This window comes from Arvicanthis niloticus, chromosome 16, assembly GCF_011762505.2.
Source record: "Arvicanthis niloticus isolate mArvNil1 chromosome 16, mArvNil1.pat.X, whole genome shotgun sequence".
Taxonomy (NCBI): Eukaryota; Metazoa; Chordata; class Mammalia; order Rodentia; family Muridae; genus Arvicanthis; species Arvicanthis niloticus.
The window spans coordinates 9,572,484-9,700,624 of record NC_047673.1 but is presented as its reverse complement, the minus strand read 5'-3'; the positions used below and the strand labels follow the sequence as shown (position 1 = coordinate 9,700,624).

Here is a 128,141-nt window from a genome sequence, read left to right as displayed (position 1 = left end):
CCAGGACACAATGAGAAGACCAAACCTAAGGATAATAGGTATAGATGAGTGTGAAGACTCCCAACTTAAAGGGCCAGTAAATATCTTCAACAAAATTATAGAGGAAAGCTTCCCTAACCTAAAGAAAGAGATGTTCTTAAATATACAAGAAACCTACAGAACCCCAAATAGACTAGACCAAAAAAGAAATACCTCCTGTCACATAATAATCAAAACATCAAATATACAAAACAAAGAGAAGATACTAAAATCAGTAAGTAAAAAAGGCAAAGTAACATATAAAGGCAGACCTATAAGAATTACACCAGATTTCTCAACAGAGACTATAAAAGCCAGAAGATCCTGGACTGATATCATACAGGCCCTAAGAGAACACAAATGCCAGCCCAGACTACTATACCCAGCAAAACTCTCAATCAATATTGATGGAGAAAACAAAATATTCCATGACAAATCCAAATTTACACAATATCTTACCACAAATCCAGCACTTCAAAGGATAATTGGTGGAAAACTCCAACATAAGGAGGGAAACTACAACCTAGAAAAAGCAAGAAAGTAATCTTCCAACAACCCTAAAAGAAGGTAGCTATAAAAATATAACTCCACTGCCAATAACAAAAATAACAGGAAACAACATTCATTTTTCCTTAATATCTCTTAATATCAGTGGACTCAATTCTCCAATAAAAAGACATAGACTATCAGACTGGATACATAAACAGGACCCAACATTTTGCTGCATACAGGAAACCCACCTCTGTGACAAAGACAGACACTACCTCAGAGTAACAGGTTGGAAAACAATCTTCCAAGAAAATGGCACCAAGAAACAAGCTGGAGTAGCAATTCTAATATCAAATAAAATTGTTTTTCAACCAAAAGTAATCACAAAAGATAAAGAAGGACACTTCATATTCATCAAAGGAAAAATGTACCAAGAGGAACTTGCAATTCTGAACATCTATGTCCCAAATGCAAGGGCACCCACATACATAAAAGAAACTTTACTAAAGCTTAAAGCATACATTGCACCTCACACATTAATAGTGGGAGATTTCAACATTCCACTCTCACCTATGGACAGATTGTGGAAACAGAAACTAAACTGAGACACAATGAAACTAACAGAAGTTATGAACCAATTAGACTTAACTGACATCTATAGAACATTTCATCCTAAAACAAAAGAATATACCTTCTTCTCAGCACCTCATGGTACCTTCTTCAAAATAGACCATATAATTGGTCACAAAACAGGCCTCAACAGATACAAAAAGATTGAAATAATCCCTAGTACCCTATCAGACCACCATGGACTAAGACTCATCTTTGACATGGACAAAAACAACAGAAAACCCACATACACGTGGAAACTGAACAATGCTCTACTCAAGGATAACTTGGTCAAGGAAGAAATAAAGAAAGAAAGACTTTTTAGATTTAAATGAAAATGAGGACAGATCATATCAAAATTTGTGGGACTCCCTGAAAGCAGTACTAAGAGGAAAAATCATAGCTCTAAGTGCTCACAAAAAGAAAATGGAAAGAGCATACATTAACAACTTGACAGCACACCTGAAAGCGTTAGAACAAAAAGAAGCTAATACACCCAAGAGGAGTAGACCACAGGAAATAATCAAACTCAGAGCTGAAATCAACCAAGTTGAAACAGAAAGAACTACACAAAATATCAATAAAACCAGGAGCTGGTTCTTTGAGAAAATCAACAAGATAGACAAACCCTTAGCCAGACTAACCAAAGGATATACACAGAGTGGGGGGCGGGGGGGGAGGAATGTGAGGGTGGGGAGGCGGTAGTGGGGGGGGGCAGGTGCAGGTACTGCCTCATAGAAGCATGAGGAGGGGGATGGGATAGGAGGTTTCTGGGTGGTAGGAGGAAGTGGGGTAAAAGGATAAAATCTGAAAGGTAAATATAATACCCAATTTTTAAAAAAAGAGATGGAAAAAAAGGAGAAAAAAGAGAAAAAAGAAAAATAGGAGATTTAATAACACAAAGGGAAGGATTTAGAAATTTAGGAGGCAATTTATGTTAATGGAAACAGCATCATAGAAACTGGAAAATCACACCCTCATAGAAGCACAAGGAGGGGGGATGGGATAAGGGGTTCCTGGGTGGTGGGGGGAATGGGATAAGGGGATAAAATTTAAAATGTAAATATTACAACCAATTTTAAAAAGGGAAAACAGAAGAAAAGTTGTTAGAACCAACATCTTTAAAAAAAATGTCAGCCCTCTAGGGAAAAAAATTTTTTTTTCTTGATACTAAAACTTGTTCTGAGAAGTGTATATTGCAGAATACACAGCCTTGGTGTATCTACTCATCAGGCAAACTGAGCAGACCTGCCCAAACCTCCAATGTCCTGGAATTCCATCTGGATGCAGTGAAGACACAGCATCAGAGGCTTATCAATTTACTCTTCCCTCCACCCCTCTTCTAATATCTCAATGCCCTTAATCAGCTTAAAGAAGTTAAAGAAGAGTCAGCATCCCTATTCCCTGGGCTTGGGGACTAAGCTGGTTAATATTGGGCTGTCTTTCTAGGGAAAAATAGTGGTTTTGTTGGAACAGGGAGGATTAGCTAGGACTTATTGCATAGCCATAACCTATTGGTAGAAATCTGTATAATTAATATCAAGATGAAGTTATAATTTCTTAAATGGTACAAAATTTACTTTGATTTCAAATTTAAGGTTTTCATTGGTATGAGCTTCTTATTGATATAAAAGTGAGATGAATATTGATACTCTCATGGGCATTGTGCCTTATAACACATTTAGGAATACAAGGCTTAGACCCAGTCCTTCTTTAACTTTTTTAACTGATCTGGGACAGTTAGCCTATGAGTTAAGGGACTATAGCAAATTCATGGCTTTGAGTTTATTGTTAGGGTGTTTTTAATATTCTATTTAGGAATAGCTGAGAGGAGTTAACAGACAACAGTCCAGGTTACCTTACATAGATAGTTGGTTTTCAAAATGTCAGAAGTCCATAGAATTGATGTTACAAATATTTCTATATTAATGTTCATTTTGATTAGAGACCTGTCTGCTCCTAACAGCTTCCTGTCATGGATTCTAAAAAGAAATTGAGCATCCTTGGAGTTACTCCAGTTCTGGGGTGACAGCCACTAGGCGAGAATTGCTTCTTTCCATCTACAGACAAATTACTGTCCAGAAAAGGACACACTTGCAGAATAGTCGACTGATTATATCTGCCTAGACAGAGTAATCAGCCCTTAATAATTCTGTATCACTAAGGTCTGTCAGATGATTCTGGGCCAGAAGGCTGAAGATTTGATGCTCCAACGTTCTGTAGTATAGGGACTGTCCAGGTTTCCAGCAGTCTCTATAAATTGGCTAAGTTTTAGAAGCTATGCTTTGTGCTTCCCATAATTTCAGCTAACTTAGTCATTCTGGATTTCTGAAGGGGTTGAAGACCTATAGTCTCATAGCCAATCCTGGCTATTTACTTTGAGAGAAAAGATCTGCATGGATGGTTTTCAGCTGACATTCATTCTAAAGCCAAGGAAAAAGCCAGGTTCAGAACTAAGTGTTTTAGTTAGGAGAGATGACAGAGGTTCTGGTTAGTCAACAAAATAATGGACTGGATATTAGGAGTATCTTGTACCTCACTGGTACAATTAGGAAGAATTATGCTCTAACTCTATTTTGAGAGAAAAGTTTTATTTTAACAGGAAGGGTGATATGTAGGAGGAGCTAAGGGGGAAGGAGTACCGAGAGGAAGAGATGGAGTAAGGAGAGGAGAAGATGAAGGAGAGGAGAAGCTAGGTGATGAGAGAGAGAAAGAGAGAGAAAGAGAGGGGGGCATGGAGGCAGATGTTCATGTGTCTCCACCAATCAAAGATAGTTTATATATCTAGGTTGGGTATTGGGTTACACTTCTGATTGAGCATTACCAAACTTATAAAGCCTTTGATTAACATTTAATTTTTTAAAAAGCATAAAAAATGAAAGGGTGTGATTATGATTTTTGAAGAACTAAATCTCTCCTGATTATTTGATCTTGCAGGATGCAAAGCATTCTTATTGTTTTGTTTTCAGAGATGGTCAATTTTAACAGACTTTTTAAAATATATATATAATTACATGTTTGTGTGTTGGGTGTGGAGACCGGAGGTGTCAGAGCCCTGGAGCTGGAGATGCAGGTGAGCTTGACCCATAAACCCATAGCACGGCATTTATCCTGGGAGCTAAACTGAGATGCGCTGAACATGCAGTACACATGTTTAACCGTTGAGCTGTCTTTGCAGCCCTGAGATGGTATTTTTATTTTATAATAGTCAGTTCTGGGAACACTGTTTCGTATAAGTTATGTAGTAATGAATGGCAGAAATATGCGTGAGGTCATCTCATTACTTTATTGGAAATTTTGTCCTAATCCTAAGACAAGATTCATTGTGCATTTTTATAACACTCAAGCAATTAATGACAATTTTAAAAATGAAACATTCACACGAAGTGCACTACTTTTGACACACGCTGAGAAACGGCAATAGGAAAATAATGAGTGTCTTTGTTGTCTATAATTAAACACTATTTCTGTGAGAGCAGAAACTTAGTACATACAGTAAAACCACTGCACTTCCTAACACTAGCATCCAACCTGAGCCGATGTGTCTCCACGGGCGGGCGCTGTCAGAGAGGTGCATACACTGGGTGTTCAGAAGTGTCATGGTACTTGGCCAGGTGTTGTAGGAAACAGCCCAGATATACTACATGTTTAGTTTCAAATAGACTTGTGTCTTTTGCACATCCTTCTACTGTTGCCTATCTTTTCCGTGACCCCATATGGAGTTTAAGAAGCTGGGATTTACAGCTCTACAGTCTACCAGAGAGTCGACATGGCTCCCTGGTACAGTGAAGGAGACTTATTGTTCGTGAGCTTGCAATGAACTTGTTCCTGGTCACACACCTGATACAGGTAGAGCAGGGTTCCCCTCCTATCCAGCTCAAAGCCGTGTTCTTTTGTGCTGAAATGCCCCCCTTTCCAAATGAACAGGGATCCTCGCTACAGAACACAAAGCAAGAAGGTGGCCGGTACCACATTAAAGTCCCTTCCGTCTTGACCATATTTTAAGTTAAATATTTGTTAGTTTGGTTTTGTTGTTTTGACAGGGCCAAATGATATGGCTTAGAGAAGCCCTGAACTTGTGGCAATCCTCTTGCCTCAGACTCTCAAGTGCTATGATTTCAGGCATGGGCCACCATGCTCAGTAGAGCTTAAATGTGCCCACGAGCTGCATCTCTTAAAGTGGTTTGCCTCACTTCGGTTGGCAGGAACCTCATGCATGTGGTCAGTGGCCAGGCAGCTCCAGATGGACATTCTGGAAGGAGCTGGGGTGAGCTCTGTACTGCAGAAGGCTCAGCCCCAGGAGCCAGGATGTGCAGGCTTCCATCCTGTGCCAGCCCTGGCAGCCAAGGTACATGTTGTCACACAAATCTGTTCTCTTTTGGTGACTGCAGTGTGGTTTAGAACATGAGCAATGGCTTTGGAGCCATGTGTGGTTAAATATGACAAAAATTCAGATAAAATAAGATATCCACTTCTTGATCCTAAAATCACTGCAAAAATTAATTTTCAAGTTGTCTTTAATTAATAGAGCTTGAAGTAGTAAGTTCTCAAATTGTAAATTAAATAATTCCCTTGAACAGAGTACCTTGGAAACCTCAGTGATTATTAAGAGTTGAATTGCATACTGTAATATTTTTAAAAAGATGTTGGTATCCCCTTTCCAGGCCATCTCAGAATGTAACTATATTGGGAAATAAGGAAATAACGTCACAGGGGTTACTGTTGGGACAGGGAGAGGTCACTGGGACAGGGCCCAGAGGTGCATGACCCGTGTCCCAAAGGCAGAAAAGACAGACATTAAACAGGGATCGCAGAGCAAAGTCATCAAGCAGAGAGAAAGCTGATGAAGACATGCAGCAACTGTATGTCTCAAGGTGGGCATCCATGCCGCAGAACACTGGGAGCCTGCAGAGACAAAAGGACCTCCCTTCAAGAGCAGGGGCGGGGGAGGGGGAGAAAGAGAGCGCAGAGCCCACCTAAACCTCAGCCACAGGCTTGTGCCTCCGGAACTGCAGTTTATACCACCCCACACCCCGCCCCCCAGCTTTGGTATTTTATGACTGCAACCCCGTGGCACTGAGACAGAAGTTTTGTGCCCTGGCTGTAGAAATGATGGTTTTTCATTCTGCCTGGGGATGAACCAGCTGACCTTAAATGATGCTTTCTTACCTCTCCAATCCATTACTGACCCCCTTCTACTATTTAAAGTAAACGTAACATTTAATAAACAGCATTTAAGGGCCAGTGTGTGTGTGGGGGGGGGGAGGGGGTTGCTCAGTGGAAGAGCATATGTCAAGCGCCTGGATTCCATTCACAACACTGCAAAGAAATAAAGGAACAATAGCAACGACAGAAAGACGAAAGCAAGCAGACTAAATGGAGACAAAGAAATAAATGGACAAACGCAAAGAGTCTAAATGAAGAGCAGTTGCCACAGGACTAGATTAAACGGGTGAGAGGCCCACGTCAGCCTGGTGCACCATGCTTTCAGCATTGTGCCTTGCTGCTCAGTTCGGTGGGTGTGATGCACGCCATGCCTCTTGTCCTGCCACCAGGAGGGGCCCTCTGAGATGACCCTGCCAGGTTTCCCCCAAGTTTTTCCAAACACCTCAGCTTGCAGCAGTGGATTGAAACTCACTTGGGCAGAAGCAGTTGTAATACTTGTGAGAAGCGAGCTTTGGCAGGCAACAGTGTTTGAAAATGGGCCTTAGACTATTTCCATAAATGTTAGCAGAAATCTGACCACTTGGTAAACATGACAGACAGACAGACGGACAGACTGTGTTGTGCCCAGTTATGCCTTTAATACCTGTTTCCTTCTGGGATTATAGGGGAATGGTTTGTGGGGCTCCAGATGGCACTTTAAAAACACAGGGAGTCACCAAGGCTGGCCTCTTTTGAATACCCTGATGTCTCAGGACTTGAGGACTTTACAGCAATGTGCTTATGATGGTTTCACACCGGACAGAGCTTTTGCATTTTTTTTTTCCTGGCTCCTGCTTCTGCTCCCAGCATCCTGGGAAGTGGGTCAGCCTGGGCAGGCCTAGCCAGCTGCTTTGCTGTGCCAAGGAAGCATGCCCTGCCCCCATTTCCTTCCCTGCAGCCAGAAGCTGTTTGATCTTCAGTGAGAGGAGCAGGAAATGAGAAAGGCAGCAGAGACTGGCTGGAAGGGCCTGACATGCAGTCCTCACTAGCCTGTGGGGCCCTAGCCTCCCGTCCCTGGGTGAGAGAGAGTCACAGAGCATCTCTTGTCTAGCTCACGCCTGAATGAACCACCAGCCTGCATCTGCTGGTCCCTGGAGGATGCCTGCCTGTTAGTATCCCTTCATTTGCCCCAGCCGGACCACAGCTCCTGCTGGGCCCAGGAACTGAAGGAGATTATAGTGTCCTTTGCCTCTGTACAGGTTTCTTGGGTGGTCAGTGAACCCTGCCTCATCCCCAACCAGATAAACACTTCTCCCTGCTCCTTTTAAATTTCTCTGCCTCTACATCACCCTGTCTCCATTGCTACCCCGTGTGCCCCACACCCCAACACACACACACACACACACACACACACACACACACACACACATCAGGGCTTCTACTGGAAAAGTGAAAGGGTTTCAGAATGCAAATATAGTCTTTATGCCTCATGGGGCAGATGTGGGCAGGCTTCCCTTCCTCGGCTCTGACAGTCAAATGGATGCAGACACCATCTCCAGGAGAGATTATTGTCATCCGCGGTGAGCCCACCTTCCAGCTGGGAGTGTAGGTCCCACGCGCTAAAGAGGCAGTGATGTCTTTGTGAGAGGTTGAGAACACATCTTCCTCCTGCTTCCCTTCCTGAATCTATGCCAGATATCTGTATTCTCCTTAGTCTGTCACTGCTGGAAGAGCTGGCTCTAAATTGTCTCCAGGGTCTCTGGCTTTCCCTCCCTGGGTGTCCCCAGTGCTCATCCTGTGTCCAAGAGAGGCTTGTTCAAGATGGACAGGCTGGAGCCAAGCCAACATGGACAGCCCCTCTATCCAGCAGACATCTGCAGGCATCAGTCACTCTGCCCTCAGTTTCTTGATGGATTATGGGATTCTAGGATGCTGTCCTTCTTGGACTCTAATAGGGATATGGCTGGCCTCCACTGTTCAGGCTCAGATGTCCCATTCGAACCAGGGCCTTGGAATTCCTTGATTCTACACAGGGGGAATCAGGATTAAAGGCCAAGTTTCCAGGAGGCGATCCAGAGCCTCATGACCATGGCCACAGTGAGTAAAATGCACCCGGATGATGGATGAGGTGTTGCTGACTGTGTGGGTGGGTGCGCTGGGCTTTGCTTGTTTGCTTTGTGCCCTGTCCAAGCACCAAAACAGCAGCAGAAGCTGCACGTCCGTCTCAGCGCTGGTCTTGTCTCACCAGCTAAGAGCTGGTAAGATGGTGGCTACTTCTATCCCATTGCTGGTCAGCTCGGGCTCCTGACAGCCTTGTCAGACAGTGGCCATGTGGCTGAGCCAGGCTAGGTCTACCAGGGCAGGAGAATGCATTCCCAATTTCCCTGAGCTATAGCTCCCCCCAGCCCCCGCCAACCCCTGCCCCAACTTTGCCATCCACACAACACTACATTAGAACCATAATAAGCCCTTTAGGCACAGACATTCACTGGAAAGTAGAGCTCTACAGACTCCTAAGAAACACACATGTGGCCCGTATCGACGGAAGCTCTCAGATGCCAAGGCTTTCCAACCTCGCTTGCTAAGAAGGGGTTAACTCTTTCCCAGAGTCAGTGGGAGCACTGGCCCCAAGCCCAGGGTGACCAACAGCAGCTGCCTGCGCTTTTTTTTTTTCCACTCCAGTAAACATTGCCCAACCAGTCCCTCGTGGAAAAGCAATTATTAGAGGAGAAAGTATGTGCGCATATGTAGGTGCAAACCTATGTATAAATGCACACATGTGCAGACCTATGTATGTATGTAAATGTGCATAAGCACACGGGTGCAGATCTGTGTTCCTGTAAATGTGTGCATATGTGGTGTGTGTGCGCGCGCGCGCCCGCCCCCTTGCTCTTAGTTCTCATCTGCTCTGGTTCTGAGCTGATATTGCTTCTTCAGTGAAACTTCCTCTATTCCCACATAAATACTCTGCTTTAGGAAGCAGGCCGTGAGTTCCAGGAGAGCCAAAGGTTGTAGAGGTGGAAAGTTGCAAGATGAAGATTTGAAGGTCAGGAGTTATACAGGCATATGCCCTAGTGTCACTCTCAGACACTAGGGCATATGCCCAAGCTGGGGCTGACAAGCCTTACCTAGGTGGGGGCGTGTCCAGACTCTGCAGATAGGGCTACTGTCAGGTCTTCTTTTGGACTATGACTTTAGTGGGCCACCTGCTTGAGGGGAAGCCACTAAATCCTGTTGTCACCAGCCCCGATGACTGTCTTCCACGAGGTGATATCATGGCTTGAGGCGATGCTGAGTACAAACCACTTTGAGTGACAGTCCTCAGCTGAAGGGTGGAAGAGAACCCACATCCACACTTCCATTCACAACAAAATGCATTCCAGGCTACACTTTCAGGGGCTACACAGAAACTGACTCATCTCCTAAAAATGATGGCACGATACTCAAGCCTGGCTCAACAAGGCCACCCGTAGTGGCAGAGTGTGTCAAGCTGGGTCTGAGGACTGCACACATCTCCAGTACCACTGCTGTGTATCCAACACCATTGCTGAGGCCTTCTCTGGCCAGAAGCCAGCAAATAGGTCATTCTCTTCCCCGGTGGCCTCTGGCTTTCCCTGGGGTGGCTGGGGCTGCCAGGTTGGTGCCAGCATAGACCCAGACCAGCTGGTTCATGCTTCCAAGGAGCTGACTGCTGAGTGCCTTTGCAGTGCTCAGGGGGAGGCAGTGCCTCTGTGGGAGGGGTGCCCTCGGGACTTCCCTGTGCCCATCTGTGGACACTCAGCCCTGTTACCCCAGCCCACGTCACCAGGGCCTTGCTGAGCACTGGCTGGTTATGGGGCCTGTTTATGTGCTGAGCCTCATTGTGTTTGAGCATCACACTCTGATTCCTGGGGGGTTCTGCTTCATGTTGCTCTGATGAGCCATCTATTACCTCTCCACACCTCAGATCCAAGAACAGGAGACGGGTGCTGAATGCAGGGGACATGCAGCTGTTAGACTGTGGGTGTGACTCTCCTTAAATTTTGTCAAAACCTTACAATTTTTACACATCCTTTATATCTGGAGGGGTCTTCGTAGGTGGGTCACAGGGCGTGTCGTTTCATGACAAGCTGCAGCTTTCCAGTGAGGAAATGGGTTTTGCATTTCCTCTCCTTTCCAGGAAGACAGAAAGAAACTAGCTTTGAGGGCTAGGTGTTATATTCTGAGTTCGAACAGGGACACTTGGATGCTGCTCTCTGAGGAGAGTCCACTACGTGACCCACACCTGACACACATCTCTCAGACCGGGGGCTTACGTACTAAGCTGAGGCTGCAGGGTCCAGAGGAAGGAGCTGACATGATGGGGTCTATATCCCATCCCCAGGCCTATGAGAACTATGACTGACACATGAAGGGGTTGGGAGCCAGCTGCTCATTAAGTGTGTTGGCTTCAGTGTGTTGCTTTGTTCAGTGGGTGCGGACACACCTGTCTCTCGGATCCAGGGCTCACCGGATTTCACAGGCTGCAGCAGGGCTTGCCATCCTTTGAGCTCTCACCTCGGCTCTGCTTGATGCTCATCACCCAGCCTGCTTCCCACAGGCCAGTGCTGCTCTGGTGGAGCTTGCCCTGTTCATGTCTTGTTACCTGCAGTGTGGGAACAACCGTGGTACCTGCCTTCCAGGACCACGAGCTTGCCCTGTGCCTCTCTTCTGTCTGTCCTTGAGGAGTCCACCTTGGTCTTGAAAAATATCAGAGCCGGGCGGTGGTGGCGCACGCCTTTAATCCCAGCACTTGGGAGGCAGAGGCAGGCGGATTTCTGAGTTCGAGGCCAGCCTGGTCTACAGAGTGAGTTCCAGGACAGCCAGGACTACACAGAGAAACCCTGTCTCGAAAAACCAAAAAAAAAAAAAAAAAAAAAAAGAAAAATATCAGTAAGAGAGGCAAATTATATGACCTTCTGAGGTAATACATCGTGAGAACTGGCGAAGGCGGGAGGATTTGGACGGTCCCAGCCCACCTATGAGCCGTCTTTCACACTTAGCACAGAGTCTCTGCAGCTGCCCACTTCGATGCCGGGACTGAGGGAAGGGGGCTGCTTCCTCCCTTTCATATTTTACAGGGAAGGGGGGGGAGTGAGAAAGGCAACTTGTAATACTGTATTCTAAAATAAAAAGTCTTTTATTTTATCAAATGAGATAGCAGCTAACAGTTTAAGAAAGCTCGGGTATATGTGCAATTTAGAAAATATTTGGCTAAGTTAAAAGTTATCATTTTAGTCCTTTGTAAAGTGCTGAGAAGTTGTTCCTGGTGAATATCTGCATTAGGTTTAAAAAAAAAGTTGTTTTTTTTTTTTTTTTCTTTAAATCTATCCAGTAAGCGAAACACTGACGTATAAATTCAGGCGGAGCAACGGAGTGTATGGGTTACTCATGCTCCTTGACATTCGAAGCTGCTTCTCAGGTGTCCCACATGACCCTGTGTGTTCTTTGGGATGGCAGGCAGTGGGCGCAGCGACTGACGGATCAGCACCATGGACCCCTCAGAATGCGTGTCCAACTGTGGATGGCTCTCCGACGGCAGGTGCACAGAAGACCTGAGATGCGTCTGGCACCATCCCCGCATGACTGGGCCGGCGTGTGTCCCACGCAGATATCAATGTCATTTAGTATGAGAAGCCAAGAACCTTTTGGCATGGAAGCTGGAGGTCAATGTTGACAGGCACTGAACACCTTGGCTTAAAGATTATGTGTGAAACGCTATAAACAGTACATTGACTAAAATGTTAACTGTTGATTTTTAATAGAAAAAAATGCAATATAAAAACACTATTTGTTAAAGGGCACATACACATAACAGTCTATTTTGGAAAGCCTCGGTCATTCCACCCCCTCCCCCAAGAAACAAGCTGACTGGACTGGGGTGTGTTACCTGGCTTTCTAAATTGTTACAATCTGTTTTCTGGAATTTAAAAAATATATAGATTATAAATAACAGTAGTGAGTCTGAGTCAAGTAGAATGATTTTAAGAATTGTTAATGACCTCCTATGCTATTAGATGCTACATTTCCCTGTCAGTTCTCTGAGATGGGTCTGGATCCCATGCATCCAGCTCACTTGTCGTCTCAGGTGAATGATGGGGCAGACTGTAGCATTATCCTGGATCATCGATCAGTGACCCAAAAGCCAGAATGCTCCTCTGCTTCCCTAACACATCTGGGCTCAGCTGTGCGATGGGAGAAAGGCAGGAAAGCCATGTGACCACAGCATATTTCTTTTCCAAACTCTGCTTCCAGTTGGTCCCAGTGGTATGGATGCAGCCTCCATCAGTTGGCCTGCATCCGGCTGAGAGTTGTCCTTGCTTGCTGCCTGATGCCAGGCAGCAGCCTCTGACCTACATGCTCAGCAGCGGGATCTGCCACACCATCACTGAAGAAACCAGGTCCTCCTGAGAAGGCTGCCTGGCCTTCCTGTGAACCCGCCGGTGGCCCTGGCCCCCACACACCACCAGTGCTGAACTGGCTCTGGCTCGCCTAGAGCTCTGTGCCCTGCTCCTTGGGGAGGCACTGGGGTCCCTCAGCAGGTCACACAGGCTGCTGTCCACAGATCTGTGCTCTAGGGAGCTGGAGCCATGGGACAGGCTCAGTGACCCCGAGGATGAAGACAGGTCATTCTTCTGAGCTGTCAATCCTAGGGAGTCTCCCAACCAAACAGCTGTGTAGATGTCAGTTTGGCCCGGGCAAGAAGTACCCTCCTCATTGCAGAGCAAGTCCTTGGGGTCTTCATCCTGAAGCTCAGAACCAGAACGTGGGCTGTCCCTGGCTCTGTCCTTGTTCTGAAACGCTGTGGCTGTGACGATGAACTTTACGGGCCCGTTATGCGCATGGTAGGAGACCATGCCTCGCCCTGGGGGACAATTCAACAAAGATCTTTAATAACAAGCATGCAGCATAGGGTACCAAAGTGCAGGATCTAACCCCATGGCCCCCACCCAGACAGAAGCTTGGTAAGCGGCATTAACACAGGGTGACTAAAGCAGAAACGCCCTAGATCACATCCCTGTGGACTTAGTCACCTAAAGCCTTAAACCGATGGCTCTGTGAATAAGAAAGCTTAGTGTTCTCAAAGAGGACAGGGGTGCAGGTCCCAACGCCCACACTGGACAGCTCACAACTGCCTGAAACTACAAACCCAGGGAATCTTATATTCTCATCTGGACTCTGTGTGTACTACACGCATATGGCATACATAAACACACCAAACACACACACACACACACACACACACACAGAATACATACATACATACATACATACATACATACATACAAACAAGTGATTCTCCAAAGTTCAGATCACATTTTCTTATACTCACACCCCTGAAATAACATAATACAAAGTTTTTTCGCTTTGGGAATGAAATTCTTCCTCACTTGCTCTGTGCAAATGCACCTCATTTCCCTAAGTCTTAAGAAGTCAAACACTGAAGTCGTCCAGTGTTAGGAACTCAAAGTCTACACTACCAGAAGCTCCTGGCAGTTTCCATTGCAAACGTTTCCAGAGTGTGGAAAAAAACAAAACAAAACAAAAAAACAAAACAAAACAAAAAAAAACCCACAAAACAAATTCCCATAGTTGTTTATTAAAATCAGAACTTCCATCTCCCTGTGGTGTGCCCTGCTGTCAGAGACACCTGGTGGCCTCCTGGCCACTAACAGGAGAGTTGCCTCCCTATGTCAATGATCTCTGCTGTGTTTTGGGGGTACAAATTCATGTGAGGTTCAACTTGGAGAATAAAACTGAAGGAAGGCTAGGGAGAGGGAGAGGTGAATTGAGAAGGTTGGCTGGAGTCTCGGACAGACAAACGATGCCCCAGCGTCTCTGCTGGGTGGCAGGCACATGGCCTCTATGCTATCCCATTATAACTGAAACAGAAAACACTCCTCAATGAAAACTTTACCTCCTAACAAAACTGAAACTTTTAAAATGACTGAGTGTGTGCTGGGGCCGTAGCTGGGTGCCAGGTGTGAATGCCTATCATGTGAGCCCCCAGATTTACCCCTCAGCACTGAAGATGAAAGGTGGTGAAGGAGGAAGGGAAGGGTGGGGTGCAACAGCTCTCAGCCACCTTCTCTTCAACTGAGGCAACCACTTCCTAAACATCTCCCCACCTCTCATTTGAACATTCAGGCTGTCTCTTCCATGCTACTGAAGTCTTCCCATCATGCTTTGTTCCTGGCCGGGGCTTGCCTGAGCATCGTCCTGAAGTAGAAATCCCAAGACCCATGATGTTGGGCTGCTCTCCAAACCTGCTGCCCAGTGTGATCTGGGATAGCCAGAAGCAAAACTCAGGGGAGGAGGGGGGCATACCCAGCCTCCTCTACACCCAGGAAGAAGGGCTCCATTCCCACTGAGCAAACCCTATGTTCTGATGGGAACTAATGGGGGTTCAGGATCAGTTCTCTCGGGACTGCCAACGACAACAAGCAAAGCGGAAGTATAAAGAGAACATGCAAATGGAGAAAGCGTCTCTAGTAAGTACGCTGTAGTTCTCTAAAGAGACAGGACAGCAAGATGCTGAGCTGCTTTGAGGACAGGCAGGCACACTGCTGTGTCCACTTACCTGTCACTTTGGGGATACCCTGAAGCCGAGGGACTGGCAGGGCCACCACAACCCCCAGGCTGGTACCAACCAAGAGCAAGCCGTGGCAGACGAGCAGGCTGGTCACAGACAGACGCTGGTGCCCTGGGGGGGGGGGGGAGGAGAGAGAGAGAGAGAGAGAGAGAGAGAGAGAGAGAGAGAGAGAGAGAGAGAGAGATTCAATGCCCCGCTCTTTGCTCAGGTGGCGGTGCTGGGTGGGGAGCAGGGGGTGAGTATGAAGCTAAGGAATGTTCTGGACATCAAGGCCAGTCTCCCAAGTCTCCTAAGCCTTATGGCAGGATGGCTATTAGGATGCTCACACCTGTGCCCTGAGCCTTCCTCCACCAGAAGAGAAAGACAAGGTCCTGAGGTTCCATCATTGCACCTCACCTGGAGAGCAGCGAGCACATAGGCAGGTCTCCAGTTTGTTTTCAGACCAGCCTTGCCAGGAGTGAGACAACCCAGGGCTACTGAAATCAGGGCCTCCCCCCCAACCCCCAGTGTGTGTGTGTGTGTGTCCTGCCAAGGTGCCTCTCACTGAGATGAGTACTTGTTCACACACACACACACACACACACACACACACACACACACTGGCAGCACAGTGCAATCAAGAGGCACTGTCTGCGGGGCTTTCAGACTTTCAGCCCAAGTGCACATTGCATGCAATCATGTGCTGGTGATGATAACAGCACCATGGGGTCTGAGAAGTCTCTGGGACGCCTGGGCTGTTCTGGCAGCCTACTTTGTAGCCAGGAAACTAACCAGGCCAGCAGCGGGGCTTGGGAGGAGTGGGTGTCACTGCCTGGGGGGGGTAGGTATCATCAGTCTCTCTGGTCCAGAGTATCAGGGAGCCTGCAAAGGGTTCTGTGTCTATGGAAAGAGTCACTGGGCTGAAAGAGTCTTAAGATCTGTCCTGGCGTTCCGCCCAAAGTCAACCAACCAGCACAGAGGGAGGCAGGGAGTTTGCTCATGGAGCGCCCTTTGCCTCTGGTTTTCTGTAGGACAAAGGTTATTTTTGCTATATCTGCCTCTGACACAAAGTTCACGCTAAGGACAGGCAAACACTGGGGCCAAAGTGGACTGTGTGTTTTCAGAGGCCACTTTTATGAAATGCTTAGACTTCAAAACAGATGTTTTAAAAATAAAAGGCATTTTTTCTTTTCTTTTTTTTTTTTCACTTCTGAGCATTGATTTGTACAATTTTTCAGTATTTAATCCCTGCGATTCTGTCTGTCTGTCTGTCTGTAATGGCGTGGACCTTAGGGATGCACTGTGGTTGGCCCCACAGTGGCCGCATACTCGAGCAGCTGCTTTGGCTTTCAAGAACCATTGAGAATCGATGAGAAGTTCCAGAGCCACGCGCGCCATTATTGCTGACTGCTGTGTGGGTCGACCCATCATCCAGGAGAACTTCCTCCCCCTGTTGCCCCGTGTTGAGACAGGAAAAACAAATGGGAGAATGGAAAGTTCCAGTGAGTCTGAGGAAACTTCCCTTCTAAAACAGAAAGATAAGGGAAGCTCAGAGGATACACCTGCACCACAAAGCCTCAGTTCTGCTCTGCTCTGCGCAGGCGCCTGAGGACCAGCCACGCCCACGGACCCAGGCTGCCAATCAACTGCAGGCGAAGCTCCACAAATGAGAAGCCTGCTTCTATTGCTTTCCTCTGACTCCTCCTAAACGGTTTTGCGTTGGGAGACAGACTTTCCTTTACTTTTTTTACAAAGAAGAATTTTTGAATTCACAATTTTTAGAGTGTTGTTCTAGGCTTTTAAAGATGCCTGTGAAATACTTTTACTGTAAACGATCTCACTTCAAAGACAACAGACAAATAGGGCTTCTCGTGTGTAATGTCATCTCACTTGGTGGCTTCTAAAAATGTTTTACCATCAAAGCATGAAGGATGAAAGAGTCACTAGATATTTTCATTCATCTAGGATTCATCGTGTATCCTTCATTCTATGTTCGATTCTCCCACATGTAAACTGTGTGTGTGTGTGTGTGTGTGTGTGTGTATTTTTTTCAGAGAAATTTCACTTTTACATCTACATTATCTTAAGTATAGTAAAAATCTGGGAAGTGTTCCATTGCCTTTTCAGAGCGGTCCTGTCAGAAGTGTTTCTCTAAGGAGAATGAACAGACAAGCGTGGTAGAGTCTTACAGTGGATGAGTCCTAGAGAGAGGAAGGACAGGAAGCCGGGAGACAAACCCTGTATGGATGGAGAGACAAAGGTGCCTAGGTACGAGGCAGCAGGGCCTCATGGGAGCCTAAAACATGGACCCCATGTCATTAAGAAATGGCCTTAATAAATAATAATAAAATAATAACAATAATAATGACAATGATCACAAAAAGGAAGAAGGCGAGCGAGCCCTAGGTGCTGCTATTTCCTACTTTTTATTTAGGAACTAAACGAAAACTTGTTCCAGGAACTGGTCGTTTGCTATTTTCAAATGCTCCCCTCACCTGCTGCCCAGGTCACCCCCAGCTGTCAAAAGAGATGATGCCCAAGTGTCAGCTGTGTGTGCCTGCATCCAGTTCCTCATTCACACATAACCAGGAGTGCAGGTTAACTCACAAGCCCCTTAGGACCAGGTCCGTGGCACTTGGAAAACTCACACTGATTTTTTTTATTTTTTAAATAAGAAACTTGGCCCTTTTACTTGACTGCATCACTTCCAGAGGCTGTATCTGCTCCACGGGGACACAGGAGGGTAAGTGTGGCCCAGCACCTCTGTCACCCCTCTCTGCCTGCTCTGAGTACTAAGGACAGGACAGGAAACACCTGTGTGGTGACACCCGGGCTGCTTAGGGCCTTCCCACACTGCAGCCGCACCTCCTGTTCCTCTCTGTTCTCCGATTCCCATGCCTGCCCAAGCTAAGGTCTACTGTTGGGCAGCGGTGTGCATGGCGTGGTTTACATTAGAAGCCAAACAGCCTCAGAACTGAATTCCGAGGGGAAGGAAAGACCACCTTCTGGGAACTGATTTTATGAATCCGTGGAGTGGTCTCAGGACCTCTCAAAGGAGAGGGCTCTGATCAAGTTCTGACGACTACCCTATCTTTTTTTTTTTTCTTGAAATTTCTTTCTTTCTTTCTTTCTTTCTTTCTTTCTTTTTTTTTTTTTTTTTTTTTCTGGCTCAGTGTGTCTCTACCTGCAGGACCCAGTTAGGCTTTAATAGTGACATGAAAGGACACTTGCCTGTGTGCACACACGCCTGCACATGCACTTACCGCAGTACATCAGTGGCTCAGACACTCAGGAGGTGGTGCTCTGAAACACTGCCTTTATTTTATCTAAACCACAGCACGTCTGTGCTGGAGATCAGAACAGCCCACACGGCACAATCTGGGATGTTGAGAACTACTGTTGGACATGGGGGACAGTACCCTGTTCTTGCTCTGGCGGAGCTCGGATGGGTTAGCCTTCCCCAGTGACCGGGCTGGGGATAGCTCCACATGACCACTGGGAGAGCACTGGAGGCTGCCAGCCTGACAAGGCCTCTCATAGGTCCAGTGGGAGTGACTTAACATGGGGCACACAATGCTACAGAGAGCCATTCAGCCCTGGGATTCCCGGTCCACTCTGGTCTGATACGCCTGTCTGTCCCACCCACACATGAATAAGAAGCAGAGCAACAAGCTACACGGAAGCAGATCAAGGTCCCTGACAGAGGGTCCTCCAGGCTGTGTCCGCCATGACTTGTATCAGTCCATCGACCACAATGCGACCAAATATCTGACATTAGCAACTTAAAAGGATTGACTGTGGTCCATGCTTTCAGTAGCTCCTGGCAAGCCAGCATATGACAGAAGGGTAGGTGGAGGCAAGCTGTTCATCTCGTGACAGCTGGGAAAGGTTAGGAGTTCTGTGGGGGAGTTGGGGGGCATCTGTCCAAGGCATTCCTCCAGCAACACGCCTCCTCTGACTAGACCCCATTTCCTAGTTTCCACTACCTCTCAGCACCATCAAAGTAGGAGTCCATCTCTGACAGAAACTGCAGCGGGGTGAACACAAGGCAGCCCACCCCTCAACCCTCACCCACCCACCGCTACTCCCACCCTCAGATGTAGGCAATGTGGCCCAGACACATTCCTGCGGTTGGTTCTCAGGATTCCAGGAACCATGGCAACCACAGCTGCTTCCCCGGAGACCATAGGGCACCAAGTCAGGGTCTGAGCCCCAGAAGCCTTTATCACAGAACAATCTCACTCCTGTCCCTTTCCATGTCAATAGTGGGTGCAGGGCATTCTCTGGCCGGATGCAAGCATGTGCCAGCAGCTGGTGGTTCTGACGTGGTTTCTAAGGGTGAGGAGAGAGTCCAACAGCGAACACCTGTCCAGAGGGCTAACACTTAAAACAGTCAGGTCCAAAGAAGCATGCTTCGGGGGCCAGCCTTGATGCTGAATCAGTTTTATTGTCTAAAAATAAAACCTCCATTTTCCTAACTAAATAAAATAGACTACAATATCTAACAACAGTCAGCAGCCAATCCCACAGGAAAACACCTGTCAGCAGTCCTGGATGCCTGTGTCCTCAGGTCTCAGCACATCTTTTCAGCTGGCACCTTCCTTGCCTCTGCCTCCTCCTTACTCCTCATGCCAAGGGTGGGTGTGTACCCTTTCTACATCATGACCCCTAAGTTGTTGTTATGCTTTTCCAAGGCGTCGTGGACTGGCTTACCTATGACCCACATGTAAACGCTATCCAACACAGCACACCCGTCAGCTGACCGGCGGCCAGCTCCCCTCACCCCATTGCTTACTCTCTAGCTCAGCCCATTCCTGTCCTCGGCATCCCCATCTTCCTTCCACGCTCTCCCTGCAGCCTGTTAGGCAGGACCCTGTGGACAAAGAGCTGGCAAGACCCACTCAAGCCTCTCCCTACATGATCAATCATCCTCCCCACATCCACCCTGCCATGGCCTCTCCCTTCTCCCTGTTCAAAGTTTTCAGTGATTCCTAATGGTCACAGATACAGTCAGGACGATTCATTTCACCTGGTCTTGCCTGTGGCATCCCTAGATGGTCCACTCTGGCCATTAATGCATCCTTCATTATATTTGTAGAGAGAATGTATAGCTGTCTATACAGGCTACATGTTCATATACATGCTCTCACACTAAGCCATGCCAGGTCTACACAGAGTGGCTGTTCACCTACATAGACGGGGTACATGTGAACACCCAGGGGCTATGGACCACATTGGCTATGTGTGCATTAGCAGCTGCTGTCCCTGCTGCCCTTTCACCTTCCTTCTGAGGTACCTGACTGCAAGCTGTACTAGGGACAGTGACAGTAGAACCCTCCCTTCCCGGGGGGAGTACCTGGCAACATGCTATGCACGGGGGCATCAATGTTGACATCCTGCAGGTGCTTCAAGGTCTCTGTGTGGAAGAGGCGAAGGGTGGACCCCGAGGTGAAGGCGATCCAAATGCCGACCCCAGCCACAGCCATGTGGGAGATGACCATCCCTTCATCTTGGTGGGCCTCCAGCTGATTCTGGGGGAGTAGAGGAAATAAGGTCACACAGGGTATCGAGGGGTATAGTCTTGAGTCTACAACAGAGCTGTGGGCGAAGGTGCCACATAGTGGGACTAGGCTGAGTCACTCCTGGGGAACATGGGGTCCGGGTGGAGATCAAATCCGTGTGCCCACAGCCACAGAATAGCACCCAAGGGCACAATGCTCTTGCGGCTTCCCCAAGCAGGCAGGTCATTCATAGAACCCAATGCTACTTGCCTTTTATTATGGGACCTTTGCAAGCTGAGAGAACCACCTCAGGGCAGCATGGAAGGGGCTACGGGAGGCATGGCTGCTGGTTTACCTCCAAGGAGACACAGTCCACTGAGTAGCACAGCCACAGCCGTGGGTACCTGGGAGGAGGCTGGCCCTTCTCCCCAATCCAGACAAAGACAGTCAGGTCAATCTGATACATAATGTAGACCTAAGGCGGCTACCCCCAGGGGCCTGCCTGAAGCAAGCAGCTCTGTGGGATCTCATTACCGCACAAGGCCTTGCTGGAAAACCTCAGTTATGTGTCTATCTTGAGACCCGAGGGGGTGAGGGGCCAAAGCAAGTTAAGGTACAGTGTAGCAGCACCCCAGGAAGTCAAGTAATTTACACTCAAGATCAATCTTGGCTCTCTAAATCTGAACAACTTAAAATACCTGAGGGGCAGGGGGGAGGCTGGGACAGTCATAGCTCTGTGTCCCAAGAGAACAAGGGGGCAGAGCACATGACCCATCAATTACAAGAGACAACAGGCTTGCCAAGGTCACGGTACCCCACACCCACACAGATGCTCACAGAAGAGCCAGGCTGAGCTAAGGTACAGCTCGCATTAACTGTATCTTATTTCAGTGGAAGATTCCGGGGTAGAAGTGGCTATGCTTGCACAGGGGTGGCAGAACCCAGGTTAGGAGCTGCCTGGGGATGTCTCCTGACCTCGTCTTCTCAGCATGTTCCTCAGGCTGCTTGATGCTGGCACACACAAAATAGGTTGATTTTTGGATATTGATCTTGTAACCTCTGACCTTGCTAAATTTTATTAATTATTATTGTTAATTTTAAAATATTTTCTAATCTGCCAGTATTGTTCTGGATTCCTTAGGGATTCTGTATTCAAGATTATAGCTTAGCAAATTCACCTCTCCCTTCCAACCCACTCAGCCCAACTCCAGTGTCTCAGGTAATAATAGTCAACTCTATGTGGGCAGTCGAGGAGGCGGGCCCAAGTCTTCTGCATGCGTTCACTTACACTATTGCTATGCTGACACACAGCTTCCTCTATGTGCCCTGAGACACTAGCACTGGCCTGGCCCCTAGACTCCTCTCTGTGGGTTCATGCTAAGCAAAGTCTGTCTGATGTTCACTGGATGGCCCTGGGGACAGTTCTTAGATGCCTTCACACAGGGAATGGAGTATGTGGCCCCACAGGGGCTGTCTGCTTCATTCTGGGGCTTAGGGACACTCCTGGGATGCTGAAGAACGTTGGTACCCACGAGTCTCAGTGCTGGCATGGGCTTCAGGGTTCTGAGATGCCCACCTGTCCACCCACATACATCTTGCACAGTCAGGCATCACTGGAGGAAGAAGCCTGGATCCACAGATACCTCTGGTTCCTACATAACTCTGACCAAAACACACGCATTGTAGGTCATTGTGATTTAACTCAGATCACAAAGGAGCAGGGACCTTTCATGTATCCCAGACACAAGGAATAATTGTCACCAGCCCAGGACCCTGCAACTGCTCTGCACTTGAGACGGCTGAGGTGGCCTGGGTGTGTTCCAGTGCCAGGGACTGGAGAAAGAGGTAGCTCTGAGTCTCATGCCTGGCCCAAGCAAGGGACATGGGATCAGTAGAGGGTCAGACCGTTCTGTGTACTGCTCTCATGGGACAGCTAAGCTCATATCTGCCCAGCTTCCCTGGTCTCTGGAAATTAGCATCAACTTCCTCGTAGCAGTTTTTCTGCCGAGCCTCAGGTGGAGGTCAAGGCAGGACGTTTTGCCTTGTATTTCCTTGTTCCTGTAAGTGCTGAAGGAGCCTTCCCTTCCTGCCCATTGCCTTGTGGTCACGTTTGCATTCAGAACTGTCTGCAGAGGATGACCCTCTGTGCATTTGGGGGCCACAAATCTTGATTGGTACTGTCCCTTATCTGAGTTCAAGGCGGAACAGTAACTGCCCCAGGAACCTGTGGAAGCTGAGTCACAGGACTTCCAAGGAGGCTTGAAAAAGCAGAACAAGAAACCAGAGCATGTGAGGAGGCACCACTGGAGGATTACACAGCAAGTTCCTCCTTCCTCTCCATGTCACAGGCCGACCCAGCCTTCCCTGGAAGCACACATAGACATAGCTCTAGGGTCTTCCATCCTCAGCAACCTTCTCCCCTTCACTTCCAGTCTGCAGTCTGTAGCACCTGAAGGGCTGACAGTGTATCTAGGGTCCCTGGATGCTCGGTGTCACATGGCAAGTGTGATCTTCAGAAGGAAAAGGCAAAGTCTGCATTGGGGCTTAAGGATCAAGGCACTAGTGTAGCTCCAGCAGACTTGGCTGTTCCCATCTCTGCCTGCGGACCAGGAAGCTGAGAGGCAGCCTGGACCTCTTCCCCTGGAATCCATACACTGGGTTGAGAGCTCTAGGCTCCTGCTAATGTGGGGTCCTCCTGGCCCTGTCAGACCCACTGTGCCCTCTCATCCGTCACCCACTTGGCCCATGCTTTAGCCGGAGGACCAGGGTTCCTCCCGGAGTCACATCTCATTCTGACACTCTCTGTGGTATCTCTTCCCAGGCCTTCCTCGAGAATTCTGCTTATCTTGATCGGGGTGGTGATGAGGCCCCATGGTTTGATTTTTGTAGCTCTATACACAGACTCAGGGCAGACTCGGTGCTTGAACATTGCAAGACCAGTTCTGACCTGGGCATAGGTTTACCATGCCTGCTGAGGACTGGACAGAAAGGACTCACCAGAACTCCAACACTAGACACTGTCCCGTGGCTGGACATACTGCCAGGGTCTGCTCTATGGTACCTGGCACTTGGCAAGTCCACAACAGTATGTACTGGGCACTGGATGAAGGACCACACAGCATTGGTTCACTTCTGTGAGCCTGGGCATGGATCCCCTAAGTCTGATGTTCTGTTTGAAAGCAGGAACGCAGGCCCAGGACCTGTTCCTTCCCTCTCTGCAAAACTGGTTCTGAGCATGTCTCAGAGGTCACAGGGAGGCCAGGATGGATGTGTGGAGCCCCGGTCTGTGCGGCTCTGTTAATTATCTTAAGGAAGAGCGTGGCTGAAGACCACTGTGGTGTTGCTGTATTCCTGGCCTGGCTGTTCATCCTGTCTGTCCCTTTATCCCTCTTTCCTTCCATCCACTGGAACCTAGTAGAAAGCACCATATATGGCGGAAACTCAAGAGCAAGGAAAGCAGCCTTTAGAGTTAGGCTTCTCCAGTAATGAAGCCATAACGGTGCCCATGGCTATAGGAGAAACAGCTGGGGAAGTTAGCACCTGCCAGAACCCCAGAAACGCCAGCCTGTTCATAAACGCAGACTGCTTTAGACCTACCTGTATTAGTCTTTGGAGACTAGACTTTTAAACACAAACACACACACACACACACACACACACACACACACACACACACTTCAAAAGCAAGAAGGAAAGCTACATGCAGCTGGGAAAGAGAAAAGCTGGCAAGGGAGGGGCTGGAGAGAGGCTCAGGGATTAAAATCACACACTACTCTTGCAGAGGACCAAAGTTTGGCCCCCAAGTTCCCACATTAGGTAGCTCACAGGGACCCATAACTTTAGCTGCAGAGGGTCTGACACCCTTTCTGGCCTTTGTGAGTACCTGCATGTGCACACGCACGTGCACATACACACACAGGTATACACACATGTGTACATAAACGCAGAAATAACATGTAGAGAACACGGTTCTTCCCAACATGACGATCAGCATAGAAACTGCCCTCGTGCTTGGCAGGAGGCAGAAGTGCCATCTGGGAGGCATTCTGACCCAGGCTAGCAGGTTAGAGACCACAAACCCAGGACACTCTGTCCTATGAGCCTTCCCACTCAGCTCCACAACAGTTGTTATGATGCTCACCCTCAGAGCCTCCTCTCTAATGGCTCCCAGGATGCTCTCCACCCTGCATGACCCAGGCTCAGCCACAGGCTCGCAGGCTATGCAGAAGGCAGCTCCCTCCAGCAGCAGCAGCACCCCCACCCCAGCTGGGTGAACACAGGTTGAGATCCCGGGCTGCACCCACAGCTCGGCTGTGGCTGCCCACAGAACAGGAACAGCATGAATCTCATTTTCCCAGAAAAGCAGGTTTTGCTTCTCTCTATAAATGTGTCTAGTTATTTCTGGGCTAAAAATTGCACAGAGGGGACTGGTACACGGATCTGGATGCTCTGAGCCTTGGAAATCTCCAGCACTGAGCCTCTCTAGAGCTTGCGGCAGAATAAAGCAGAGAGGGAACGTGACCTTATCTTGGTGGCCTTCTGGGGAAGGCTGCGGAGAACACCCCCTAGCACTTTTGGTTTCAGTATACTATAGTAATACTAATAACAATGAGGATGATGATGATGATATAATGTTGCCATTTGGGGTAAAATGTCTTAAGATAATGTTATTATGTCTGAGTATAAAAATGACAACAAAACACTACTCTGGCTCTTGGATGTTTCTTTTAGCAAGATTTCATCCTGATGAAAAAATGGCAGCTGCAGCTCTGGTGAGCTGTGCTGGATGTGGGCATCTCCCTTCACCAACAGAGCAGCCCCTGACCTAGAGACCCAGACGAGCATCCCGTGACATGCAGCTGGACTATTTTAGACACAGAACCAGCAAGGTGGCAACTGCTACTCATCAAATCTGCCCTGTGGAACATGTCTACGCAGGTTTGTGGAACTTTCTAGGAACGTGATTTCCACGATGATGTCACTGGTCCTGGTAAGGGCTGCAACAAAGTCCCAGGAAGTTGCCATGGTACCTGTGACTTGGTAGGGTGTGCTCTGTGCTTGTAGGCAAGGTTTTTTATAACAACAGTGACTCACAGTTATATGTAAAAGTAACCGAAGCTACCAGGAAACTACGGGAGGAAATGCTTATCCAGGTTTCCTTCTGTCTCTCCTGTGGCAGGCTGGAAGGCTGGGCCTTGGAAACAGAAAAGCCACTCATACACAAATCAGAAAAACAGGCGCTGGTGCAGCCCAGCACTCGGGCCGAGGCCGTAGGATCTTCAGTTGAGGCTCGGCCTGGGAGTGAGGGAAGCTATCTCATTGCAGTTCCGGGGAGGAAGTTTTGAGCCTGCAACTGCCCGTCTGCACCTTTGCCCAGGTAGAAACAAACATCCTGCTAACTGGCAGAAGCTCACCTCCTGAGACCTGCACTGCCCTAGGGAGTCTGCAGGCCTGAGGCAGCGTCTGCACTTCTGAGCTCCGCGTCAGTCACACACTACAGTTTTCAGCTCTTGCGGCAGGAGTGTGGTTAGACGGTACCGTGCATGGGGCCCTGGATTCTACTTCTAGCAGGAAAACCACCCCAAGTTCTTGTATCACTCTCTCCCTGAGGGGACAGCACATGCCACTAACGCATGTCCTGAAATAGATGTCTGAATGACTTCTAAAAGTGTGATGTGTGAACTCTCTTTAGCAAAACGGCCCGAAGCCCTGCTCTGGTGAGCTGGTAAACCCCACTAAAGATGACCTACACATGTTTTCTGAGGCCGATGGTGATGGCAATTTGACATTGAAGTAGTGGAGTGCTGAACAGTCAGATTAAACTACCCGACCCCATAGAATAAAACCAAAACAATGTGACCTGAGGGACGGGCTGGGTGAGAGATGGTTTAAGACAGATGTGGTAGACGGTCATGAGCAAGTGGTGCAATTAGTGTAAGATATGACTAGAAAATACCAATGGTGCAACGAAAGATACACGGTCTAGACATCTGTGAGCTGCAAACATATAGACTGGGACAAGGATAGGAGACCTGACCCTAGGCAGTGGATGCAGCCCTATGCTGCAGGGGTGCTGGACAGAACCCCTTTCTCCATTGAATAACAGACAGGCCTGCGCACTGCCTTCACTCACCTCCTTCCATGCTGTGTAGTGCGCCTGCGCTTAACTAGCTCCACCCTCCCCACCCCCCCACCCCCCCCAGATTTGTTTTGCCTACTTCCATTTACTGTTGCCTTGACATTCTGAAACACAGAGCCTAAATGGTCTGAGGTTACCCACACTGGGGAAGAGGAACAAGCCAGTGACGGACAGAGGGTTTTAGAGAGGGGGTGGCGGTGTCTGCTGTGGCAGTGGGGCACAGGTCAATGATTGTCTGGACCACCTTGTGAGTGGAGACCAGTGTACTCTACGGACTGAACAGCAAGAACCACTGATGGAAACAAGCGTGACACGTAGTGGGGGGGAGGGGGAGGGGGCAGGAAAGGGGCGTGCGCTAGGGTAGAGAGGCTGCAATCTCAACTTTCGGCTCAGTTTTGCCAAGAACCTAACGTGGCTCTAAAAATAAACCCAAAACACCACCTTGCTGTACACCCACACTGTCGCCACGGAGGCCGCAGCGTGTGTGACTGTCTTTCCTTTCCTGCCTAGCAGGCCCTCTGGACACTTTCTACTGAGTTGCTTGCCTCTTTCTTCACGTCTAGGAAGACCTCATTGTACGCTATGTATGTTAATTCCTGGTCATATGTACAAGAAATATTTTCCTAAATCTAAAAACGAATAGTTTGGTGCCTGTGTATTAAATATCAGATGTGAGAGAAAGGTTATGATGCTTGGTTACAATGTCTTTCCCAGCTATGGTAAGTTCTGTGTCTAGCATCTCAGGAGAGGCCTTTCTCTACGGCAGAGAGATCCCCACGCTCATACTACTGAAAGTCCTGTGAGCTTACTGTTTCTCTCTTTGTCCAAATTCCCACATAGAGGGAGGCGTTTTTTGTTGTTGGTGGTGGTGGTGTGTTTGTTTTTTGTTGTTGTTTTTTGTTTTGATTGGGAAGGCTGGATTGGCTTCCCAAATGGCTGGCTAGTTCTTCCAGCATCCCAGGAATGATCCCCTGGCTCACTGGTGAGAAAGGATAGTATGGTCAAGGACTGATTTTCTACGTGTCCCTCAATACTATACCAAAGGTATTCTTAAAGCAACCTTTCCACTACTTAGCAGGTGTGGTGGTTTGAGTAGGAATGGCCCACAGAGTCACGGGTTTGAATACTTGGCCCATAGGGAGTGGCACTGTTAGGAGGTGTGGCCTTACTGGAGTTGGAATAGATGTGGCCTTGTTGGAGGAAGAGTGTCGCTATGGGATGGGCTTAGAGGTCCCAGAAGCTCAAGCCAGTCAGCTTCCTATGGATCCAGATGTAGAACTCTCAGCTACTTCTCCAGCACCATGTCTGCCTGCATGCCATCATGCTTCCTGCCATGATGATAGTGGACTAAACTTCTGAAACTCCAAGTCAGCCGCCGTTAGATGCTTTCCTTTATTGCTTGGGTCACGGTGTCTCTTCTCAGCAATGGAACACTGACTCAGACAGCAGGTAAACACAGAATGACTATGCCCCAGAGATGTAGTCAGGAAACGGTAATCTTTCTAAGCAAAGCTGATAACTGTCTTTGTTTCACGCACGGCCCCAGAATGCACCTGAAACACTTGCACTGCAGAAAGCCTGGCTGCTTCTGGGATGCAGGAGCAGGCGGCAGCAGGGTGTGCTTGACTCACCTCTATAGTGTGAGTCTCCAAGCTGGCCACGAACACCTGCCCTCCTGAGGCCGCCCAGAGTGCACCCTCTACTAGGAGAAGGCTTCTGACTGGCAGGACACCCAACTTGATCACTTGCTGGGGTTCCGAGTTCCAGGATCCATCTTAAAAGAAAACAAGTTTAGATTCCCTTGAGTACAGGTAACTGTGCAAGGGGACAGAGAAACAAAGTCACACATCACTGCAAAACCCAACTCAAGTATCAATTGTGACAACAATGCTTGCATCCGACAAGGGGTGTCCAGGGCCTTGGAACCAGCCCTGTAGCACGTAGAAGACAGCAGGCAGGATGGGACAGCTTCCTATAGGTCCCAGGGAAGTGTGCCATTACCTGGCGTGTCTCCAGACATATCCCTTGATCTCTGTAAGTTAAGCGTCACTTTCTTGATTTGTAAGATGGGGGCAGTACTGTCACGAGCCTCAAAACCTGTTTCAGGAACTCAATGTGAAATGCATCCGTAAGCTCCACACAGGACCCGTCACATGGTTCCACAGATGCCACTGTGGCCCTGTGGTAATATGTGAACTCATTTGGTTGTGTCAGAAGGACTATATCCAAAATCACTGGGCAGATGCTTATGTCTTCAAAGCCGATAGTGATGTGTACAGCATCTCAAGGGGAACAAGTCTTTACTGGAGGTGAAAATAACAAAACTAAGCCAGAGGCTCTGCTCTTCAAATGCCTCCTCCCTTCCCTGACCCCCAGGAAGCCAAAACCTTATTTTAGTTTGAAAAAGCTACAGAGGTCAGTAGTGAGCTACCTCTGCCACGACTCAAATAAGAATGAATTTATAGCACAGCCACTGTATAGAAGGAAAGAAGATTTAATGTGAATTTTAAAGCGGCTGACGGGGCTATCTTGTAAGTATTTAACCTTTCAGTTTTCACCCTAGCCATTCATTAAGCCCCAGGAGTCTGATGGTAATTAGATCATCAGTGTGCCTTCGTGTCTGTGTGTGTGTGTGTGTGTGTGTGTGTGTGTGTGTGTGTGTGTTCAGCTTTTTCTGTCAAACCAGAACCTCTGAGCCTGAGTGAAAAAACCTCTGAGCAAGGGGAGTTGTGCTGGGCTGTTAGACAGAGGTGGGCGACTGAGCGATCCCTGACCGCTGTGGTGTGCTTGCTGATACAAAGCACCTTCGATGGGAATTCTGCTCAGGCTGAACAATGGTGCAGGATGGTTTTGAACCTCAGTGTCCCAGCCTCCCTTTCATGCAGCTGGTGTACCGCGTACACATATGGTTAGATACATGTGTGCACACATACATGCATGCACGCGCAGAGATGCAGGTATGCACACACTCCCCTTCCCCTTCCTTCACCTGTCCTAACGTGTATACAGACAACCATGCCACATGGTACTCACAGCCCTTCACTGCACCACAGCCTGGACCTGTGATGAAATATGCTCCTGAGGGCGAGCATGGCATAAGGCCTGCAGGCTGCCTGGAGAGCGCCGTGCTGCAGATCGACTGTATGGTTCCTTTGAAACGGGAACTCCGAGATCAAAGGAGGGATAACCCACTTTAGGTATTTTGCTTTGGTCAAGACTAGGCTCCCAACAATTGGCCTCTGTTTTCTGGCCAATTTCTGGCTAAGCAAGCTCTCCTTTCCTTAGATACTGTGTTCTTGTCTCCCTGGGAGGGCCACGTGCAACCTCAAAGTGTGTGAATCTGGGCCAATAGGACTGCCTCCCGGGGCAGCTTCTTTCTGCTGAGGCCAGAGCTGCCAGGCAGGTCACCTGCACCGCAGCCAGACTTCATACACAAGCTACCAATAGTGACAGTCCCATGGCTTCACAACCTGAAAGTTTCCCTTCAATTCCCAAGTTTCCCAGCTCCACTCCAAAGCAAGTGCCCACTCTGTCTGGGAAGGCCACAGTCTCCGACCGATCACATCCTCTGCCACCAAGAACGGACAACAGACTTTGTATGGATGCTCCGCCCACCTTATTATAGTCTACTACCCAGGCCTACCCACAATGCTCAGGGAGCTTAAGACACACCAGGAAGGCTGCAAAGATAGTGGAGCTACAAAGACACCTGTGCTATGATGCATTCTGCTTAACACAGCACAGGGCCGGGCTGGTCAAAATGTACCGAGATGGGGATTAGTCCTTTAAGAGATTCATGCACAAGGCATGAAGAAAACCAGGCTGAGGGAAAGGGTCACAGATAACCGACCGCAAACCTGGAAGAAAGAGCATCGTGCTGCTTCTGAGGTGATGAGGACTGGACTCAGTGTTTGAGACTGTGAGGGTAGACGAGGCCAGTCACCACAGTGCCATGTGGAAACATCACTGATGGGGAAGCCATCCCTGGGAGTGTCACACCCCCACATCAAATTGGGCTCGAGTGATGGAGGAAGGCTCAGGAGAGTGTGAGGAAGTTTAGGGTCCCCAATAGCAGGGGTGAAGCCCCAAGGCTGGTCTGGGTTAATCTGAGTCGCTGTGGAACAGGAAGAAGTCCCTAGAAACCAACTTTAGAAAAACTTCCCATGTGTCCATCAGTGCCTTTTCGGAAAGGAGCAAGTTACCCAGGTTTGGAAACGGGAGGGACAAGCCCCATGGTGAGACTGACTTGTAGCCAGGGGTCAGCCGAGTGTGGGTGGTTACCTGGAGCCTTGGTGTAGCTGGCTACAGACCCATTGACCAGGCCTGCATACAGGCCTTGCGGGGAGCAGGCCAGGCTCATGACAGTGGACTTGTCCGGCGTGTAGAAATGTTGAAGCCGCACCTTCTTGCATCCCTGGCTGCTTTTATAAATGGAAATGCTGCAAACAAGAGAGCACGCATTAACAGGCCTGCGTGTGCCCGAGAGAGGACCAGCGCCGTCGGCATCAGCCAAGGGCACGTGTCCTCCTCACCTCCCCACACCCTCCATGTTAACTCACATTTAAAAAAAAAAAAAACACCCACAACCATTATGATTACATTCTTATAGCTTAAATAGAGAGTCTGGTCATAATTCACTTTCTTCCTATAAATTTTAGAATGTTAGTTTCCCCATTAGATGGCATTAAAGTTCCACATGATTATAAGACAAGATATTGCTGCTTTATCCCAAAATGGAATAAGTGGCCTGTTCTTAAGAAGAATGAACAGAAACTGGGGGGCCAGCCATAGGGAGCTTTCCCCTTCAGAAAACTATGAGCTGTCTCATCAGATCAATTAGCACGGGCATGGTCCGTTTAGCGTGCAATGACCGGAAGTCTCCCCCTTGCATCTTATACTAGGCTCACATTCCCCCACGAGAAAGGTGACATGTCTCGCACTGAAGACAATCCATAAAACAGTGTGTGTTCTCTACCTTCCCTCTTCTGTGCCCAGGCAGATGGTGGGCACATGGGGTGCTCTGGAGGCGGTGGCCTCTGGATCCTTGGCTTCAGTGGGCTCCTGGGGCTTCGGCTCCTGTGCTGGAACGTACACCATACACAGGATGCGCGACTCCACATTGAAGCACTCGATGACTTTGGGATTGGAACTTTGGAAGGAGACAATGGCGACCTGACCCATCTGATTGCTGCAGCTCCCGATCTAAGAGAGAGGAGGTGAGGGAAGAGAGCGTGTGACATCAGGCGTGATTCTGGAATTGCTACAACTTCTGATGAGGCATGATCCTGGATACGCAGAAGCCTGACCCAAGAAGGTACTGATTTCCATGCATGAGTCACACTCAGGAAAAAAAGCAAACGGGGTGAAAGGATTCCCAAGAGAGCTCATTTTTCTTTTCAACATGTTAAATTTGGCTTTTTGAGTTTTCAGTAACATGAACACAACTTTATTTTCAAAGCCGCAAGCATATGCATCCAACATCAGACACTCATTCCGTGCACGACTGCAAGGCCTATTCACACAATCACTTTATAACGTGCTGAAGAGCAAATTAGTGCCAGTGTTAAGTAAGCTGGCATCCAGATGCCATAACACTCATCCTTAGTGAAAAGACAAGCTTTTCAAGAGGCAAAAACTGAAAAGAACCCAGCCCAAAGGAGGTCATGCCAGGGGCTCACTGCGTGCAGACAGGGAGCACACTGCGCGTTCCTCCCTCCAACCTGGAGCACACTGTCGTACCTTCCTTCATGTATTTACTTTCCTGCATGTATTCCACGCTACAAGTAAGCAAGCCTCTCAGACCCTGCTGAAAGGAGGGCCAGCCATCAGGTCCCTGGTCATGGGTGAGTGTGTGCCTGCATCTGTGTGTCTGTGTGTACACCAAGTGGTGGCAATTACAAATCTGAGCAGAAGGAACCTACCATCCAGCAGTATAGTGTCTCGGCTGGCCCCTAGGTAGGCACACTGAAACAGCGGCTGGCCACGCCGCTCCACTCTAAACACTATTAGCAACAACTCTGAGCAGCAGCTCTGCCTGGACAGGGATGTCAACTTTGAGTGATCTATACTGAGAGGGGAAGTGGGAGGGGCCAGAGGCCAGGGACCCAGGCCCAGGGATGGTCTTCTAGAGTGCAAGAACCAGAAAGCACTACTGCAACCTAACATTGCCCGGAGCCTGGACTTGGTGTAGGATAAATTCATCCCGGCCATGACACCAGTGTAAAAGCCAACAATGTTTTGGAAGGTAGGGGGGAGCCAGTGAGGTGAGACACCAGAGTGCATGACACACCCAAGTCACCATCGAAGCATGTAAGTTAGTCTTTATTCCACTGTAAAAGTCTTAGATGAAAACAGACAGAAAACAACATTTTAATCCCCAGGTCCGAACCTCAGGGAATGCTGTTAGGAAACCTAACCTGGTAGTCTCCCCTCAGCCAACTGCCAGCTCCTTGTCAATCGGCCTTAATGACAAGCAAAGGTGCTTACCCACAGGAAGCCACGGGCTGTGGAGGGTGAGGCCGGTTGACTTTCATTGCTCGGGTAAGGTTCGGGGTTATAAGCTGCACATTCAATCTGCAATGGGATACAACATGGTGGATTCAAAATGTTTGCCATCCTTGGTTGGCTGAACCATGGGCTTGAGCCCAGGGATACAAACACCCAACTGTGTGAGTCTTACAAGTTGGTTTTGCTGACGTGAATCCCCAAGGACTTTAGTGGTTTTGTCTTATAACCCCCTCAACCATGTCAAAAGCTGGCTGGGCATGTCAAATCAGCCAGGACGACCCAGTGAGGAACAGGAAAGCCGATGGTGTGTCCGCTGGCCTTACTGACACATGAGCTGTGTGGTTTCACAGGGCAAGAGTTCTGAGGTGTCCAAAGGCTTGCTCTCTTGAGCCAGGGACAAGATAGTCCCCAGGAAGTGGATTAGGGGCCAGGAATGAAGAAGAGAAACAACATTGTCAAGTTATTTCTTAAAAAAAAAAAAAAAAGACATGGTGCCTTGTCAGTGGCATTGGACCTTGGTGCCTGGCACTTTAGCAGACAAGGAGCACACAACATCAAGCAGATAAAGGCATTAGAGTCCTGACCCTCTACTGAGAGGGACTGTTGATCGAGCTGGGGCATCACAGAGCGGGGAGATGCTGGAGCCCACTGGGAATGGGGCCTCCACTAACCTTAGCCAGCAGCACACCACGCAGTCAGTGGCTGAACCTCATTGGTGGGCTCCCAGCAATCATCTCCAAGGCTACCAAAACCATTTCCTCTCAACCAGTAGTAACGGGGCCCACACTAGCATTCCCGAGTAAATCCTCTGCAAAAGCAGGCACCGCCCACCTGGGGTCCTCACCTTGAACTCTGGCTGCTTGGCCACCATCACAGGCATGTGTCCCACCAGGAGAGGGTGTGTCTCCTTCTTGGCTAGGTTGCCATCATCATCCACACAGAACCATCCCATATGGTTCTCCTCCTCTGTGGGCACATTCAGGGAGAGCAGAGCTGAGCTACTGAGGTAAATGTGAACGCCTGTCATGTCCCAGCAGCTGTACCCAACCCTCCACAGCGTGTGAACAGGGATGAGTCTATCTTGGGAAGCAACACTGCCTTCCTCTCCCTAGCTAGAGGTGGGGGAGGAGCTCACTCAGTGATGCAGCCTAGCAGCATGTCATGGGGCCTCATGCTCCCTGTCCGTTCCTGAACTGAATGCATCAGAAAAATGGCCTGGGTCCGCCCAGATTCATTGAGACATTCATAAACATGAAGATGTAATTTGTGCCTAAGGAAGACGGCCACCTTACCCCTGAGTGAGCACAGGAGGCAGCTTACCACCAGGTCATCTCACAAGGTATTGTCTCTTTGCTTGTAGAGGCACAACCCAGTCAATCACTCAGGAGGGGACAAAGAGCTATGTCCCTGTCCTCAGTCAGGGGGGCTAGCAACAGCTGACTTCTGTTTTATTCTCGGGTGACTCTTCAGACAGTCTGCACTCAGGAGAGCCTTTCACAAATGGGTGTACACACCTACCCACATACAGGTAATCAAACACAGGCACAGACACCCACACCTGCACACACACACCAGCATTCACTCACAGGCCACATATACGCACGCACACGGCACTGCAATGCACACTGAGAACAAGAGATATATGTGTGCATAAATCTATATATGTTCTATAGAGAAGGATCTCTCTGTGGATCTTCCTGTCTGCCTGCTTACCTACCTATCTATCATCCTTCGGTCTACTTACCCATCTACCTATCATCAATCTCCCATCTGTCTGGCTAGTTACCTATCACCTAACAATCGATCTACTATATATCATCCACCTATTAACCTTTTGTCGACTACCTTATTATAGATTGTCTATCAATTTGTCAACTTACCTATCATTTTTTGTCTTTTACCTACCTATCATATATCGATATCTATGTCTGCCTACCTACCTACACAGGCTAAAAGGACAGATGAACCAGAAAACAGTTCTAAAGCCACGTCTAGCTAAAGGAAAGCCACAGGACTGATCTTTCAAGCTGGGAGTCCTGAGTGACAGGGTATGATACGCTGCACTCCCTGTCACAGGACGGGGTCAGCATAGAGGCTGAGATGCTGCGTCCTTTCCGCTCCTTAAAAACTTCTCCATGCCAGGGTTTGAGGCTCTGGACCAGGGCTACAGCCTCAGGGGCCCGTCCTTATTCTCAATAGTCACACTATACAAGAATGTCATACCACAATAGAAGCCACTGGTGTGTTCTGCGGGCCCTGAGTTATAATACAAACTTTTAACTTAATGTTTCCACTTAAACTATGCTTCCAGGTCAGGGAAAGTTTTCTCTCTGCCCTGGTTTTACCCGCTCAGGTGTATGCATAATCATATGACCTCTCTGACAATCCTGAAACATCCCTTTCTTAATGGAGCATGCCCAGTCAGCTTAAAACCTGTGTCTTACCAAGGGCCAGCTTGGCCATCTGCAGGCTGCTGACCCAGGACTCCTTGATGGCTGGTGTAAACGTATTGAACACAGCAGTGAAGAACGTGGGCCGCCCTGACCTGCCGGAGAAGAGGGGCATTCCCTTTACAGACAGCACGGTACCACTTACAGTTTGTCTACACAGTCTACCATGCAATGAGCCACCAAGCCAGAAAACACATCTGACAAAGAACCGTTCCGGTTCTGTTTTAAAATTACTGACTTGTCCTGCTTTCCCGGGAGCTGTAATTGAATCCTGCAGCGGTCGGCAGCTCTGATTGCATCTTCTTTCCTCAGGATGAGCCGTTGTAAGCCCGACGTCCAATCGTGGGCTACTGACTGGTTTAAGTTCTACAGAGGAATAACAGGTCTATTAGCTTTTGTTGCTGCTTTTGCTTTGTTTTGTGACAAGGTCTCACTCTAACCTAGGGGTAGCCCAAGCAATCCTCCTGCCTCATGCTACCAAGGGCTATGATTATATGCAGAGACATCACACTTTTTTTGCACATACATTTAAGAAGAAGAGGAAAAGCAGAGCTCTGACATGGAAACCCCAGGGAGACGCCATTACTCATGACAGGTTACAAACTCCCTCGGGGTTGATCACGCAGAGATGTAATCCAGGCTCAAGTACTGCCGCAAAGAAGAAAGCCACGCTGGCCCAAACAACACAAGAGCCGAGCTGGGCCTGCTCCTTAGAGATGCCCAAGTGCCCCATTCTGGAGAACTCGGAGACAAAGCCGTGCTCACAGACCTGGAAGCCACAGCATTGTCCCATCCAGGAGGCCCCTTTACCTGATAACTTCCTCGGAGGTTTCCTATCAGCTGAGAGATCTGGCCAACAACATTCAGGTCATGCAGGAGGTTCTGCAGATCCTGGTACAGCTGCCCTGGCCCCATGTAAACTTTGTCTGAAAAATGAGAAGGAAGGATAAGAGCCACTTATCCCCTGCCTGGGGTGGCAACAAAATACATTTTAGTTTTGCTTTGCTTTTTTTGTTTTGTTTTAAGTTGGGGAGGCTCAAAGAATAAAAAACAAATAGCTTCAGGCATTTGGGAGTTGTTCCTTTGCTAATTGCTATTTTGAAACAATTTTACATGTATAGAATGATGCCCTCCACCTGCCTTACAAGAGGTTGGCATCTTGTTCACAGAACTGTAGACTGTGATGCTTGGGACTGACACAGAACTCACTGCCCCTGTCATATCCAAATGCCATCAGTTTCTGTTCATCGTTCTTGTCCTGGCCCAGCCCTTGTCCCTGCACTCCATGAGTGTCCTTCACCTGCATCAGACTGGAACGGGTCACAGTCTGTCCTTGATGAATTTGATTCTTTTAAAAGACAATGCTGAATTATCTTATAGATTGTTTCACAATTTGATTGGTGTTTTGTAACCAAGAGGGAGGGAGGGAGAGAGGGAGTGAGCAAGCAAGAGAAAGAGAGAGAGTCAAGAATGGATGCGGAGACAGATGGAGACAGAATTTCAGGCTGTCCCCAAAGTCCTAAGTAGTTTAGGATGACCTTGAACTCTTTCGTCTACCTCTGGACTAAGACCCTAAGTGTGTATCACCACGCTGTACTATGCAGATCTGGGCACAAGATTCAGGGCTTGATGCATACTAGGAAAGCACTTTGTCAGCTGAGCTACACCCCAAGGCCCCTGATTTTAAACATAATCATTATTGGTAAAAAAAAAACCCACCAGATGTGAAATTTAACCTCAATCAAATTTCTAATCCCTAGGGGACCACCAAAACCATAACGAGCCCCAAGGATTTCCCCAAAGTCAAAACACTTAGAAAGGATTAGAAATGGCAAACTTGGGTCAGGAGGTGACGAACACACCCTGATATCTGTGTCCACAGTCGGTTCTTACCAGCCAACCCCCAATAACCAGGCCAGCTCCAGCCCTTGTGGAAGGCTTGACGGACTCAGGGAGTGATTGCACATACTGTACTTCCAGACCCCATGAGTGCTAAGAACAGACTCTGAGGCTCCAAGCTGACTTGGAAACAACCCAACATCATGCAGAGGCAAGAGGGATCTGAACTCAGGACTACACTCAAAGCCTAGGCTACAAACCAGCACGCTGTTCATCCTGGCATCTTCTCACTTCCCATACCCATAAATCATCACGAGGCTGGCCAGGAAAAGAGCTGGACTTCAGAGTCAGTAGCAGAGATTCATTTGAGCTGAACTGTGCATGGGGCCTTGGTATCTGGGTCTCAGCAGGATGGCTGCCTGGCCACAGCTCTGTCTCTAGGGTCCAAGCTAAGCAGTGCCCAGCTGGGTCTTTGCTAACCTCTTCAGCCTCATGGTAATCCTGATCAAGAGGTCTGCAAGCTCACTTTGCACTTTGTCCTCAGAGTCACACAGCTTGTCCCAGCCTTCATTCTGTTCAATATGTCACCATGTCAAAGCTGAGACACAGCTGTATACTCCCATGATAAAGACTTCATAACTGTATGTATCTCAAACACACACTGCCTCACTGAGGATGAAGCACTCAGTGTAAAAACTGCATCCCATGAGTGGCTACTCAGAACATGGATCTGAATTTACCATTGTTTACGAACACCTGAGCTCAGTGCCTTAGTGTCACCACATGAGGAGTGAATAGTGCTGATGTGATATTATGACAATATCCCAGTGTTCTGTGACTGGAACTTTGCCGGAACTTGCAGCTTAGTTAATAACACATCTTGAGGTCACTTAAGACTCAAGATGGATATGTTCTGTTGTCTTAGTCTGGATTTCTATTCCTGCACCAAGAAGCAAGTTGGGGAGGAAAGGGTTTATTTAGCTTACAGTTCCCCATTGCTGTTCATCACCAAAGGAAGTCAGGACAGGAACTCAAGCAGGTCAGGAAGGTAGGAGCTGATGCAGAGGCCATGGAGGGATGTTACTGGCTTGCTTCCCTTGGCTTGCTCAGCTTGCTTTTTTATAGAACTCGGGACTACAAGCACAGGGATAGCACCACCCATAATGGGCTAGGCCCTCCCCCCTTGATCACTAATTGAGAAAATACCTTACAGTTGGATCTCATGGAGGCATTTCCTCAAGGGAGGCTCCTTTCTCTGTGATAACTCCAGCTTGTGTCAAGTGGACACACAAAACCAGACAGTACATCTGTGTACCCAGACTGTTTGTGTGACTGCTTTTAAGAGAACCATGTAACAATCAACCTTACTTGTTTGCAGTTCTCATGTAACCTAACTTTTTTTTAATTTATTTTTTATTGGATATTTTATTTACATTTCAGATGCCATCTCCTTTCCCCATTTCCCCTCCCTAGAAAACCCCTATCCCATACCCCTTTCTCCTTTTTGCTTTTATACATTTTTTTAAAATGTTAACCAAAGGCTTTATAAATTTGGTAATGCTCAATATCAGAAGTGTAACCTAATACCCAACCTAGATATATCAACTATCTTTGACATCTGCCTCCATGTCTGGCCCCCCTCTCTCTTTCTCTCTCATCACCTAGCTCCTCCTCTCCTTCTCCTCCTCCTCTCCTTACTCCTCCTCTCCGTACTCCTCCCACCTTAGCTCCTCCTACATATCGCCCTTCCTGTTAAAATAAAACTTTTCTCTCAAAATACAGTTAGAGCATAACTATACCAATTTATGTCAGTAAGGTGCAAGATAGACCTAATACCCAGTCCATCATTTTGTTGACTAAGCAGAACCTCTGTTTTCTCTCCTAAATAAAAGACTTAGTTCTGAACCTGGCTTTTTTTTTTTTTTTTGGCTTTAGAATGAATGTCAGCTGAAAACCATCCTCTCAAATCTTTTCTCTCAAAGTAAATAGCAAGGATTGGCTATGAGACTATAAGTTTTCAACCAACCCCATCAGAAATCCAGAATGACTGAGTTAACTGAAATTATGGGAAGCACAAAGCATATCTTCTAAAACATAGCCAATTTATAGAGACCGCTGAACACCTGGACAGTCTCTATACTACAGAATGTTGGAGCATCAGATCTTCAGCCTTATGGCCCAGGATCTTCTGACAGACCTAGTGATGCAGAATTATTGAGGGCTGATTACTCTGTCTTGGCAGATATAATCAGTCAACTATTCTGCAAGTGTGTCCTCTACTGGACAGTAATTTGTCTGTAGATGAAAAGAGGCAATTCTTGCCTAGTGGCTGTCTTACCACAATTGGAATAACTCCAAAGATGCTCAATTACTTCTTAGAATCCAAGACAGGAAGTTGTCAGGAGCAGACAGGTCTCTCATCAAAATGAACATTAATACAGAAATGTTTGTAATGTCAATTCTGTGGATTTCTGATGTTTTGAAAACCAACTATTTATGTAAGGCAATCTAGACTGTTGTCTGTTAATTCCTCTCAGCTATTTCTAAATAAAATATAGAAAACACCCTAACAATAAATTCAAAGCCATGAATTTGCTATAGGCCCTTAACTCACAGGCTGACCATCTCAAATAAGTTTAAAAAGTTAAAGAAGGACTGGGTCTAAGCCTTGTATTCCTAAATGTGTTATACAGGCACAATGCCTATGATAGTAACAATAGTAATCTCACTTTTATATCAATAAGAAGCTCGTACCAATGAAAACCTTAAATTTGAAATCAAAGTAAATTTTGTACCATTTAAGAAATTATAACTTCATCTTAATAACAATTATACAGATTTCTACCAGTAGGTTATGGCTATGCAATAAATCCTAGCTAATCCCCCCTGTTCCACCAAAACCACTACTTTTCCTAGAAAGACAGCCCAATATCAACCACCTCAGTCCCCAAGCCCAGGGAATAGGGGCGCTGACACTTCATTAACTTCTTCAAGCTGATTATGGGCGTTGAGATATTAGAAGAGGGGTTGGGGAAAGAGTAAACTGATAAGCCTCTGACATTGTGTCTTCACTGCATCTGGCTAAAATTCCAGATCATCAGAGGTTCGAGCAGGTGTGCTCAGTTTGCCTGATGAGTAGATACACCAAGGCTATGTATTCTGCAATATACAATTCTCAAAACAAACTTTAGTATCAAGATAATTGTTTGTTTGAATTCTGGAATCTAGTCTTCTGGAGGCCTGCATCTGTCATGTCTAATCCATATAATTCTGGGAGTTTCTATGAGGGTGTGCTCCCACCATCCTCCCATTTTTGCCTTCTTGCTCTCAAATTTCCCAACATCAAGGAATCCAAAATTTCAGGCACCTAGGCCCTCTACTTCCACTGATGTCTAACCTCTTCCCCATTTTCCCCCCTCCAATTACTATGAGGGGGTCCTCCCAACATCCTCTCATTCCTGCCTCCCTGCTCTTACAATTCCCCAACACTAGGGAATCCAAACTTTCAGGTACCAAGGCTGTCCTCTTCCACCAATGCCTGGCAAGGCCACCCTCAACTATCTATATAGGTGGAGCCGTGAGTCCCTCCCTTTGTGTTCTCGGGATGGAGATTTTAGAATGGCTACTCCAGCTTGTTTCTTAGGACCATTTGCTTGAAAAATTGTTTTCCAGCCTTTTACTCTAAGGTAGAGTCTGTCTTTGCACTGAGGTGAGTTCCCTGTATGCAGCAAAATGCTGGGTCCCGTTTATGTATCCAGTCCATTAGCCTATGTCTTTTAATTGGGGAACTGAGTCCATTGATGTTTAGAGATATTAAGGAACAGTGATTGTTGTCTCCTGTTATTTTTGTTATTAGAGGTGAAGTTATCTTTGTGTGGCTATCTTCTTTTGGATTTGTTGGAAGAGGGTTACTTTCTTGCTCTTGCTAGGGTATAATTTCCCTCCTTGTATTGGAGCTTTCATGCTATTATCCTTTGTAATGCTGGGTTTGTGGAAAGATATTGTGTACATTTGGTTTTGTTGTGGAATATCTTGGTTTCTCCATCTATGGTAATTGAGAGTTTTGCTGGGTATAGTAGCCTGGGTTGGCATTTGTGTTCTCTTAGGGTCTGTATGACATCTGCCCAGCATCTTCTAGCTTTTACAGTATCTGATGAGAAGTCTGGTGTAATTCTGATAGGTCTGCCTTTATATGTTACTTGGCCTTTCTCCCTTACTGCATTTAATATTCTTTCTTTGTTTTGTGCACTTGGTGTTTTGATTATTATGTGATGGGAGGTATTTCTTTTCTATTCTAGTCTATTTGGCATTCTGTAGGCTTCTTGTATGTTTATGGGCATCTCTTTCTTTAGATTAGAGAAGTTTTCTTTTATAATTTTGTTGAAGATATTTATTGGCTCTTTAAGTTGGGAATCTTCACCCTCATCTATACCTATTATCCTTAGGTTTGGTCTCTTCATTGTATCCTGGATTTCCTGGATATTTTCTGTTAAGAACTTTTTGCATTTTGCGTTTTCTTTGACAGTTGTGTCAATATTTTCTATGGTATCTTCTGCACCTGAGATTTTCTCTTCTATCTCTTGTATTCTGTTGGTGATGCTTGTGTCTATGACTCCTGACTTCTTTCCTAGGTTTTTTATCTCCAGGGTAGTCTCCCTTTGTGATTTCTTGATTGTTTCTACTTCCATTTTTATGTCCTGGATGGTTTTGTTCAATTCCTTCACCTGTTTGGTTGTGTTCTCTTGTAATTCTTTAAGGGATTTTTGTGTTTCCACTTTAAAGGTTTCTACCTGTTTACCTGTGTTCTCCTCAAATTCTTTGAGAGTGTTATTTATGTCTTTCTTAAAGTCCTCTATCATCAACATTAGAAGTGATTTTAAATCTGAATCTTGCTTTCCTAGTGATATGGGGAATTCAGGACTTTCTTGTGTGGGAGAACTAGGTTCTAATAATGCCAAGTACCCTGGGTTACTGATGCTTATGTTCTTGCGCTTGTCTTTTGCCATCTGTATCTCCTTAGTGCCACCTGCCCTGTCCCTGACTGGAGCCTGTCTTTCCTATTATCTTGGTTGTATCAGAACTTTTTGGAGTGGGTGTAACTACTGGGGTAAGCACTGGGGCCCAAAATCTGTTCAGTGCTCAAGCACAGACAGGATACTGCCCAGGTTAGAGCACCTGGGATCCCTGCTTCCTCTGGGTTCTTAGAGATTGGGGGCAGAGCTGCCACCCAAGATCTGTTCAGTGCTCTGGCCCAGACTGGAAAGAACCAGTGCTCTGGGCTGGGAGTGACTTCCTGGGTCCTTGTGGGTCCCAGTTACTCGCTGTTTGGGGTAAACGTTGCTGTCTGCTTACCTAAGATACTGCCCAGGTTAGATTTCCTGGGATCCCTGCTTCCTCTGGGTTCTTAGAGATTGGGGCAGAGCTGCCGCCGGGATCTGCTCAGTGCTCTGGCCCAGACCGGAAGGAGTAACCTAACTTTTACAACCCAAGCTAATACACAGCTTTAATCTTAAGATATGTACTCTTCCATACCCCTGTCCCGAATGGCAATACACATATGTACATGTATGTTATGGTAATAAATGCTGGAAACAGCAAATAGTTGAAAGGATCCATATGCAATCACTATCACACAGATACCAAGAGCAGCACACAGGTATTGCTTGACAACTTCTACTTGATGTTTGTTGCCTAGGTTACCAGGGTTTGTGTGTACCAGGCTAAGTGTCATCCCTGGAGGACTTCTGTAAAGCATTCCTCATTCCTTCCCCACGTGACGCTTTCTTTGCTGTTCAATAAAAGACAGCGCAAAGGACCTTTGTGAGGGACAGAGAGACAGGGACAGACAAGACAGCATTCAGGCAGGCACAGACTCAGATTCTTACAACAGACAATTGTAGGCAGACCCGAGACTTTTAGCCGCAAAGAGACAGAAGACACAGGGAGAAAAACAGGGAACTCTAACGTGGGGGCTCACTCTTGGCTAAACTCCTCAGGGGAAAGGGCTTTGATTTCCTTCCTTCAAGCAACAGTGATGAATACTGGCGACTCTGAACTTACCACTGATGCCTTTAACTGATACAGTAAATGTCTTAGGTGTATCTATACACATAGGGTCTATATTTTTCTTTATGTTTACAAGCCCAAATATTTTTTTACCTGGTAGCTCATCTATTGCTATCACTGTGTAAACTTGAACAAATTGTACACACAGGCTTGCAGTGATGTTGTAGATGCTACGTTCACTTTCTCGATCCATTAGTATCTACCTTACATTAGCTTTACACAACTATAGTAAACATTGACTTCTCCAGCTAGTTCACAGCCCAGGAACAGCTCCAGGGCTCACAAAACAACTCCCATCAGGAAACCCCTCGCACCCCGTCCTTGGCTCTGTTCACTCCGTTCTCCACCACTGTACTTTTGCCTTACTATAACCCATACCCAGTTTTAGCAAAAAAAAAAAAAAAAAAAAAAAAAAAAAAAAAAAAAAAAAAGTATACTTTTATTTGTACTGGTGTTCAGTTGAGGAACCCTTTGAGGACTAGTGTCCCTGCTTGTCACAGTCACACCTTAGGCCACTGTGCATGACAAATGTCACACAGTGGAAGTCTGCACAACGAAGGCAGGTCTGTGCCAGGTGGCCTAGGGGGCTCAGCTCCAGCTTCCTCATGTCCCATTTGAGAACAAGATGGGGAAACCAGGAGGGACACCAACTTTCTGGCAAGTGTTTCTAAACTGAGCATGTCTCAAATATGCCATTGGTGTCTGGATTTGGAAAGAAAACATTTCTCCCTCCCACTCCCCTTGTGAGCGAGCCACATGTTTAAGCAGAGAAAATGTTTCTACTTAAACCAGCCTTCCTTGGATCCCTTCAAGCTGGAAGAAGTATCAAGGTTTTCCCTCTGGTGTCCATTTCCCTCCAAGGAGAACAAGTGGTGGGTGGCCAGGGCGGAGTCCTGAGCAGAGACCACTGGAGGGTGAGAAGGTGACCAGAGACGAGGATCCGAAGTAAGGCTGCTTACCTCACCTCACACACATGGAGACCTTCCTCATATGGGGACACGGCCTGCAGCCAACCGTGTCCTGCCCACTCAGGGAAGAGACAACGGGGCTGCATCATGGCTCCACCTTACACAGAAAGCACTCTAGTCATCTCCTCAGCTTAAAATAATATTTAAAAAGAAAGAAAAACTATGTGTGTGCACAGACACCCACATACACCATCACTGATGGGGCAGAAAGCGAGGCTACTTTCTTATCAGTAAACTAAAGACCTTTATAAGTCGACCACAAGTGATGTGCCCACCTCTGTCCAGCACAGGGAAATGTACCAAGTGACACCAGAGCCTTAGCAGCAGATGCTGGGGACATAGAAGAAGAACAGGAAATCACTATGAAAGATTCCATGGCTGGCACCAAGCCTAGCACCTCTGCTCAAGGTGAAAACTAAAACCCGCAGACCTCAGGGCAGAGCTCTCTCAAATGCTACTCTGTGCAGAGGAGAACTATTCTTGCTTTCTAGCCCAAACTTCACCAAGTCAAAATACACAGAATTTTTGTTAGAGCTGTTTTCCAGCTACCTGGCGACAAATTCCAAGAATTTTAGATTTGTGGGCTGATTCCCTATTGCCGGCTGGCACAGAATTAATTGCTCCATGTCTTTCCTGGACTTTCTCACGGACGCGGCCTTCTGCACTGCACAACTGCCCTCCCTCCCCCTGCCACTGTTTCTATGGAAATCCCTAGAACTAGTTAGAAAATTCAGGGAGTAAGCTGAATGGAATCTGATGTGACAAACAAGGAAGGGGCTGTGTGGCTATGTCGGCTGTGTCAACAGCCAGGACATCTACAATGCCCCGGGAGTGTGGGAGACTCCGACATGACCCTCGCCCAGTCTGGAAACTGAACTGTCCCTGATGCCGGCTGGGGGATGTCAGGGGCAGAGGGTTTCTCATGCCCAAGCCAGTGGGAGGTGGGGGGCTGATGGGGGAGCAGGTGTGAAGGGAAGCAGTCATTCATCCATGAGTCAAGACAGGCTCCCAGGTGGTGGCCACCAACTTCATTCCAAGCAAACATTTCTCCCCAACACTCCCTCTGAGTTTCCTAATCTCCTGAGGGCCAGCAGGAACTGGGAGGAATTGCTATCTTCTGATAGAGCAACCAGCTCCAGGTTGTGTCCCTGTCCTTACCTCTCCAAAGGTCCCTTCCCTGGGTTAAGGCTTCTGATACCTGGCTGCTCCCTGAGACAAAAAGTCCAGGGTTCCCAGTCGACTTCTGTGTGGGGTGAGACGGGTCAAGCCCTCCTGTGTGTGGATAGCTAGCTTTTCTGGCACCATTAGGCAACGAGCTTTTATATAAGACCCCAAAAACACACAGCTAACAAAATCAAGAACATAAGAATGGCACTGTATCAAACTGAGACGTTTCTACACAGCGAAAGGAGCGATCGGCTGACGGGCCTTGGAAGACATAAGAATGTCTGCCCCGTGAGCTAACATGCCAAAGGGCCAGCATGTACCATTTTCAATGCAACCAGACTAGTCCGATTAAAAACAGGCAAATAATATGAACAGACATGTCTAAGAGTAATACACACAAATGCCCAATGAGTCCATGTGCCATGGAAAGGCACATCAAACCTCACCTCACACCAGTGAGAATGACCATCGTCAAAAAGCAAAATAACAAATGCAGGCGAGAGCATGGAGAAAGGGAAATCACCACTTGGTGCTGACAGGATCATAGATTATTAGGACAGCCACCACAGAGGACAGCAGGGAGGCTTTCCAGAAAACCCCAGACGAGCATTCCACATGCTTCGGCTGTCCTACCTGAGTGTGTATCTGAGGGAATCAAGGTGGGTTGCCCGGCACACCTGTGCTGATTTCAGCCCTTATCACAAGTGCCTGACACAGAACCAGCGGTGGTGTCTGTCGGGAGACAGAGTCGATAATGAGAGTGTGGTATGCACAGTGGAAAATTATACCCAGTGCCAGAGCATTGAGCCCTGCCATCTGTGGCAAACTGGATGGCACCGGAGTACACTGTGCTAAATGAAATAAGCCAGACACAGAAAGATAAACACCACATGAGAAAGACAAGTCAAGGGTCTGAACACAGAACAGTTACTCCAGCGGCTAAGAGTGGGGAGAGGAGAGGGAGACTGAAAAGGGGGGCTCCAGACCGGAGCAGTGAGTGTTAGGCAGTGTAACGTGACTACAGTTTACAGCAACCTGTGGGCAGCTGGAAGAGAGATGACATGATGCTCCAGACACAGAGGAATGATGAGGAGGTGGTGGTGTAAGACCCCAAAAGGGGACTCTCACCCAAGTCCGGACCTGCACGAACCCAAGGACACACGAGAAACCTTCTTGATGCAATTGCAGAGGAGGTTTAATGACGAGGGCCCTCGGGCCGGAATATATCTCACGCAAGAGATAGAGATTCCGACCCCAAGCCCAGGAAACTTGGGATATTTATGGGTAGGGGTTGGGGAGAGCGGGAAAGTTTGGCGCGGTTACATATGATTGGATATATCAAACATCCGTTCCCAAGCCTGGTTTCCATCTAGCCCCCATCCCAATTATCCTAATTTACATCTGTATCTTGCTCCTGGGAGAATTCCTTTCAAGTGACTTCCGTTTACCCAGGTGTTTTATTGCCTCTATCTTGGGTCTTTTGTGCCTTTGGAATGTTTATTCAAGCCCTTGGAATGCACCCCAGGGGCAGCTAACACTTGAGTGTAAATTGAAACTCTGAGCCTAAGAAACTCACGTTGAGACCTAAAATTTCATTTTTACAATTCATTCTTACATTTCCTCCTTTTCTCTCATGGTCAAATTCCAATCTTGGAATTATGAATCATCATCTGGGTGTAAAGAGTGATATTGTTGTCTAAGCATCGAATTATATCTTTGTCATTGAATCTTTAACTATCTTTTTCTCACCCCCTGGATGGTCTCTAGTATGTACTTAGGTAAAGTAGCTGTCTCTCTCTCTCTCTACACATACATATACATATACACACACTAATGGGCCTGTTGGCTTTTTTTCATCTCGAGGATGTACATATGTAGCTTAAGTCCTACTCTTTAAGGCTGTGTCTGGGACACAGTTTAGATTCAAATGTCTCTTATCTCTGACAATTGGGCAATCTCTATCCCTGTGTCTCCAGGATGGGCATATCTCAGGAGTCAAGGCCTGCTGGTCCTTGGCCTTGTAGAACGGCAGGTGATCTTGAGCCTGAGGAGGTTGTTCAGGTGTCTAGCTGTTCTCTCCAGTTGGCATCAAACGCAGGTGTCGGCCCGAGTTATGTTCAACAGCATCAGGAATAGTTTCTTAGTGGCCTGAAAAATCATCTCTCACACAAGAGGGACATTCTGGGTTTGGAATAGGGACAAGGAAAGGGACACTCTAGCCAGCGCCAGTTCTCAGGGGTAATTTAGTTTTTTAGGGTTCTGTTTATTCTCTCTACCTGTCCTAAGCTCTGGAGACAGTATAAACAGTGGAGCTTCTAATTAGTCTCTAATATTTCTGACAATTTCTGACTTATCTTACAAACAAAGGCAAGGCTATTATCTGATCTAATTATCTCAGATGTTTGAAAACCTCGGGACAACTTCTATTCTAGGCTGTTCCCTTCTAACTTTTTTTTTTTTTTTCTTATTTACTCTAAGTCTCATAAGCCTTTACTTGTTGGCATATCTTACACTGTCTTATCATTTCTCTGGCCCAAAACCTGAGGTCTATTATATGTTTTTAAATCTCTTGGCTGCTTGGTTGCACTCATATCTTAAGAGTCCATCTGTGTATTTAGCCTGGTAAATCCTTTGCTTTCTGGGGAGTATAGTTCTCCCTTCTTGTGTGCACCATTTTCTCTTTTTCTCTAGATAGTATCTGGCAGGATGGCTAGCAATCTGAGTTCTTTCTCTTATTCTGTGCTTTAAGTGAGGCCATCTCTTAGGCCCACAACTGGAACAGGCTCTCATATCAAGACAATTGATTTGTCCAGTTATTGCCTCAGGCCACTGAGTCTCCTCCCTTTTTGGTGTCCTGGGCAACGGATACTCACAGTTCCTGGCTTCATCAGGGTTTCCTTTCTTGGTATATAGTCCTGCAGACATGGGCTGTGGCAAAAGCATACCTGTTGTCCATGCAGATGTTGGCTTTCTTGTCAGCCCCAAGTTCCAAGTCCCAAGTTCTCTGCACCGATGATCTCAGGGGTGGGGAGTCAGTCCAGATGGCATGTGTCCACCACAGTAGCGCTGGCTTGTCTCTGACCAGCATGGAGAAAACTGCTCCCGTCTGTAAAGCAGGTTACCTTGGCTCCTGGCTGAAGTCAGTCTTCTATCCGTTGAATTCTTGTCAGCTAGTTGCAGCCCAGGAAGTGTTGTATCTGGATGTCCATCCTAGGGAGTATTCCCTCAACCAGACAGGGGATAGGAGCAGGCTAGGATGACCATAAATGAATGGGATACCCAGCCCATCTCTTAGTCCACCATTTTCAGGTAGTCCATGAATACGTTTTGACCCATTGGCCTGGAGGAAGCCCCTGTGTCTATCAAAAGTTGGGTGGCTCCAAGCTGCCCCATCTATCTCAATAGCCGTCTTCACACAGAGCTGTTATCTTCGCCACTTGGGGTGTTTTTCGAGGCCTGGGATTTTCTGGCCCTGGCTTCTATTTGTTAGGGCCCTCTTGGACCCTGAAGCTGGCTCCTTTACTTGCAATGCGCACACTGGTCTTTTTTCAGAGTTTTATCTCTCTTTGATTGAAGTCCCTCTTTTCTGCTTTCTGTAAATTCTTTCTCTGTCACCTTTGTTTTTCTTCACCTCTCTCTAGACTTTCTATCTTCTCCATTCTTTTTCTCTAGACTTTCACAGCAACTTATCTCTATTCTTTTTCTCTACTCTTTTCTTCTAGACTTACACTAAACCTTCTCTACTCCTTTCTTTTAGACTAAATCTTCTCACACTTGCTATTATCATCAATAATTTTAATCCTGTCTATGATTTCATCTATCTTATCTTTCTTTTCCTTTCTCCCTGATACTTCTTAAATCTTTCAATGACTTATCTTGTAGTCTCTCTAGCCTCTGAAGCCTTGTCTACACTGACAGAATGTCTCTATGAGCTAGTCTAGAAAGGCTGTGGGTAACTTATCTGACCCTTGCTTAACCTCATGTGTCTTGATTAAAATTAGTGGGATCTCATGTAGCTCTCTCAAGATCTGTCAATGGAATCTGGCGTGGGCCTTTGGGTGTCCCTTACCTTCTATAACCCGCTGTTGACCACAGCCTGATCAATTGATGGGGTCCCCATCCTGAAGGAGCATTCTTTTTCCAGTGTCTTCTTTTGTTCTTCACTCCTGAAGACCAGAACCTACAAGGGTCTTGTGGAAGAAAGGCTCTTATCTTATTCATTGCTTTGATCACCTGTAAAAGCAGTAGTCTTTTAGAACTCTGTGTAGACTGATGTATTTGTGAGGCTGCATGACTGTTGTTCCCCTCACACTAGAGACCACAACCTAGTTCAGTCTGTAAACAGTACCTTGTCTACAGGTGTAATGTGAGCTCACCTCTGAAGCTCTTAAGAAAGAAATCAAGTCAGAATGAATAACTTTATCTACAGCATTTCACAGTAAAGACTATTAAGATGTTGAAGGCTCACATAGTATTAATGATTTGATACTTATTTAAATTTAACTTTTGACAAAATAGAAACTTTAGTCATAGTTCTATAAAAATCTTTTAAAGAGTTATTTCTAATTAGAATATTGTTTTAGAAGTGATACACAACAAGAACAGGAAAGTAAACATTTTATATCTAATATAAGAGCACAAGTCCTCACCACTTCTTCTTGTCTGAACTCTCACCTTTGAACCAAATCTTGATGAAAGTCTCATATACATAATGAAATTATCTCAGACAGCAATGGCTAGAAAGTCTATCAAAATAGAAGCTTATATATATATATTCTGACTCAGGACAGCCTGTAACTTTTTAGCTGTAACTAAAGGAAAAAAGTGCTCTTTTATTTATTAAACTAGGAAAACCCACTATCAACTCTCTTATCATAGAAGCCAAAAAAAACCTGCTGGCCCCCTTCTAAGAGCCGCTTTTGAAAACAGTCTGTTCTCTTCAAGGTTCTTTCTGTCGGTGTCCTTCTCCTGGCCACAGAGCAGGGCGAATTATGTTTTTCTTGTGTAAATTAAGACTGTCTCACAAGTAAGTTTTAAACTAAATTAAGTAAGCAGTTTTAGTAGTTCATCACACCAAATCAGGCACCTGACACACTCTGTCTCTTCCTCCAGAGGAACAGAGCTTTCTCTTGGCCACAAGCTGTGGAACAGGACCAGCCTGTCTCATTGCTTCTGCTTTTAAAACTCAGGATGTTAACACAGTATCAGTCCAGAAAAAAGAAAAGGAACGTCAATTGTCAGTCAGAGTCCAAGAACATGTGAAACAAATAACACAGAACGAAGTTTATCAAGAAAAGACAAGGAAAGACAACACGATAGACTGCCCCATCACTATATCAGTGGCACAGAATTGTCAACAATCGCAGCAGTGTCTGGAAACCGCATGGCCTGTTGGGAAACGTAGTTCTCAGGCCGGCTGCCATCTTGGATATAATTGTCAAAGCTGCAAAGCCTGTTGGGAAACGTAGTTCTCAGGATGTCGAGCGCACTCACTAAAGCCCTTATCTCTCGCTAGGCGCCCGCCTGCAGGTGTTCGCCACCCGCCTCTCGCCTCCCGCTCGTACTTAATTCATCATGGGCGGGAGGCTGGGAACTCATCTCCCGCCTTTTAAACTGCGGTGGGTGGGAGACCTGCATGTACTCTGGCTTCCAGTACCAGGGCGGCTCGAGCGCTGGCGAAGAGGGGACCACCGAGGGGGCCAGGGCAGCCAGTGGTTGTGGAGCCTGGCTCAGGTACTCTGCCACACAGTAGCGGCAGGGAGGGGTTCCAGAAAGACTGTACACAAAATATAAACACACAGAACTAACACAGTCAGACACACTTGCCCGAGTTTGGTCTCATAGAACCAGCCAAACGCGACCTCTGACGGGAAGGATTCCACATCTTCCCCCTAGCAGGAGCACTCATCTCCTGTTCCAAAACAGGGCAGTCAGACCTCCCTGACTCCCTAACCCAGATGGGAAAGGATACCGCCTTTCCCCAAGGGCAGCCAGACCACTCTGACTCCCTAACCACCCGTGAAGCGTCCTTCCCGGGCTGCAGCCTGTGGGTTTCAACACGTCTGTCCATCCACAGTCATTGGGCCCTCACGGTCCACAATGACAGCTGCACTCAGTCTCCGATGGGGAAGATTCCCCTCACCAAAGAAACCGATATCAAAACACAGAAACAAAGACAGCAGAAGAAACCATAACAAAGAGACAAGGACAGCAGCGCCGCACTCTCACACACACCACTCACACAAACCTACCTCCAAGGGGTCGTCGTGTGTCTAGGGTGGTCGCGAGGTTTCCCGGTCAGGGAACCAAAATGTAAGACCCCAAAAGGGGACTCTCACCCAAGTCCGGACCTGCACGAACCCAAGGACACACGAGAAACCTTCTTGATGCAATTGCAGAGGAGGTTTAATGACGAGGGCCCTCGGGCCGGAATATATCTCACGCAAGAGATAGAGATTCCGACCCCAAGCCCAGGAAACTTGGGATATTTATGGGTAGGGGTTGGGGAGAGCGGGAAAGTTTGGCGCGGTTACATATGATTGGATATATCAAACATCCGTTCCCAAGCCTGGTTTCCATCTAGCCCCCATCCCAATTATCCTAATTTACATCTGTATCTTGCTCCTGGGAGAATTCCTTTCAAGTGACTTCCGTTTACCCAGGTGTTTTATTGCCTCTATCTTGGGTCTTTTGTGCCTTTGGAATGTTTATTCAAGCCCTTGGAATGCACCCCAGGGGCAGCTAACACTTGAGTGTAAATTGAAACTCTGAGCCTAAGAAACTCACATTGAGACCTAAAATTTCATTTTTACAATTCATTCTTACAGTGGTATCAAGTACGCAGGTCAGAAAGGATGTGTTATGTCAGGACTAAAATGTCACACTGTGCCCCACAAACATTTATAATTATCATGTGTTAACCAAAAGTTGAAAGACAACATTCAAGGAGATGCGAATACGAGGGACCTTGTTTGATCATTGTTTTGGGTTCAGATTTCAAATTATCATATTATCTGACATGGGTATGTTAAATACAGCAAAAATACACAAGTAACACCAGTGTTCTTATTTTGATGGGGAGGACCAGGAAGTCAAGTGGGACCCTGAGTCCCCGGCTACCTGTGGACTGTGTGCTAGATAGGCCAATACAAAATAACCATCTGACACAGAAAATGAGGACCTGCCTCCTTGGTTTGTTACTGCTGTGCACAGGGGTGGGTTACCCTGCAGAAACCCAACAGATGGCTCACCATCCTTCTCTTCCCAACCATGAGCCACAGTCTGAAAAGTCAGTGAAACCTTTTAAACTGCCCCCAGGAAAGTACACACTTTCCAAAGTAATCTCATGAGATCTGAACGCTTAACGGAGCCCATGGGTCCCTAGAGGAGCCCAGGTCACTGGTTCCCAGGCTGCTCTCTCTATGCAAAGTCCATCATGGAAACTCAGTGGGACTAACACTTGTGCCCTGCCTGCCTCCATAAAGCCAGTTTTCTGGGGGCTTGGAGCTGTGTAGGGGCAGCTCCTTGCTTCTTCTGCTGGCACGGCCTCACCCTTTCCCAGTGCTGGTTGCTAGGCAGTGACACCCACGTTCTGCCTCCAACACAAAACAACAGACCATGCTCCCAAAGCTGAACGGCACAGGCATTCAAACAGCACAGAAGCCATATGATTTCCATGAGAACAAGAACTTCTACCTAGCTTCTCAAAACGTCCTGAGATAATAAGCCCCAGGGGAGGGGGAGGAACACACAGAGGCCAAACTCTAAAGGGACACTCGGGGACATCTGCATCTTGAATGAGCTGACTACCAGTTCAGCCTGCTGCTGGTGTGACTGATGGGAGGGCGGCTCATTTGATCCTAAAGACAGGCTGCCCCTGCTAAGAGGTGAACCTGGACACACCCATTCCCGCCCTCTCCCAGTATCTAGTGTCCGACAGCCCAGCAAGCAGGCTGTCTGCCGCAGCAATAGCAAACCCCACCAATGCAGGAAGACACCCATTACTGAGGTCTGCATGCACACAAGACAACTTGAAGGCATGAATTCTCTCTTCTACCATGTAAGCAGCAGAGATCAAATGCAGGTCAGTCAGGCTTGGTAACAAGTGCCTGCTGAGCCATCTTACCAACAATACATCCGAAACGCCTAACCATTAAGAGGAAGAAAAATAAAACTGTTCCTGTCTGTGATGATGACTGGCTAAACAGCTTGGTGGTTCTCTGAGTTTCGCTTTACACATATACATCAAAGCATCACGTTTGACATTTTAGATATAGCTGGCATTCAATTAAACCTCAGCAAGTGAGCAAGCACAGCCTGGGAGTCACGTCACTCACACAGCACCTCAAGATTTAGTAGCCGCTGCTATGTATGCCACTCAGATGAAGACTCGCTGCGTCTTAAGCAGCAAGAGGATAGCTTGGGCCTTCTCCATTTCTGTGTTGCTGAGAATGAAGGGGCATCCCAGGGGTAGTCTCCCATGGACCCAGGAGCTGGCTGGCTGGCTGGCTGGCTGAACTTTTGCAGACACCTCAGAACCATGGCTTCTTCAGGAGTACCCAGGCCAGCAAGCTGCAAGCTGGGGTCACCAGCTGACTGCACACGTGCAAGGGGGAGTCAGGGTGCCCACCTCAATCTGCAGTACCCTATGTCTTCCCAGCAGCCAGTTTTTAAAAGACACTGTTTCTGAGAACACGGTCTTCCTTTTATCTGCCAAAACTTTTATTCATGATTCTATTATGGGATGTGCCACACAGTGCAGTGTCTGGGTGTCAGAAAGTCTGCTTGCTCCTAGAATTCTCTTCAGGATAGCCTGGTCTGCGCTCCATTCACTCGAAGCTCACAGGACCCAGCACTTGGTTCATCACAGGTTCTTAGTAAATAAACATGAACAACAATACCACATCATTATACCACAGTGCCCACTGGGAACCTCGGGTCTCGTAATTCATCCTACGGATCCCGTCTATATGGCATGCTGTAAAGCTGGGGGATAAGAAATGGCAAATCAAAGGAGACATTGACAGATGAAGTCACACACCCACTGAGTTACCACCTCAAAGGGCACCGCATTCCACCATCAACATCAGCAGCAAGACAATGACACCCACCGTACCAAGGCATGGGCGCACCCACAGTGAGAAGCAGAGCAAACCTCTAGAAGGTGGAACAACTGTCTGCTGAAGAATGAGGAAAGCTGCTGCCAGAAACTGCTGCTCCCTGAGGTAACCTCCCAGCTTGCTTAAAGACAGAAAATCAACACCAGCCTGCAGAGTGCAGTCTGCAGGTCTCCGAGGAGAACTCCACACATTCTTCTCAACAGGACATACAGCAATGCTCCTGAGCCCAACATGAGGGCGGCACCCCTCTCCTGGGGAGTAGCTCCCCTGAGCTGCTCCACACTCAGCATTCAACCCCACACCTCATCCTCAGTGGGCGAGCCTGGCTCTGGGCTGCCGGCTGGCTGGCTGGCTCCTCTTTTCCCCAGTTTCCTGTGGTTAGCACCTGCTGTGGCCTCCCCAGTGCGATGGGAAAGGCGGTGGGTGTTCTGGACAACTCAGCTTCACACAGATAGGATGCAAAGGCCTCAGCAACACACAGGCCTCCAAGAAAACGAATCCTTTTCTGGTTTTACCTTCTACAGGAGCTGGTCAAGCCATCCTGTTTTGTACTTTTCTCTTAAGGCTCCTTACTGATCCTAAACCCCATTCTACATTTGCTTAGCACAAGTTACCAACAGAAAGATGTTTTTAAAAATGTAAGTCTGTGCGACCACTCTGAATCAGCGACATCAATGGCTGTCTGAACACTGAGGGGGAAGTCTTAGCTTTGAACACACTTTAGGACTGACAGAGGTATAAAGCAGTCATCGTTGTTTACAGAGACACAACACAGCCTGCAATCAACACTCCCAAGTAATTTAAAGGGAATTCTAAATACATCGTAGAAAGATATTTGATTTCCCCTTGGATAAAACTTGAATGAATTGTGACAATTTGGAAAAACATTCCCTTCCCACATCCCGTCCCTCCGCTCTTCCCTTCCCCTCACGCTGCTCATCCACCAGCACGCACGAGGCTACTCTGTGGTATTTCAGTTCTAGCTGAGGGCCTAGATAAAGGTGCACCTTGCTTTAAGTGGGGGTATAGTCAAGAGCCTAATAATTGATCCTGTGTTCAAAGAGCTAGCCTACCAGGCAGATGACCAAACTGAATGACCTGACATTCTGGGAATTAGAGAGGCAGCAGGAATTTCCCCTAAATGCTTATGTCCAACCAAAAGGCGAGTTTCAGTATCTGCTTTCATGCTTCTGGATGTGTCAGAAACAAATTAATCTGAAGGTTAATAGTGCTTGTCAAGGTTTATGGAGAGTTCCCATTCACCAATTTAATCGGTGCAGAAGCAGAGATCACAGATGGAATCAAATCTAGCTAGACTTTCCTCAGGTTTAAAAAGGCAGGAGGGGATGGTAATGTTTCCTGCTCTCAGATCAAAATCGCCAGGCCAAATCATGACGGGTGACAGTGATTCCAACCACTGTGCAGTGCTGAGTCACCCACAGCACTGCTGTCCCTCCACTGTGCAGTGCTGAGTCACCCACAGCACTGCTGTCCCTCCCACTGTGCAGTGCTGAGTCACCCACAGCACTGCCATCCCTCCCTCCCACTCCACTGTGAAGGCCACACACATGAGCTTGCCGTGGGGAACCGAGGAAAAGAGGAGACAGCCAGAAGAGAGCAGAGCCTGCCTGTGGTCTTTACACACTGCCTTCGACCAATTCACTGCCATGTTAGAGCCAATGCATCGCAGAGACAGGGCTCCGTCATGTCAGACAGACAGACTGACAGACTGAGTTATCTCAACAGATGCACCATCCCGGCTCCAGTGGGGAGTGGGAGCCAGGCTCATGCTGCCCACAGGAACGTGGGCAGGGCTGTTGCTTACGTGGCTTCGCATTGGCCACCACAGCCAGGCTCTCGGGTGAGTGTGCAACGTGGGGCCGACTGTGCTCCCCGGCGCCAGAACCTCCGTTGTACTCAATCACGTCCACGTGTCCTAGAGGGACACTCCACTTGAGCAGGTACCTCTGGTTCATCACGGCATGACTTTCATGAGAGTTCCTAGAACAAACAGAAGGCTGTTACTTGATAGATTACCAAGGGACCAAGCTTCCGTGCCTCCGGTCCCTCACGTAGCCCCGAGCTGCAGTCTAACTGCTGTGGCACTCAGAATCCTCATGCAAACAGCACTCACTGGCTCCTGCTAAGATCTCCAGCAGGAAGGGCAAGAAAAATGCTCTGTACTCCCACCAGGACCTGAGAACCCACAGCCACAGTGTCTGAGGATTCTGGAGAAACTATCCCAAGTGTGCAGAGATGTTCTCTGGGCTGACTCCAGCTTCCCTCCTTATTCTAAAGCAGTTACTTTACAACCACATCAATAAAATTAAGTCACAGCCCACACTCCATGACTAAAGCATTGGCTAAGTATACAGAGGTGAAACAAAAACCTAAGTCTTCTCTTCTTTTACCATAATGTGGAACACAGACACAGAGAAACACAAACACCTGTGACCAGAGCAGCTGCAGAGCCCGCAGCTCATGTAATTATGCACACGCACAGTGACAGCCATGCACACGGGCTCTGCATGGTCACCCTGACCCTCGTGGTCAGTGCCCTTCATTTGCTGACAAGGAGTCAGAGGTTGGCAAGTGGAGTGACTCTGGCTCTCAAGTATCACCCACATATTCTCTGAGCAAATTCTGTGGTAGTGGGAGGAGGATGGCCCCCTACTCACAAGAGTCATGGTGGCAATAGAGTGTCAGGTGCTGGTGGTGGTGGTGGGAGGATGGTGTGTGGGACCCTGAGAAACAGGAGACACATCTCTCCAGGGGACCCGCCATCTGAAATAAGGGACTGCCTGCAGTAGGCTGGGATGGAGACATCTCAGTGGCCCACAGCAGCTCTTTGTGAAAAACAATTGTTCCCATTTTTCCTAATCTTAGCCCTGGACAACGGCTGCGTAGATTTCATTTGTGTGTGACTGCTTTTCAGTTGGCCTTGGTGTGCATAATTATTCTACTATATCTGACTTTCTGACTTCTTTCTCCTTCTGCTCTGGTGGATTCTGTGAAAGCTAGATGTTCCTTGATGTAATGATTCTTAAACAATTAAAAATTGAGGCCCAGGCCCAGCACAGCGCAGTCCTAATGGCCCAGGTGCGTGCTGTGTGTTCTCATCTTGGAAACAGTGCAGTAACTGCACAATGGTAGTTTCAGATTAATGCTTGACTTGCAAAGAAAGTTTGAAGAGACTGTTAGAAAATGAAATAGAGCCAACATTGGGACTCCAAGAAAGAAAAAAAAAAAAACTATTGAACTTATGAAAGAAGTTTTGCATAACATTTGAGAGTAGTTCCTGGATAAGCAAGTATAGAATACATAAAATTATATATTAGTAAAACTAAGTCAAAACACTGGGATTCTTAGGAGAGTCATTGTGTGCAATGTGCAGAAGCAGAAAGCTAGCGGAACTACTGAGTTAAGGGTTAACTTGATTCTTTCTGGCCACTGCCTGGCAGCTTTGCCCATGTTATTTATCATTAGAGCTTCACAAGGAAACACAAGTAGCTGACCTTGGAGCTCTGAGCTCTGAAGTATAGTAAGTTAAAAGTTAAAGTTTGAATAATGATAAGCTTGCAATTATTATTATTATAGCTTCAGGCCTGGGAATAGGGAAAGCTTGAAACTTTGGGGAACAGTTATAATTCTTAATTCTTTGTGGGATGTGGTTATTCTTTTGAATTTGATTTGGCAATGATTATACAATGTCTTCTTTTCTACCTGCTTTTTGGAGTATCAAAAAAAGACTGGGACAAGAAAAAGGTGTGTGAGCCAGTGAGAGAGCGAGTAGTAGCACGTGAAGACTGAGAAAGAATGTTAGGTGAATGTAGTGAGCATGAGAAGGGCATCTGAAAAGTGAGTGAAGAGAGAATATGAGTGAGGAGAGAATGTGAGGTGTGTATGGACTGTGTATGTGAGGTGAAAGGAGAGTACATGTGGTGTGTGTGAGATGTGTATGAAGTGTGTGTGTGTGTGAGAGAGAGAGAGAGTGAAAGGGGAATGCACAGAGGTGTGTAGGAGTGTGGGCGTTCAAGAAAAGTGCAGAGGAGAATGCAGAGTGTGTGCGGCCTCAAGCTGCGAGTGAATGAGTGAGAGAGAAAGAAAGCAGAGTGAGAAAGAAGAGAGAGAGAAACTTAGGCCTTGAAATTTTTCCTGTCAGCTTGTACCCAAAAAAGTAGCCTGTGTATATTTATTTTGCACCTTCCAGCTATCCCTGCTTCCCTTGAGAACTCCGATCCTGTGTCAAGGCTGGACCCCGACAGCCAGCTAAGTATGCTGGCTCCACATCAACCCATGCTATCTGAGAAAGTACTGAGGGCACCGAGTTTACCACAGGACTGGTTCTCTTCCACGCTACCTACCCTAGAAGATCCTGCCCTCCCAGATTTCCTCAGCTTAGCTCAGTAGCTATGTGCTGGGAAATTGTTCTCATGCCAAACTGAGGGGACTAAGTATGGACAGACCCAAAGGTAAAAATACCTATCAGAGGTACATTTAGAGAATCAGCTATGTGACATCTAAGGGCCCCAGGTGACAGGGAGAAGAGGGGTCGATTTGGGGCCAGCTCCAGCACCAGTCTGCCTGAGTTCACCTGTATGGCACCTGATTTCTGCCGGCAGACCCACCACTGAGCCACAGAACTTTAAAGTCAGCTTGCAGAGCTGGGGCTGCAGCTCAGTCCCAGAGTTTGTCTGTCATGACTAGTGCTCTGGGTTTCACCCCCAGCACTGCAAAATAAATAAATAAACAGACAGACAAATAAATACTAACACTGATGATAATTATAAAAACCTGCAATGAGTTTTCTTTTATTAAGGTTTTGAGTCCAGATGAGAGAGTGGGTGCAGCCTCTCTTCTGTTCTCTGATGTACACAGCGTCACTGTGAGGCTGGCACGGGACTTGGTCTTGCCCTTACCGTGAGCTGGCGGTGGCACACATCAGCACGTCATTCAGCATGAAGATCCGGCGCTGTTTGGTCTTGACGATCTCTCCCCTGTCGTTGTAAACTGTCTCGATGACGTCGTCGGATCGAATGAGGTACCGGTTTCCACTGCTGAGGAGCTGGAGATTCAAACGGACACCAACTCGGTCACCCATCTGGGTTAGTGCAAAGGAGAAGGGAATGGGCGCTCCCGAGGTACACAACCTTCTGCTACCCACGTTTCATAGCTCAGTCTCTGTAGGAAGGCCATCCCACAGCTCCCGCTCACTCCTCACAGAAAAGCCACTGGGCTTGCTGAGTGACTTTAAACTGCACATCTTGCGGTTATCAGCTCTAGAGGCTGGGATGGGGTGGGTTAAGTCACTTACCAGCTGACTCTAAAGCAAAGGTAAATCTGTATCTAGACCAGATTTACTGTGGTTGATTTGCCACTCACGGTGACTGAGCCCAGGGCTTCATGTGCACCTACCCACCAGGAGCTTTAACACTGAGTTACACCCACAGAGGCTGTGTCTGGACTTCTTACTGTCTGCCACACTCTATGTCACTGAACTAAAGAGAAGCCCATTAGCTCCTGAAAGGATGCTCTACCCTGATCAGTACCATGGAACATCACTTCATGCTCCTAACACACAGGAAACACAGGAAACTTGCCCCAAATGGTTCCTGCCACCTTCTGAGTTTAGCCTGGCTGCCTAACTCCCTCCCAGCCATTGGTTATTAGAAGCCAACTTCATAATACAGGCCTGTGTGCAGGATCAAGGTCAGATGCACGAGTTAAGTGCCACCAGATTGCTGCAATCAGCACGCCTTTCTTCCCAGCTCACGCCAAGAACCATGGAAATGCACAACTTTAAATGACACAAACTATATCCAGAACACAGCTGACTGTAATTCTCTACTCAAAAACTTTCCATCACTGAGGGTCAGAGACATGCCCCTCAGCCATTGGGCATCATCGTCAAGCAGGACACTCCCCTACTGAGCAGAAAATGAACTGGGGACTAGCGACAATGGCTAACAGGGGTACATGTTAGCGAGGAGCCTACATGTAGGCTGACTCCTCCCCTTAGACAAACATGGCGGGTCTGTGGTTTTCGGCAAGAGATCTTTCTGTAGAGAGAAAGTCAAGCAGCCCAGCCAAGGACGGCTCTTTGTTCTGCAGCGAGCTTTTCATGGTGCACACAGTTCGGCACAGGTGGATACAGACAAACGGCTATCTAAAACAAAACGTGAGATTTTCAAACTAAAGCTGAGTTGCCTTTAACTGTCTTGCGGTCCGTGGATCCAAACGAGGAGCTACCAAATCACTGAGTCCCTTTCCTAGAAAACAAGTGGGCAGAAGCCAGGTCTTTACACGCATGCCCAGCATGCGTTCCTGGCCCCAGCCACCCCAGTTAGCAGAGCAGAGGGAGTTATCCTAGTGACTAGTAAACTGTAACCCTGGCTTGCTAGCACAACACAAAAATACTTCGGCAAAGGGATGGGACGAATCTCTAAGGACCTTGTTCAGGTATCTTTCGTTTATGGCTTTTGCTATTTGTTTCATTTCGCATCGCTGGTCAGCATCTCTTTTTCTCTCGTTCAGCTTCTCCGCCAGGGTCTCCAGCTCTGTCAGCGCCATCTGAAGGGGCAGCCTGTCAGGATGTCCTTTGGCCGTGTTCTTCAGCATGTCCTGTGAGCAGGAGGCAGAGTATGGGTGGTCAGCAAGGATGCTACTGACCCCAGCTGTTGCCGACCACTCTGTCTGGCAGCTAGAGTGACATGGGATGCCAGCCACCTCTGGAGGAAGATCCGGGGCTGGGAGAAGGGTAAGAATCATCTCAACACTTGGTTGAACATCCAGTCAGCTCTTTGTGTAAAAACAAAACTAGCTTAATACCTTACACTTCTGATGAAAAGATACATAGTGTGGGTCCCTGGCATAGGGGCATGCCACCACCTCAGAAAGCCAACAGTGGCCAGGATGGAGCGGGCAAGCTGCATCTTCTGGTGTCAGGCAAAGCCACCTGCTTATAGAAATTCCCCAACAGTGTTAAATATGCCACTTTGGCCGCCATTATATGGGCGGTTCTCAACCTGTGGGTCGTGACCCTCTTGGGGATCATATATCAGATATTTACGTTATGATTCCGAACAGTATAAAAATTACAGTTATGAAGTAGCAAATCATTTTATGGTTGGGGGTCAGTCCAGCATGAGGAACTGTAATAAAGGGTCCTAGCATTAGGAAAGTTGAGAACCTGTACTATACCCACAAGGTCAACTCACCCAACAGGGTCTGTATGCTATCTCCCCACTGCCCACAAAGGCCCTGAACTGGAGGGCGAGGTCTCAGTACATGGGAGTACGCAGCTATGCCTACAGTCCACTCTGCTCCTCAGAACACACGCCTTTCGCAGGCTGAGGCTATGGTGCTATATCCACCTGATCCACAGAGAGTTTTCCCAATAGCATGTATTTACACTGAGTCACCATGTCCCAGTTGGTAATTCTCACAATATTTCAAACTTTTGGATTATCCCCCTGTTATGGACATCTCTGATGGCACTATTGCCAATTGTTCTGGGGTGCCGTAACCCACGCCACTCAAAGGCCATGGACACAGATAAATATGTGTGTTCTACTGACCTACCAACGGGCCGTTCCCCGAACCGTCTTTTTCTCCTTGGGCCTCTGGACATATGAGACACAACAATACTGAAAAGGCCAACCAATGACCCTACAGTGGCCTCTGGAGAGTCCCAGACTTTATGTTCTAAAGCAAAAACTAGAAATGGCACTAGTTGTGGTGACACATGCCATCCCCACATGGCAGGAGCCTAGGTAGGGAGATCAAGAGTTAGAGGCTCCTTACACAAATCACTTCAGTGCCAGCTGCCTTACTCTCTGTTGGTTGCATTATTCCTGTCAGGTCCAAGCTTTGTTTATGCTTAGATTCTTCTAATATTAAATCTTATGTAAAAATGTATGATGTACTACAAACTTTATGCATAACAAGACTAAGTTATAGCCTATTGTAACCTATAAAACACTTCTTGTAAATTATCTAATTTATTTTTCCATTTATGTACAGTTTCTTAATGTAAATTTAAAAAATATTTGTTGTACCCTGCTCTGTAAACATTCCCTTAATGCTTATTTGCATGAAAGAATTTTGGGTTCTACTTGTTTGTACTGTGTAACTGTAAGCTGGGTTTGGGTGTCTACCTTTTCTGTAGTTTCTAACTTTTAAAATTTGTTAATATTCTAAATAAGTGTTAGAATCATGCTTTTTATACCCTACTTTCCAAATAAATTCTCTTCTTTACAAAAAAAAAAAAAAAAAAAGAGTTAGAGGCTGAGACGAAATGAGTTCAAGACCAGCCTGAGTGTTCTGACCTGCTGCACAGCTGTAAATAATATGGCCCATGAGCCTCTCGAGGGGAATTAAATGTTCTTCAGTGATGAGAAAGAGAAACCATCTTTGTTGCTGTGTCAGGGGCTGTGGGGAGGGAAGGGAGAGGGGGCAGGAGGACCAAATGAGCCAGCTACAGGATTTCCTTAAGTGAGCTAAGTGAAGAGACGCCAGCTGTCTTCAATCCTGTGAAGCCTGGACAAGAAAAGCCTGAAGTTGGCAAAGGCTGGATCATAAGCTGTAAGCACAGAAGACCTCTGTAACTTGACAGGAAGGGAAGGAAGCGGGTGCAGATGCAGAAGACACAGCAAGTGCATCAGAAGATGCAGCTCAGACAACTCCCACGTGGACTTCCAGTGAAGTCCAAGCCTCCTTCTACTAGAGGATTCACTACGCTAGAGAGAACAGCAAGTGCCTGGCTCACAGGGATGAAGGGACGAACAGGAGGTTGAGGCTGAAGCTTATTCACCTCCTGAAGGCCCAGGACCTTCTCACCTCACCAAGTCTCCTCTGCTTGCGCTCTGCAAACGGACAACAGACCCTACTGGCAGCCTGCTTTACAGGGTCTCTTGCAGTGTGCTCTAAGCTCTCCACATAGAGACCAAAAACACAGAGGAAAGGGTTTCTTTAAAATAGTACAGGTGCTTGACAAAGCACAGTGCCGCAAATGTCAGGAAATCACTGGGGACGAGGGGAACACAGAACTAGAGCCGGGGGAGGAGCCTCAAGAACAGGCCTCGGTCACTGAAACCTTACAAAGGCCAAAGAAGCTGCTTTCCAGAGAAGGGAGCTCCTGGTAAGTGCTGTGGGCAGCACCGACCGATGACAAGGATGTGGACATGGCACGTGCAGTCGGGAAGAGCAGAGCGCCAGCCTTTGATAGGGCTGACTTCTATTTGTGGGTGTAGAGACTCAGTGGTTAAGAGGACCCTGTTTGCTTCCCATAACCCACGAGGCAGCCCACAGACATCCTTCGGTCCAGTTCCACACTTCTTTGGTCTCCGTAGCAACCCAACAACCTTTGTGGCTGCTGGTGACTGTGGCCTGCTGTCCCCTGTGAGGAGGGGATGGGGGGGGGGATGAAGGAGAGGGGAGACCCTTCGGGGCCTATCCAGAGTGATAAGTACACATTCTCTGTAGCCCCAGCATACCTGCAGCAGGAGGATGAACTGTGGGAACCTCTGGATGGGCCGCATCATAAGGCTGTGGAGTGTGACTCGGTCTGGACTGGAATCCTGGCTCAGCTGCAGGGAAGGACGGCAGGCTCAATGCAAGTGGTGGCTCAGCCTGGTTATGTCCTTGCGGCACAGAGTTGGGATGGTGGGCAGGCTGCTCAACACCTCCACTCCAACCTCAACACCCCTGCTTCACCAGGAAGAAACTTTCCAACACGTGGGAAAGTACTTTCTATCCCAGCCCTGGGGAGGACGCACTGCTGCTGCTGGCCCCAAGGAGGGGCCTTACGTGGATAACTCAGGCCCTCCTATATTTCCCAGCATTCTTAGGGTTTCATGCTGGCCAGGCTGCTCCAGGGGATACTGTGGCCCCTTATGCTGCTCCAGAGAGAAAGTTCCTCCCAGCACCTGTCAGTCACCTTGACCAGCATCTCCGAGCAGGCAGAGAGATGTCACTACCAGACCACCTGGGGCCACCTGAGGCCCTGACTCTGGGGCTACATCTGGGACATCTCTGTATAATAACCCTGCACAGTGAAGGTCATCGCACAGTGTACAGCAAGACTTGGCCAGGCCTAGACTCAAGGTCACCTGCCCCAGGGAGGCCAGCAGGGACCGTGGCCAATGCAATGCCACAGTTTATACCATCATCGAGTTCCTGACAAAACCCTCAGAGGAAATCAATTTTTAACTCGGTAATGTCTCGGTTTCCCTCAAGGAGAAGAATGATGTCACAGCTCAAGGGCACAGCTTAGCTTCCCGCCAAGCACGAGGATATTTAATCTCTGAATAGCTGTCCTTGGCCAGGGAACAGGGGGGACCTGAGCTGTGTGCAGTAGAGAGGAAGGAGGGGCATTATCCCACCCTAAATACAACACCACTGCTGGCACGGACACTTGCCCTGTGTCAGCTCACCCCAGGTAGCAGAAATTCCCAGAAACACAGTTCCAAGTACCAAGAACAGGCTGTGCTCCAAAGGCTTTCTCATTCAAATGAGCCTGAGCATAGAGGCCCGGGCCTTAAAGGGGACTTTAACATGGTTCAGTGGGCAACAAACTCGGGCCCTTGAAGGGGACTTTAACATGGTTCAGTGGGCAACAACTTCAGCCAGGCTCTCCCATCCAGGTCTCTGAGTCCTGCCTGCAGACCAGCAGTCCCCATGGGACCCCCCTCAGTGATGGGATGGAAGAAGGCAGTAGAGGTGACATCAGGAGGCACAAACTCCTCATCCCCAGCAGGGGCTCCTCAGCCTTTCCAGGCCTGGCCCACCTGGAAAGAAGGAAAGGAATCCTTTCCAATCCATAATCTAGACTGGGCTGGGAGTGGGCCACTGTTACTCCGTGCATCAAGCTGAGATGGGAGGTCCAGGCATCTGTGGGTTCTGACTGAATGTCCTTTATGGTCTCTATCCATATTAATACACATTTAAGGCAAGCAAACAAAAGTTCTTTCAAAAAGCTATGATCCAGCCTAGAATCCCTAAACCTCCACTGCCTACACAGATCCCCGGGGCCCTGACGGTGCTGGCACTCTACAATAAGCATCATTCACCCAAGGCTGGGCTCCGTCCAGGTTCATTCCAAGGTACTTTGACTTGAGTCGTGCTCTTAGGCAGGGTTAAGACCCAAAGCAGGGAGAGCGTGCTTACCTTTAAGAACTCAAGGAAGGCAGGCTTGGTGGCACACGTCTTCTTGAGGACAGCCACAGCTGTGCTGAAGTTGTTCACGTACTCGCTGTAAGCGTCCAGCACCATGGACTTGGAGAACTGCAGCACAGGGATTGGAAGACTCATGGCTTGGAACACACCCCTCATGACGCTCTCACACAACACACTGCTATAATTGCACGAGCTCTTTCTCCCTACATCTTCACGGGGCACTTGATGCCTGCCCAGCTGGAAACCCCTGGGCTGACCCCAGTGCGCCTGTCCCTGCACTTTGAGTTTGGGTGGTAAATGCTCCTGGCTGCATGGGACAGCAGACAGACAACCATCTCTTAGGTTCTTTGGCAGGCATAGTTTCCAAGAGAATAGGGGCCACTGCCCAGTGGCCCCAACAGCTTCCCTTGGAATACAAACTACCTTTGGAAAGACAGGGTATGGTTGTCCCCTTGCCTAGGTAGAGAACTGACACCTGACACCTATATATTAGCATTCCCTGTTTTCCTGCAAATGCAAGATGCAGAACCCGGCAGGACAGGACTGAGGCCCCTGGTAGCAACCTCCAGAGGTCAATGACTTTCTGTTGCTTCGCAAAGGCATCTTGTGTCATCGAGGACAGTCAGGTGACTGACAGGTGCTTGCTTGCAGCTAAACTTCTTTTTTTTTGGAGGGGCAGGGGAAATGTGTGTGTGTGTGTGTGTGTGTGTACACGTGTGTGTGTACGTGTGGTATATATGTGCATGCATGTGCGTGTACATGTGTGTCTGTGTACTGATATTGAAACTGGTACGATTGGTTTTGTCTACTTCAAGTATCTGCACAAACTACATGAGAAAAGGAGCCCGGCAGAACCACGCTCAGGAGGCTGAGGCAGGATACCTCAGACTTCAAAGGCAGCCTGGGATACAAAGCAAGGTTCCTTCTCAAAAAATATAACGTAGCCAGTGTGAAGACCCGGGGGTATAGGTCCTAACCTGACAAGCTAAGTTCAGTCCCACATGGTCCTGAGTTCAAGACCCACACGGTGGAGGAAGAGAGCTGGCTACAGAGACTTGTCCTCTGACCTCCACATGTGTGCCGCTTGGCACATACAGCAAATAAATAAAATGTACTTTAGAGACTAACAAAAGTAACTTTCATACGTTTGCTACGTTACTAATGCAGCATCATGTAAGTACGCAAGTGCTTTCCCACAGACCTTCATCCTTCTATGCCGTTGACAGCGTCACCTCACACAACCACAGAGTTAATCTGCTTTGTCCACAGCCTTCTACATCTGGACTGTAAGGTGAACAACGCACACGGTGTGACCCGTGTGAAGAGCAAATCGACATGGTAATGCTGTGCCCTTGGCCTCCGGGCAGCTGCTTCTGCTGCCAGGGAATGTCACCTGCATACTGTCCCAGTATCACAGTCCTGTGTCACATACAGGACCAAATCCTATGTTCACACAGCAAAACATCCAGGTCAAAGACTACAAGTTTGAGGGAAACATCCAGGTGTTTTCCGCCTCATGTTTTATATGGTCACCAGGGATACGGACTATTGTGTAGAGAGAGTATGTGCTACTTCAGGAAGGTGCTCAGAGATGCTACAAGTCAACAGGCAGGGCTCTCGCTCTGCACAAAAGCTCGGCTCAGTTAAACGATGGTACTACCAAATGTATGACTCAGTTAAATGTTTGTGCAGCGAAAACCTGATACAATACATACACTTAAACTCTTTCTGGACCTGTCTTTTGTCCAGAACCTCTACACGGTCCCCCTTGTTCCCCGAGAAGGGGCCCCTGCTCCTTCCCCAAAGGTACAAATTGGGTCAGGACAGGGCACTTCAGGTGGAGTGGGGAATGGGGTCTGCTGAATTACCGAGGCCACAAAAACGTCGCCGATTGTTTCCACGGCATCCCACTCAGACACACGACTGGCCAGCGCAATCTGGAACATGGAATGGCACTGCAGGATCTCTTTGATGCGGTAGAATACCATCCTGAGCTTCCTGTCACTCAGGAGCCGTGGCTCCATCTCTGACAGTGGCTTCTCATATTGCTGCACCAGAAACAAGAGTCATCAGTTCTGTCATCCAAGGTGGCAGAAGAGTCGTTCTCCCTTCGAAGCAGATCATGTGACTTTCATCGTCAGCACACAGTCACAACATTTAGGCTCTTGGGAGGAGTTCTCAAACTTGTATGTTTTGGGTCATAAATGACTACAAAGTATACACAACTAAATTATGTACCATGGGTAAGAAAAGGTATATAAGGTGTGCTATGACACACTCACGTACCTCCAAAATCCTTCGGAGAGCATCGACATAGTTCTTCTCGCTCTCAACAATGGAGCCCAGAATGTATCTTCTCACAACCTGTCAGAAATTTGACAGTAAGATGGTAGAAAACTGTTTCAGATTACACACAAATAAACTTTACTTCTATGTTAAAGCTTGTTGATTAAAAAATAATAATAATTTTTAGCCAGATGTGGTGGTGGATGTATTTAGTCAGCACTGGAAAGGGAGAGGCGGGTGGATCTCTGTGAGTTCAAGGACAACCTTATTTATATAGGGACTTTTCTGCTGGTCAAGGCTACTCAATGAGACCGTGTCTCAAAAAAAAAAAAAAAAAAAAAAAAAAAGATATTTTAAAAAATAGAATTAAGAATTAGGGAAGACCTCTGAGGATGTTTTAAGTGATGTGTTAATAATTAAACACACCTCTCTGTTGATACAACTGTCACTTTTTAACCCTCCAATTATAAACTATACAGGTTGAAGAGATGGCTCAGAGGTTAAGAGCACTGGCTGCTCTTCCAGAAGTCCTGAGTTCAAATCCCAGCAACCACACGGTGGCTCACAACCATCTAGAATGAGATTTGGTGCCCCTTCTGGCCTGCAAGTAAAAATAAATAAATAAATACATACATACATACATACTGTAACTATGGCAGGGCAAATAAAACTGTAGCAAGAGAAACAAGCTCGCTGGCTTATGCACCATCAATGGCCTGAATCGGGTTTCGTGTCTCAATAGTAAGAGGTGTGATGTTTCATATAGAAATTGAGGGCAAAGAGCCGAGTGAGCACCATGCCCTTGGAAGGCAGAGCAGTCTATGTTTTGCTGAGACCTACCTAGGCAGTGGGTTAACTCTCTCCTGTCACTTAGAGGGCTGAAAGCCTACATATGAGACACCTGCATTGAACACACAGTAGTTTCTGATTTTTCCATTACTAATGTATTAGCATGTGGTTGTAACATGTCTGCAAAATGCCAGAAATGTCATTTACTACAGTCATTACCCCAAGTACATCCCTACCAAATATCAACTGCCAATAAGTGGAACATACAGTATAATACCACAGTAGAGTTGTCCTTAAGCCAAAACTCACAGACATATACATGTTCAACACATGCATTTCTGCATACATCATCATCACACATGATGTGGACACGTGTACACACGTCACATACAGGCTCACACCAGAACTCTCTGGGCAGTGACATTATTTGATAATGCAGCAGCGCCACCTAGTGGGCTGAGAAATCATTTCCATGCAGACGATTCCTGTGGTTCAGGTTTTGACCGTGATTTATGAAACATTATCAAGACAGCCATTGCTCTCTTTGGAAAAAGACTACTCAACCCACAGTTCGACCCACGGAACTAAGTCTATAATAAAATAAACCTTCCTAGGGGATATAAAGGTGTGTGTGTGTGAAAGAGAGAGAGAGAGAGAGAGGCATAGAGAGAGAGACACACACACACATACACAGAGAGAAACAGAGACACACAGAGAGAAAGAGAGAGAGACAGAGACACAGACACACAGACACACACACACACACACACACAGAGAGAGAGAGAGAGAGAGAGAGAGAGAGAGAGAGAGAGAGAGAGAACACGCCAGAGATCAACCCATTTCTCATTCCTAGGCACTTTGATTTTGTTTTTGTTCTGTTCTGTGGTTTACCAGTTTGGTAGTCTTGCTGGCCAGACTTCCATGCAGTGGTCTACCTGGCCCGCCTCCCCGGAACTTTCAAACAAATTCTAGGGACTTGATGCCCTCAGGATGCAAATAATTTTCAATAGTTTGCATCAATTCAAAAGAATAAATAAGAGCTGTCCTTCCCAAAACAGGACATAAGAAGAATATTCAACACACAGCCTTGCTGGTGACTCAAACTATCTCCTTTCCATTTTAGAAAAGGGGAAAAAAGAGAGAGAGAGAATCCCAAAGCATCAACACCCCCAGTTTAACCTTTAAAGACATAACTCTCAAGGGGAACTCAGTTGCCAGGAGGAAAAGTAATAGACATGAATCACGATGACAGGAAAGCCAGCTGAACAATGGACTGAACCTGAGGAGCCCCACTCCAGGTCTGAGACAGCGCTAACCTCCTCGGCCAAACCTTCATTATCATGTGAAAAGTGAGGTCCCATAGGCTGTTGTAAGAGCTCCATGCCATGCAGGAGGGAAATGGGGTTAAACCCCAACCAGTGTGGCCAAGCTAATCCTAGCATGGACGTAAGGGTGGGAGTCAGGTCTACGACCTTGACATCGAGATGTCCCTACTTAACAGTCACCTGTGTAACCCACATGGCGCCTCCACTTCCATTCCCTGTCTTGCTAACCACAAGTGCCCGAGAGGCTGCTGGGAAGGTGTCGGTGCCTCCTGTTTAAAGTCCTGAGTGAGCTAGCCAGATGGCTCAGCAGGTCAAAGCACTGGCTGGGCAGGCCCGAAGACATGAGTTCTGTCAGCAGAGCCCAAGGTGAGAGGAGAGAACCGACTCCAAAAAGCTGCCTTCTAACACAGCCATGGCATTATCTATCTGTAGAGTAAACTCACGTGTGTACACACACACACACACACACACACACACACACACACACGCCTATGTGTGTACACACAAATTAAATGTAAATAAGTAAATAAATAAACAGAATCTCCTCAGTGGCTGTCTCCAAGATGCCCGTCTATGCTCCTGACCACTTCCTCACACACATGGCGCTTCTGCATGCTCTTTCCTTACGCCCCTGCTCATTATCCATCTACCCTGAACACCCTGTCACAGTGCACACCGCACACCACTCCGTCCAACTACAGCTCACACACCTGTACCTGTTGTCTCCTCACACCAGACACCCAAGCTCAGTACCTCATCTCCCCTACATCCCTGCCCACAGTCTCCAGACATCCCATATCCCTCCTTACTTTCTCACACGCTGTTTCCCTGCTTACGGTGTCCCCCTCACCGGTGCTCCCTGACAGCCCCAGCCTATTCTTTTGGTTTGGATGGCATCTGCTGAATGTCTACTTGGCTCCTTGGGGTTCTTTCCATCCTCCCACCTCTGGGAGTTATTCGCAGATAATTTCATTAGTTATTAAAAGTCCATCATTGGGGGCTAGAGAGATAGCTCAGTGATTACAACCACTGGCTGCTTTTGCAGAAGACCCAAGTTCAGTTCCCAGCACCTACATAGTGGCTCACAATTATCTGTAACTCCAGTTCCAGGAGATCTGGTGCCATGCTCTGACTACCTCGTGTACCGGGCACACACACATAGTGCACTTACATACATGAAGTGAACCAGGCACACACATGGTGTACTTACATACATGAAGTGAACCAGGCACACACATGGTGCACTTACATACATGAAGTGAACCAGGCACACACATGGTGCACTTACATACATGAAGTGAACCAGGCACATACATGCTGCACTTACATACATGTATGTGAACCAGGCACACACATGCTGCACTTACATACATGTATGTGAACCAGGCACACACATGGTGCACTTACATACATGTAGGTGAACCAGACACACATGGTGCACTTACATACATGAAGTGAACCAGACACACATGGTGCACTTACATACATGAAGTGAACCAGGCACATACATGCTGCACTTATATACATGTAGGTGAACCAGACACACATGGTGCACTTACATACATGAAGTGAACCAGGCACACACATGGTGCACTTACATACATGAAGTGAACCAGGCACACATGGTGCACTTACATACATGTAGGTGAACCAGACACACATGGTGAACTTACATACATGTAGGTGAACCAGGCACACACATGGTGTACTTTATAGAAGTAGGTGCACCAGGCACACACATGGTACACTTACATACATGCACATAAAATACTCACATACATAAAATAAATAGTACGTCTTTAAAAAGAAAGTATATCATTTTAATCTCAATTTTAGGCACCTATGTATTCATCTTTTACACACATCTGAATATTGCTTCTTTGACAGTCTTATTTTACTGAGATAGGGTCTCGCTATGTAGCCCAAGCTGGCCTCAGACTGGTAGCAATCCTCCTGCCTCAACTTCCCCAGTGCTGGAATTACAGGTGTGGACCACTGTGTCTTACTGTCCCTTTACAGAAATATCATATCAGATAGAATAAATGATGTGTGACAAGGTAAGATCCACACATTTCTCACACGACACATAGAGATGATATTTATGGTATTTAAGGGCCTGTGGAGACCAGAGCTAGGACCAGACCTTTACATTGCTGTTAGGAGCAAACTGTGGAAGCCCCGCCTACAGTGACAGCAGCAGGTCCTCCCTGTGAGCACCAGCGGCTAGTTTACCTGCTGCTGAGACAAGCCCTCGGGCATTGGGGTGAGGACAGCTTCCGGGTGCTTGCAGTCAACATCAATGAACAAATTCTGCTCTTCTTCAAAATAATACCTGTGATCTGAAAGAGAGAAAGAAAGACAGAGGGAGAGAGAGAGAAAGAGAGAGAGAGAGAGAGAGAGAGAGAGAGAGAGAGAGAGAGAGAAGAGAGAGAGAGAGAATTCATGGGTTTCACATTAAAATTCTGTATTTATGGCATAACACAGTAAAATAAGCTACGTTTTAAAAAATAAAATAAACCTTTTGTGCAAGCATTTCAAGTCCAAATACTTACTTTCCACCTAGCTATTATTAAATTGAAATTTTATCAGACCCAATAAAAAATTCTTCCACAAGGGTAAAAAGAAGTGCCAGTATTTGAGACTTTTGAAGTTTAACTTCAATCTGAGAAATCAGGTAGCCAAGCAGAAGAGTAGAAATAGACACTTTAGTTTCTAAACATTACAAAGCACCACATAGAAACAGAAAGGCAGCAGGGTGGGACCTACTTATTAACTTCCTGTCTCCCCCCCCCCCCAGTGGAGTCTAACAAAAGCACAGAAGATTTAAACTAAAGCTGGGGGCACAGCTCAGGGGTGAGGCGAGTGCATGTCAACATGTTCCAAGCCTTGTGTTCCATTCCCAGCACAAGGAGGAAGAGTTTAAACCCAAACTGAATCCACATCTAAAAACCAGCCGGAGCTGCATATGCCAGCACGGGCACCATGTCTGGAAGCGGTGGGCACAGGGGCATCTAGGTAAGAGAAACAGTCGAGTTGCTGACTGGATTGCTGGCAACCTGAGCACGCGGTGTTCTTAAAAGAACTTTCCAGGTAACTCAGGGACATCAGGGACTAAGAACTCTGGCTCAGGTCAAGCTGCCCGATTTGGCAGCTTGGGAAGTGGAGACAGGTGGCCTGCTTAGGGACACCCCTTCGAGCCTCAGCACCCGTTTCCTACCCATACTCCCAAGACAATGATCCCATCCTGAGCCAGAGCTCTGCCATCCATCCCTGGAGGCCTCGCCAGCCTTCGGATCCTAGCTGGGGTCTCAATTCCCAGGAGCGGTGGTTCCTGGCCTGCCTCTGACCCAAAGGATCTCATGCCTACAGCTCAGTGACAGCATTCAATGTCACACAGTCGGCAATGTTTCGGCGAGATTTAGGGAATGTCGAGCATTGTGATACCGTAAGTCTTCCCTCACCAGCAAGAAGAATTCTGTAACTTCTGGGTAGATAGCTCCCTCCTGACATGAACCCTAGGCCCTGGAGAACGGTAAAGCAGGGAGGAGCAATCCGTTATCAGTGCACTGGTTTGGTTTGGGATGGTGAAGTAAGAATCCACAGAGAGGGTCCCAGCACCTGAGAGCTACAGGGAAGGACCGTGGTGGAGTAGTCAGGGGCACTAACTATCCTCTGGTAAGGTAGTTCTTAATCTGAGGGTCACGAGTCCAGTCCGGGAATCAAACGACCCTTCCATGGGAGTGGGGGGGGCGCGGGGGGGGGGTCACCAAAGACTATCAGAAAACACAGATATTTACATTATGGTTCATAACAGATGCAAAATTACAGTTATAAAATAGCATCAAAAATAGCATTTTGGTTGGCGGTCACTGCAAAATGAGGAAGTGTATTCAAGCTTTGGGAAGGCTGGGGACGGCAGCCCTCGTGAGGAGGCGGCTGCAGAGTCGGCTAATTACAGTGAGTCCCTTAATTCTCTGATTTTTGTTGTGTGTCACCCGTTACATATTTTGCCAGGGAAGTCTCTATACTCCGCAGCTATGTGGGGGCCTTTGGGAGCAAACCATCCTACAGTTTGGAGGGGCAGGCCCAGGCCAGCTGGGTGGAAGAGGAGTCTTTCTGCTGAGGGGAAAGGTGCAGGAACTTTCCACGCTGCCTCCTCACAAGAGTCGGTGCCATGAGGGAAAGGGAAAGGGATCCAGGCTCACGCTACGTGCAAGAATTGGCCCCGGACCTTGACAGACCAGGGACTTGGTCCTGATGAAGGAGCGGCCTCTCTTCACGGCAGCCTTGGTCTTCTCTAGCCCATCTTTGGTGCCCTCCTTGGCTGCTTTCATAAGTTTCTGCATCTGTAAAACAGAAGCAGAAGTGAATCAGGTGCTGTGGTCGCCCACACAGTGCTACCTGAAGTTACTTTAAAAGAATACTGTCAAGTAGTCTGGGTCTGGACATTACCTGGAATGAGCCTTTCAATTTGGGGGAAGGCATCTTGATTACACTCAGTGTATATGTGTTTGTGGTTCTGGGATACTTTTGATTTTATTTTCTTTCTTTCTGTCTGCTTTTTTTTTTTGGGGGGGGGGGGTAAAGACCAGCCCTTTCTTTGTAGGATTCAAAAACCTTCCTGCTACATCAAAGCCTCTTTTTTTCAATCTCTTCCAAACACAGAGAGCTTTGAAGAGTGGCACACAGTTGTGTGCCCCTAATTCAAGGACAGAAGAGTTAACTGCATGCTTGGAGCTTCAAACAAGCTTCTGGATGTTCCCCCACAGTGGGTCCTTCCTACCATGTCCTAGGTACAACTACACCCAGTTGTTCAGAAAGGGAAGACAGAGTCAGGGATAGACAGTGGCCTGAGGCTGGCCCAGGGGGGTAGGAAGGCAGGCAATCCTTCTGTAGGGACATAAGTCAGAAAGGCAACCCATGTAGGTTGAGTTCACTGGCCCTGGTTTCCTCCAGTCTGAGCTGTGATTTAAAAGTCAAATGTAAGCCACGGGTGTCCAGTGGCTGGGCACAGCCGGAATCTCATTTCTTACTTTTTAAACAGCTGGTACTGAAGTTGGCAGTGGACACTGAATGTCCTTTCAGAGAGAACCCAAGAGGCCTGTGAACAAACAAGCCAACATCCCTCACGCCAACCTTTCAGCAAGCCCACTTGAACCCTCAGCAGGCTGCCATGGCAACTAAGCCTGCAGCTCATGCCCTCTGCTACCTGCTTTGGTTCACTTTACCCGAGAGAGACGAGAGTCTTGACTGGTTGTCTTTGGAAAAGTCTGTGCTGAAGGCCCTTATGGCTGCAGGCATTACTCTCTACTCAATGACCATTCAACACAGCTATAATTAACCCCTGGTCTACACTGCCAATCAATCCAGCACCCCAACTCAGATTTCCATCCCTTTTCTAACCATTGTTTCCTGTGATGGAACTTTAAAGTGACTCTTGCCCCCCAACCTAACTCCTGCACCCCTCGGTCCCACACACGACCTTAACCTATTGGGATGTCCGTGGCTAGCTCTTTGAGTTCACTGCAGGTATCACTCCAGGTCCTGTTCCTCTTGACCCAACCATGGGCGAGCTGCACCTCAGCCCCACTTGACCACATCAGAATAATCAGAAAAATGCAGACTGGGGGCAGGAGGGGCCCTCTAGACCCCAAAGTTTGCCTCCATGTTAGGCAGGAAAACCTAAGTTCCAGGAGTTAGCTAAGGAGGCTCACCCAAGGCTCAACCTGAATGCTAGGGTCCTACTGTTCATGCTCCTAGCACCTGCTCACGTCTTTGGACCTGCCAATCACAATCAACCATACGTTCCTAAGCTGGACCGAGCCGACCTGTGCAGCCTGCTACCCCATCTAGCAGAGAGCCCATGGCTCCCAGGAAAATCCCAGAGGCAGCAAACTGTCTCACGGATCTGCATCTGTCTTCTTACTACCCTTCGGGGAACCAACCAGATGCTGGACAAACAGTGCTGTGACTCATTGGAAGGTAGCTCTTCAGAAAGTCTACTGTATAGATGCTGACAAGTGGAGCCACTGCCTGCCCAGGGCTGGCTCCAAGGATAGCTAGCTCCAGTGAAATACCATGAATAAATCTCATGTTACCAAAGGATGGAGAGTCAGCAGAAGTTACTTGACAGTGTCCTTTTAAAACCCATCTCAGAAGACTAAGGTATGCAAACCCAGTAGTTCTCAAATTTTTGGCCTAGGAGCCCCTTACACGTCACAGTCGTTTTCACTAGTGGTTTGGAGCTGGAAATGGAGCTGGAAACCAGGGCCTTGAGTTTGTTCAGCACTTGCTTTACTCCACTCGGCTCTTAGAGACCACCGAACACCCTGATAGCTCTCCTTTATATTTTAGTAATCTATTGCAACCACATTTGAGTTAAAATAGGTAACAATTTTAAATCTTATATCGATACGTACTTAAAAAGATAGTCAATCTATTGCATTTTACAGTAAATAACACAATTATGAGAAGTGATTCTGTTTTCCAAAACAAAACAAAAAAAATCACTATTTGTTTTGCATGTTTGGGAATCTCCCAGACACTGCTGACTCTACTTTCCATCTGTTGTGACGTCACACACTGCAGGCGCCTAGAAGCTTCCTCCCTTCACTTGCGAGGGAACAAGTTCAGAGATCATTAACGACAGCCTGGAGATGCTCAAGTGTCCCAGGAGCCCTGGGCCAGGCTTTGAGAACCACTGTCTGTCTTGTGCACTCTGTGGTCTGCTCTGGACCACGTGCCCATTGCAGAGGGTAAGGAGGAGCCACTCTACCTTCCGCTCCTGCCTCTGCTTTGCCTGCTGCACCTCCATGGCTCCCACCGTACTGGCCACCAAGCCTCTCATCTTTTCCTCACAGTGCGCCTTAAAGCGGGTTAGGTCATGAGAGAGCTGCAGCACAAAGAGATACCTTTTCAGAACGGGCTCTGTGGGTCCCCAGAGGCTATCCTGCAAGAAGGATGTGCGTTCCTTCCACCGGCAGGCCGTGTGTGCTCCAGGGAAGAGCAAAGCCAGTAAATGTATAGGAAGATCTGTGTAAGATCATTCAGTTACATCTCCAGGAGACAAGAGCTTGCACATACAGAATACACTTAAGGCTCTTCTGTGTCAGCATCCTCGGGGAGGAACCTGACATTCAGGACTGTGCTGAAGTGCAGATGCTCTAGGGAAGACGGTCTTCATGCTAAATGACATCCTTCCTACCATTATCACCATCTGAAACATCTGCTCCTCCCCTGGGGGGTGGGGGTAATGTCTCATGTTAACCAGGTCAAGGATGCTTTAAATAATGTTTAAGAGAAAGCTGAGACTACTTTAACAACTCAAGTTTTAAAAACATGATGCATTCATCTGGAAAGCCTATTCTCCGTGTACTTATGTGCAGACAGGCCTACTGCACAAGGACCCCTCTCCACAGCCCCACCCTCCAAGCAAGAGATGTGGGCTTTGTATCCCCCGCCCCCTTACCACTCCACACTGACATCCCCGGTGCCTCTAGTAATAACACAAGGCCGCTGAGCCACCTGCCGTCCTGGCTGGCTTTTCTGAAGGCTTGACAGTAACTATGAGTCCACCTTGAGGGCGAACAGAGCAACCCCATTAGCACTGCCAGACTGGATGCCATCTGACAATGTCAATCAAGCAAACAGGCCTCAAGTGTTTGCAGCGACACAGGGTCCTAGGCACCCCGGATGCTCCCCCTTGCTGGGCTACTCTTTAAGGACCTTGTTTTAGGTCAGGAGAGCCTAATACAGCTTTATGCAAACAAATGTTACTTCATTCTAAGCTCCCTTGGTTACAATTGCAGGTCCATCCCTGGACAGATCCCAGCTGTACTCCTGATCATAAAAAAGACCTATGTTCCTGGAGAAAGCCTGACTGAAAGCCCATCATACTACTGTCCTCGGGCCTGAAATAAGTCAGAGGAAATGACTGCTCTCCGGTGACAACTTGCAGAGCTACAGTGACATAGAAATTTGGTCTTGCCCACAGCCTTGGGCTGCCGGCGTCACTGGGGGGAAGGCAGGCAGATGAGGGAGGTGATGGTTAGCTGTTACAAAGGCAGAACCATGTCTTAGATGAGGACCTCAGGTGGGCTGCCCGTCAGCCTCACACAGGAAGTACTTAGACACCACCACCGTGACTGTACGAACAGTCAACCCTTACACCCTGCCATAAGGAGTGCCACCAACAGGAGTCACACACAATACCAACGGATCCTTCTACACCTGGCCATAGGGAACCCCAAGATTATGTGACCCTGCCAAAGAGAAACCCACATTCATCTCAAGCTGTTGTCAGGGCCAGGAGCACCCTCAGTTGGACATCACTCTGAGGGTTTCCGTGTTCCTCCCTGTCCTGTAACCTAAGATGTTTTATGCCCTAAACTAAACGTTCTCTCTAAGGAACAATGATCCGGGCCGCTGCAGCCTTGCTGCTCACCATCGTTCCTCAGCCCTCAGCCCTCGGTTTTTGTCCAGCTCACATTGCCATTGGTCACTGGCAGAGTGACCACTGATATTATTTATTGTCTTCCTTTTAAACTTTGTCTTTGTGGAAAGGGGAGTCTTTTTCTGTAGTCCTAGCTGTCCTGATACCACAACCCCAGGAGGTCAGGGAACTCCTGACTCCTCCTGCTTCAACCTCCCAAGTTCTGGGATTACACTTGTGTCAACATGCATGGCTTTTACCACCTTCTTAGATTCTGGACGGTGAACCTGCTTGGTACCACAGAAGGGACCTTATGAGGCTATAACAGCCGGATCCTCCTGTGCTTACAGACTGGAGACTACTTTGCTGGTATGCTATGCTCTCCAAACTACATTTGAATGTCTGGGAACTAGCCACAGAAGTGTGTGACTCAAATCACATTTCCCAGACCTGTTCCCAGGTAAGCAGAAGAACACTTGTCCACCACACAGACCAAGCACATACTTGCTTTTTGTGGCTGCTGCGTAGGAAGGACCTGGGAATCCCGTTCTTGCCCTCTGAATCGCTTGGCTCCTCGTAGCTTTCGAATTCGCTGGAACTCCACCCGTACTCCGGCGAGCTGTTTCCACCTTCGCCGCCGTTTTCCACGTCATCGTAAATCATTTCATCTGGGTGCACAGACCAAGGTGACAGCAAATTAAGTCTGAGTTCATGAGCCTATTGAGTTACCAGATGGAGGCTGCCCCGACACTGTTCAGGAACAACGCAGACACTGCTAAGAGCACTAGCTCCCAAAGGGACCATCCTCCATGTGGACAGTGACTGGGATCTGACAACGCCCTGCATGCAATGCTGGCACATCACAGTACCACTAGGCATCCTGGGAACCCAGTACCACTACAGCAAGTAAGATGAAAATATACTAAACACTATGGTAGCCATTATGAACTTTCCACAAAGGAAGATCTTTGTATATGAATTATGCAAAGACTAGAGACACAGGTGAGAAGCAGGCAGAAAGGTGACCCAGAGGTAATACCTGATGGATGGGGGACCTAAGAATGATAAGTCGCTCTCTAAGTAGTGAATAGCTCTGTATGCTGAGACACAAGGGAGGCCTGCCTCTCCTACATCCTTCCCTGTATCCTGAGCAGCCTGGGTATCACACTGGGCCAGGGCCTCTGCATCCTGAGCAGCCTGAGTATCACACTGGGCCAGAGCCTCTGCATCCTGAGCAGCCTGAGTATCACACTGGGCCAGGGCCTCTGCATCCTGAGCAGCCTGGGTATCGCACTGGGCCAGTGTTTCTGCATCTGAGTTAGGCACCTGATTCAGGACCAGGTGATTCTCACAAGAGAACTGTAATCTCACTAAACTTTTTCAGTTTTCTAATCTAGAGGTTTGACTTTGTACAAACAGATGCTGCTGTTCCACCCACTGAATCAGCCCTTCCTTCCTCCTTCCCTTCTCCACTTGTCTCTCTTGATAAATGTCACCAGAGTCCACTTGTCAGAGATCAGCCTTTGGTTTTTTTTAAGCTTTCCTTTTCGTTCTGGTTTCTGTTTCCCATGTCTCTCTGGTCCAGGCATCCTCTCTGCCACCTTCTGACACTGCCCTCCAAGGCACTGACCGATCACACCACCTTTCAGTAAGCTTAGCACACAGGCTGTTATCTCATTCAGTAAGCTTAGCACACAGGCCGTTATCTCAACAACTTTACTATTGTAAATATGTCCTGGACGTTTTTAAGATTACTAAAGTCAAACTATGCTGTGGTTTTCAGTCCGACTTCATCATTGACAGAGTTTTGAAGAGAACAATACAACAATTTTTGTAAAGTGGTTTTAAATGTCTAAATATTTGTCATTCATTCATTCATTCATTCACTCTGTCATGCTCGGGATTGAACCCAGGGCCTTGTGCATGCTTGAGTGGTACTCTGCATGGCACTATATATTCCCAGCCCTTTATCTTTATTATTATTGGGTCATGACGGTTACCCATCATGCCTTGATCTCATTCTGCAGGTCAGACAGGGCTTGGATTGATTCTGTAGCTCAGGCTGGCCTTGAACTTCCAATTCTCCTGCCTCAGCCTCCAGAGTAGCTAGGATGATAGCTGGATACTACCAGACCCAATAATCCATATCATTTTTATCCTTTTCAAAATTATGTTCATCTTACTTTTATCGATCTTACTGGACTGCGTAGCAGTTTGATGTTAGCTCAACACAACTAGAGTCATTTGGGTAGAGAGAACATGAACTGAGAAACTGCTCCCGGCAAGACTGGCTTGTAGGAATCTTGTGGGACATTTTCTTGACTGATGATTGGTGTGGGAGGATCTAATTCACTGTGGGTGGCACCAGCCCTGGACTTGTGGTCGTGGGTGCTCTAAGAAAGCAGGCTACGCAAGCCATGCAGAGAAAGTCAGGATGCAGCTCCCCTTCATATAATCTGCTTCAGTTTTCACCTGCAGGCTCCTTCCCTGACTTTCCTCAGTGATGGCACATGGCCTGACAGATTTAAGCTGATATAAACCCTTTCCTCCCCAAGTTGCTTTGAGTCATGGTGGTTTTTTTTTGTTTTTGTTTTTGTTTTTTTTTTGTTTGTTTGTTTGTTTGTTTTAACACAGCAAACCTAGAAACCCTAACTAAGGTCATCTGAATGTTCATCAGATAACGTTTGCATGCTACTTTTGGGGGGACATTTGCTAATACTTTCACTGAAGCATAGTACGTAACTTTAAAGTATACCATGTACTTGAAAACAGGCTTGGAAACTATATCCTCAAAGCTGTCCTAAAGCCGGCCACACTGGCATGCTACAGCCATTGATTCTGTAGCCAGCGCCCATCAGCAGTGGCGATGAATTCATTAAGATCTCGCTCCAGTTATGTAAGGAACTTGTCTCCAGCCACATCTCAGATATAACTCCCTGTGTGCATCGGGAGCCTCTGCTGAGGGGCCACTGTGTTCCTCTAAGGATGCCATGGAATACTTCACCTAATGTGTATTGTTACACTGGCTAATAATGCCAGTTAGTGCAGCAGCTAACGCTTACTGGTTACATGGGCTGCGTTCACTTCGGTGACCATCATTTCCTTCCCACACGTTTGCTTCCACGTTGTTGACGCCCTCACGTGTCCCTCCTGTTACACCCCGTGGCCAGTGTTGCTGTTCAATCGAGAAACCTCTACAGGCAGTTGGGCCGAGTTCATAGTAACTCAATGTTGATATGAACAATGTTGAGACCCACTCCGAAATCTTCCCTCATGCTACCTGCCATTTTCTTCTTAATTTATAATCCCTTACTTTCAACCAGGTTGGTTCTGCTCACTGGTTTAGAAGTTAAACAAGGTACTTCTATGCCCGTCATACACACACACCGGGCTCTTCATAGCCAAACACACCCACAAACCACAAAGAGCACGAAATGCAAGCAACGTCTGCCTGAAATGGCTCCCCATTACGTGACCACAGCTCTGGGGAGGTCAGCCCACCTGTAAACCGGCCAGCACCGTCAGCTGCCGTGACTGACTGATGCTCTGTGGCTCACCATAGGCCTGCCAGCTGCCATGCTCACTGCTCTCCCGTTTCCTTCTGCTTCTGTATCCTTTCCCCGGGGTACAATACTGTTTCTCCAATCTGTGAGGACGACCCCAAGCCCCTGACTGCCATGGCATGCTACACAGATTGTGCTTGACTGGATGTGGGAGCTGTAAGAGCTTCCTCCCTCTCTCAGCTACCCAGTGGTCTGGCACTGCCCTCCCACAGCTCTTAGTGGCTCCTTCCGCTGCTTTAAGACAGCAGTGGGGATCTGGTGTGCCACCATTTCCATTTGCGTCTGCCAAGTTCTAGATCAAGTTCTAGATCAGTGTTCAGTGAACCCTGCTTTAGGCTTGCATCTCCACAGTCTGACAATTTTTATTTTCCCTTAGATCTAGAGGCCTTACCTCGCCTCTCTGTACGTCCCTGTTTGTACCACTTCTTAGGTGCATGCTGTGCCTTTCTTGAGCATCCAGTGCTGTGAACAAGCACACCAGCATTCAATCACACCAGACGAAACAAGCACCAAGAACGTGAAGCCAGAAAGCAGGCATGCTGGACCCAGGGGACCGCACACACACTAGCTGCCCTTGCACCCGAGAACTGCTAAACTAGTCCTAAAACGCTGGCCTAGACGTGATCAAACCTGGTTCAGAGTCTGAGTTTTCCCTTGGAACGTCATCGTAAATTGCTTCCTCTGGATCTGCAAAGTAAGGGAAGATGTGTTAAAAACTGGCCAGAACTGATGAGTGTGATGTGAATGTCCTAAGGCTAGCCTCCCCATGTTAGAAATATCCAGAAGGTTCGAGCAGAGAGGTGGCTGGCCGCGGCTGGGCAAGAAGACAACGCTCTGAATGAGAGCTTCAGCTCTAAACAGAAGATGTGAAATCTGACCTACATGAGGGGGGTTCATGGTTTTCAGCCCCATTTATTCTACAACTGTGTATCTCTCCATGGCTCCTTTGAACAGGTTTAAGCCTGTGGGGTTCAGATGTCCTGACACACCAGAATACAAAGGCGCAACACAAGTCTTAGGAATAAAGGACTCCATTGGTGACACGTGGCATGGGACTCTACTGAGCTGCACTGACGAGCTGTGTGTAGGGTTTACACCCTGGAGGTAAGAAGCCACCCTTGCCAGTAATGCTTTGATGGCATGGAGCAGTTTTTCTCCTGTGTTATGGAAACCTGAGTGTCCTGTTGTGGGGATGAAATCTCGCGGGTGGGGGAAAGAGGGAGTCAATCCCAGATACAAAATTAACATTGTTTTTCTCCCTCAGCCATCCAAAAACAGACTCAAAGATACCTTCTAAGACTAAATTTCCTCAGACACCTTTGCTTTTCCAGGATCTTAACGGCAGACCACGATGTGCTTGTTCCCAAGCAATTTAATGCTCAATATCCAGCCTTTACAGACATCTCCCTGCTGGAGATGCTGCTTCCCTCCTGTGATTATCCTACAGGTATACCGAAAGATCCAACAGAGTCCACGCCATCCTCTGGAACCTGCCTGAGATGCCAAGCTGCTTCCTCCCAGCCACCTCATCTGACTGCAGACTCCAGAGACACACTGAGATCCAGAGACAGCGCCACCTCCTGGAACCTGCCAAGCTGCCTTCTTCCAGCCATCTCATCTGACTGAAGTCCCCAGAGCATGCTGAGATCCAGAGATCCACACCAGACTATAGAGATGCACGCCAGAACCCAGAGACGCTCACCACAGAAGACTGATCCAGACCTTCCGGCTACAAATGACCTCTTTTGCCAAAGTCACATAGCTAAAGTTACATGTTAGTGAGGAAAACATAATGTCTATTTAGATTAATCAGATGTCATTACCCTCAAACTGTACAACCTGTATTTAATTGTTTCAATGATCCCCTGCCTTCCAAACCCTACCCTCAATTCCCATTACCCTTGACTTAGTTATGCTACACCATCCGGCCTACATAGTGTTTTCTTTTGACCACCTCATCCAAAATTTTCACTAAAAAGAGTGAGATGTTGGGTTGTGAAGAGATGGTTTGGACATAGCCTGGTTGAACGAGCTTTGAACCCCGGAGACCCTTTAAGGCACGGTAGGGTGTTCAGTTCTGTTCCTAGGCGCCCTTGATAGAGCGCTGGGTTTGAGATAGCGGGGTTGGGGGGATGGGGGTGGGGTGGGGAACCCAACAGGACATTGCCTGTCAGGGACGGCAATTATCTCCCCATGCTCCTGGACTCCAGACTACTCCACAGGGTCCACATCTCTCATTAACCTGTACCTTGCAGACTACAGATGATACAGAGCCGCCCCTCTTTTTATGAAAGAAAAGAGAGTGGGATGTTGGGCCTTAGACGAGGTAACTCCATTTAACCTGCCACCCTCAGTCACGTAACACACAGGTAGAGGGCGTGATTAACAAGTCTCCACCTCCAGAGATTTAAATATTAATGAATTATCAAAAGGCCAGGGGCGTAGCTAATTAAGTTATTCCCTCCCCTTTCCCCCCTCCCTATAAAATTAGTCTCCCCTGGCTTTTGTGGGGCGGGGGGGGGGGGGAGCGCCTACCGCCTACATCCATTTACCATACCATGAACAATAAAAGCTTTGGAAAACCCGGACTCCACGTGTTGCCTGATCTGCCTGATCTGCCACCGCCAGGTTCCCAGCCTTTGGAAACTTGAGCCGCCCATCGCCAGCCCGCGGCTGTACCAATGTGGGACCCTCCGCCAGCGACGTGGGAAGCCCGCCCGGGACCCTGATGCCAGACTGCCCTGGGACCCGGCCACCGGATTCCCTCTTTCCCCCGCCCACAAGATTTCATCCCCACAGCCTGTGAGTAAGTGTTAACAAGTGTGTGTGTGTGTGTGTGTGTGTGTGTGTGTGTGTGTGTGTGTAACACATAACGGGGAGGTTATATAAAAGTGTCATATACTATGTAAGATGATCACACTGGGCCACCTATAACATTGAGACTCAACTGAGTAAGTCAAGTGCTTATGTGCCTCGCGTGGAGAAAAAGCCTTCTGGAGTTAGTTTTCAGAAGTATTTGTGTTACACTTTCTGTGGAAGAACACCCAACCACAGTAGGTAGGTTACCATATTCAAAAACATGGGAGACAGACTATAAAGGAACTGTTCCCCACACATAGCTCGTTTACCAATCACCATGGCAACCAAGTCTAGTCTGCACCCTTGAAGTTGTGGTGGCAGCTGGCACACCACTAACACCTGAGCAACTGTGGCCAGAAAAAAAAAATTTCTCCTCCAAAGACCAGGCTGGGTAGTATAAGCCCTAGGGTTGCTTTTAAGCAGTAAATTATTTGGAGAGACAGAGACACAGAGAGAGACAGAAACACACACAGAGAGACAGAGACACAGACACAGACACAGAGAGAGACAGAGACAGACAAAAGAAACAGACCAAGACAGAGACAGAGAGACAGAGAGACTGAGACTGACAGATGAGAGAAATAGAGACAAAGATAGCAACAGAGGGACAGAGCCATACAGAGAGACAGAGACACAGAAAGACAGAAACAGGAGCGCAGAAGAAATCTGGACACTGTGTACACTGGAAATAAGACTGCTGGTACATAACAAGATGCCGATGGACTCTCGTGATGGTTCTGAGTCAGTTGTTCCCGGAAGCTACCACAATCCCCGTAGAACCTGTTAGTCACAGTTAGAGCAACACAAAACTTTCCAGAAGAGACTTGAACTTGGAGGCAGCTAAGGTGGTTTGACTTTGGGGCCAATCTTATGAAAGAGCTACCCAGAAATAAGGAGCTACCGGGTAATAAAAGGCATACTCTTTACTTCCTTAAAAATCAAAACACAAGGGACTATCTAAAAACATCTCAATTCTTAAACAACTGTGAAATCCCAGACCTGCACGGCCCCTCCCCAGCATTGCCCCGGAGGGTCACCCTTGAGCACTATTTCAGACAAAGACACTCTAATGGCAACCCAATTGGGAAGCTTCTCCCCATGTCTCAATAGAGAAGGCTGTCCAGGGCAGCAGGTCAGAGCACTAGCGCCCCCATCATACAGTGAAGCCTGTCTGTACCAGGAAAAAATGGGGTGGGTTGGGGAGCAGGGCTCAGTGGAGAGCTGTCACTGCCTCGATGCAAAGCAAGAGGCCACTTCAGAGTCCCAGGGAAACTTCTATACATGAGCCTTTGTGAGTATTTAGATAAAGGAAAGCATTTGAAAGTTTCAGGTTTCCAGGAAAGGAGACATGCTGCCACCTTCTGGAAGAACCTGTAGGTGCTTAAGGGGAGGGGGTCCAGGCCCCTGGGCCAGTGGTACTTACTTTCCATCCATGCTGTGTTGGCAGGGTCGGCTGCCCACCGGGCCAGGGCACTGCCTTCTTGGCTGCCTTGATCACCGCTGGAAGGAAAGATATCATGAGAGCATGGATGAGCGTGGCAGTCAGGAGGGGCTGGGTGACCTATAGTACCCATGCGTGTGCACACACTGTGTCTGCCATGGATCTTCCCAGACACAACTGCAAGGGTCCCAAGTTCAAGTTTACACACATGAAGCCTATCAGCCACCACACACATAGCAGCATCAGAAGTGCCATCCTCTCTGTACAGCCTGGATGCCACACGTGATGCCACCTGACTGCACAAGGCCTCAGTCTTCTCTTCCTCCAGCATAGGCTGGCAGGAGGAAGGCACACAGGTCGCCACAGGCCTATCCACACCCACAGAGCTATAGTCACAGCCAGACAGGGACTGGGACTCTGTCTTACACAATATGAACGACTGTTGCACTTCCCACAGAGAATGACAAGAAAGGATTCACTAGACACAACGTGAATTGTCATCGTGAGGTCCCAACACACTGATGGGGTGGTGGGGTGACAGGCCCCAGGACATCCACTGCAGGCTGAGGCAGTCATACTGAAGAATTTGGGGGAAGGAGAAGAATTTGGGGGAAGGAGAAGTACAGAATTAGTGTGACCACACAGCAATACACAGAGGGCTCTGGAAAGCCAACCCAGGTAAAGAGAAGGAATAGACCCCACCCAGTCACTGAGGAACCTACCCAACCTCTCAGGGTAAGGACATACAGCCGAGGCCACTGCCTGCACTGCCCCCTTGGTTGTTAAAAGTTTTAAGTCTGTCTGTGAGATCTCAACGGAAGGGCTGAGAGTGAAGGTTGGTGAAGGTCTTCACTGTCACTCCCTTCTCTGGGAGTGATACACCCCACAGATGCCTGATACCAGACAGCATTGGACCCTTTAGGGACTGCTATTTCCTACTGAGACCACACCCAGTGGTCATGCTGCACAAAAGCATGACTCCTGTCCCTAATGAATGCCAGCCTCACCATGCTGAAAGAGCAGGCAATTTAGAACTTAGTAACTGCTAATTCTGTAAGGCTCCATTTAGCATACTTAACATTTCATGTATCAGGGTTAACTATGGGAGAGCTATTAACAGTAGAAAGGGAGACCATGGAGGGGAGACATATTAGTTGTATGTGGATGTGTGCACAGGGCAGAGTCAGGGACTGGTCCTGTGCCTAGTGATTGATGGGGAAGGGGACAGCAGACAGGTGAGGGCATGTCCACAGGGCCCAGATAGGAAACGCTCAGCGGGATGCTGGAGGATGAGGATGTACAGCAGACACCCACAGATGTGCACACTGGGCAGAAATGGTCCTTTACTGACCTGAGAGACGGGATTACATAGGGAAGGGAGGGCTCTTTCACTTTTTGAATAGTTATTTTGTTGTTGGTGGTGGTTAGTGATGATGTTGGTATGTGTACACATGTGCACATGTGTGTCTGTGTCATCATGTTATGAGCAGAGGCCACACACTGACATGTGCACATGTGTGTCTGGGTGTACATGCATGTTGTGAGTGGAGGCCACACACTGACATTGGGTATCTTTCCATCACTCACTACCTTATTTTATGGAACAGTATATCTTACCCGGAGCCCACTGATTCAGCTAGACAGGCTGGCCAGCAAGCCCCCAAGGGATTCTTCTGTCTCTGTCTCCCCAGTGCTGGGATTACAGGTTTGTGCCCTGCACCAGTTTTTATGTGGGGACTGAGGGTTGAACTCGTGTTCTCAAGACTGTGTGGCAAGCACTTTACTGACCAAAGCCATCATCCCCACTCTGGTTTAAGTTTTGGGATACAAGGCCATGTATAAGGTCTTTGGAAACAAGGTCTCACTACATGGCCTAGTCTAGTCTAGAACTTGTGACCCTTCTTTGCCTCCTCAGTGGGGTTGATTACTAACTTCCAATCAAGTATAGAACTACGGTTTATGAAAACACGGCCTTTGTGGGGCTGCTCTGTCCCTAATTCTCCATTCCCACCAGATGGGGAGTCCTCACCATGTGCTTATTTGTCTCTAGAAATTCCAGTGGCTTCTAGAATCTTAAGATTGGGGGGCTTTAATCCTTAAGGACTAAAGGGAAGACACAGGGGGTTAAGACCGGCCACAGCCATGCTGGTGTGACATGGCCTGATGAATGGGAAGAGACACTCTGGTCACCATCTCACAGGTTACACTGATGCTTCAGAGAGGGGGGACACTTTGAGGCTGTGGCACACTGAGGGCTAGAGGTGAGTAGGACCTAAGGCAATAGCACCTGAGGTTCATGATAGTGTCTTCCTGCAGCTTAGAATCCTGAGGGGCTGAGGCCAGCACTGAGGGAAAGGATGTTGACACCGGGGAGCCAGAGCCAGCAGAGATACCTGTGTGGAAGGTCCTCGGAGCTTAAGGAATTGCACTGCCCATCACCAGCAACTTCTGCTGCTTCTGTGAAAAGAAATGATTGACAGTGTTTCACAGTTGACTTCTGATCCTTACATTGTCATGCTTCTTCCTCACCAATGGGCTTGAGCTACCGCAGACTGGAAACTGATAAGCTCTTAGATAAAAATGTATTCGTAATAGAATCATGAGAGGATGTGAGATCCCAGGTCTGTGACACAGACTAGATGCGCGCGCACACACACACACACACACACACACACACACTATGTCAGACTGGGGAGGAAGTACAGTACATGTCAGGCTTACGTGGATACGGTGTCCCCTGTGGGGCTCACGTATGGAAGTCGTGGTCCCCAGTTTAAATGATCCAATCATGGAGGGAGACTGAACCATAAGGGCTTTGATGCCAACGGGATCACAACCAGACTTCTGGAGGTGAGCCTAGTCTGAGAGAGCCAGTCACTGGGGGTAGGGAGACCAGTGTTCTTGGGGGCTGTAAGGCCCCCACGAATGGAGGACCTCACCCAAGCCTCAGGAATTCGCAGCCACCCATTAACTGCATGACACTGAACTTGATGTAATCAGCAAGAGGCATATTTTAATCAATATACTGAGGTCAAGACCCATGACCCACGCAGGGGCAATGGGGTCTGACCCCTGGGCTTTGAAGGCAGAGAGAATTTAAAGCCCAAAACCACAACTCAGGGGGGGAACTACAACCCAGGGGGAGTAAAGGAGGGCTATTGGAGAGCACCTGTGGAAAGTTCCAGCCCATTATTCAGTTTGTGACAGGGTACAAGGAACAGGCTATTCTCTAAGAGCCTATACATAATCAGCCATCTATCTTGTGGTCAGCCAAGTTCCTGGTATCCAGGGTGCACAGGCACGCTAACTTGAACTTCCAGCTCAAACCCTATTCAACCTATCTTATGGTCAGTTTTTAGTTCCTGGTACCCATAGCCTTGGTCACGCTGTCCTAAACTCCCAGCTCTGAACTCTTATCTTACTTATTTTGTCTTGTGGATAGCTAGTTTCCTAGGACCCAGAGCACAGAACAAGCTGATCTGCACTCTTGACTCCATCTGTGGAAGGTTTAAAATTTTTTAACTCTTTCAGGGCCACCTTCTCAAGGTCTCTGTCTCTAACTGCTTCCTAAGTGCCATGGTACAAGTGGCTTTGCTCCGTTTATAGCGTCCACCACACGATGATGTCCTGCCTTCCAGCAATGCAGCCAGAGACCATGGGACGAACCCTCAGGAGCCATGAAACAGAGAAAATCTTTCTTCTCTTTAAATCACTCAGGCTCATCTCTGATTCACACATACACAAACTGTGCTCTCTCCTAGAAAAGGCAGCCCCGCAGGATCTGTATACAGTGTGTGCAGATGAACAGGACAGGCAGCCGGTCAAAGAGCAGGCTGGGAGGAGTGCAGACAGAGCCAGCTCAGAGGAGGGGCTCACAGGAGATGGTGCCATCATTTGGCACACGTGCGTGCATATGGCCTGCCCATCCTCCAATGGGCTGCATCCCTGCTCAGCGGCAGAGGGCCACCCCTGGGGAAAGCTGACTGGATGACCTCAGGCAAAGGCTGAATTCCTGGGCTGGTAATGCTGCCCATGAAGAGCCCTCAGAAAAGGACTTATTTTATGAGTACGTAATAAGCAATAGCTCCTAACACTTTCCAATCACACTAAAGCTGGCTGTAGGCCAAGAGGCTGAACCTGGTGCAGACAACATGGAGACCCCAACCACGAGGACAGTGCTGTCCTGGCCACAGGGGCTGCAGCCATGTAGTTGGATGCCAAACAGCACATGCAGCTGCCAGGTGTAAAACCTGGTGAGCAACACACCAAGCCCTGGCTACCCAAGCCACTAAGGTGGTTAATATTGGGTTGTCTTTCTAGGGAAAAATAGTGGTTTTGTTGGAACAGGGAGGATTAGCTAGGACTTATTGCATAGCCATAACCTATTGGTAGAAATCTGTATAATTAATATCAAGATGAAGTTATAATTTCTTAAATGGTACAAAATTTACTTTGATTTCAAATTTAAGGTTTTCATTGGTATGAGCTTCTTATTGATATAAAAGTGAGATGAATATTGATACTCTCATGGGCATTGTGCCTTATAACACATTTAGGAATACAAGGCTTAGACCCAGTCCTTCTTTAACTTTTTTAACTGATCTGGGACAGTTAGCCTATGAGTTAAGGGACTATAGCAAATTCATGGCTTTGAGTTTATTGTTAGGGTATTTTTAATATTCTATTTAGGAATAGCTGAGAGGAGTTAACAGACAACAGTCCAGGTTACCTTACATAGATAGTTGGTTTTCAAAATGTCAGAAGTCCATAGAATTGATGTTACAAATATTTCTATATTAATGTTCATTTTGATTAGAGACCTGTCTGCTCCTAACAGCTTCCTGTCATGGATTCTAAAAAGAAATTGAGCATCCTTGGAGTTACTCCAGTTCTGGGGTGACAGCCACTAGGCGAGAATTGCTTCTTTCCATCTACAGACAAATTACTGTCCAGTAGAGGACACACTTGCAGAACAGTCGACTGATTATATCTGCCTAGACAGAGTAATCAGCCCTTAATAATTCTGTATCACTAAGGTCTGTCAGATGATTCTGGGCCAGAAGGCTGAAGATTTGATGCTCCAACGTTCTGTAGTATAGGGACTGTCCAGGTTTCCAGCAGTCTCTATAAATTGGCTAAGTTTTAGAAGCTATGCTTTGTGCTTCCCATAATTTCAGCTAACTTAGTCATTCTGGATTTCTGAAGGGGTTGAAGACCTATAGTCTCATAGCCAATCCTGGCTATTTACTTTGAGAGAAAAGATCTGAGTGGATGGTTTTCAGCTGACATTCATTCTAAAGCCAAGGAAAAAGCCAGGTTCAGAACTAAGTGTTTTAGTTAGGAGAGATGACAGAGGTTCTGGTTAGTCAACAAAATAATGGACTGGGTATTAGGAGTATCTTGTACCTCACTGGTACAAATTGGCATAATTATGCTCTAATTGTATTTTGAGAGAAAAGTTTTATTTTAACAGGAAGGGTGATATGTAGGAGGAGCTAAGGGGGAAGGAGCACTGAGAGGAAGAGAAGGAGTAAGGAGAGGAGGAGAAGAAGGAGAGGAGAAGCTAGGTGATGAGAGAGAAAAAGAGGCGGGAGACAGGGAGGCAGATGTTCAAGTATCTCCACCAGTCAAAGATAGTTGATATATCTAGGTTGTGTATTGGGTTACACTTACATTACCAAACCTATAAAGCCTTTGATTAACATTTTTAAAAAAGTGTATAAATGCAAAAAGGGAAAGGGGGCATGGGATAGGGGTTTTCTAGGGAGGGGAATGGGGAAAGGGGATGGCATCTGAAGTGTAAATAAAATATCCAATAAAAAAAAAAAAAGAAAAAAAGAAAATGTGTTCACATGCCAGGCATGTGGCACAGCCACTCGGGGCAGCTGAGGCAGGGGCATCATGAGTTCTTGACTGCCCGAGCTGTGGGGTGAGTTCAAGGCCAACCTGGACAGTCTGGCAAGACCTGGTCACAAAATAAGAAGTCGAAAGGGCTGTGGACTAGGGTCACTGGCAGAGTAATTGCCTAGCATGCACAAGGCTCTAGTAGTTAGTACTGAGTACTGTACAGTACTCTAGCACTGGGGGGAAAGGGGGGTGTGAATCTATCATTTTAAAGAGATGAATAATTGAACACATTTTCCAACACTGCAGACAAATACCATGATGGGAGAGGAAAGACTGGGCACAGATTTCTCAGTCAGTGTGCCCTGTCGCCACGTGAAGTTTTGGGGTCGCATACCTTCCTCCTCTACAGACTCCGCTCGGATGATGACAGGACTGGAGTAGGCAGGCAGCAGCAATGGCAGGTTAGATGGGACAGCATAGCCACAGGGCACAGGCACGGAGTAACCACTGGGCACACGCAGGCCCACCCCTTCCTCCTCTGTGTTCGCGTCTGGAGACGGTGGCTGCTCCTCCTGGAACGGTGTGATGTCAATGACAGAATACGGGTTCACTTTTGTTGGGGCCACAAGCTTTGCAGGCTCTGCCTCGGGGGCAGGTTCGGCTCCAGTTCCATTTCCTGGAGGACGGAAGGATGCTATTTAGCAAACAAGGTGCATGTTGGGGGTTGGGGAGTGTATGTGGTCCCCGTGCTAGTAGCAAGGGCAGGGAGACCCTGTACCCATCCCCAGTGTCAGGACTCCCAGCATTCCCAGATCATCACAGGAGGTTGTGAGACCCAGATCCGTGGAGTACACCATGGAATGGGGAGCTGGCATCTCTCCTGGGCACAGAGGGAAGAGGCCCTGCACGGAGGTCCCCAGGACAATACATCAAATAAGGAGTCAAAGAACCACATGGAGAGACTTGGCCGGGGACAAAAGAGTGACCACAGTTGGGCTCGGCAGTAGCCCAGCCAGGTAACTCATCCCAGTTTATGTACCATGATGAAATGGCAAGAGACATCTATCAGACAATAGCAGGCATTTGTCTCTAAACAAGAAACTGGGGGAGGGGTTAGAGCAACAAGAATAGAAACTGAGGGGAAATATTACACAGTAGAGCTGATTCAGGGGCATCACAGAGACCCTGATGCCTACGGCCCCCAAAACTGTCTTTGTTGTGATTTATACATGAAGCCCGCCCCCAACCCAAGGCTCACAGGCTGAAGGCTTGGTCTCCAGCAGGTGGTGTTATGAGGTATAGCTGCATCTTGTACCCCATGGATGAGCTCTTAGCTGAATAGGATACCGGACGGTGGGACTGGGCTGGAGGAAGGGGTCACTGGGGTTGCGGGTGTGAGTCTTTGAAGGAGCTACCTTGTCTCCTCAGCTTTCCTCTCTCTTGGTCTTCCTGAGTGCCATCATGTGAACAGCTCTGTTTTGGCCTACGCTATAAGCCCTCCTGCAGGACCCAGGGCAGTGTGGCCATGTGACTGACCTGCAGGGGACGTGTTCTCGTCTGCATCTCCTGCATCAGCCCCACTCGTCCCATCGGCAGACGGGGCTTGCCGATCCGCTTCCGGAATTTCATCTCCACTGTCAAAGTCAAATAATTCTCCCTCGTCTTCATTGTTACTGGTGTCACATTTCACTTCGAGTTCTGGAGTTTAAAATAACACACATCACAATGCTGATATTTCTCTCTGCTTCCAGGAAGGCATTTGTAACCTCCCTGTGCAGGGCAAACCAACCCAGGAGAGAAGGCAGGAGGAGGTGGAGAAGCTGAGCTCGGTTCCTGCGGAAACGGCTGGCAGCCCTTGCTAGAAACAGCAGTAGGACTTTGGGTCAGCATTACAACTTCCCTTGGCAGGCCCTTCACCACAAGGTAGAAAAAAAAAAAAAAAAAAACAGAAAAAGGAAGAGAGGAGAAAAATCATCTCTCACATCTGAAATATGGGCCCTGACTTAGCATCTAGGAAAATATGGTCTCCTTGCCATACTGTGACAACTCGAGAGGAGAAAGACTTGATTTACTCACAGGCTCCTGGCCACAAGACAAGTCCTCCCTCTTGTTTTTCACAATGACACGCCTCAATCATCCCCTGGCAGAATGAGGTGCCACTGTAATGTTCACCCCACAATTAGAATGGTTCCAAACTGCTCTTTTGGCAGGGGTGCGAAAAGAGAGCATCGCTGAGAAAAACACATTTTATATCACATAGGGTTTGTCGGGACAGGGTTGTGTGTTCAGTTCACTTGCCAGGCAAGTGCACAGTTCTTGATTCCATCCCAGGTGGCTGCTTCTCTGTGTATGGGGTGGCATCTCTCTCCTTGATGAAAGGCATCTGCCACATGATTGTGGAGATACCCCCCAAACCAGCTGGTGGGTTAGGGAATATACTGTAGTCCATACGCAGCATGTATGGAAAAGAATCGCAGGCAAGCATTGGCAGTTCTTGTGTAGTCCTTGCTCCAGGCAGTGAGACATTCGACAGAGGCAGAGCCATCTGCCAGAGAGGACTTCCCTGTGTAATGGAAGATATGTGGATGAGGCCATCCTCCACGCTGGCCCCTGAATTGCAGGAGGAACAGGAAAGGGGGGGCAGGAGGCAGAGGTGTTGGCTTCTGGGATTTACAGACGGCAGGACGAAGGAAAAGATAGCCCAAGTGAGATTCTTGTTGAAGAGCCCTTTCTAGGGTCCAGAATCTTGGGAGCCTCCAGTTAGAATCAGACGATGAAGGAGAGAGTGAAACAAAAGTGCTAATAGCCCTCCAATCTGATATTCAATGCAGAGGAAGAGGAAGATCTCTGCTGATGGGAGCTGTAATAAATCTTTGGTGGTGGGAGCAGGGACAGAAAACATGGAAACCAGGCAATGCTCTGCACCTGAGCTGCTTTAACTGGCAAAGACTCTCAAGCTAGGAACCAGGAGCCTTTTGGAGAAACCTGGAAATATAACCACTCATGCTCCTTGAAACAAAAGCCAAGTGTCCTGGGGCAATCGGAGAAAGACATTCCGAAAGATCATGTACCGTCTCATGGACCATTAGGAATGCTTGGTTATTGCTGGTCCCTGTGAGTATCAGGGTCTGGGAGACTGAGTTATCAGAGGATGGATAAGTGTTACTGGGGCAACCAGACCCAAGCATAGCAACACTGGATATCCACTTACCAGATCAAATAGGATAGTATGGACAGGAGAGTTACGAAATAAGTTGGTTCAGCAGGGCCCCTGGGATTGGTTTTAAGGCCATAGTGGTCTTGTTGAGCCTCACACTAGGATGTGACCTTTACAAGGTAGGAGAGGCTCTGGCAGGTCTGACAGTGCAGACCAGCATGTCAGTCAGGCTCACGGAGGAGCGACAAGCAGAGCAGACAAGTGAGTCGTCCGGGTCATCCCAATGCAAATGGGGCAAGACTGTGTCAAGCCAGAATTCCCAGCAGCAAAAATTAACAAGAAGCAAAAACAAAACAAAACAAAACAAAACAAAAAAACAAAAAAAACCAAACAAACAAACAAAAAAACCCAACCAAACAAAAAAAAACCTGTGCTAGTGAGCTTCTGGAAGACCTGAGCGCTTGGACAGCCAACTGTGGAAGGCACAGATGACAAAATGGTACTGCTTGACCTGGGGGTGGAGTGTTGCCCCCTCCCCCACCGAAGTATGGGTTGTGCGTTTATAGGGAAGTATATTTGGTGGGGGAGGGGAGATTGCTCATCCAACCTTGCAGCCAAGTGTGGCTGACAAAAAGGTAATCTGGACAGCACTGGTCTGAAGCCTGTCAGAACCAGAACTCCAACAGCTGGGCAAAACTGGTCTTACCAGGATCCTCAGAGGCAGAAAAAATGTGCAGAGAGCTCAGGGGTAGCAACGGAGCCCCAGGAAGAGGAGCCAGGATGACTCGTGGAGATGATGACGGAGGTTCAGAAGAGGCGATGTCTCCCACCCACACTGCCATGCTCCATGTTGCTTCACAGAAAACAACTCGGATGAGAAGTCATGGGCCGAGTGTTATACCAGACCTTACTAAAGTGACACTGTGACCTTACTAAAGTGTTACCTTTGCAGTCCAAGACTGACCATCTGACCCTTGCTTAAAGAGACAGCAGAGGTCCTGCCTACCCCTACCCCATATAAGATGTTTCTAGTTCACATCCTTACAGCCAGCCTAGAGCCCAGTGGTCGGGACAGAGTGAAGCTGTTCTTGCCACAGCTCTGTGGTGGCAGTGTCACCCCTCAGTCATCCTCCCCCATCTCCTCACTCCTTGTGACCCCTCCTCTTCCCAATCACTCCTCTGTGCACTTTCATGACTTTTTTGTGTGTGACCCAGTGAGCGTACAACACTGAATAAAAGCTCTCTCCCCACTAGCAGGTGTCTGTGCCTATAAATACGCAAAAGTGAAGCTGGAATTTATTTTCGTATCCTATATTTCCAGAAGCCCAGAAAGTGAACTTCTAGCCTGAGCAGTAACCTGCACTGGAGTCTCCTTGTGCTGGTAATGGTCACTGCCTCTGCACTGGAATTTCCCTCAGTTGGCAGGGGTCACTGCCTCTGCACTGGAATCTCCCTCAGTTGGCAGGGGTCACTGCCTCTGCACTGGAATCTCCATCAGTTGGCAGTGGTCACTGCCTCAGCACTGGAATCTCCTATCAAATCATCTCACTACACCTTGGTGCTCCAGGGTATCTCCATGCCTTAGATGCTCTTTGTAAACAGCTGTATGCATGCATTTGTGACTCCCAGGTGTGACCACATAGGCCAGAGCTCACATGCGATAGACAGGGTAAGATAGACAGGACAGAGCCAAGTGACAAAGGTAAGCCCCTTCCAGGCCATGCCTGCCGGGTCCTGCACACAGAGGAATGGCCAGCCTCGTATGGCTGGGCTGTCTCATAGCTACTGCCCACCCTAACCTGCAGACTGTGCTATTAAGATTCCAGCACCCACCTCCTCCATTTGCAGAGTGGGTACCATAGCCCTTCTGTTAAGGGCACAGTTCTGACGTGATCACAAGAGAAACCAACCAGTGGACTGTCCTCTGTGTCTATCAACTGAGCAGATAGAGGACGCCGCCCAGTTTGGCCTTGAACTGCCCACAGCCAAGGAAGCAGGGAAGAACACTGTCCTAGTCTGCTCCCGGTGCTCAAGAGCTTGCTGGTTCCTGAGGGGACTCGACTGGTAGGCAGGGTATATTCCCAAATGGACCCTACACACCAGCTCAGGAGTGACTCGCACTGGACCAAGCAAAAACAAAACAAAACTTATGGAATCCAAGATGCTGAAGACAGGTGACAGGCTGGACACAGGCAGCTAGCTCACCTGCACCCAGGTACACAGGTACACCAGCCAGGGACAGTCAAAGCTCACGTCCCGTTTATACCACAAAACCAACCATCTCTTTCTTGATCCATGCCAAGTAGCAGCAATTTAGTGATTCCGGAAGCTGGAGTCTTCCAGCAGAATCCCCGAGGACTACAGGAGCCCAGGGACACCTCTGAGGAGGCAGATCCCTACCTGCAGGTACAGGAGGAGGGGAGGCCTCTCCCTGGTCCATGCTCAGCCTTGCCTCCTTCCTCCACGCTTGGACAGCATCAGGGGACAGGGGCCCCTGCAAGCAGAAACATTCAAGTTGGCATAGGAAACCTTCCCAGGAGACACCAGTCGGGGCTTTCTAGAAGAAACCTGCAACAAGGAGAGAGGTCACTGTCACTCCCAGCTGTAATGACAGAATTTACCATCCATTAGTTGCAAATACTTGCAAATCTCCCTAGTAGGGACAATCCAGAGCAAAACAAACAAAGGCTTCTCAGTGCTTCCTGGACTTCACCTTGAATCACAGCCAGGAACTTGTTTTGGAACCCAAGGCCCTGGCCAGAGCCCTCTTCAACCAACACCACGGCAGATCTTTGCCAGTCTCACACCATGTTCTGAGGCGGAGAGTTGACAACATAAACCAAACAGTTTCCCCTCTTCCTTCAGATAAAACTGTAGCAGCCTTAACAGAAGTTCCCAGGGGGAAAAGCTACAACTAATCCAGTACTTTGCAAGGCTGCTTAACTGATCGGAAGGAACATCAGTGACTAGACAGAGTCGGAATACTGCAAGTTATCCTGGGCTGTCTTAGCCCCTAACCAGCCGTTTGCTGCCCCCTCTGTATGTGACCTAATATCCTTGTGACTATTAGGTAAGTGCAGAACAGACAGAGTGGTGGTTTGAATGAAAATGGTCCCCACGGACCCAGAGGGAGTGGAACTATTAAGAGTTGTGGCCTGTTTGTGGAGTAGGTGTGGCCTTCTTGGCGGAAGTATGCCAAGGGGGCTGGACTTTGAGGTTTCAGAAACTCAAGCCAGGCCCAGAGTCTATCTTTCTTCCCACCGTCTGCCCATCCAGATGTAGAACTCTCAGTTACTTCTGTAGTACCATGTCTGCCTGGATGCTGCCATGTTCCCTCCATGATGATAGTGGACTGAACCTCTGAAACTGTAAGCCAGCCTCAGTGAAATGTTGTCTTTTATAAGACTTGCCTTGGTCATGGTGTCTTTTCAGAGCAATAGAACACTGGCTGAGACAGACCCCTAGCCTCTGCCACCCCAAAGATTAAGAATGCCATCGGATAAGATTTGAGGTCCACAGCAGGTTTCTCTACTTTGCTGTAACTCACCCACCTGAGGTAACCAGCTGCGCCTGTCCATAGCTTCCTTTGTTGCTACTATAAAACCCATCATGAAGCTGTTAACACACTGGGACACGAATCTGCTCCCAGCCATGGTCATTTGTATTTGGCACCAGAATATCCCCTCTGAGGTGAAAGCCAGCTTTTTCTGCTGGCAGTTTCTGTAAAACCTATTCCACATCAGGAACAATACTGACAGTTTCTTAACTACCTCTGAAGTCAGCAGGGCCAAGCTGGATGGGCTGCCTCTCTGTCCTGTCTTTGTTTTATGTGTTTCATCCTCTAGACACATTAGGAAAACTGAATTTGAGAAACAGTGTCTCGGGAGAAGGGGAGTCTGATCCATTCTAGACTCTCAGCACCCATCCTGGCTTCATCCAGTGATTACCTGTCACAAGCCCCAGATCAACACTCATCCTGGATCCCTCTTTGAATAACTCAACACTCATCCTGGATCCCTCTTGGGGTCACTCAACACACATCCTGGATCCCCCTTGGAATCACTTAACACTTATCCTGGATCTTTCTTGAAACCACTCAACATCCTCTCTAGATCCTACCAGAACAGTAGGAAGAAAAGCAAACAACTTTGAGACCTTCTCCATATGCTTCTGTTCCAGTATCGGGTGGGTGGATGCAATGCCCAGTGAGCGGCCTCTTCTGCCGCTGGCTCTCCACACACTTGCTGCTCAGTGACAAGGAGAAAGCTGGCAAAGCTTTGTCTCTCACAACATCTGAGATGCCAAACCAGCCCAGTGAATCACAGGCTTGATACTGGCTTTGGCACTTCCAGTAAGCCAAAACCGTGTTCTTAGGAAGATGGCTGCTGGTACCAAGCCCACCATCTGCCACTATACAGAGAATCCCTGTCTGCCAGTGCATGTGCTGATGTGAGCCTTTTGTTCCTGCCTCCATGCAACTTTGCCATGTGGCTCCGTCTTACCCGCAAGGGCATGAGAAGCTGCTTACATGCCCACCTGAGTAGGTAGGCATTGTCAGTGGGCACCTGTTGTCTCTGCTCTGGCACCGGGAGTCACTTCACCAGCACACAGCACTCCTGGTGCTGGCTTTCTCCATCATACATGTGGTGAGCCACAGCCAGGCTTGGCTACCTTACCGTTGATAGTATGTATAACTGCACCTCAGCTCTAAGGTACAGTTCACCTGTTACTTCAGATGAGGACACACTATAGCTTGAGGATCCGCAAGGTCCACCCAGGGCTACAACAAGGGCAAGTATTTTGTGGTAGAGCCCAAAAGTCCAGAGCCTAGGGTAGCTCAGAGTCCAAAGGCCCTTTGCCTTTCTGGTGGGATGATCTTATGCACAGTGTGAAGGTTGCCTTTGTGTGATTCAAATGTTGAGTCCAACAGAGAGCTGAGTACCCTCTGGACTTTGGTATTGTTAATCTAATTGCTTGGCACCTGCATCGTATTTTATAAACATTATTCTCCATCACCTTCTGATTGGTTTAATAAAAAAGCTGACAGCCTACAGCAGGACAGGAGAGGAAGAGCAGAACATCCAGGCAGAGAACTGTGAGGAAAACTGAGAGGCACAAGATTCGGCAGCCAAGCATGGAGCGAGCCAGACACACAAGGACTGAAAGAAAGGCAGCAGGACATGTGGCAAACACGAACCGGTAAAAACTGGTTGTTAAGTTCTATGAGCTGGTTGCAAACAAGCCTAAGCTATAAGGCCTAAGCATTCATAAAGAAATATAGGTCTCTGTATCATTACTGGAAGCTGGTAGGTCAAGACAGTCTGGAGATACTGTCCATGAAGGACCGAGACCTCTGTGTCGCAGGACACCGCATGCAGGTGGCAAGAACAAGTACTCATCTCAGTGAGAGGCACCTTGGAGGACACATACACACACACACACAGACAGACACACACTCATGCACATGCACATGCAGAGACACACACAAACACACATACATACATACACACACGCACGTACACACACAGACACATGCACACACATACACACATACGCACAGACACACACACACATATACACACATGCAGAGACACACACAAACACACATACACACACGCACAGGCACACACAGACACAGGCACACACCTACACACATATGCACGCACGCACGCACGCATGCACACGCACATATACTGCTGCCTTGCTAACTAACATCTGTGACTGATGTTCTGAGCACCTATTGCCCTGCCCCATACTTGCTGGGCACCCAATGGTTCCAACAGAAAAAGCAAAGGAGTTTGGGGGTGGCATTCTTCCTGGCAAGTGGTAGGAAGTCACAGGAAGCAAAGCACACAGCTGTGAGAAGGCCCTAGGCACCTGAGACTCACTGGATGGGGAGGACTGTCCACGATCACACTGCCTTCCCAATACAAACACAAGATGGCTAGAATGAGCACTGCCCACCTCCCAGAGCTCACATGACCTCATCTTGCCTTATTCCTGAAGCCAAAGCAGGCCTAGATTACTGCGGAGTCGGACTGCCTGCGGAGGACTCAGTTAGTCCTTTGAAAGAATGAACAGAGATGAGTGGCATTCTGTGAACACAAACCCAGGCCTGAGACGTACCCACTGCAAGCCTTCTGCCCTTGAGGAGCAGATGAGAGCAATCGGTAAGTACTTTGAACTCTATAGTCCAGAAAGGCTTGGACCAAAGGACCGTAGCCACTGGGTACCACTGAAAGTGTCCGGAGGTAAACCCAGGCGGATGCTGTCACTCAGCAGAGACTAGCTAGAATCCATAGTGGGAACCAGTGCCTGGGGGCTCTAGAGAAAAGCAAAGCCATCCTGCATGGGCCCTGTGCATCTCTGAGCTCACTCTACTGGTCTGTGAGGTAACCAATGGCAGGCGGCAAACACCCTTCCCGAAAGCAGGCAGAACGTTGCTTCCCTGTCTGGAATGTGTTTGGGAGCAGGCACATACCTGCAGGGGCACTGCGTGTAGGGCTGCCCCCTGAGCCCAAATGCTCACACTTGCAGCCATTCTTGCTGCGTGGGCTTTATGAATACTTAAAACACGTGTAAGAAGAGTCCAGCTGGCTCCCACCTTCCTGCTGGTATGACCAGTGCAGCTGGGAACAGCCAGTCCCCGGCTGTCAGCAATCGCTCATCTCAACAGCCAGCTGTGGGCCAGATCAAACAGCCTGGAACTGCTCAGGTAGAGAAGCAGCTTACAAGTCCTGCAGCCAGCACTGCCCACTGCCCCTGTCATCAGCATTGCCCAGTCACCTGGCTGGCACAGCCCACTAACCTCATTGGTGGCAATGCCTACCGACCCAGCCAACACCACCTCTGGGCCACTGCTTGTCTGCATAGCCAGGTGTTTTTCCTGTGCAATCCTTTCCAGAATGTTATGTTCTTGTCCTGAAACTGTGCAACTGTGCTCCTGGGTATACTTTCACTGTCTTGGCCACTTCTCTCTCTCTCTCTCTCTCTCTCTCTCTCTCTCTCTCTCTCTCTCTCTCTCTTTCTCTCTCTCTCCTCTCAGCCTGAGACAATGGCTATGCATTCTCACCTGGGCTCCTTGACATGAAATATGGTGTTAAGTAATTCCTAAGAACAAAGCCCTATTCATAAACTGATGAGGCACGACTCTGGACATGCTCCAGGTGAAGGTGACATTGAAGAGGCCACCAGTGAGAAGGGGTGACGGTTAAGGTGGCTCTGGCCAGCACAAGCTGGGCCATGGCTTACAGGGGCATAGCTGGTGGTCCTGGTCATCTGTAAGTTTGAGGAGACAGCCCCACTACACAGAGGAAAACCACTGACAATGTGACCAATGCACCAAGAAGTGTCTCCACTGCTGCAGCCTATGGCTTGTGCAGAGGCCCCCAAGCTGCCTCAGGTGTCTGCATCCACTGTGCTCCCAGGATCTCCTAACCCAGCTCCCCAAGATGGCTCTTGAATATCCTTCAGGGCTCAGCCACTTCGCTGTATATAGCATTAAAGCTCCAAACAGCTCAGCTCAGCTTCCTGGACCCTACCGCCCTCACAAGAACCCACATGCAAGAGGGCAGAGAAGGAGCTGCAAGCACAGCCCCAGCCGAGCACCTGAGCCGAGCTGCTGTCTGGCCTGCATTGCCACCCTCGCTGAATTCAGCAGTGTGCATTCTGTACACAGTCCCGGGAGGCTCCTGACAGAGGTGGGGGTCAAACAGGAGGAGGCATGCAGGCGAGGTCCCACTGCATTTGAAGATCAGCATACCAAGACGGTACTTTACCACTGAACAGTACTTTTCCTTGAAGCCCGCCTGGGGATGCCCAAATCGTGACCACAATTGACACAAACCAATAATGTCTCAAAGACTCATGTCATCTAAACAAACCCTAACTGTATACTGTTATCTAAATGTCTGTGCAGTTCTAATGGCATGTTGACTTGGTAATGCCTTTGCCCATGTTCTTCAGGAGACTGGACATTATGTTTGTAAAACAAAACAAAACATGACAGAATTCATCATTCAGAGGGCAGCAGTCACCAGACAGGCTCTGATCATCTGAACTGACAGTCTATGCCCATGTAGGCTTCTTGGGCAGCCTCTGCAGACAAGCCTTCCCCTGGCATTTCTGAGGGTCCCTTAGAAGTATATACTAGCCCCTGGCTGTCCATGGCCTGTAAGGACAGCCATCTAAGCCTGGAACTTGGACTAGCAGGCCTAGACCAAGAAAATATAGAACAGAAATGGGAAGTTCATGACCTCAGCAGCGAACAAGCCAGATTCAAAACAAACCATCCCAAAAGTCTAGTGGGGGCAGGAAGGAACCAGGGGGGGCGAAAGAGAGCTCCCTCGGTTGCTGCTGACCATGGGGATGCCCCACATACAATTCTTCAAACTCTTGGAAATATCCAGGGCTGTGATATGTTTCTGTACTTAGGTGTTCAGGAGCCAGCAAGGAAGAGCGCTTGTCCTGGTGGCCAAATGTTTGGAAACTTCATATCTGGCTGCAGGAGAGCCTCAGGTCCACCAGGAAGACTTCTTTAATAGACGGAGAGACAGTGAGTATAGGTAGACAGTGCTGCCCAAGCTGGGAACCAAGAAGGGAGCTGCCCAGCACGGTGGGAAGGAACATACCACCCTGAGAAGGCTGAAGACTGAGGGAAATGGTGGTGGCTGGCTACTGGAACTTGGGAGTGGGCAGCCTGGAGTTCCTGCTCAGGGCACGGTGGGTCTTTTTAGAACAAAGGGACCCATAAATGGTATAGGAGCAAGGTCCGCCTGGATCTGGGAGGGGGCTGACCAAGGGACAGCAGCATCCCAGGAGGTCTGTGTAGCTGCTGACAGGACGAAGTACCATCACGTGTTAGAGGCCAACACTGAGCTTCAGATCCTAGCTGGACTGTGTGTGGCCATAAGTGACTGCCACAATGGCTAAGTAGTAATGTTCAACCTGTTTGTTTGGGTGAACTGAGACTCGTGTATAGCCTGAGAAATGCATCCCCTCTGGTGGCCGTTAGCAGAAATCTCATTATGAATCAACACCATCCTGTTCCCATCCCACCCCTCCAGTTCAGCTGGGGACAAAGTTAGGAGAAAGATGGCATTACTGCAGTTTGTGGTAAGACACCCATCCCTGCACCCCTGAAGAGCGTGTCCCCTCTAGTGGCACTGTTAAGGATCTGCACCACCATCCATAAGCAGGTATCACTGCACAAAGAGCTCAGGAGACCCATCCTCTGCCCATAAGGAGGAAACACATGGGGACTCTCGCATGGGACCCTTGGGACAAAGGACCTCACTCCACAAATCAGCTGCTGACTCTTAGACACCAACCCAGCATTCGTCAGCAACCTGGGCCTAACCTGGTTATCAGAGACTACCTCCATGCATCAACAGACCCCTTCCCACCTGCTTCTCTTGGGTAGGCCTCTGGATGCTACACTCTGCACCCCGTTCTCCTAGCTCCGTGAAGCACAGAGTGATTTCACAAACCTGCAGCTTCAGTGTCAGCTGTATGTCTTAAGACCGCCTAATACAGTAACCTGGAAGGGAGCTACCCACTCCCTGTCTCAGGGAGGCAGACAAATCTAAATCTGGGCAACTGGTCCTCCTAACGGGCTTCTCTCCATAAACAGAACAGAACGTGGGGCTTATCTTCGATTCTCTTCTTTCTCTTAGACCCAGATCCAAATCCATGAGCAAAGCTGCTGGTTTTGATTCCTCATCTCCCCAAAGCTGGTTGACCACTAGCTGGCACTACCCACACTTGACCAGCAACTATGACCAACCAGCTCAGACTGGGCCTTCCTGTCCCTGCCTCTCCTGCACAGGGTCACTGCTGTCCTGCGGAAAGACGGACGGATGTGCTGAATGCGCATCCTGGCTTTCAGTTTCTCTTAACTCCAACCGTCCACCGCTGTCATTCAGACTCAGCAAGATTGGTGCACACATGAACTCAGAGACCTGCACAGGTTCAAGCCTGACAGGGTCCCAGTACTGAGAGGAGGAAGGAGACACAGGGTCCTGCCCCTAAGCAAGAAGCTGCTTGCAACGGATATCTGTTGGCAATGGGAAAAATAAGTTCTTTTCCCCAGGGGAGTGTCACTGGAACATACCATACCAACCACGCTGCAGGGTGGGCTCCATGGCCAGGAGTAGTTGGTGAACAAGGGGATTTGTTTATTTGTTTGAGCTTTATATTTCTTTTTTGGCTTTTTGTTGTTGTTGGTGGTCTTAGACATTTCTCATTTGTTTTCATTTTCTATTTCTGTTTTGAGAGACAGGAAATACAAAGTTGGTTGGTAAGGTGGTGGAGAGGAGCTAAGAAGAGTTGGGAGAGTGGGAAACATATACATACATATATATGTATATATATGCACACACAACACACACATATATATATGCACACACAACACACATATATACATATACATACATATACATACTTATATGTATGTATATATGTACACACAACACACACATATATATACATATATACATATACATACATATATATACGTATGTATATATATACACACACAACACACATATATGCACACATAACACACACATATATACATATACATACATATATGTATATATATGTGCACACACACAAATTAATTTTAAAAAGAGCACACCCCAAAGACAGGTTCCCAAGCTGCCCATGAAGGTGAGCCATCTACAAAATGGTATAGAACTGAAAGTCTCCCAAGGTGACAGGTAAGTTCAGGCAACCTCCTTCCTCTCGCTGTGGTCTGCAGGTCACCAAGCGTCTTATCTTCTGATGACCTTATGTCTAGACACAATGGAGGGCGGATGTGGCTCTTCACAGTCACAGCCCTCCCACCCCCTCAGAGAATCACTGTGGAGACCACACATCCTGGAAAACATAAATCTCGCTTCCCTGCTACAAGTACCTATGATTATTTTCCCAATTGCTTTGGTTGCTTGGCAAAACCCTGCACTTTCATTCCTTCCTGTGAACTCATCCAAGGCCCTGCATGTCTGGACTCTGTTCCAAAGCAGAGGACCTGCCCGTCTGGGCCAGTGCCCTAGGCCCTGCTGCATTCCTCCGCTTCAGACCCTGGGTTCCAGGCTGTACGTGGAGAACCCTATCAGAACCAACAGAGTTCAGTCTTCGGCTCTGACTGAAAATTGGCTGCTCTACACAGCATAGGACCATGCCTTCGGAGCCGGCCTCTCCCACAATGCACCACAGAACACAGCTGCAGCGAAGCTTCTCTGGGGGAACTGGAGGTACCCACGGAGCTCTGCCACTTGGCTCACTGGGCTGCTTCCCCCACCCCACCTCACCTCACCCCCACCCCTGTTGAGTCAAGCGCTTGACAGCAAAGCATCAATCAGTGTTCCTATCACTTCTGAAGCCAGAAGGCTGCCCGGTGCCAAGAAGCAAACTGGCCAAGCCCACACAGAAAGGCTTTCTCTGCAGGGCCTCAATAGCACCCCACCCATGTGACCCCTGACCCAGTCAGACTTGGGCCCACACACTGTGAAGATACACTCCAAGGGTTCTCACACACAAACCGAGGCTTTCGGAGATGGGACCACTCAGCTGTGAAATCCCCTGGACACATCCACACTTGGTCCTCAGCAGGTCACCATAAAGGATCCAACCGGAACTAACATTGTATAGCACAAGGCCTGGTCTTATGGGTCAGCCCACTGCTTCATGGTGCCGACACCTCACCATTTATCCTCGTCAGAGACTGGGCCTTCAATCCTGAGCGTATAGCTCTAGAATGGGCACCAAAGACTACTTCAATTCATTAATTTCATATTCTTTAAAGAGAGCCAGAAACCAAACTGAAATTGTGACTCTATTTTCCTTCAAAGGGGGGTCTGGGGGGCATAGCTATAGGCCTGGCTAGCTGGCAAAAACCCTAACTTTAAATCCTAGCACCGAAAAAATAAAAAAATAAATAATAAAAAAAAAACAACCAAAATACAAAACAAAACAATATATACATACATTTGTTTCCTGGGCCTCTCCCGTGTAAATCTTTTCTCTTTCTGTTTTGTTTTGCTTCACACTGTAGCCCAGGCTGGCCTCCAGTTTGAAGTGAACCTCCTGTCTCTATCTCATGGATGCTTGAATTACACGTGTGAGCCATTACACCTGACTTAATACAGTCTTAATCATCCACGCCAATGAGACGAGATGAGAGAAGACGCCAGCTCAGCTTAAACATCACCTATGACTCCTCCGGAGTCTTCAGTGCTGTATCTCAAGGCAAATGTCCGAAGTGCTTTAAAAAGAGATGCCGTCAGGAGGGAGTTGTGGCTCAGTGACCCAGCATGTGCAAGGCCCTGGGTTCAATCCCCAGTGCTGCAAAAAGTGGTGCAGGATCCAAGGGAAGCTGGATGACACCCACCAGCCACACCCAGAATGAAAAACAGAAACAGTTCCTAAAGCATCACACAGTGGCCCCAGCAGTGTGTCTCTGAACTAGGTGTGAAGCCCCAGGCCTTCAGCCTTCCCTGCTCCTAACACCATAGTTTAGGCCCACTTGTCAGCCCATTCTGGTGACTGTAGCCTTGCCTGGGCCAATCAGCACCTCGTTCCTCTCCAGGTCACTCAGTCAGCCAGGCCATAACCGTGTGGAAGAGCCATGCTTTACCCTCTAGGCACACTCGTCCATGGCTCTCCTACGAGATCCTCCATATAACTATCAAAGTCTTGGTCCGCACCCAAAGCTAGTCTCAAAGTCAACATTCTCCTGCCTCTACCTCCCTGGTGCTGTGACTGTGAGTAAGCACAGTATTGGCTTTGCAGTTATTTTATGTTGTATTCAACTCCCCAAATCACTTCCTGTATCAGAAGGTGACATACGGAAGACAAAATATTAAACCTAATAACTTGAAAAACATTTTACCTCTTTCCTCATCGTTTAGTCAAAATATAATAACAAACGGGCATAGTGGCACACACCTTTAATCTCAGCACTCGGGAGGCAGAGGCAGAGGCAGAGGCAGAGGCAGAGGCAGAGGCAGAGGCAGAGGCAGAGGCAGAGGCAGAGGCAGAGGCAGAGGCAGAGGCAGAGGCAGAGGCAGAGGCAGAGGCAGAGGCAGAGGCAGAGGCAGAGGCAGAGGCAGAGGCAGAGGCAGAGGCAGAGGCAGAGGCAGAGGCAGAGGCAGAGGCAGAGGCAGAGGCAGAGGCAGAGGCAGAGGCAGAGGCAGAGGCAGAGGCAGAGGCAGAGGCAGAGGCAGAGGCAGAGGCAGAGGCAGAGGCAGAGGCAGAGGCAGAGGCAGGTGGATCTCTGTGAGTTTAAGGCCAGCTGGTGAGTTTCAGGACATCCAGGGCTCTGTTACACAGAAACCCTGTCTCTGGAAAACCAACCCAACCCACAGACACCCACTTTCTGGGAGCAGGTGTACATGGTAGTAATGTGACACAGGAAAAGCAAGATGAAAAAAAAAAAAAAAAAAAAACGGACAACAGCACTAGGAAAAGTTACGGCCTTGATCCATAATCAATTTCTGAAAATTCATATAGAGAAATAGGCAAAAGCCAGTATGCAGGCCCAATCACTAAGGAAGGGCCAGTCAATGGGGTGGGGCAGAAGATCCTAAAGAGGGGTGCACACAAGCTGAGTAGGGCTGGAGGCAGGACCTTCCTAGGGTGCACTGTAATCTCACATGTTCCTATAGGTGTTGCCTCTCTCCAGAGGCTACAGTCCAGGTCCCCATCCATGGTCAGGGCCACTACCTTGCTGCCTGCCCACAGATCCGTCCATGGCCCATCTGCTGTCTAGTCTCAGTTTATTTCAGACCCTTCCAAGCTGTCTGTCCTAGAGCACCCATCCCAATGTATCGTCCCCAAAGAACATCTCCAGAGACCATAACAATAACTAACTACATCCCACTACCAGCCAAGCCAACTGTCCTCTGGAATGGACATCAATAAGCTCTGAATATCTCCAGACATAACCTTCCACTGTGCGCTTACCGTTGAGTCGTGCAATTAAAGAATGATGCGTGATACAATGGGGTTTCGATTATGAAAATGGTTTATACTGACATCTGCAGATGACAGCAGCCACAGTTGCTGAATTTTCAGTTTGCTCTGGTAAACACAGAACACTTTCAGGTGTAGAGCATTTTTTGGTTGGTTTGGTTGGTTGGTTGGGTTTTTTTTACACATTGCTTCCCAGCGACGTCACACTTGAGCAGAACCAAGCCTAGAGTGGACAGTCACAGGGCTAGTGGTGACTCCATCAGATAACCCAGGACCCAGTCACAGAGCCACCCACCCACCCAGAACTTCTCCATTTGGAACCAACAGAGCTTGCTTCAAGCCTCACAAGAAGGATCTCAGCAAAGAAGAGACACGGCCAAATACCAAGGGAATACTTGTGGCAAATCTAGAAGAGCCACGTTTCAAAGGATAAAGGAGGCTGGAGGTGTAGCTTAGTAGGAGAGCTTGTGCGAGCACGAGCCCATGGTTCTAACTGAAGCACCTCAAAACCAAAATGTTATTTCCAATAAGTGACTTTTACCTCGTCCCTCAGCATTTGAAACTCCTTCCATTAATAACTGGTCTGTACAGAGAAGCTAATGAATGATGGGCATCACCAGATGTAGCAGGTCTTCCCTCTGAGAAGTCATGAATGACTGCATAACTCTGGACAGTGACTTCAAACAAGGTGACTCACATGTTTGGTACTGACGCCAATAAAATGACAGAAAGCTCTTGGGGCCAGAAAGGCGTGGTAAGCATTTAAAGAGACTTAAGTATAAAACTTCAACAATCTTTTCTAATAAAAGTTTTTCTTGGTAAAAATTGGTATTTGAGACACATATATTATTTTTTAATATATGTTATTAGTTATGTTTCTATTGCCGTGATAAAGCACCAAGGCCGAGGCAGTTTATTTGGGTAACTGGTTGTTTGGAGGGGTAAAAGTGCATCACTGTGGGGTGGGCGGGGCATACTGGGATGGGCGGAGCATGGCATCAGGCTCAGTAGCTACAGAAGCTGAGAACACACACCTGGAGCAAACACGCACGAAGCAAAGAGAACATACTCAGAATAGTACATGGCTCTGAAACCTCAAAGGATATACTTCCTCTTTCAAAACCATTCCTCCTAAGCCTACCCAAACAGCACCCCAGCTAGGAACTGAGAATTCAGGCGTCCGAGCCCGGGGGGGGGGGGGGGGGGGCGCATCCCCACCACACCTTTACCTCTGTATTAATTCAGCACTTACTAGAGAGCAAACCCAGCCTGTTGCGTGGCACACCCTAGCCCCGCCTTCTTGTTTATATGAAAGATCTCATTATTGTAGCCCAGGCTGGCCAGACTCAAGATCCTTCTAACTCAGACCTTCAAGTGCCAAAATATATTTTTAATAGTAGCTGAGGCTGTGGGCGTGGCTCAGCAGCAGAGCATTTGCCTGGCAAGGTGTTCAGCTGTAGTAAAGAAGCACCTGCTTAGTATGGGCGAGGACCTAGATTCAATCAAAAAAAAAAAAAAAAAAAAAAAAAAAAGGAAAGAAAGAAAGAAAAAAAAAAAAAAAAACCGGGCAATGAAATGCTGCCCCTTGCCCAGATTACAGCTTACTGTGTGGCCCAGCCAAAGAAAACAAGGAAAGATGGCTGCCATTTGAGTCCAGAAGAACCTCTTCCTCCAGCAAAGGCTATAACTGAGATGCATCCTACCTTAGAGTCCACACCAAGCGTGTCTACTGCCTTCTGGGACCCTGACATACTGCATTCAAAACATGGTGGTGTCCCACAGTGTCCAGGGCCCAACCACCTGCTTTTGTTTACTGCACATCAGATTAAGAACTACCCTGATTATTGAGCAACAGGGAGGATGGGGGGGGGGGGGTAGCAAAAAGACCCAGCAGCACCTTCATCCTAAAGGGCACGTTAGGATCCTATGGATCTCAATTCAAACACCCCAAGATGACTTCTCTCATGCAATTTCAGCGACCTATGAATTCACCCCACATCTCCAGGCCAGAGGCTGCTGGTCAATACTGCACATGCCCTTGGGCCTTATCCTCAGGCTGTGGGACACAGTGATGCTGGGGACTGTCTACTGTCTGTGCCGAAGATAGACATTCACTCAAGTTGGGCGTCTGCTCATTGCTCTGTATCTAGGGACACCCATTGAAGTTGGGAAGCTTCTTGCTGCCTTGGGTCTGGGGATAATCATTGAACAGAGGGCTACATGCTAAGGTATCTATGCCTGAGAACACCTCAGGCATAGGTTAAGAGGCTGCTTCTGTTTGTGCCTAGGGGCTACCTGCAAATTTGTGGGTGCTTCTTGCTGCCCCATGTCCAGAGACATTCACTAAAGCAGGGAGTGGGGTAGGGGCTGCTGGGCCTAGAGAGGGAAACACCGGCCAGATTTGGGGGCAACTGAAACTGAAGTTGGGAGCTCCTTGCCGCCGTCCTGTGCCAGAGACAGCGCTGAACTGGTGGTGTTCGGGGGTGGTTATTCGCTGCCGTCTGTCACTGTGCGCGGTCCCGCAAACCGAGGGTGGGGTTTAGCTACTTCGGGGACCTGGGCAGAAGTGCAACTTTTAAAGCAAAGAAGCAGCCGGTGCAAGCGGCCTGGGACGGGACGTGGGGTCTCCGTGCTCACTCACCGAGGGGCCGGGCGCCATCCGCCGTCTCCGTCCGCCAGTTGTCCCGCGCCCCCCCCGCGCGCCCCGCCCGCGATGCGCTCCTACCCCGCCCGCCGGGGAGCCCCTCCCACCTCGCTATGATTGGCTGGAACAGACCGTGCCTCGTGCCCACTGGCCAGCGTTCCTGCCCGTTCCTCAGCCGCGCCCGAACCTCGCGCCAGCGCATTCCTGTGAGGCCACGTGGCCACCAGCCCCCCCGCTCCGCCCCCAGCCTAACGACCCGCGCCGCGAGTGGGAGGGATGCTGCCTACCTTGCTCCCCCGGGTACAGAAGGGGCGCAGAAAGGACACCAGCTTGTAGTGTCCCAGAGTGGGCGCTTCTCCCCTCAGACTCCTGATCACTGGGGAATGGCGCGGAGCCAGAGCGCGCCTCCCGATCATCCACCGTCTGTAAGACGCTGGGAGCTGCGCTGGCGCTGGCGCTGGCGCGGGCGGGGAACACAAGACAGCCACTCCACCCATCGTGACCCCAGTGTCTGCTTGCTCCCTGCAGACCCGGGTCTGAGCTCCTGTAGGAAGGGGGCGCTGGATAATACTTCACTCCATCTCTGACCTTTCTCCCCCTGCACAGTGGGGCACAGAATGGATACCACAACCAGCATGACCCTGGCATCCACTGCTCCTTACAGACCCTACAGGGTAGGGGATTCCAGGAGAACAACCCATCCGACCTAGATCGGCCTTGCCTGCCTAGGCGGTCCAGGCTGGTCAGAGTCAGGGGCTTCTGGTCCCGCCAAGAACAGGATCGAGAAATCCCGACCAACTGTGACCTCAGCTCACTACCTCTCCAGGCGCTTTTACAGCTTGCCTGTCGCCAGGAGGCTCTTGTTTTCAGAACCGGAGTTCCAGCTTTCCACAGCTCTGAGCTTAGCGAGCCTTTCTGCTCATGGCTGAGCCCGGGAAGGGCGGCGCTGTGGAGTTCAGGAGCATCACTGTGGGCCTTGGTGTACGATGAGGCCTGCAGGTGTTGGCATAGAAAAGTGTTGGGATATTGAGGAAGAACGCTCTGGGCAGCTGAGTTTGTTTAGCACGAACCTTTGTTTTGTGCATGTAAGGGGAAGCAAATCGTTAAATTATTAAAGGAAGACACCACCCATCAAAGTGCTAACTGGTACACGGCTAGTGCACTTAGCAAATATGTTCCCATATTTGTCTCTTCTCCCACCAACACGGTTCACAGAAGCAATGTGAGTTGTGGAAAGCTTGGGCTTTTTAGAGTCTCTCTAAGTCCACCCAACTACACAGTGAGCTCAAAGAGAGATTTATTCCACGTTGTCTATAAAGCCGGTTTGCTCCGTAGTTAGACACTTCTCAAACAGACTACTAGGACTTAGGTCAGATTATAGCCTAGGTACAGTGACACCTCATAGTTGTTTGGAAATAGCACTCACTAAAGTTACAGGAGTGGGCCGTGTTGAACTCTCAGACCTGTCTGAACACAGGGAAGACACCCCTGTTGTCTCTGTGGAGGAAGTACTTTGGGTAAAGTACTTCAGACTAGAGTTGTGAAGGACATTTTCTAAAAAGCGTTGTGTAAGAAAATAGGTCTGTACTATGGGGTTTCTCTGCTGGAGTGGAGAGCACACAGCATCTTCCCCAAGGCTGTAGACAAGAGAAGGACCACATCAGGAAGCCTTGGGATGAAGCTGGTCAGAAATGAGTTGGACTGGCTCTAGTCCTGTCCAATCTATTATAGTATCACACATTACCATGTCTGTAAGTCCACAGGTAGGAATCTGGGATTTTTTCATTTTAAGTCTTCTTTGACTCATGGGATACCAAGAAAAGTTAGGCTTCATTAACAAACACTGAGGGATTTTCTTTTTTCTCTTTTTTCTCTTTTTTCTCTTTTTTCTCTTTTTTCTCTTTTTTTCTTTTTTCTTTTTTTTTTGTTTTGTTTTTTGTTTTGTTTTGTTTTTGTTTTTTTGAGACAGGGTTTCTTTGTATAGTCCTGGCTGTCCTGGAACTCACTCTGTAGACTAGGCTGTCCTAGAACTCAGAAATCCACCAGCCTCTGCCTCCCAAATGCTGGGATTAAAGGTGTTCTCCACCACTGCCTAGGGATTTTCTTTTAATTAGTATGTAAATGCACTCATAAATATGTAAATATATACTTACATATGCAAAGCCTAATTCCACTGTGCCCCAGCAGTATATGAGTTTAACCCTTAAACCTCATGAAGACACTGCATGGCTGGCCCTGTATTCTAGCTGATGATCTGTGAGCATCAAGCTGCTTGTGTTACACAGTCAAATGCATGCTCTGCATTTGCTGATGCAATGTTCTGTTGCTGTCAGTTGGTCATGTCTATGACCAATTGTTTCTGTCTGATGTGTCAGATGCTGAGAATGGTGTATTACAGAGGTAAACTCTCCCTACCCATTCGGCATTGCCCTAAGCATATAAACAGTGTTGCCAAGTAAACCAACGAGTGCAAGCATGGGGCTTCACAGAAAATATGTTAAAATTTTAATCTTAGAATCAAGTTTGAAATGGGTCACAGACTAAAGTGAAATGACCTTAAAGTTTCTAGAAGAAGACGTGGGAAAATATCTTATTGATCTCCTGATAGGACACAAAATACACTAAACTCTCAAAAAGCACTAAGTGGCCTTAATCAAGACTTAAAATTCCCACTCATCTCAGGGCATGGTTAAAATGAAAGGCCAAGCCATGCTTCCAGTAGATACTGTTACTACACTGTTACAGCTTAGAGATATTGTTACGACACTGTTACGGCTTGTCGATATTGTTACCACACTGTAAGGGCTTGTGTGTGAGATGCACCCCCACAGGTTCATGTATTTCAGAACTTGGTCCCTAGTCAGTGGTACTGCTGTGTCGAGATTGTGAATCTTTAGGGTATGGGGTCTAGCTGGAGGAAGAGGGGTACTAGGAGGGTGGGCCTTGGAATTTATATTCAAACCCTCCTCCTCACTCGATTTCTTGCTCAGTGCCATGTAATGAACAACTACCACATACTCCCACCAAGGAGCCACCAATCACCATGCCTTTCCTGCTATGACAGATTGTGTCCTTTCAAACCATGCAAAAAAAAAACAAAAAAAAAAACACCAAACCTCCTCTTTTAAGTCTCAGCTAGTTAAGCTATTATTAGTGATAAGAAAAGAAACCAATATGGACACATATTTTACCACCTACCCCTCCCATGTGGCCTTTGTCCATTTCATGTTGTTGTGATAATGTCTAAGAACAGGTCATTCATAATAACCAGAAACTAGTTATTTATAGTTTTTACATTACTTACAGGCCAAGGTTTCCCATGTTCTAGTTTGCTGTCTATTTCTATAATAAATGACCGAAAGCAACCTGGAGAAGAAAGGGTTAATTTCAGCTCACACCTCCCAGGTCACAACCCCTTCCTTCACTGAGGAAAATTTTAGGGCAGGACTCTGATGGCTGGCAGTAGCTGAGGCAAAGACCTTGGAGAGATGCTATTTACTGGCTTTTTTCCCATGGCTTGCTCACTGTGCTTTCACGAACCACACAGGACTGTAAGGGACTGATCTGATCGTAGTGAAGGCATTTGGGAATGGTCAGCAAATCCCTCTTTCCCAAGTAGACACATTTCTTTCCAGTACTTTCCCTAGAACTGCCATGGTTTGTATTGGGTTCACAGGCCTCAGACCCAGCCAAGGATGTGCTTATTCAGTGTTAACTCCCAGTCGCCCTTGGAGTCCCCCATATGAGTCTGTGGAGCACAGACCAACAGAACCAACAGGGACTTCTGCACAGAGGTAGGAACTATCCTAGGGAGATAGCTTGGGGAGGAGTTTATATTCAGGAAGATCAAGTTTTGAGGTAGGCATGTGGTCTTAGGAACAGCATAGGGATGTGATCACCCAGGAAAAATAAAATGTGGGTTTGGGTGGGAAGCAGCACTTGCCATCCTGATAGTGATGGAGACTTCCAAGTTGCAGCCGCAGACTTGAGATTCCTGGTGTAATTGTGCACAGTCCATCTTCTCCTGCATCTGGGCAAAGCCACAGAGATGGTAAGCTGAACCACCCAGAGTGGCATCATTTTGGTCTGACTCCTTCCGTGAGCCACCCTCCGCTAATACTGGAGCAGGACCGTTCTGAATCCCGTGACTCTTTCCCATCCACAGGAAATGAAGCCGATGTGCTTGAGTTAAAATGGAAACATTTTCTGGGGCCAGATAACAACTGGCTCTTCTCCCAGTAGGTGATGCCTGGCAGTGCGACGGCAACCAGTTCATGACATGGATATCTCCTAGCTTCTACGACAAGGCCAAGAATCCCTGGCCTGCAGGACCAAGTGTCCCTGGTTGTCACTTGCCAGATGAACTTCCTAACAACCACAGTACCTCCAAGCCCTCTCTGTCGATCTAACTCACAGGTACTACCACCGACCCAGCTACTCAGCATCTTCCCCTCAGAACACTTCGGTGAAGACAACAGTAAATGGATGTTGGAAGGAATAGCTCTGAGACAAGGGAAATGGACAACGCAGACACATTCAGCTTGCCCAAACTGAGCGCACTCCTTGTTATTCACCTAGGAGGTCATGTAGTTTAGGGATGAAGCCACACAGCATAAATGCCCCCAGTCCTGCCTTCCACAGAGCTATGAGCTTTAGACAGCCCTTCTTTCATAGACCCAGGGTCTGTGTGTGTCACCAGCCTGAGCTCTAAAGCTGATGAGGTAAAGAATTAGATCTTCTCCAGGTTCCAGGCACAGACTGCAGCTTGGCAGGCCATGCCCTTGTGATTTCTGGACCTAGAGATCTATTTCTGTCCCTGCCCCAACCCAGGCTTCTTGTGATAGACAGAGGCCAAAGGGGAAAGGGAGGGACGTGGAAAATGTGAAAGGGATGGATCCGGGGCCATGTAGATAAGGCTGGCTGTCACTGGGGCTCTTTCAGTGGCTCTGCACATGCCGTGGGAGAAGGGCGCGTTGTTCCAGTGGGAACAGTGACCTTTTGTTTTTCAGAGCTTCTGCAACAACTGCCTATTTTCTTGCTCCGCTCACTCAAGCTAGAGGGGGAGATGAAGAGCAAAGACGTCCAAGGGGAGAAAGTGAGCCCTTGGAGGAACCAAAGTGCACCTTCTGGGTGGTCAGAAGGTCAGGGGAAGGGACAGATGCTTTAAAATGCTTCCCGTTTCTGGCTGTGTGGTCCAATGAGCGGCTGGGGCTCTGAGGGTGTGGTGCGTCACAATAACCTCCATCCTCTTGGAGGATGCCCCCAGCACCCCCTGCTCTGTTCAGCCAGCCTCTGGCCACACAGAACAAGGACTGGGCAGCTGGAGGGGACAGTAGTAGAAATGAAGAAAGACTGGAGACTCCATAGCATCTCTGCCAGAAGCAGCGGAGTCCTCTCTGCTGTGATACTAAGGGAGCTAGCAGTGGCAACGGGCAGCCCAGGCAGCCATGGCAAGCACAGACTGTATGGTGTTCTCCCCCCATTGCCTTGAACTCTGCCCAGCTCGCAGGGAGGCAACCAGCTCCTGCTCTACTATCACAGGTGTGACTTCTGGTGAGAGAGGACGGTCTTCTGAGTGGCATCTGTGTTCAAGATCCAGCAGATTGAGAGACTAGAACTTCATGATTGTGGAGAATTAAAATGTCACAGGCAGTCAGCCAGAATGATCTCTAGCTATCTTTAGTCCCCTTAACAGCCGTTCACAACCAACCCATCTGACTTAAACTCTTTGTGAGTTTTCTCCCTGGAGAGACAGGATCCACCATAGGCAGGCAATCTCACTGAGTCTACCTGGGTAAAGCACTGTGTTTCCTGGGGTTACTTACAGAAGCATGGGTGACTCATTTGCAGCTAAGCCTCCACCTGAGGGCAGGGGATAACTCACAAAAGCATCCCTGGAGCCCCGTGCACAAGTTGCAGGCAGTTCCACAGAAGGCATTTCCCTCTGATGGGGGAGTGGCTCTGTGAATCTTCTAACTCTCCCACCTCCCTCCTGCTCGAAAGTTCCCTTAGCTGCTGGAACCCTACCCCCTCCTTCTAGGAGGAAACACTTCAGTTAGAAGAAAATATGTCGCCGGGCAGTGGTGGCACACGCCTTTAATCCCAGCACTTGGGAGGCAAAGGCAGGTGGATTTCTGAGTTCGAGGCCAGCCTGGTCTACAGAGTGAGTCCAGGACAGCCAGGACTACACGGAGAAACTCTGTCTCGAAAAAAAAAAAAAACAAAAAAACAAAAAAAGAAGAAGAAGAAGAAGAAAATATGTCTACAGCAGGTTAGAGTATATTGCTTGGCAGATCATTGGCTTCCACCAGCCCTAAAGCTAATATCATCTGATAGCCCCTGGAAGCCAAGGCAGGATGCCCCTGATCTCCTGCAGCCCATCTGGCTGGTGTCCCTGTCCACTCAGTTAACAAATGCATTGATTGTCACTTCTTTTACTCTATGACAGAAAGGCACTGGAGCCGTCTGCACAATCTGTTTTCCTGGAAATGAGAGCTGGGTTTTGTAGTTATGCCGGGGTCACATGTGGGCAATTAGTCACCCAGCAGTTGTCAGATTCACACAATGCTCAGGACCTTTTAGGGAGTGGCACCAAATCAAGTAAGTGTCTTCTATCCTAGAGTGGGAGGGTCACTCAGGATGTGGGGAAGCTCAGGGAAGGGCTCTGGGAGTTCTGGAAGTGGAAGTGGGTATCAGAGTGCTGGAAAGTTTGAGCTTGAGAAAGCCCAAGGCACAGGGAGAGGCCTGACCTCCAATTCACCTCAGGAAATGGAGGCTGAGGTGTGGCTTCTCCTGTTATGCTTCAGGAAGCTGGGGGCAAACTATGTATCCAGTCCGGCACAAAACATGCTTCTCCACTGCACCCAGATTCAGCCTGTAATTTCATCACTAGCATTACCTAACAACAACCACAGTAGAGTCTGTCCATCCCTCAGAAGTTCACTAATTTCCAGAAAATAAGGCCAGTGAATACTAATCCTCTATGTTCACACTGAAGCCTCACGGGTCTGCATGTCTCTGCCTCACCCTCATACCTGCCTTAGTCTGAGTTTGGGGTCCTATGAGGGCAGACGTGATGTCCCTGTTTGAACATGTTCATTCAGCACATAAGTCTGTATTTGTGTTTTTGAGATATGCAGAAACAGATACAACAGGAGAACAATTTCCACCGACCTACTTAAAGAATTATTAGACATGGCTGGAGAGATGGCTCAATGGTTAAAAGCACTGGATGTTCTTCCCAAGGACCTGGGTTTGATTTCCAGCACCCACATGGCAGCTCGCAACCGTCTGTAACCCCAGTTCCAGGTCCACCATCTTCTTCCGGCCTCCATGGGCACCAGGCACCCAGGTGGTGCATCGACAAATAAACAATCAAAGCAGTCATAGACACAAACTAGTTAAAAAGAACTCTTAGCATAGGCAAGCTGAGACAGGAGGATGGAGCGTTTGCTAACTCAACAATAAAAGCCCACAGCTTCTCAGAAGCTAGTACACTGTATTGGATGTAATCCTAGATAACCCTTTAGAGCATTTCACATTTCATATATACAATGAGAAGAAAAAAAAACCATGAACCATAAGTCCTACAACGCCAACAGCACACAACTACACCGTATCTGGAATCTTGGTTTCCTTGCTCACTGTTCTGCAGAAACCTGGGAGACCTGCACTGGGGAAAGGAAATGGCTTTATCTAGTTTGACCCAGAAGAGGAAAGAGCAGTTCTCCATCTCCTCCCCCTTGCAAGCTGCAGCAGACAAAGACGGGGAACTATGCATGTGTGGATTTAGCTGTAAGCCTCAATTATCAGAGCTAGGAGTCTCATTCACGGGGTAGGAGGCCCTGCTGGTGCCACTAATTATCCTCATCCCCAACATGGAATTTTCCAGAGAAGCTCCCATCCTCGGGGCCCTTTACAAAATGCCAGTGCCAGAACTCACTGGCATCTAACAGTTGGGTTTATCTGCCAACTCAAGATCTCTGCCACTCAGACTGTCCCAGATGAGATAAGACTAGACTGACTCCACTGTCTAGGAAATTCCTTACAGCCTAGGTCTGAACCACTCCAGTTGCTTATCTTAATTGGGTTACTAACAGATAAAGATTTCTGAACTGACACGAAGTGGAACACCAGGTTTACCCAGTGCTCTAGCCAGATATGTGCCTTGAACACATCCTGACAAACAGAGGAACAGAGTTAACATCCCCAGCAGGCAATCCACACAGAGGACAGGACTCAATAGTCCTAGAGTGGCAGGAAAGGCAGGAAGGAAATGTCAAAGTGTAATTAGATTTAAAAATCCTGGACTTAGCCAGATGGTGGTGATGGATGCTTTTAATCCCAGCACTTGGGAGGCAGAGGCAGGTAGGTCTTTGACTTCAAGGCCAGTCTGGTCTACCGAATGAATTTCAGAACATCCAAGGGTACACAGAGAAATAGCCTTGAAAAACAGAACAAAACAAACAAACAAACAAAAAACAAAAAGGGCCCGGACTCTGGTTGAGTTGGAGAAGTTACATGAGAAAATGTTTCTGTCCTTATGACATAAGCATTGAGTATTGAGTATTGAGAGAAAAGGAGTACCCAGAAGAAATGAGCAGGCAGGAGAGCTGAGGCAGGAGGATCCCTTAAGCACAGTCTGAGGCCAGCCTGGGAAATATTTGGGAGACCCACCTCCAGAGAAAAAAGGGGGAGACAAAATGGGGAACAAAGAAAGAGGGAAGTCAGACAGAGAGAGAGAGACAGACAGAGGAAGAAGGGAGGGAGGGAGGGAGGGATAAAGGGAGGGAAGAAGAGAAAGAGAGAGAGAGAGAGAAAGAGGTGGGGTGGGCGGCAGGGAATAAGAAAAGCTTTAACATGTGACAAAATGCTAGAAACTGGTAAACTGGAAGGAAAGAACAACGAAAAGCTTTTGATTTCTGTTTTTATTTTCCCAGTTTTTCCACTAAACAAACAAAAAGCCAGAAACAAAAGAAAATGAAACTGAATAACTTACTCTAAACTCAGAGCCTATCTCCAGAACAGAACAGGACATGGAAGATTCAAGAGGTCAGTAATCCCATCCTGGAAGAGTTTCCACGGAAAGATAATTGTTCATATTGTAAATTCACAGCTTGTGGGCGTCTGTGTGTGTGTGTGTGTGTGTGTGTGTGTGTGTGTGTGTGTGTGATGGAGAGCCTTATGCTGTTCCTAGTGGGATGAGTGTTCTGGCTTACATTCTGTGTTCCTGCCTGTCCCTGCAGATATGACTACACCAAGCAGAAGGGACAGGAAATGGGGAGCCCTCTGCTTTCCTGGCTCACCCTCCTATGGGAAGAAAAGCACACAGTCTTGCAGCCGCTCTATGCTTGCTGGTCAGTTCCATACGTGACCCCAAGGGTGGCCAGGGATACAGGGAGCCACTGTGGAGGGTCAACTGGCCAGGAGTTTGTGGTAGCTGAGCCAAACAAGAGCCCAAATTAAGAAATGCAAGCCACATTTAGTGAGGTTTTCCTGAGCTGCTTGGAGCTCTGCATTTGAGCCCGCCCATCTCTGGCTAAGCAGCAAGCAGTCCCTATTCTGTCTTGTGTAGAAACAATGTTTCTGGGTGGACCTAGTGTGCTGAGTTCCTCCAGACAGAGAACCTGCCCTGAGAGGTGCTATGCTTCTGGGATTCTGTGGCTCACACAGCAGTTTTGAAAACCAACACAGTAACGCTGTGTAACTTACATGGGGCTGTAACCAATTTTAAACTTTTGCCAGGGTATTTTTTTTTTTTTTATGGAAAGATCTTGCCTCTGTAATTTTTAGTAATAACTAAGGGTTTCAACTTTGGGTTCACTTTTTAAATATTTTTGACAAGGTTGAGACTATTTGTTTACTGTAGCAAACTAACAGGAAACACAGGCCTCCAACAGACTGGCGCATAACAATGAAGCCGCCAAATATAAACCAGCACTACAGCAAACGGTAGAGATGTACAGGGCCAGGGGCAGAGTTGGGCGTGGGGGGAAAGTGGCATCTGAGTCGGAAGCGAGAGCACTCTGTGTCTAAGAGACATCCAGAACTCAGGACTCTGAAGACAGGTAGTGCTTGGCCCTCTGCACCCAGGGCTGAGGCTATGCTGTGAGAGAAGTCACAACAGAGGTAGTCCCATGTGGATTTATCAGAGAAAAGATAATAAAGGCTCCTTTCTTTTAAAAAAGAATGTATATGTCTGTATATACATATACATATGTATATACAGACATATACATAGCAAATAAATTTGGGGCTTCACCAACACTTATTCACTTTACATGGAGATCACAGCCCCTCTTCCTTTCCTCCCAGTCCCACCCTTACAATTTTCTCTATCCAGTACCATCTCCCCTTCTCTTTAGAGAAGGGGAACCTCCCCACCTGGGGTACCACCTTAACCAGAAACATCTAGGCCCAGCACTTGGGGTTCTTTCTTTAACTATTATTTTTTATTTGTGGTTCTGTGGCTGGAGCCCAGAGACTAGTGTATATAATACAAACATATACCACTGGGCTATAACTCTAACCCTAGGCAATTAAAAAGGACATGCCAGTTACTGAAATGGAGGGTGGGGTTCAAAAAAAGGTACATCCTGTCTCATTAGAACAAAGCAAAAATGTAGACAGAGTTGACTTAAATGTATCAAGTATTCATGACAATTGTCTTGTGTTGGTTTTCTGGTCTTATGGGCCTACTGAACTGAGATAACAGGTGTCTCTGGTTTCCTCCTGCAGCTGTACACCTCAGATGGCCTGGGGGGCCACAGACAGCCAGTGTTGAAGAAAGGTAAACGCTAAACGTCAGGCATGGCCTGAGGCTGGATGCAGGCAGCCTGCTTCTCAGCCTGAGATAGAACCAACAGCCTCAGTGCCCAGTATTCCATCCCAAGGGGCAAATTCCTGACCCATGACCATTTTAGGCTATGCCCAGCCAACATCCACACTGTATGATCAACCCAGAGCCTTTTAGTTTGTAAAAACACTTCATGTATTTAACAAAAGAAATGTTTCCTATGTATCAGCTTTTTAGTTTGTAAAACACTTCATGTATTTAACAAAAGAAATGTTTCCTATGTATCAATACTGGTCTGTGTTTTTTCACCCTTACCGTGAAAGGAAAGGTTGGTCCCACAGTTTCTATACTGGCCACCTGCCTCTTCCCAGGGCCTCCTGGCTGTGTGAGGTGGAACTGGCTTCCTGGCCTCCTACCCTGGCTTACCTTATTGAATATGCCCTCAGCAAATACTGTCTACCTCTGTGTTAGCATGTCTTCTGCCAGGACCCTGCTTGGGAGACAGAGGATACCTTCCATTTGTTGGCTCACCCACTCACGTGCCAGTGGCTGGGCAACGGTCAGGGAACTGTAAAAGTTACATCTGGTTCTTCCTCCCAACCCCAAGATCTCAGCAATAAGACTCAGACTCAAAATATATTTACAAAATACCTTGGCCATACAGCTAGGCTCTTCTCTGACTAGAATCATAACTTAAAATTTACTTTAATCTACATTTTGCCACATGGCTGGTTACCTGTGCTGAGGCACCATGCGTCAGTCTCCTCACGTCTTCTCAGGCCATCTCCTGCCTGGCTCTATCCCAAAATCCTTTCTGCTTCCTGGATGTCCCACCTTTTATTTTTTGTCTAAGCCATAGGCCATAGGCTTTTAAAATTGACACATCGATACAATACACAAAATACCCTCTCTACAGAGAACAAGAGATAGTCCTTTGTGGAGCTCATGAAATCTTACTGACACCCGGTGTGGCAACACTCTTTTTGTACCAGCATTTGAATGTGTCCCTTTAAGATTATATTGACACATAACATCCATGGTGGGGGATAGGGAGGGGCCTCTTCCCAGCCACCAGCTTCCACAATCAGTGACAGCCCCAGCCAAAGGAAACACCTAAGTCACCACGTGTTCAGCCAGTGATCCTTATAAAGGCCTCCAGGAAACTAACTTGGGCTTCCTGTCTTTTCAGCCCTTCTGAAAGGGCTTTAGATACTTGGCATACCTTCCTCCTGGGGGTAAAGAAACATTTGACGTAGGAAGGACTGGGCCTCTTCCTGACTGAAGCTGCCAGCACCTGACTTTGGACCTCCAGCCTACAAAATTAGAAATGGCTAGTCTCTGTTCTTCCTCTGGGACCCAGGCTCAGGTGTTGCCCTGAGCACACAGGACTGAGACAATTCCTAATTCCCATCAGGAGGGTCACCACAGGCTGTGAACAGGGACTTAAGGGCTCAGGTAAGGGTATGGCCTCTTGCTATCTGTGTTGCTGTGGAAGCAACAGGGCCTACGGAGGAGCTGTCTGGGGAAGGAGAGCCACGTGATCCATATGCCTCACAGAAGACAAGAGCACACAGCCAGTCACTAGCTGTGCCACACCAAGTCCAGCGCTACTTTGGGGAGCCTATGGCATGCTGAGAGAAGAGCGAGCCTTGGTGCTAAATTAAAGGGGCAAGGGCATGTCATCGATAAGAGATGGGGAAGATGCTGGGCTGTTTCCCACCAATCAGCATCTCTGTCCCATCACATTCTCTAATGTTGTAAACATGGGAACGTGTAAATATCTCTCTACCTTGAGAGAAAGGGAGAACCCTTTTGGTTTTCCACACCGGCCAAGTGGGAGAGCATCTTTTCTGCAGTGGCTGAAGACAAGCCAGGCAGGCCTCGTGCATGCTGGGTAAGCTCTTACTAAGCGGCACCCCGTTCTAATTCCTAACAGCTAATGCAGGAGTCTAGGGGGGCACACATGAGCTATGGCTCCTCAGTGTCTTCTGGACCATATCCCTCTCCAAGACCCGTCTCGGGGGATAGCGGAGACCACAGACACAGACACAGTGCTGTAACTGGGAAGGGTGGCCATTCTCTAGGCCAGTTGTTCTCTGCCTATGGGTCATGACCTCTTTTGGTGATCAATCGACCCCTTCACAAGGGGTTGGAAAACACAGATATTTAATTATGATAATAGCGAAATTATGGTTATGAAGTAGCAACGAAGATATTTCATGGTTGGGGATCACCACAGCATGAGAAACCGTATTAAAAGGTCATAGCGAGAGAACCTCTGCTCTAGGCAGTAAAGATGGGGGTACTGCTCACTTCATCCCCAGAACCTTCTCATGGATACTCGTCTCCAAGGTGCCTGGGAGAAGTCCTGGTTAGAAAGGAGATGTGTGTGGAGTGACCAGAGGTCACCTGAGCTACAGGATGACACTCAACTGACACACGTGAAGACAAGAGGGTATAACATGAGGACACGTTCCTAGTAGAGGCCAGAGAAAGTCAGATGAACTCTTTGTACTGGCTGGCTTTGTGTGTCCACTTGACACAAGCTGGAGTTATCACAGAGAAAGGAGCCTCCCTTGAGGAAATGCCTCCATGAAATCCAGCTGAAAGGCATTTTCTCAATTAGTGATCAAGTTGGGAGGGCCCCTTGTGGGTGGTGCCATCCCTGGGCTGGTTGTCTTGGGTTCTATGAGAAAGCCAAGCTGAGCAAGCCAGGGGAAGCAAGTCAGTAAGTAACATCCCTCCATGGCCTCTGCATCAGCTCCTGCTTCCTGACCTGTGTGAATTCCAGTCCTGACTTCCTTTGGTGATGAACAGCAATGTGGAAGTGTAAGCTGAATAAACCCTTTCCTCCCCAACTTGCTTCTTGGTCATGATGTTTTGTGCAGGAATAAAAACCCTGACTAAAACACTCCCCAAGCACATCCTGGTCCCATGAAGACTTGCGGACATGTTCAGGACTCGGAGTGTTCTCACTCAGTGAGCTTCCGCTCATGTCATCAGATGGGAAGTGTGTTTGGGTTTTGGAAAGAGCTGTCACTTTATTAAACTTCTGCCCAGTTAAAAAACGCCAGGCTGATGCCTCAATAAAGCACACATAGGAGTTACAGGGTTTCCAGTTCACGGTCTTAGGAACACAAGGTAAGGGCGTTCTTAGACTGAAATAAATAGACACCGTACATTCGGATAAAGTTAAGGAGCTAACACTCAAAGTATGCTGAGGCCAACAATCCATGGCAAGCGTTAAGTCACACATGATTTTCAAGAGTAACCACCATTTCTCAGGTAGTTTTGACAATCAAAACAAAACAACCTTTACTTTAATAGTTCTCTGGGAAAGTTTTTGTGTCTGCCAATAGCATTCATTGCTAGCCAGTGTCTGGAGGTCTAACCCGGAAACAGTGCAGCGTTGCTCACGGGCACGTCAGGCAAGCTGTCTGCTCTGGGCCCTAGCAACACAGGATGAGCCTCTGAAGACAGGATCCCCTCACAGCCTAGAGGGGAAAGACGGAGCAGAATCGGGGGCTAGGTTAGCCACTTTGGTCAATCAGAAATAGCTCAAAGATCCAGACACCTTATTCTGCCAATTAAGAAATACGTTACTAAAAATTCTCATTTAAAAAAGAGGTTATTAGGTTGTTTGGGGTTTTGTTGTTGTTGTTTTTGAAGTACAAGATTTCATACTGCCACCATGCCAGGATGGGTGGACAGACTCTAGTAAGCCACCAATGAGAACCCTTACCATAACTGTGTCCTTCCGCCTCTGGCCACTAGAGGGCAGTGCACTGCCACGGGCTTAAAATTCCCCAGGCTGGTGAATAAATATCAACAAATCACATTTTCTTAGGGTCAGTTCGTTGCAATGCAAAAGAACATGACTTCCAAATAAGGCACGTCCACACCTACACCGGTTTCTTCCTGATGAGCCCTCTCAGGGATCCAGACTGGCCTCTTCGACAGCCTGCACACTCGGCCGCCATAGCTTCTTCCCTAACACTGCCTTGGCAGCTATGCTGTGGTTGGGGCCGCGCCGGAAGACTCAGAGGACGGTCATGATGGCAAAGACCTCCTGCAGGCACGTCAAGGCCCCAGCAATACTTCATGGGTACTTTAGAATTCATACTAAAGAACAAGTCAGTATTCACCTAGATAGAAACTCACTCGTGTCCTCATCCATACATAAAAAGCTTTGGACAACCCTGGACACTCGCCAGTCCCTGGGCAAGCGCTACAGTCTCTTTTTCCGAGGCACCTGGCCATTGGTCTTTTCTTGCCTGCTGCCCTTGGCTTCCGCCTGTGCAAAGTTCCAATCCACGGGATTGAGAAGCTGCTGGGTCTTCTTGTGTGTCCAGTAAGGGTTGATGATGACTGTGAGCAGGGCCAGCCCGAAAAGGAACAGTGCCAAGTGGGGCAGGTACAGGCTGCTGGTGAGGGCGTCCCAGTGGCAGAAGCACACCCACCACATGTGGTAGGTGAGCATCATTCGGCAGTGGAACATGTGAACCATCAGCCACTGGTTGACCTTCCAGAGCAGGGAGTCCGACCAGCCAGCCTGTGGACAAAGCAAGCCCAAGCGTCAGTGACAGGAATGGGAAAAGGCATCTGTGCCCTGCACACACCTCCAATTCGGCTCAAAGCGACAGGCTTCTCCCCAGCGTTTGCTTTCTTGGGCTTAATTCCGAAGGAAGATGAAAGCCGGAGCCAGACCTTACCTGGCTGGCCTACCTACTCTAAAGGCAAAACTCCAATCTTTCTATCTTGAACTAGCACATATCATACATCGAACAGGACCTGCTTATTTGGCAGTAGCTCCAGCACACACACCCTGGAGCAATTTGGATAGACTGCGTGACCTGGTTAGCGCTCTCACCTCAGAGGGCCTTGGATGCAGGTTAAAGTGGACTTGGTGTAACACCATGCCGTGGACACAGAAGTACGTTTCGGCAGCTGTCGCTGAAGCTGAGCTGCACTTGATGCAACGATATGAACATAAAAAGCCAAGCCCAGCTACCCCACCTAGATCAGGTGCTTCCCGATGCCAGCCTTCGGGTCTCCTCAGAGAGCCAACCCCAGCACAGACGGGGCAGCTGCTCCCTCCCAGGATGAGACTCAGCCCTGTGTGAGCAGAGTTTGGGAACTCAGTAGCTAGGGATGGGATGACTGGACCCAGTTTCCTGGCAAGTCAGGTATGACTATTGTGTGGGAGACCACTGGGTCTGAGGCAAGGCTCATCTCTTGGTGGACCAGG

General features: G+C 48.0%; 2 protein-coding genes and 1 long non-coding RNA gene across 9 annotated transcripts in view; 1 reads left to right on the top strand and 2 right to left on the bottom strand.

The window, feature by feature from the left end:
* Nucleotides 1–11,400: 11,400 nt before the first annotated feature.
* Arhgef10 (Rho guanine nucleotide exchange factor 10) lies at nucleotides 11,401–112,166 on the bottom strand. 2 transcript variants are annotated; one of them, XM_034520280.2, is made up of 29 exons: nucleotides 112,096–112,160; nucleotides 97,881–98,048; nucleotides 93,860–94,021; nucleotides 92,718–92,999; nucleotides 88,870–88,933; nucleotides 86,459–86,535; nucleotides 82,807–82,863; nucleotides 79,118–79,281; nucleotides 76,958–77,074; nucleotides 74,414–74,528; nucleotides 72,415–72,521; nucleotides 68,069–68,146; nucleotides 67,651–67,830; nucleotides 65,774–65,890; nucleotides 64,102–64,194; nucleotides 61,058–61,228; nucleotides 59,527–59,672; nucleotides 56,433–56,608; nucleotides 36,259–36,374; nucleotides 35,687–35,814; nucleotides 35,443–35,543; nucleotides 33,843–33,964; nucleotides 32,978–33,064; nucleotides 31,467–31,693; nucleotides 30,773–30,930; nucleotides 28,123–28,265; nucleotides 20,208–20,382; nucleotides 14,861–14,983; nucleotides 11,401–13,144 (listed from the first exon to the last, which is right to left on the bottom strand). In XM_034520280.2, exons 2-29 carry the CDS (start codon nucleotides 97,918–97,920, stop codon nucleotides 12,633–12,635), a joined length of 4,038 nt encoding a protein of 1,345 aa, XP_034376171.1. In that variant the 5' UTR covers nucleotides 97,921–98,048; nucleotides 112,096–112,160; the 3' UTR covers nucleotides 11,401–12,632. The 2 variants fall into 2 exon arrangements, with proteins under 2 accessions (XP_034376171.1, XP_034376173.1); XM_034520282.2 differs by lacking the exon at nucleotides 76,958–77,074 and having other exon boundaries at nucleotides 112,096–112,166.
* Nucleotides 112,167–120,942: 8,776 nt separating this feature from the next.
* On the top strand, nucleotides 120,943–123,056 carry LOC143434648 (uncharacterized). The gene is made up of 3 exons (XR_013104289.1): nucleotides 120,943–121,149; nucleotides 121,344–121,454; nucleotides 122,836–123,056. It is a non-coding gene; the product is annotated as an uncharacterized LOC143434648 (long non-coding RNA).
* A 2,852-nt stretch (nucleotides 123,057–125,908) lies between these two features.
* Nucleotides 125,909–128,141, bottom strand: part of Cln8 (CLN8 transmembrane ER and ERGIC protein) — a 15,927-nt gene continuing 13,694 nt past the window's right edge. For all 6 annotated transcript variants that reach the window (XM_034520861.2, XM_034520860.2, XM_034520863.3 and 3 more), the window contains one exon: nucleotides 125,909–127,445. In XM_034520861.2, the coding sequence (XP_034376752.1) occupies nucleotides 127,122–127,445 (324 nt within the window). In that variant the 3' untranslated portion in view covers nucleotides 125,909–127,121. The remainder of the gene's footprint in view (nucleotides 127,446–128,141) is intronic.

Excerpts from the sequence above, each read along its gene's own strand:
- Arhgef10 (XM_034520280.2), bottom strand. The coding sequence starts at position 97,920 with ATGGACCAGGGAGAGGCCTCCCCTCCTCCTGTACCTGCAG. Across the intron at positions 74,529-76,957 it reads AGCAGAGGCAGGAGCGGAAG|ATGCAGAAACTTATGAAAGC; the intron begins GTAGAGTGGCTC and ends TCTGTTTTACAG. Across the intron at positions 30,931-31,466 it reads CTGGGCACAGAAGAGGGAAG|CATTTCCATTTATAAAAGCA; the intron begins GTAGAGAACACA and ends TCTTGTTTGCAG.